The following is a 144,179-nucleotide window of genomic DNA, read 5'->3' as shown; positions in this document are numbered from 1 at the left end:
GCGAGCAGCAGGCACGAGCACAGAACATGCTCGATCGTTTCCTCCTCCAGCCCGCACTTCCTACATCTGCTATCACTGACCAAGCCTTATTTAATGGCATGTGACGCCAGAAGGCAGTGTCCAGTCAGAATACCCGTCATGAGTCTGCAGTCCTCTCTTTTTAATGATAGAAGCAACTTTGTTAGTCTAAGATTGTAAGACCTACATATAATCTTCGACACTTTACAGCCCCGCGATAAGCTAAGTCCTAGAAAACTTTTAGTTTTTGCAAAGAGGACGGAGTTATTCTTTAATATAAGTCCTGGCACCTGATTCGGGTTCTTCCGTTTGGTCGTCAAACAAATTCTGGTACACCATAGACACACTCAGCCTGTGTGAGATCTTTGTTGACCGACCAGTTGAGCCTAATTTACTTTAACTCTCTCTCTTCCTCTTGTTGCCTTTACTATTCCGAAGAATTCGAAAAAAACAATTTTTGCAAATACTCGAAGTGCACGAGCTCAGCTCGAAAGAGCCTCATATGCCTCGGCTGCTCAAGAATATGAAAATAACAGGGCTAAATCGACTAAATTCTTTAGTCTGATTATTTCCGTTTATATATTTATCGATACACTCGTATCTTGTTTTTCTTTTATTTTCAATTCAAGTTCTTCCAATCCATACAAAGTACAACACTTGGACTACACACCGCCACATGTGTTGATAAGCCGATAACTTGATCTGCATATCACATAGCTACACACATCCACACTAATACCGCCATAAATCCAACAAATGTATTGAGTATAAACAAAATATTTAGAAGATCAACTATAAAAATCATATTAGGCAACGTATGCGGTCTGAAAACCATACATGCACACACACACGCCCTCGTATGACATATAATATTTATGAAAAATGAAAACAAACAAATACAAACTGCCACTATCATATACAGACACATACACATGCATATATTGTTAAAGATAAAAACACACAAATGGGCATACATTTTTTGAATGTCGAAGGACATTACGTTTTGTTGGGGCCAACAGATAGCCTTGGCTCATCAAATATGCACATAAATAAATATTGAAGAAAAGAGTGTGAGAAGAAATTGAAGACAAAATAATACATATGTAAAAATCAGAAAGCAACAATAACAATAAAATAAATAAGTTAAAAATAACTATAATAACAAAAACGTTTGGTGTTCATTGTGTGCTTTGCCAGCAGCAGAAACGGAAGCAACAACGACAATTCTGAAGCAGTAGCCACAATAGAAACTCTAAAATGAGATTAAGAAACGCACTCACACATAAATCCGTATAAAATGTGTTTATGTGCAGTACTTACACACACATTGCTGAACGTATTGCCCAAGATAGGCATCAGCCCAAAAAATGTACGTTATATGTATGCATGTGTGTAAATATATAAACTTTATTTTCTTTTATCTTGAAAAAAAAGGTCAATGGTTTAAACAAAAATATGCTAAATTTGACTAAAGCAGATAAACTAGTTGTGGGTGACATTGCGCCAAAAAAATACCTTAAGGGAATTAAGTTAGTGTGAGAAGTCGGTAGTCACTAGACTGGGTTGGTCCCCATACACAAAAAAAAGTTGCCAATGTCCGCCCCTAAATTTAACGATTATGTTGAGAGGTTTTCGGAAAAGTAAAAAAAAATTTTTTTATCCTTGGTTATTTGACGGAAATAGTAGCCGTAACCAAAGCGGTAGCAACCCTGGAAGAGGATAGCTTAAGCTGCAACCGTGTTAACTTTTATATTGACAGTCAATCATCAATAAAGGCAATAATCTCGCATAGCACATCATCTAAATGCGTGTTAGAGTGTAAACAGTCCCTGGAGAGAATCGGGACAGGGAGAAGCATACATCTATATTGGGTCCTAGCGCATATGGGAATAGATGGGAATGAAAAAGAATTTCGAAATTCGTAAGCCGATATCTATTTTTTGGAGGCTAAGTTCGAAAAACGGAGATAGTACGGAGAGATTAGTACCTCAATCTCTACAAAAAAGTGGGTTTTGTCCAATACCCAGAAAAAAAGTTGATTTTGTCGCATAGCGTTATTATTATAAATACGAAACAACAGCTTTGACTCACTTTTTTACTTTGACTTCCCCTATTCATGATATTTGGCATATCTTTATTAACTTTTCAATGTAAACCCTGCAATGTTTCCTCCGAAAATATCATGAGTTTCAGGTCTAAGTATAATAAGAATCAGGTAAAATAAAAGTTGCAATAAATATTGAAAATGCTATAACTTCTTTGTTTATTATTTTAGTAATATGGCTTCAAAGCAACATTTTCTTGAATTTTTAAGTACTTTCGTTTGGTAAGGAAAAAAACATACATTAGGGGGTGAACAATTTTGTTAGCTGACCTAATCATGTGAAAACGACTTCATAGCTTAAAATGACATTAAACGGAAATGTGAAGCTTCTCAAGGCCAAAATAATGACATATCAATTTTAAAAATCGGACTTCAAATAACCAAGTTGCAACGAAAAAACATTTTCGGCTGTATTTCGAAGGATCAAAAAAAAATAAGCAAAATATTTTCCGAAACCCTCTCAACATAATCTTCAAATTTAGGGGCGGAAATTGGCAACTTTTTTTTCGACCCAGTCTAATAGTCACATCTGCGAGCACTCATACGCCGTGTGGCACCAAAAACTTTTATCTACAGAGTAGCTACACATTAGGGACGGCCGATATGTATCAACTTACTTATTATAACTATAATACATCTTTTGGCTGTATATCAATTATTATCATTGCATTTTAAGCCTCAAGATTACATTAATAAGATCGCAATCAGATGCCAAGTCAGTTAATGGAAATAAACTAAATCGGAATAGCAACATCGAATTACATTGAATGAAAAAGGAAAAGAAAAGGAAAAGAGGATATGTTAAGAAGACGAAATAATATAGGAGGAGGAGGAGCAAACAGGTTTATTTATTTATTTATTTAATCTCCAATTGGTAAATCTTATTTTAAAGATATTCATTGTACGAATATTCATGAACATTTAATTTACACTCAGTCGTATGAAGAAATAAAATAATAAAAAAAAAATGTTTAAGTTAAACGGTTTTATTGAAAACAATACTTACATTAAGTAATAATAATACTAAAATCTAGAAAATAATTAGGTAGGCCCTAGGTACTAGTCATCACACTCCTCATCAATTTAGGGCGTTGAACAGACAATTAAATAATGGCGTTGGGCGCGTGAAAAATTCTAAAAATGTGAGGCGTAGCATAACCTGATCAAGGTTTAGTTGGTCTTATTTATGACTATCAATAGAAACTCAGGCGGAAGGCCGGCCGGCCGCTAACCAGGGTCAGGCTAAATATAACCGTTTAAAAAAGCGCAAACAGGTCCTCAGATATGTACCAACCTAAATGGGCTAATGAATTTCGACCACTGTCGTCTTGGTTCGTTAATAAAATGTGGACTGCAGCTATTATTATTTATGCAAATGTGAGTATTGTTTTCGGGATGGACGATTAACACTCGATTATATTTGGGTGAACGATACCTGAGAGAAGTCCACAGAGGATAGGTAAATTCGTATTAATTCGGCTTCAATTCCGAATTGTTTTCGAAACTATTTTGGTATAATTTTGGAACTATAAAGGAATCGTTTTGAAGTCAGTTCATAGCAAAATTCGCGGCTGTGTCGAATGATGAATATGCGCCCCATTTCGGGATGTTCTTTATATTATTTTGGGTATTTTCGGTAATGTTTTTGAAATTATTAGGGATAATTTTCTCAATTTTTGGGGACTCACGCGGAATTATTTTGTTGTAATTTTTAACCGTACACATAAAGTTTTTTAGAACTCTTTTTTGTATCTTGCGGACCATTTCGGGGTGGTTTGCGAATCGTTTTGAGGATTACCTCCGATATTGTGCGGTGATTTTACGATTGTTGAGCGGAATATTTTGTGCCCATTACGTAATTATTTCGTAGTCATTTCGGAATAATTTAGGATATTTTTGTTATTTTAATATAAATCTTCGAGCGAATCGCTGGTACTGGTTCTAATTCTCTCCACTTGTAGTCATTTCAACTGACACTTTTAACATTTTATGTCCTAAAAATGGCAGTTTCGGGGGGGGGGGGGGGGACGTACTGTGCAGACTTTTTGAATACGTTACTAACTGATTAAGTCGTAGGTGGCCTAAAATAATCGCTGCTTTTGAGTTATCAATTTAAATTCATAAAAGCTCAGTCCTTAACGCGTTTGGAAAAAGTATGGCTACCAATGGGACCAGTTGGGAGATAGTCATTAAACCAGTATTGTGAAACTGGTGCTTTGTGTGATTGTATTCAATTCGCGCTCTTAATTTTTATTTAACATCTAAACTTTTTACTTCTCTGTTAAGGTCAAAGAACAACTGCAAGTGACTGTCGGAGCTCCACAAGCTTTGAGGTTCGCAAGACCTGATTTCGGTGAAGAAACTGGATTATTGGAAAGCATTCAAGATATCTTTCATAGCAACGAGCTCTCTTTAGAAACACTGCTGTGATCAGCAGCCAAAGTTTACGACTAATCTCAAGTTTTTAGCGGATTACGCTAACCCACTTATTCAGTTTTGATACATCGGTAAACAAGCTCACAAACCACCTGGTGACTTATCCTACCCACTTTGATAAAGTTGGTAAAATGTGCTGACGTCTTGTGGTATTAGGGTGCTATGCCCACCACAATTTCGGTCGACAATGAATACGTATGACGTCTACCACCAATTCACCATATTCAGATATACTTATAGAAGTTAGCTTGTATGACAACCCAACATTTATGGTGCCTCTTTCTAACCTTCTTTAGATTTCGGCGACCCCTTATGCTCCACCACAAATCTATCGCTCAGGTATATATGAGTTGATTCAGTGCGTTTCGTAGAAACAAAAAAAATTATTGGACTGAAAAACTTGAACAAACCAATCAAATATTCATAAAAATCCAATTGATATTGAAATTACAAGATAATGCCTTCTTACGAAGAAACATCGATTTTTTTCCCTTTAATTTTTATCCCTAGCGCAGAGCGTGACGACAAAATATGTCGAAGATGTTGTTGATTTGTTTATGTAGTTTGTTTGTTTATTTGATTTGTTTGGTTTATATTTAAATCAAAATAGGTATAGCCTTAAACTCCGAAGTAAGGTAACAAAAACAAAAAAGCTTCTGAGGAAGCTAAGGTGCTTAGCGAAACGTTGGGACGTAATAGTGGAGTTTTACTTGCACCAAAAGCAACATTATGGTCAAGAAAAGCCTATCATAACACAAAAAAAAAATTTAATTCAGTTGGATTATTTGAAAGAAAGTTTAAATATAAATTCGAAACGGCACGAATGTAGATTAAACTGCAGAAAATCTATTTTTAATATAAAGCACTTAGAAGACATAACTTTTTACTTATGAATAAGCAGTCATTTGCCCAAGCTCTCAAAAATTAAGGGAAGTGGATATACATAATTTACTAGAGATGTTAAATAGTCTAGGAAGACACGCCCAAGATATTTTCAAAGATGTAAGGAAAGTATGGCCGGATACACAGATTATGGTGGACTTAAAAAATTTAAACTCAATTTATCGATGTGAACAAAATTTCACACATGTCGTCGTTTCATGACTATCTGGGTGACTGTCATAACCGGCTTATTTATATTGGCTGAATTTTACAAGAGAGCCTACGAATATATGTCTTTGAAACTGTTATTTTAGTCTATTTATAAAGTTAAATTTAAATCGTTTTAGAGGTCAGTTTGTACAATGCATGGTTTCATATTTATCAATTCTTTGCCATGGAAGAAAAATGCAAAAAAAAAAAAATATTAAAAGCGTTTAGTCCTATTTGATGATTACTCAAAATTTTTTGTGTATCACAATTTAAAGCACGCAACTAATAAATAAGTTTTAATTTTAGATTTTTTCAAAAAAGGAAAATAATGCGAATAATCTGTTTTTGAATAATCAATTTCTCGTTTGAGGCCTTTTTGATAAACCACAATTTGTAAGTATTCGTTCGCTATTGATTATTCTTAATTCTTAATAATCAAGTAATGTATTAACCGAACCATTGCCTAGTCCACTTGCTTGTTTGATTATATATATTATTGAATATGTTCTCGAAATGAACGTCATTCCGAACAACAACGAATCACAATTAATAGATTAATAATGATGTAATTGCTCTGAATTAGCGGTTTAAATTACGTGTTTCCAAGGCTAATACTGTTTTCACACAGACGGCTTATTGAATAATAAAGGCAGTTTTCTACATTAAGACGCTTATTGAGCTCAATCTGGCCTATGAAATTCGAATCTATAATTATTTCATTAGTAGCTAATCGAATGCCTAATGAAGTCAAAAGCACAATGCGACTCTGTTGGCAGCGTTCTGTTTCTTAGTTTTTGGTGTGTTCAGTGCTTAAAAATGTCATTTGTCAAAGTAAATGTCATTGTCTGCATGGCAGAACGATACAAGGTGGCCGCGTCGAACAGCTGATTATAACCTTTTTTATTTGATTTGATACATCAACTACCGGCGCAGTACGATTTTGACATTTGTCCATTGAATTTACTAGTACATGGAATTTTTTTTATGTTTGTAGGTATGTCACCATGCTGCCACCTTGTATCGTTCCGCCATGATTGTCTGTCATATAGCATTGTTATTTTATTCGCTTGACATTTCATCCTCCATACTAATCGAGCAGTTACTTCTGTGTGAAAGCAAAAAATTTACGATTTCATTAGAAGGCGAAATGAGATCATTAAGTTTCTGTGTGAAAACAGTAAAAAAGTACGTGGACATTGGCTTAACAGAGCTGCCGGCGAAGTAGTACCGGTAGTTAAGAAGGCTTGAATAATTGAAGTGATATGAGGTCAGCGGTCATAACGTCAAATGATCTTATGACCATTTCAAAAGGCCAGAAGTTCAATTGAACTTAAGTGGACTTCAAATGGCCACAAGATAAATTTACGTTATGACTTTAAATTTGTTTTTCTGGCCATTAAGGAAATCCATTTGACCTTACACCCATACAGAGATATTTGCTAGCCTATGTGAATCCAATTTTCACAATAAAGAACTGAGGTTTTCCATTCCCACTACCACTAGCACTTACGCTAACACTTTCTCAACATCTCTCACTGACACAGATACAATTTTTAAAATCGCATTCACCTTTACATAGTTATAACATGTTAGATACCGGTAGACTTTGCTCTTCCCGAATATTGATTTGATCCACATCTTTACGCTCTGTCTGCTATTCTATTCTGTTTCATCTTTCACATTTCCACTTATTTTTGTTCATACCTTATTACATTTCCCTTCTTCCCACTCTAACTCCCACTCCCATTTCACTCCAACACCCACTATCAATTCCACACGAACTACTAGTTCCATTCCCACACCAACTCCTCCCCTCCTGAAACCCGCATTCCCACTTCCACTTACACTTCTAGTCCCACTCCCACTACTAATACTTCCTCACTCCCAATCAATTTCCTTAATATGGAATCTCAATAAAAAGTATTGAATACTGGCTTCAGCTGACCGGCCATTTCATTAGCTTTGGTCTATAAACCACGAAGTTAATTGCTATATAAAACTAACTCTGTATCCCATGTGTTAAACTTGTTAAAGGGAAACACCTGTACTCCCTGGTTCACTTCCCGATTTAAAATAAAACGAATCAAATTGGGAATCCAAAACATCCAATAATTTCGTTTTGACACTCAATTAACACGGATATTTTTGATATTCAATCCAATTTAATGACGCGCAGTGTATTTCAGCTGACTTCATATATTTCTTTATTTAAATTTATTTGGTTAAGAAAAACATTTTGTCACACTATGATTTAATAACAAGAAGTTCCTGATATAGCTTTTTTGAAAATGTGACACTCCGCACTCATAGTTGTTTTTTAGAAGGAGAGGAAAAAGGGGAAGATTTTTATCCCTTTCTCAAAAAGGTAGTAAGATTGGATGAAAGTATTTGCATGGTAGTGAATAATATTATATTTAAATAATAAACTAAATGTAAGGTTAAAACCTTAAGGGAGCGTATATCGTCTACTCCTCATTAAGCACTAGACAATAACCCATGAAAAAGAAAGAAACAAAGGCTGCTCGCAGCCTACTTCTCAGATGCTTTTCCAAACATGATGCAGCTCAAGACCTGACTGTCACTCTGACAATTTAAGGGCAGAATTTTGTTAAGTATAACAAGTAGATTTTTTGATAATCACCGAACAATTTTGTTCAAATAAATTGCCGATCAGAGTTAACCGAACGTTTAGAATCATTTTCGAAAACAGCCTTATCGTTTCAGTTGCGATCATATAAGCTGGATAGAATTGTCCTTGGGATGGTACAAATATGCAGGTATAGATGACATTTATATGCGATACGACAAATTTCGATCAGGGTGTCTATAAACTCCGCTCCGTGTAATCTAATTACAGATATGCACAGACGCAGGTTTGTGATTCTTGTCTTCTTTGACATAGTAGAAGCCCTTGACAATATCGGCCACACCTGCGTTAGTCAAAAGCTTAAAAGAAAAAATGATAATGAGAATGTGGGCAAAAGATCAAAGATGTTTCGGCTTTTTTGTGCAATTTGAAAGCCACTTGGTACAGTTTAGGACTAACAAAAGATGCCCATGACTCCCCTTGTGCAGCCGTGTGCAAATGAAATTTTTGCATCCACTTTCAAGCAACATAATTCACTGTAAGGGGTACACAAAAGACACCGTCATCATTGCATGAAGACAGAAAGCTCACACAGTGAGATACAGTGAACAGAGTGGTGACAGGTTCGAAATCTTAAGTTAAGACGGTCACTATTTCTCTATAAGGTCCCACTGGGATGCGCAAAAACTTTCATGGATGAGGTATTGTTAGACAATGTGGCCGAATTATGTTGGAAGCACATTTGACACCAAGTCAATCATCTTATGTAAATCCTGCGGATGCCAGCCCAGAATACTTAGATTAATATACACAATGATAATTAAATAAAATATGACTGTAGAGCATGGAGCGGTTGCCCAGGAAATTCGAGTAACTCTTATGACATGGCATTAGCCTGAAAATACACTCCTACGCTTTCCATGTGTCTACATTGTGAGGAAATCTTTATACCCAGAACCAATTTATTTATGCCACTGGGAAATTTTCCGAAAATCTTTGGAGTAGAAGTATTCTGAGAAGATCGCTATCATTAGTCCCCGACAGGAAAATAAAAGGCAATATTTTCGTAGACATGCAATCCTCATTATTGTGCCCAATTGTAGAAGTAGGAGCTATATAAAAACAGAGAAAGTTTAACTAACCAGAATAGCTAAAAATTTGTGTTTTAATCTCTAGCCTACCGGAAATAGGATTAAAGCAAACTATCGAAAATAAGTAACAATTTTTTCTAAGACGTAAACTTTTCAGTCCTTTTAAAAATTTTGTTCGATATTCCGAAAGGAGTTTGAAAAATACATTTTTTTTTCATATTATAGAGCGACACATGAAATGCACAGGGTGACACTGTGCTACATGGGTAACCTTTAATAATTAAACCATGTTGTCGCACTAAGATGTACAAATACGGTCGCAGATGAACCTCCTAGATGAAGTATTTTTCAGTAACATCAGAAGAAAACAGTTGAAGTAGTATTAAAACGAAAGTTGAACTAAAAAACAATTACTTTAAAATATGTCAAAGGAAAAAAAGATGTTCAAAAGCAAACAATACTTTATGCAGTGAGGCATATCAGTTCTGCTTCACAACTATCTACGTTGGCTGATGTGAATGCTGTTGACAAATACATCGAGTAATCCAATGTATGTAAATACATTTAGGAGAAAAAAATTAAACCAAAATTGTTTGAAAATGTTATGGTGATTTCTTTTCTACACGAAAATGTCGCCTTCACGCCAACTCTTCAAAATGTTGTGTTCTGTTGTGAAATCAGTGTAGCCTCAATAGAGGGCATCGTTATCTTTTCTCAACAACCTACCCCTAAAAATGGTGAAAAATGCTACATTACTTGCCTTCGCTGCCATTGACGGTGCAGAGAACAGCACTGTCAATCAGCTGATGAATCACATTGACAAATAAACACAGTATACTAAAAACAGTAGATTAATATGAGTTTTATTTGAATAAATTTAATTTGCGAAAGTTTTTATTTATTTGACGCGAAGAAACAGCTGATTACGTGACAGGGTTACAATTTTTGTTCTTTTCAAGTCTTGCAGAGTGACACTGAATATTTTAAGTGGCTACGATTTCACAGGGTGAAGTGAGAATCTTAAAAATGTTTGCCCCTGAAAGTGGCGATATTTTCGTGTAGAAAAGAAATCACCACTAGTTATTTCTTCTTTTTATATTAGGCGTTGTCCAGTACTCTCCTGGTGCAGAAGTAGCGTGCTTGCTTACCGCACCTTTGATCCTGAGCTAAAGGTGCGGGAGAAGCAACATCAAAATACTTAGGAGACATTTTTTTCAAGTAAGGTGCCACCGTGACATGACAGTGGCTTGGCAAACATTTCGGTGATATATCGCTCGATGTTTTTATTTTAAGGAATTCTTACAATGTGCAACACCGGCTGCGTATTGGACCAACCCACTATTTGTAGAGATTGAGGCTTAAGTAGACAAATTACTATCTCCGTTTTCGAAGTTAGCCTACAAAAAATAGATGTCGGCTTTCAAAGTTCGAAATTCTACATTTCGAAATCTGATTTCTTTTGCTAACGCGTTCAGCAAATTAAAAAAGTAAAAATGTAGTCGTGGTCCGCCTTTTTCTTTTATTTGAATGGCTGATTTCTTTTTTTTGCAAAATTACAGTACGAGCAATTCCAGTGGAGAGTATATGCAGACATGAAAGTAGTAGCCACTATCATGGGACTATCTGACTTTTTACCTCGTATAACAGCTGTTATACTAAATTTCTCAAAAACAAAAAAAGAATTGAGGCCTTCAAATAAGGGAAAAGAGCGGACCACGAGCACATTTTTACTTTTTAATTTGCAGAACGCGTTAGCAAACAAAAAAATCAAATTTTGAAATGTATAATTTCGAATTTCGAAAGCCGATATCTATTTTTTGGAGGCTAACTTCGAAAAACGGAGATGGCAGTTTGTTTACTTAAGCCACAATCTCTGCAAAAAAGTGGGTTTGGTCCAATACCCAGAAAAAAGTTGGTTTTGTCGCATAGTGTTATTATTAAAGGAATTTTGTAACAAAAACTAAGTACACCAGTTTTTAAACTTTTTCGATGAAATTCGAAATTTCGTAGTTTTTCTGATGTAAATTTTGCTTGAAATTTTAAAAACTCGAAGACGTTTACGAAAAAATTATAAATTTTGAAGTTTTTCCTAATGAAATTTTTAAAATTTTGTTAAGAATTTTAAGAAACTGAGTACACAAATTTTTCGATCTATTACATTTTGGGCTAGTGAATGAATTTTTAGAAAAATGTTTTCGAATTTGGTTTAGGTATTTCTAAAGAAAATTTTAGGTGATTGTAAAACCAAAATTTTGCCAACAATGTATCGAATTTTCTCGAAAACTGTGTCGTTATACAATCCATATAATTTTACGATATTTTGATAATTTTAGAGGGTTTAAGCAACTGCATAAGGAAAACGTTTCTAAAAAAATCTATATTCCGAAAAGCCTTTCCTTGTAGTCCATTGCATTCAAATCTAACAAAGTGTGATTTGAAGCCGCTTAAAGTTTCTATAAATTTCAGAAACTTTTTCGAAGCTTGTTTTATATATATTGGGCATTGCGGCAACATCAGTGTTATTTTTCAAACAAAATTAATAACTTGTTTTGTACGCTGATTTGTGAAATTTTTTTTAACTTATACAAAATTGCATACGCGAAAAGTTTACTAAGAAATTTGGATAGATTTTGAAAATTTTTAAGAAGATTTAGACAGTTTTTCTTGTGCTTGAAATTTTTCGAAAGTATTTTCGAAGTTGCTTTTCGAACTTTTATATAATTCATAAAGTTTTCGACAACATTTTATTATAATTTTAAGAAACCGTTTTGGAACTCAGCTTTGTAATCTATTGAATTTAAGTCTGACAAAGTGCAAGTTTGAAGTCCCTCAAAATTTGTATTAGCTTTTGGGCTATTTTTTTCAAAAAAAAAAACTCCATGAAGCAGATTAAGTAAAATTTTCTAGTGTTCGAATTTTTTTTTCAATTTGGTTTCGCATTTGTTTTACTTAGTTTAAATTTAAAATCTCATATAATAATAAATAAATGTGAGGCGCGATAACCTCCGAAGAGATCTAAGGCCGAGCTTCTCTTCCAATTTGCGTCGTGCTCCTCTTGATTTTCCCTACAAATTGGCCGGACGGGACCTACATATTTTATGCCGATTCCGAACGGCATCTTCAAGGTAGATGAGTTTTCACTGAGAGCTTTTCATGGCAGAAATACACCCGGAGCGCTTGCCAAACACTGCCGAGGGGCGACCCCGCTTAGAAAAATTTTCTTCTAATTGAAAAATCTTATTTCTAAAATTTTGATGTTGCTTTGCCCGGTGTTTGAACCCAGGGCCTACGGTGTGGTAGGTGGAGCACGCTACCATCACACCACGGTGGCCGCCGCTCATATAGTTTTTTTAATAAATCGAATTATAAATCAAATAAAAAAAGGACGAGTGACACTCGGGGACTGCCGCGGTAAAGCTATTGCATATTATCAACTTATGCAATTATAACATTTTGCTTTCTTTGATATTAATTCAAGTTTTGTCTATGATATTAATTCAAGTTACACTTTTTAAGCGTGGTGCCCGATAAGAAACTTTAACTTTATGATAGAGATTCAATTTCATGTATTTGGCCTGTTGCTAACACCGAACCTTTTCGAACCTTTTTTGACAAATATCCGTTACGGTTTTTTTTTGATTTAGTCACCAAGCCCGCGATAAAATCTATGCAATAGCTTAAAAAAAATTTTACCAAAAAAAGTTTGCATATAATATAATCCTTGCTGCAATGTTTTCCTCACAGGTGTATGTATGTATGTATCTATTCTCGCGCGAATATTACGTATACGCCATGTCGTACCTACTAAACATGCTTTTATATGGAAATAGTCACACGCTAAATGGACAAAAAAGGAGAATGACTAACGACAGCATATCTGGAAAGCTGCTGACTGCCAAACATAATAGTAAGCACTTACAAATGTACACATATGTTTGTATGTATGTAATATTTTTGCTAGTAGCAGAACGTAAAGTAGAAGAAACTGAAACCAACATACACAAACATATGCGTATGCAACAATTTCCATAGCAAATATTAAGTATTGAGCAAAAAAGAAACACAAAATTGTAAAAAGAAACGTCCACAAGTTGTAACAATAGCTTTGTATTATCGACAGCAACAGCAACAATAACAATGTTAACGAAGACAACCAAGAGACCAAATGCTGGTTAAACGTTGTGGCTAGAAGCGAAAAATTCCTAAAAGAAAACAACACAAACTATGCTCACAGCCATGTGTAATCGTAAGAGGCAACATCAAGTACTAATATCTACATACATACACAATACACACATATTGACTGTACATAGCATATGTATAATGGTATATTGTAATATGTCTATACAGGCAAGCAGTCAACAAAAGAACATGTAAATTGTACTTGCAAATTTGCAGAGAATGACATTGATTTTCTACAAATTGTTGTCAATTTAAATAGGATCTTCTTCTATTCTATTATAATAGTGTTGGTCTATGTGTGCGCGAGTATGTGTTCGCTATGGTTGTAATAGCATTTAGCACGATACTATGCAGCGGAAGCGGTCATGAGTAAAAAGAGCAAAGCTAAATAAATAAAAAGTTAAATAGCGCTTTAGAGGGCAGATTGTGGTATGAATTTCTTTGTTATTGCTGAGCTGATAAAAAAGTGTCCGCTTTTATAAGGAATTCAGCAAAGTTTTTCTTAACTGTACGCCCACTTGATTCGCTTAACGATAGATTGTAATGCCTTAAAATAATCAAGCAAGCTAAATTTAACGTTATTATTTATTAATTTACAATATAATTAATAGCGCAGCAGGCTTTAAAAATTTTAATCTATCTTCCCTCTCTTCTCTCTTTTTATCAAGTGACGATGACAATTACCAACTCTTGCCCGAATATGACATTCGTTCAGAGTTGCCTGAGAGAAGATAGACTTTTAGGGTTTCCAAGCCTGCATTAAATAAGTACAAGGTTTAATATTACAAATGAATTCAACTAATATCATGTTCACATTAAGTGTTAATTATGGCGGTAACATTCCCCCCCTCGTAAGTAGCCACGGTGCTTACTAAGCTATTACCGATATCTAACTTGGCTATCTTCGTCGCTGGTCGTTCCATTATCCCTAGAGAGGTCTTTACCGTCACTCGCCGGACTTGTCCGTCTTTGGCTACTATGGTGCTGATTACTCTTCCTTTCGGCCATAAGTTACGAGGGAGAGTTTCGTCGATTACAATAACCACATCATCGATTACTATGGGTTTAGCTTTTTTCAACCACTTGGCTCGCCTGGTCAGTATCGGCGTATACTCCTTCACCCAACGTTGCCAAAAGACGTCTGCAAAGAGCTGCGTTTTGTGACACCGTTGCCTTAGGTCCATACCGTCGCTGACCGCGGGTTTATGACCATCTGCCGACCCCAATAACATATGGTTTGATGTGAGAGCAATATCATCCGATGACTCAAGACTAACGAAAGTAAGCGGTCTCGAGTTTATGTTGAATTCTACTTCCATCAGTGCGCATCGCAAGCTTTCGTCATTAAAAGAGTATGAGGGGCATATGCTTCGCAGAATGTTCTTAATTGTTCGTACGAGACGTTCCCACGCGCTTCCCATGTGGGGTGCGCCCGGTGGATTGAAGCGCCACTTAATACGGTCATATTTCGCTGTAATTCGATCGAAGTCAAGCGTGATCAGTTTTTCTCGGACGAGTTTCTCTGTCGCTTTAAAATTGGTGCCGTTATCGGAAAAGATCTCCGCTGGAGTACCACGACGTGTCATGAAGTTTCTAAGAGCCATAATACAAGAATTTGTATCGAGACTATGAGCGATTTCAAAATGTACTGCCCGGAGTGTCAAGCAAGTATAAAGCACTCCCCATCTTTTCTCCTTATGTCTCCCTTTGTTGACAAGTATTGGACCAAAATAATCGACGCCTGTGAATGTGAAGGGTCTAGTAAAACTGGCTAATCTTGCAGCTGGTATCGGCGACATTTGTGGAGGTTCTGGTAAGGCGTTGTTAATTTATTGTACAATACTCGTAGACGCGGAATACAATATTTGCCTTTGACATTATTAATGACTGTTTCGTGTGCTATATGATGGTTCTTTTCGTGGTAATCTCTAACAATCAAAAACGTTATGTAGCTTTCTCTCGGCAGTTCGATGGTATCCGTGTGCTCGTTAATTGAATCTAATCTGCTTCGTATGCGCAGAATACCTTTGTCGTCGAGATAAGCGTTAAGCTGATATAATTTGCTTTGCTTGCTCAGCGTGTGACCCGCATACAGTACATTAATTTCCGATGAGTAAATTTCAGCTTGTGCTTGTTTGAACAGAATATTTTCGGCGATCTCAATCATATCTGGTGTAACTTCTTTTGGCATGATGCGCCTTACTCGTCTGGATTTTAACTTGAATATGTACAAGATGAAGGTCGCAACTGCTCTATATAGATTGCACCACTTTGAAAAATACTCAACATTGAGAGCTATTGGTGCGACTTTATAGATTACGCATACTCGCTTTCGAAGCTCGGTGGTATATAATACCTCGTTATGCATATCGGAACTCGGCCACATGCTACTATGTAGAAATAAGAAGTTAGGCCTTTTCAGCCACTGTTTGTCATCGACCGCGCTGTTGATTTTTGTGGCTAGATCGGCTACGTTCAGCTTCGTAGGGACCCAGCGCCACTGTTTGCTGTCGGAACTCTCTAGGATCTCTCCGACGCGATGCATTACGAATTGCTGAAAGCTGCGTGGGTCCATATTAAGCCATTGCAGTACGGTTTTGGAATCTGATCAATACGTGGTGTTCCGGTGTTCAAGCCCACGTATTTTTCTTACCTTTTGCGTCAAGCGTACTCCCACTACGGCAGCTTGCAGTTCCAAACAAGGAATGGAGATTGGTTTTAATGGAGCGACTTTACTTTTTGCCGCTATCAATGACACGTCGACGTCGTCTCCTTGGCGTACCCTCACATAGCAAACTGCAGCATAGGCATGTTCGCTGGCATCAACGAACGTATGAATGCCGACGTCGGTAGCGAATTTCAGATTACGTGAGTAGCATCTCGGAATTTCCACCGCTTCAATCAGTGGTAAAAGTTGCCTCCATTTTAACCAGTCTTCATATAGTGTCTCGGGAAGTTCTTCATCCCACCCAATATTTGCTCGCCAGACTCGTTGGATCAATATTTTTAGCCCCACTGTATAGCGTGCTATTAGCCCCAAGGGATCGAAAACCGACATCAGTACTTGGATTACTTCCCTTTTAGTTGGAACTGCGTCCTGTGTGAACAGATATCGACGCAGTCGGGTGAACCTGAGAATAAATTTAAAAACGTCAGACTGTGGTTCCCAATACATACCTAGTATTTTTTCGGTATCTCCAAACTGGACTAATGTTTACAAGCCTGGGTTGCCGCCAAGTAGATTTGCTAGAACAACTACTGAATTTGATGCCCAATTACGTATTTCGAATCCGCCGGCTAGATGGACTTTACGGACTTGTTCCGCTACCTCCAAGGCTGCCTCGTCGTTGTCTACCGTGTCAATGTAATCGTCGACATAATGCACATTGTTGATGGCTTCATATGCGCGTGGATATATGCTGCGATACTCCTCTGCATTTTTATTTCGGACATAATGGGCGATACAGGGCCCGCAACTTATGCCGAAAGTCATTGTGCGCATTACGTATACCTTTGTTTGGTTGTTCGACTTATCGTACCACATGAACCGTTAAGCGTGCATGTCTTCATCGCGGATGTTGATTCTGTGGTTTTAGTAAATCCGGCCCTGTTAGCAAAAAATCATTTAATGATTTGCCATGAGACTTTGCGGCAGCGTCCCACACAAGTCGCACCTTATTTGGTTTATTGGGATTAAGAGCTATAAATATTGGTAAATACCAAGTGCGGTCAGGCTTAATTGCCATTTCGTTTTCTGACAGTTGTAGCGCATATCCTTTTCGAATTAGATTGTCTATTTGATCGTTGATTTTATCATACATCTCTCGCTGTCGACTGATTTTGTTTTTTAAACATGTAAGACGGCTGAATGCGTTCGTGTAGCTTTCGGGTAGCGACTCGTTTTCGTTGCGCCACAAAAGGCCAATTTCAAAACGTCCATCTGTTTTTATGCAAGTTCGACCTAGAATTTCCATAGCCTTCTTATCATCATTAGACTGCAGATTGTGTGGTTTTACTGCGTCTAGATTAAAACTGTCTTTAACGACGTCGTTGAGCTCTTGCCACCCACAATCACAGTGATGCATCGTCACGTAGCTCGCTGCATTCGAAGTGCCTTGAACGCCCCATCCCAACAAACATTTTGACACGATAGGTTCGCTTCGCTTGCCTTCGCGTATTTTACGCGGAACAGCAATTTTCCAATTATCGGTGCCGATGAGCAGCATCGGTCGAATGTCCGAATATGACGGCAGAGGAATACCTCTTAGGTGCGAATACTTAGATTGAAGCTCTTCTGCGTTCATGGATTGCTTGGGCAAAGCGATGTTTTCAACCGTATGCACGTCGTTGAACCAATACAGCTTACTACTATTTAGTGCGGAAATTTGAATCGACGCTCACACCGAATTATTTTCATTACGCGTAGTACTGCTGGTCCATTGCAAACATATCGGTGCTGGAACCCCTTTAACACCGAGCTCTCGGAACATCGACTCGTCTATAAGCGTTACGACAGACCCTTCGTCCAAAAATGCAAACACTTCGACAGTCTTTCCAGCTGAATGTAGGTTTACTGGCATAATACGAAAGTATTGTGTACTATGCTTGCCGCTCTGATGCGTACTTACAACTGCTTGATCATTGCTCTTGTTTTCAGATTTTTGTGTACGATCGCTGTGAAGCAACGGGTGATGTTTTAACATACAGCCATTTATGCCGCACTTATTTTTTGAAAAACAACTTTTGCGATGACTCTTGAGACACGTATATCAAGCCTTGTTGGCCTTCACCATGTTCCACCTTTCTTTTTCCAATGCGTTTTGAAATTGTGTACAGTGCGCAGCGGAATGGTCCGATGTGCCACACGCAATACATTTCATGGTCTGCTTTGGTTGAGACTCGATAACGTTGCTTTGAACCTCTTTAGACTGAGTCTTTGATCCGCGGCTGTCGTTTCTACTATGCGTGTTTATTGAGCCCGTTTTGTACATAAACGCTGGCGACACAACTGTTGATGCCGCTTCGGCTATACGATACAACCAATCGCTGAATACCTTGATGGATGGTGAAACATTGTCCCGAGGATACATCGCCCAGTTGAGCTTGTGGTGATTTGGCAATTTGTCTACAAGTTCTTTTACTAGCATTGGGTTGTTTAGATGTGCTTCGAGTTTGCACGTCTCCATTGTCGCGCAGATGTTACGCACCGCGAGTGCAAATTCTATAAGTGACTCAAGTTTATCTTTCGGACAAGGAAGCTTTCGTACCTTGTCGATCATCCTCTCCAAGATATGTTCTGGCCTACCAAAAATATTTTTAATGTGTTTATGACATCCGGAACCATCGCCGGCAAGAGAAGTTAATCTTTCACCAAATCACGTGCCCGCCCTTTTAGACACCTTTGTAGCCGGAGCATGTTTTCGACATCTGAAAACCCAGCGACGGATGTGCTGTGGTCGAATGTACTTATAAACATCGGCCACTCTTCCGGGTCACCACTGAACGTTGGTAAGTCTTTGGTGATGGCTTGCCTTGCAGCTATTTGAGCACTTGATGGCCCATTGTTTGATGCATGTTGCATCGATGATAAAAAATTCGACGTTGATAAACCAGCGTTGTTCATCTGTGAAAGTATGTTATATTTTTGTTCTATAAATCGTTCCTCGGCGGCTCTTCGCTCTTCGAGCAGGGCCAGCATGAGCCTTTGTTGATCACCAGGTTCGTTCATAGCATTGCGTGGTACTGCGCCTAATTTTAGTGAGCTAGTATCGGTCTGATTTTCGAGGTTGGCATTAATCGATGTGGTCGCTGGTGCTGGTGTAGCAGCCGATGTTGTTGTTATTGTTGTAGTTGCGGGCTGCATTGCGTTTGCAGAAGTGTGTGGTGCGTTCACACTAGGTGCCTGAGTACAGGAAGCACAACTCCAGTCGCGATCTTGCACGCTAGCGTCTACTCCAGCACATTCAGTACCACTAGCATCTGCCTTTTTTCCGCAGACATTGCAAATGCACATGCTTGATGATGAAGTATATTAAGTTGAGACTCCTGAAATACGAACACGCGTTTACAAGCGTTAAATCGCAAATGGATCGATTCGCAAACAAAATGTACGCTTTTAAATGCGGATGCTGTTGATTTTATTGGATTTTATTCTTGCGAATGCCTTCGTCGTTGCCGATTTTTCTATCAAAGTTTTGGCGGCACGTGCGTTACCGAAGATTGGTCGGTATAGCTAATCCAAGTAATAATCTCCAATCGCAATTAAAATTTTTAAAGAATTGTTCACGGAGTAAGAGAAAGAATATTGTTTTCAAGCAAGCTAAATTTAACGTTATTATTTATTAATTTACAATATAATTAATAGCGCAGCAGGCTTTAAAAATTTTAATCTATCTTCCCTCTCTTCTCTCTTTTTATCAAGTGACGATGACAATTACCAACTCTTGCCCGAATATGACATTCGTTCAGAGTTGCCTGAGAGAAGATAGACTTTTAGGGTTTCCAAGCCTGCATTAAATAAGTACAAGGTTTAATATTACAAATGAATTCAACTAATATCGTGTTCACATTAAGTGTTAATCATGGCGGTAACAATAGATAAATACTTAAAGTATTCATGTCAGCCTTAATTCAATCGTAGCGACTCCTGACCGTTACAGCGACCAAACTACTAAAACAATATAGTTCGGAATACTAATTGTACTCACAAAAAAACAATAAACTTCGACAATATGAAATAATGAATCTATAATTTTGTGCCGCTGTTTACTGTAAGATGTTGTACCAAATTGTTATAAAGATCTATATAGCAGTTTACTAAGACTTCCAGTACCACTAAGCCACAGCACAAATGACAAGCTTATTGGTTTGTGGAAAATCTTTCTTTAAAGTAATGAAAATTGGATATGTGTAGTCGTTTTGACAATATAAGAGTTATAGAGCTTTTAGATGTGCCGTTTTTTCAGCAACAGCTGCAAAAAATTATGCCTTAATTGAAAAGAGGACCAGTAAAGTACTGATACAGAAAACCTCCTTTATGTAAAGCATAAACTCACTCGTTGGAATCCCACAGCCGGAATGTACTTTGGGTTGGGGCATAAAAGCCTCCGATAAGAACCATTTTTGGTGATGGTTGCCAAAGCAGGCACAGTGCTCAGTCAAAGAAGAGATGGTGGAGCTTATATGTGCGTACTCATTAACAGAGGATGTTGCCACATTGACAATAGAACCTGCCGATCTAAGAGGACCTCACATAGACTGAATGAGTCCGTAGTGTTTGTCCAATGAACAAACCTAATAGCCCTGTCAAAAACCAGGGCCCAGGTTATAAAATAACCGCGTCCTATTGGCAATTGGTAGAACTATCTAAGACCTATGCCACTTGCTACCTCTAGATCTGACAGATGTATCACTTTTAATAGCTGGAGTCTTACCCTGGAAAGCGCAGGGCACGAGCAAAAAACATGTTCGTTCACTTCCTCCTTCAACCCGCACCTCTTACATTTGCTATTAATGACCAAGCCTAGCTTAAAGGCATATGACACCAGAAGACAGTGCAGTCCTCATGAATCTACAGTGATCTCTTTTTAATAATAGAATTAACTTTGTTAGTGCAAGGTTGTAAGACCTACACATGATATTCGACAGCCCTGCACATGGTTATATATATTTCCTCGTTGTACGACCATGTGTACGTCTCGCCTTCTGTTAAACTCACCCATTCTAATTGAGACGTCTTTGGAGCTAGCTTCAAGGGATGCGACCCTTTAAGCTAGTTTATCCGATTTATTATTCCCATCTATTTCCAAATGCGCTAGGACCCAATATAGATGTATGTTCTCCTGTTCCGATTCTTTCCAGAGATTGTTTACACTCTAACACTGTTTTAGATGCTGTGCTATGCGAAATTACTACGTTAATTGCTGCTTGGGTGTCAGTATAAAATTTGACGCGGCTGCAGTTTAAGCTATTTTCTGCAAGTGTTTCTATTGTTTTGGTTACGGCTGCCTCTCCTCAGGAGAGTTTCGTGCCTGAAAAACACTACAGTGATCTGGAAGCTTGTAGAAAATGTTTATTTCCTGATGAACACAGTATAACGTAGACCCTACTCCTTCCGCTACTTTGGCGCCATCCGTGTACACGTGTATTGCCTCGTTCGCCATTTGGGCAGCCTCGCGCCAATCATCCACCCCTATTGTGAATCTAAGAGCCCCTTTAAAATGCGGATACGGAATCAGGTAGTATTTTCGTCCTGTGGAAATAAGTGCTGCGTAACTGTCTGTTCCAGAAGAAGAGAGATGACGACTTGGTATGGTAACGCCCATACTAAGGCTTGTCTAATTTGAGGTGGGATTTTTACCACATCTCCTACCCACAATCACATATCAAAAATAGTGATCATGCCCAGAAATGAATGTGTAAAAACATAATATTGTGACGAATATTAGCAACACTAAGGGGTACTGTCATCTCTAAGCCGATACTAAGCAGTGACTCGTATGCACATCAGCAAATCAATCATTATGTTTACCAATATGTCCATACGAGCAGCGGAGAAGAGACGCACAAACGCATGCATATATCTTATCTGAGATGCTCCCAAAAGTAGGCAATTATCTGTGGAAGTGTCACTCACATATACACGCGCATATGAAAAGCTATGTACGTGCATCTGTAGTTATAATTTTATAGCAGTAACTAAGTAAATTCTGGAAGCGCCTAGAAGTATGCGAACGAGTAATCACAGAGTATAAAAGGCAGCAACAGTAGAGGCACGACGATCAATTTGGTTTAAGCAAGCTATTAGTTGCGAAGTGTAAGTGTTATTGTGAAGTACTTTAATAAAAGCCATTTTTGCATTATTCAATATTGGAGTTATTTATTCAACAGTTTAGTGATTCGAACGTTAGCAGAAGATTTGGAATAAGTGGAATTTCAGTAAATTCGTTACAATATTATATGGTGAAGCAGAAGAAATAACCAATCCGTGTAAATTGGAGCCTCCCCATCCCTTCCGTTCACAAAGTGTGAACCCAGCTGTTCTATAGTACTCTAGCTCCGTCAACCTAGTGGGGATTCTTTTATACTGACAAGTGTCTGTCTACAGTCTCGTTGTTCTAGTGCTAAAAGATATAACATTTGAGATGGTGCAGTAACACTCTTCTCCTCAGCTCCTGGCACATTAATAGCGAATACAACTCAAGCTTGACTATACTATCAGGATTCAATGCATCTTAAGATGCCCGAGCAGCCACTTTATATAAAAGCTATGGCGATTATCATGGTGCATTCTCTATAATGCCTTTGAAATTCTACCATAATTTAAAGCGCCACCAGCCAGGTAACTCAAATCAAACAAATTGCTTTCGTATTACCCAGGCTATGCGAAGAAACCAACTGCTTCCCATGCTCCTGAATCGATAACTATCATCGGAAGAATATAGCTGTTTTGATTAGAGGGCTTTAAAACTGAGAGCTTTTAGGTCCATTCGCTGCGATACTTAGTAAAAAATTTAATCGTCAACTTTAGCGAGGCATAAGCAAATGATCGTCACACAGGCAGCTCGTTTTAAGGTCAGATCTTTGGCGCAACTTCACATAAAAATATCTCAGCATTTCGATATGGAATAAGCTCGGATGGCAGTTCAAACACCTCAAATTTCAGATTTTATTGTTTTATTAAAAAATATTTCAGCAAACCATTTCGGGTATTCATGTCAGTTCGTTATTAAATTATATGACTAAAAATTATTTGTCTACAGTACATTTTGTTTTTGTAAGCTGTGTTGAAAATATAACTTCTGAAGCAGATAAGCTTGTAGCTGGAGTCACGTGAATAATCCAAATAATATGACTATTTTGTTTATTTTCATTTAGAGGCTTACAAGAAGGAAGAAAACGCTATCGCAAAATTTTCTATGAAGTATTTACTTTGCTTAAAAAACGCCTTTTTATTGTTGCTGTAACAGCAAAAGCTTTCCCAGAAAATTACGGAAAGTGTAGAGTGTCCTTTTTGGGGATATGATTGCTGTGTGCCCGAGGCACCAAAACCTTCTGGTACGAGCCCGATTGTCACGTGGGCGATTTCTTACTCGTCCAACCTTCGCCTCTGTGAATTTTGGTGTCTTTTTAAGACGGCCATGCCTTACCGTAGGGATATTAAAAGCTCTTAATTTGAAGCTGGGCATGTATTGAATATATGCTTATTTATAGCGATTTTGCGGCAAATTCTGGAATGGGGCGTTTTTATGAGGTTTTGAGGGAAAGAATTATTTAAAGTTTGCTAAAACGAAGTGCTTTCAGAACAGCAGCCAATATAGGACGATCTCTATCTGAGTTGTCGATATATTTTCAGCATTATTTTGTAGATATACAGATCACCGAAGGCCTGAAATTGGATCCCAGCTCATCTTAAGTATCAAAAAAAAAAAAAAAGGAGGCATAATCAGGAGCTTGAGATTTTGTATTGGAAGAAAAGGAATTTAACGTATTAGGAATTCTTAAAACGGTTTCGCCATTGCATACTTTTCAAAGAAATATGACTGCTTTTATTATAAGTCTTTATTCAGTGCACAGTAAGGTTGATACACTGGGTTTATTATCTTTTAGAATTAGTAATGAAAAAGAGAGCTAAACATTTTTAATTTTTTATTCACCTTGCGTTGTTACACTTAGTCCAGATGTTTTTTCCCAAATTTTTTGTGTGGCATTTCCCAAGGGATATCGGTAGATAAACCAGTTTGCAAAGTTATTATAGCAATTTTACTTTGTTACCTTCATCAGGAAACTATTGACATAAAAAGTTAGTTTAAGGTGTTTTTATAAACTCATTTTTTTACCTTTTTTCTGATATATTAACTTTTAATTTTAGTGCTGAATGCACATCAGTGGACACTTTCAACTTTGCAATTTATGTAAGAAATGACGTATAAGTACTCATACGCACACCGCGATACAACGACTCAATATTGGATATGAATACGATTTCTATTATAATGAGTTAGACAAGGTTACGTTGAACTACCCCCTCGGTTAGAGACTCACATAGTACAGATAGAACAAGAGCGCGTTACCAGTTAATTCTTAGAAGTAAAACTATGACGTGATATACTCAAAAGTATTTTATTTTAAAATTAATTGGTGATATTTCTAATCTTGTCCCATATCGCGTTATACGATCACGTATTGAAAAGCAATTTCACTGAAACAATAAATCATAAACTGTCAAAAGATTCGTAAAAATGATAATAACTTATGAATCTGACGAGTACTGGTAGTCACCATTTCACATGCTTTTCTAATCAGATTGCCTACTTTTTAGGAGTACTGCAGGGCTGTGGGAGAGAAAGTTTCTAGAGGTAGTGGAGCCCTAACGCGAATAATGCTAACATCGGCGGCCCAGTTGAAGCTACCCGCAACCAGTTCGATAATACTACATGCAGCACCAAGATGCTAAAAATGCTAAGAAAAGCCAATGTCGCGAACAATAGTTAAGTGGCAAGAACGGTGGGAAGAATAGAGAAAAGGGCGTTGGACCTTCATGCTAGTTCGGAATATAGTGGAATGGTACGAGCAAAAGCACGGCGAACTAAATTACCACATCACACAGATATTGAGCGGACAGAGCGGCTTCAAGGAATATCTACATAAGCGTGGGATATAGGAAGATCCTTTCTGTCGACACTGTCCTTCCTAATGTTTTACTGCCCTCATTTTAACAGGGAAATACTCTCTGTACTTAGAGTTTTTGGAGAAGAGCGTTCCATTAAGAATTTAGTTCTCCGAATGTGCAGAAAAATAGATTGTTGTACTGCTGTGACCAAGATGGTCTTTATAGTTATGACGCAATTGATGCATGCTGAAAAGTAGAACAGAGAAATGCGCATGCGAAGTAGTGGCGACTAAATCGCCTTCCCCTTAAAAATATAGCTTATTTTATACCCAGCGTGTACTTGTACACAACTTTGATTTGACAGGGAATGTTTGTATTGGCATAAGAGAATGATGGAAGACACACTACATTGATTATCAGTACCGAAAGATTTTGAGTGGCCCATGTCCGAAAACGAGCAAACTGGATCTATAACAAAATTTTTAAATATGGAAAATATGCGACAATTTATTACCGAAGACTGAGACATTGATTAAACGTGATGAGCGAGTTAATATAAAAACCCAACAGGGTCCTAAGCTTAATTCAAAGTTTCATGTCTCTAGGTTATCGGGGACTTCCTTTCAACTCAAAACCAAAATTTCCAAGATTGAAAACTTTTTTAAATTTTCACGATCTCTGTTCCACCAAGAGAAAATGTGTTTTCCTCATGCAGCTTTGTCAGCGGGTGCTGAAGTATGTTTCTAGTTTCAAGACTCCTTTTCTACGGCAAGTTACTTAAAAATCAGTCGAAAGATTCCAGTTGTTCTAAATGGATTTTACAAATATCTCAATCACTGTCCCATCTAGAAAACTCTTTATCTTAAATATTGTAACTTGATAGAATCCGAAACTTTGTTCAAAGTTTCAAATCTCTGTATTATCGAAAATTTCCTTAAAGCTCGATAGCACAATTTTCAAATAGGACGATTTTTATAAATTTCACGATCTCGCAAAAATTCTAGTGCAAAATTGTCGTTGAGTTCTGAAGTGTTTTCGAGGATTCACGACTATAGCTATCCGGGAAGTTACTCAAAATATGTTTACAATATTCAAAAAATTTAGCGTTGAATTTCGAGGAAAACCTAAAGCGAAACTAATATAAAGGATGCAAAAATTATGTTGTTGTTATTGTTGTTGGAGCGATAAAGCTAGTCCCCGAAGGTTTTGGCAAATGTTATCGATGTTGATTGTTCTTTGCCGAATATAGATCTGGTAGGTACCGCTAAAAGGCTCCAATAAGGTACAAGCCCGACCATCTCGGGAACTTTTTAATCTGAACAAATTGAACCTTCGAAGCCATACCGCCCCACCCCCTTGTTCAATGAAAAACTTGGTGTCGCCAGGGCCTCGAATGCTAAAGAAACAGGGTTCACCATAGTAGTTGAGGTTAGAAATTGGGTTGGACAATCTAGAAATTGAGCTGGAAACCCCTTTAAAGGGTTGCGCTAAACAACAATTTCAAATATTTGGGTATTTTAGTCACCTCTTACGATAGGCATACCAGCCGCGGGTATACTCTAAGCCCCACCAAGTAAAAATTATAAATAAATAAAATAAAATTAAAAAATAAGAAAAGTAAAAGTTATGAAAAATGGGCATGTATCTATTACAGTTTCCCATTTCATCCATTCAATATTACTTACACTGCCATAAATGAAACAAAATGCGACGAACTCTCGCAAAATTTCCAAATAACATGTTTTTATCACAATAACTGTTTCTTGGAAAAATGGGCGAAATGAATTGAAAGCATCGCCCTATTTACACCCACCCTTCCGACTGTTCTTCCATCAGTCTATTAACACAATAATTTGAAAAAGTATTGAGATATCTTCACCAAATTTTGTAGGTGAGCGTATCTGAACTCAAAAAATATTTGTGTTCAAAATGGCCGAATTCTGATTATAACCATTTCCATTTATTTGATATCGAAAATTAGGAAAAAGGAACAATACGTCGGCGTGTTTTCTTTCATTAAATGTCTCCAAAATATTTTAAGTGCCTCAAGTCGGACAAAAATCGAACTATTCGAAATTTGCTATTAAAACAGTAGCGCTCTTATGAGCTCTTATGAAAGACGATATCTGTTTTTCTATAAATGTGACCTTAACATATATGTAAGAAGACACAGCTGGGTATACAAAATTCGGTTTCGCCGAAGTTAACTTGTTTTCTTGTCCATTTTCACTTGAAGATAAAGAGGTGACAAGGTCATTGGTCGAGTGAAGTCTACGAAAACATTTCACATATCCGAGAAGAAAATTGCTCAGGAGAGCTCAGCAGAAACCAAAATTATACATACTCCCCATATTTGTTTTTCTGAGTTAGTCTAATGTACAAAAAGGCAAATTGGTTTTCACATTTTTAGTTTATTATTGTTTTTTATTGCTTGATTTCTACTTCTTTCTCCGCTTTTTTGTTCTATTTTATTTGCTTTTCAAAATCAACCAAAGTCGGTTTATAGACCTGAGGGAATTCATACACAAACTTCTTAGGCCTCAATTGCTACGAATGTTAATGTCAGACAAACCGCAAGAGCGCAAAGAAAAGAGAATCGGTTTAGATAAAAAAAAAAAAAAAAAAAATTTATGCAAACCATCATAAAAGCAATAACACAAAATAGTTACAAGAAAACGCAACAACAACAACAACAAACATTACACACAAATGAAGTAATTGCAATTCAGTCAATGTGACAACTCTAGAGGTTTCTAGGGGTTCATATTGACGTAGCATTTTGGGGCCGATTTTGTAAAGAATCTAAAATGATGTCCTGATTGTGTTTTAGACATATGTACATATGTACATACAAATACACATTTATATTGCATATGCGAGCTGGTTTTTATATATGTGTGTACGTGTGTTTGTGTATGTGGGTTATATAAGACATGAATATGAAATGCGTGTGCGTCTTTTGCAAAGATTTCTCTAGAGAATAAACGGCTCTTAGTTAATGATATTCACATATATACACGTCTGTGCATGTATATGTGCTTTTCTAGCTGTAACGGCAAAATTGTTTTTCATTTGTGTTGAAGTTTGAAGCAACACAAAAAAAGGGTCAATTTACATGCATATGAAAAATGTAGGCACTAAGCGTATGTGGCCACATACACGTATACATGTATGATAGGTCTCATATTTATTATAATATATATGTATGCGTATATGCTTAAGCATACTTCCTTCCCTTTATAAAAACAAAAATATTTATTTATAAGTTATTACAAGCATAAGTTCATATTTGTTAGCCTAAGCCCATATTTGCATATTTAAAACTTAAATAAATATTTAAGTATTACATGTGTAGTATGTATGTGTGTGTATATGTATATTAGGATGGGTATAAGTTATTGTTGAAAAGGCACACCCAGTTTCTGAATCTATGGGTCATACTGAGTAATATTGCTCATGGGACCATAGGTCTGATATGAATTTCGAGCCTCCCTAATTTTATTAGCAAAATTTCTTTTTTTTTAGAAATTTTTATTATTATTTATGTTAGAAAATATTTTGGGCTATTTAAAAATTGAATTTGCAATATCGAAAAGTAAAATATTCGTCGCTATAGGGCGCTTTCCTACTATTTTTCGCATTTTAGCGCTTCTTTTTGGGAAAAATCGACGAATTTGTTGCAAAAGTCGACAAATATTTTACTTTTCGATATGGCAAAGCCAATTTTTAAATAGCCTAAAATATTTTCTAACAAAAATAATAATAAAAATTTCTAACAAAAAACAAATTTTCCAACAAAATTAGGGAGGCTCGAAATTCATTTCAGACCTATGGTCCCATGGACAATATTACTCAGTATGACCAATAGATTCAGAAACTGGATGTGCACTTCAAGTATTTTTCCCCATACAATTTGACCCGCCCTAGTGTATATGCATGGCGATATATATTCATAAATTTCAGCTCAACTTAAGTGACTTTATAACTAATTTAACTTTTTAGCGTTCATTAAACTGCTCAACACTAAAAAATTTATGAGACAAAGTGTACTGATTATAAAGAAGTAAGGAAGTGTTAGTCGAGATGAACTGAATAGTATATACCCTGCTGTGGGGTTTTCAATAAAAACACAACAGTTTGTTTATTTGTGATATATACATCATAGCACAAAAAAAAAAATAGCGGTGTCAATTTTTTTAATTTTTTCAGCTAAATACATTTTTCATTTTCGATATTTTAAGAAAAAATTCAATGAATTTTGTGAGTGCATTATGGAAACCAATAGAGCTGTAATAACAGAGCAGTAATGAATATACTTAATACAAAACGCGTCGTACTTCTGAAGAGATTTAAGGACGAGCTTCTCTTCCAATATCCGTCGTGTTCCTTTTAAATTTTTCATTCAAATTGACATGTTTTACACCGACCCCGTATGGCATCTGTAAATGAGATGAGTTTTTACTGAGAAGATTTTCATGGCAGAAATGCACTCAGAGTGCTTGGCAAAATACTGCAGAGGGGCGACCACGCTTAGAAAAACTTCTGTCTAACTGAACACATTTTTTCCAAGTTCCTTGACGTTGCTTTGCTCGGAAGTTGAACGCACCACACCCTAATTTGTAATTGTAATTGGTTAATTAAAATTATTTGGTAATTAAAAAATTTGATTGTAAAGTACAATAACTGTTTACTAGTACTTGGTAATGAATACAGCTTTTTTCAATTCCTGATTAATTATTTCAAATATTTGCTATTATCTGGTAAATTGAAAGATATAAAGGAACTAGGTTACTGGAACTCTTATGATTTTGAAATGCAGAAATCAGAAAGTCAATACAATATTTAGCTGGAGCTGTAAAATGATTTTTAAAGTGGCATATTTCACTTTATTTTTTTAGTTGAAAAATATGTTTTTTTATTGAATTAAAAACCAAATTTTTGCCGTTTTACGGATACACACTATCACGCCAGGTTAGGAGGTTAGGTTAGGTTGAACTGGCCGTTCAATAAAGTTATCGCATAGTCTGAATGTTTCCATAGTATTACCAGAATTTATTTGAAGACCAAACGGAAGAACCCCAATCAGGTGCCAGGCCATCTATATATATAAAAATCAAATTCTGTGTGTCTGTGTGTTACCTATGGAAACGTATTTCCCCACACTTCAATCATCACCAAATTTGGCTATAGGTTCCTTCGGTCAACGGGAAGGTTTTAGGCGAAAAGTAATTTTGATATATAAAAGGATCGTGGCACCTCCCATACAAATGAATTCTATGGTACATACATACATTGAAATTCAGTGAGGAGTTATATGAGGTCAATCCCTAACACCACCAAGAAAATGTGGAATTGGGAAAAAGGGGACGTGGTACCTCCCATACAAATGGAATTTATCATACTGCATATCTCTGGATATAGTAATGGTAGGATAATTAAAATTGGTAAGCAGCTATATGACGTTAAGTTCTAACACCTCCAGTAAAATTTGGAATTGGGGAAAAAGGGGTGTTGCACCTTCGCTACAAATGGGCTTTTCAGAACTATGGCTGCCGTACAAACTTAGGTTATTTTAACACATAAAGTTTAACTGCATTGTTGAGTTTGGCTGTTATTCATTTTGGACGTTTAGTAATCTGCCGCCGTTAAAAAAATTGTTAGCTTAAGTCTATTTACATCTTCTATAAAAATCAAATTCTGTGTGTGTGTTCCTTATGGAAACGCATTTCCCAAACTTCAATCATCACCAAATTCGATCAAGACGAAGGTTCTTCATATTTTAGAATTAAAAATTTTAAAGTTTAAATTTTTTTCTGGCTATGCGAACGAGCAATTTTAGCTCCCAAAAATGATCAAATCAATGATCGTATTCAAAACCAATTTCCTGGTGAAGTGACGAAATATAAATAGATCGACACAGTTACAGATAAAGACCAAATTGTGAATTATCCAATTGAATTTCTAAACTCTTTAGAACCATCTGGAATTCCTGCGCATATATTAACTTTAAAAATGGCTCACCAATCATGCTTCTCCGAAATTTAGACCCACCAAAATTGTGCAATGGAACCAGACTTTGCTTTAAGAAATTAATGCCGAATGTAATCGAAGTAACAATCATCAGCGGTAAAGGCTAAGTGAAGGTGTGCTCATATCATGAATCCCAATGATTCCTACAGATTTGCCATTAAATGTTAAGCTCTTAAAGGTTTCTGTACACCTTTCGTTTGCAATTAAAATCAACAAAGCACCAGGACAATCGCTTACTGTTGCAGGATTAAATTTAGAGTGTCCGTGCTTTTCCCGTGGCCAGCTATGTGTTGCTTGCTCTGGAGTTGGAACACCAAAAATTTGTTTATCTTTGCACCGAACGAAAAAACCAAAAATATTGTGTACCCAAATGTATTACAATACGATACAATAATAAAATATTTTAAACGAAAATTTCACTAAATATGCGTACAAAATTCAATTCAATTTAGAGAACAATGAATTAAATTATCAACAAACAAAACAGAAAAAATAACGCAACATTCATTCGATCTCGGACGTTACAACATATGACGGGTAGAGCTAGCATGTTATAGAATAACTCCGTCCTCTTGGCAAATACTAGCAGTGTTCTAGAACCCAGCTTAATTGCTGCCTCGAGATATGATAACTCTGCCGCCCCTAATAGCTGGCCCATCACGCCAAATTGTAGCAAAAATGTGAAGGAGCGCGACGCAAATTAGAAGAGACCTTTGGCCTAAAATCTCTACGGAGTTTATCGCGCCCCCGCATTAATTTTTTTTTGTTATCCAACAGGTCGCATCAAAACTTTAGGGAAGCAAATGGCAAAATGATATCTACTATTGTTGTTGTTGTTGTAGAGATAAAAACATCTCCCGAAAGTTTTGGGGTGTATTATCGATGTTGACAGTGCTTTGCCTGATATAAAGCCGGTACGTTCTGGAAACAAACACCATTAAGGTACAAACCCGACCATCTCGAGAACGATTTAGTATGACCATATTCAACCTTCTAGACCCTGCCACCCCCAAATCGCTAATTCTATGAGGAACTTGAGGTCACCAGAGCCTTGCTTGCTAAATATGAGTGATGAGACCCATAACTTATAACGAAATCAAAATCTCTGCCAATTTTCAAAATTATTTCACTAACTGATTCTGACTTATGGGTTGCGAAAGTTTTACATTTCCTCTTCCTAAACGTAGACGGTGCCACTTCTATTTTCTATATTTTACGTTGATCGTTACTTCCGTCAAAGGATGAAGCCATTAGCCAAATCCTCGGCTTATCTGTATTAGTTAAATAAACCATTCCATTTTTGCTTTTTTCGAAATTTTCGATATCGAAAAAGTAGGTGTGTTCTAATTTTGCCTATTTTCAAAAACCATCTAAGTATTCTTTGGTAAAGATATGTCGAACGAATAGACGGAATGACTCAATCGAAATATTCAACACTAATAATTTTTTCCTTCAAATTTTGTTGAATAGTGTTATTTGCCCCGTTGTACGTACATATGTATGTTTGTTTTTTTAAAGTTTGTAAATTAAATTAGATAAATAGGTTATACTCGCACGAAAATGTAAATATGAGTAATTTTCGGTTAAGTATGCGTTTGCTCTTTTTTTCGCTTACCAAAAATTAAATATGTTTTATACTAAGCCGAATTGAGGGCCGTTTTCCTTTTCATGCTCCTTGAATGTTAACTATATTTAAAAACTTTTACAAAGTCGCATATTTTACTTACTAAGTTCAGTAAAATGTTAACAAAATCCATTAAATATTTATTCGCACTTAAAGCTCAAAATGCTCAAAAGTTGGTTGTGAGTTTTAAATAGGTTTTCTAGAACTTCTAAGACATTGTTAAAGTACTCATTTCCTGCTAAATTGGTACATTATAGGTAGCTAGTCAAGTGGGGATTTTTTTTTCCATTCTGAGTTAAGCATAAACCATTCTGCAACCGCTGCAAACGAGATGATGTGATCTTGAGTCCAGCTTTAAACTTTCTTTAGCGGCAAAAAATCAATAGGTAAGTCACGGGGTATTAAATACTGTTATCATCTCCAATGTTACGTATGTACATGGTATTTAAATTTAAATGCTCATCGTAGGATACGATACGTATGATCATATGAAATTTCCTGTCATATGATATGACGTGATCATAGCCCATATTATTTGTGATTAGATGATGTGATATAGAAAACCACACTGTTTCTGTATGTAATAAATGTATAATAGTATCAAAGAGCATACATAACAAGAGACGTCAGTTCGTATGTTTGATATCAAACACTCGCTACAAAAGATTGGGGTTACTGACAGTTGCTTCCCACTTTTCATTTTAATTTTCGCCGCATGTCAAAACACTAGAACAGTGTTGCCAGAACTTTATTGCAGAAAAAAGGCTATATAGACAAAAATTAAAGGCTAAAAGAAGCGAAATAAAATTTTTTTAAAGCTAAGAATAAATATAAATAAATGTAAGGCGCGATAACCTGTGAAGAGAATTTAGGCCGAGCTTCTCTTCGAATTTGCGGCGTGCTCCTTTTTAATTTTTCTTACAAATTGGCGGGACGCGATCTACTTGTTTTATACCAGGGATGCACCTCAACGTTAAGCTAATCGTTTATCAAAAAATTTCCACCGTTTCCGTTGAAACACTTCGAAATATTATCGATAAAGAAATTATCAAGATAAATTGTATCTCGTTTTTAACCGAAACGAAAAGCTTTCGTTAGGGTTAAAAACGTTAACAAAAACGCGATACTTTATGTTTGAATTGTGCTGGCAATGCTATAGCCATGGTGAAGCCGTAAGGTGGGAACAACGAGCGCACATACACACACAAACACTATGTAATTTGTTTGTGTAATTCGTTGGTGGTAATGTCAAAAATACTCTGAGAAATGTTCGTACTGTCAAAATTCATGAGAAAAGTTGCAATCACCTTGGCTAATGCTTTCACCTTTAATGACTCCGCCATCAATCAGCTTTGCCAGCATAGTTTGAAATTAATAATCAACATAAACGATTTGATTTCGTTTTGATATGGCAGAAAACGAAACGAAATCATTTCGTTAATTTGACGTTCTTAACGTTAATAAACGAAACGAAATGACTTTGTTTCGTTTATTAACGTTAACTATCGTAACGAAATGATATCGGTTCGTTGGTTAAGCATGCCTGTTTTATACCTACTCCGAACGGCATCTGCAAGGCATATGAGTTTTCACTGATTGCTTTTCATGGCAGAAATACAATTCTAATTGAAAAACATTATTTTACATAAATAAGTCTCAAAATATTTCAATATCACAGTGCTATTCATCATCTGATGTATGAGAATTAATGAGATCATTTCTTATAACAAAGTGGTGGCAGCATACAAATCGTGGCATTACAAAATCACAGACTCAGCCAGGTTACCTGAATGTGCCTGAATGCACTAAATGTAAATTTTGTTTTCAATTAATTTTTTCGCTGGCCATCTTATGGGCTCCATCAATGCAAGCTTTATAAAATTACCAAGAAGCAAAGGTGATTTTGAAATAAATTTTTAATTCAGTGTTGTATCACTTTTATTAGGCTCAACGAAATTTGTTTGTTAATCGATCGAAACATCTAACCACCAAAACTAGACCTCTCGTTCTGATAAGTCCGTTGTTTCATCAGCTACATATGTACATATATACAAAATTTGTTTTTTGGAAAATCCGACGTAAAGGAGTAATACGTGCCGGAATAGCCTTTGTTCTGCTACAATTAAATGATTGAACGATTTTTGAATCTGTGCAGTAGTGAAAAAGATAAAAATATCAAAATCGTGGCTACTTGCTTAAAAAGCACCAAAATTGACAAAAGGGTACCAGCGCACCAAACAGAGTCTGAAGTGGCAACTGTGGTTTTCGCCGTGTTTTTGCGGACAGCCTTAAAAAGAAATGTCAGTAACCCTAATCTTAATCAGCGAGTAGTTTGGGTTCGAATCAAACATGTTAAGTGATGTCTCTTGTTGATTTATCCTCTTTGATAGTATAAAGTAATAAACTGTCGGAATGCTAGAAATATTACAATTTTAGGCATCATATGATATATATTTATCCGATGTACTTGTTTGATAATAATAATAGAGTAGTGTGATATTAAAAGTTTACGAGAGAGCCTACTAATCCAAATATTGAAACTTAAAATATCGACAAAAATCTCAAAAACCCAATTTCTCAAAATTCTCGAGTTTTGCTTGAGAGAAAATAATTATTTCGTACACGATAGGACCTTCTACCAACAAACATATTGTATGCCGATGGGCAATCCCTTATCACCAACCATAGCAGATATTGTGTTGGACAAGATTATTGACGACAGCATCACTGAGCTAAGATCTAAGGACATACATGTAAAATACATAACAAAATATGTAGATGACATGTTCGCTATAGTTAAGATTAATGACGTGGAAGAGATACTAAAAATATTCAATGGACAACATACTAAAATAAAATTCACCCTGGAGAGAGAAACGAACAACAAATTAGCCTTCCTAGATATAGAGGTCCATAATACAGAGAACAAAATAAGGACCAATTGGTATAAGAAAGCCGTAGCATCATCGAGAATGATCCACTATTTGTCGAACCACCAATGGAGTCAAAAGAAAAACACGGCCATAGGTTTTATTAAGAAAGTCTACTCCCTGAGCGACCAGGAGTTCATGGAGGAAAACAAGAGGAATATAAAAAACATTCTCCAAAAAAATGGCTACCCTAATGCAGTAATAGAAGCATTTATAACTGCAGCGAAAAACAAAACGAGAAACTGCAATATCAATACAGAAAGTGAAGATAACAACAACAAAATATACATTGGCGTCACATATGTACCTCAACTAACGGACAACAACACTTTAGGTAAAATTATCAAAAGCAACATTTTAAGCTACGCACACAAACCGCATCACACAATTCGCAGCATATACACAAAAACAAAGGACAAAATTAATAAAGAACAACTACACAACGTATTGTATGAAATACAGTGCAAAGGCAAACAAGGAGAAAGCTGCAATAAGGTTTAAATTGGCACAACAAAAAGATCGCTTGAAACAAGGGTAAACGAACATAAATCCGATGCCAAAAACAACAAATACACTACAGCATTAGCGCAACACCTGATAGAAAATAACCACACAGCTGATTTTAACAACACAAAAATATTGGATGTGGAGAACAGAACAAGAAGAAGGATGACGCTAGAAGGGTTACGGATACAACAACAATTTAACAAAGCAATGAATTTTAAAGAAGACGTTGACAACATAAATTGCGCATATGCTACTGCGATCACACAAAATGTTTGAGCCTGGACAAGAGAAGATGTGCGGTGTTTTTTATATATATATAATTTTCCATTGATTATACCCAGATGTGATATTTAAATAATTGTTAACTTAGTAAGTGCAATAGGGAAAAAATGTTATTTGATTCAATGTATGATGTAATATGATTAATATAAATATCTTGTTTTTCGTATATTTATTAAAGCCTTCCTGAGGAAGACGCGAATATGCGTCGAAACGCGTAGAAGATAAAATAAACGATGGCTTTATTTCAAAAAAATCGGCCGAAAAGCTCCACAATTTAATAATTAAAATATCGACATCTTTGAAAATTTGCATATCGCGGCAATGAATGACTACCCGAATCTTGAGTCTGGAGTGGTACCGATTCATTAATGTCCTGGCCTTGGTGGATTGGATTGGAGACTTTCGATAAGTTAAAAACAAGTGCTCATTTCAAGATAGGTGATCATAAACCTTTAAACCATTAAACTCCATAGCTAATAAAAAAATTCAAAAGTAATGAAAGATGGTAAAGGTTTTGTTCGGCACCACTTTTTGAAATAAAATAATGAATGTGATAGCAGAAAAAGGCGGAGACCAGGTACTCGTAACGTTTGATATGTAAACATACAGATGTATGTCTAGATCACATATTTATTTTGTTAATTCGACCAGGGGTTTTTTTTATTGGACGTTGGGGGAAGCGGACATCCCTCAAGTGGCCATATGAAACCAGACTAATCCTGTTCATGTACTCACACCCGCGGTACCGCCGTTAAGCATAACGTCACGTGGGAGAAAAGCGAATTAGTCGCCACTCTACACACAACAATCCGAGAATGTATCTCTCTGCACATTAGGGGAACTAATTTCCTAATGGAAGGTTCCTCTCCAAATCTCTATGTGCAGACGATCTTTCGCCGTGAAAACGAGAGCAATAAAATATTATTGTTCTGCGTTTTCAAATTCGATGCTCAGTGTGGACCGAAAGGATCCTCCTTCACCCTACAATTATGTAGATACTCGCGCATACTTAATATCTGCGTGAGGTGGTAGTTTACTTCAAGAAGTGGTGCTGTTCAAACCTAAAGGTCTAGAGCCCTTACCTAGATTCTTCTCACCATTCTTGCTACCTAACTATTCTCCATGACGTTGCGCCTTTCTTTGCATCTTTAGATGGTCGTCCGATTCCAATGCCATACAAATCGTCCATTTCACTTGACAGTAGATCTACTGGGACTTTCCGAGATAAAACAAGAATCACCTCATCGGACACAGTCCGATAAGCACATGCTATTCTTATACCAGTAATACAGTAGGCTGCTAGTATATCTCTTTGGTGGGCAATTTTAGAGTCGTGCTGCATATAATATTAACGAGCTAGTTACGCTGGATAATAGCTGAAGGGTAGCTTCACCTGGACCTACAATGTTAGGCATTATTCGCGTTAGGGCTCCACTAACTCTAGAAACTTTCTCTCCCACCGCCCTGAAGTGCTCCTTAAAAGCTAGCTTTGAGTCGATGTTTACCCCCAAGTATTTCAAGAAAGGCTTAAATTTATTGGCTAAACTCTTATCGTTATGGCCTTATAACTAATATATCACTCAATTAAAATTTTTTTAATAAAAAAAATTATTTCTATTCGTGACTAGCCGCCATTGTAGCGTGCTCCGCTTACCACACCAGAGAACCTGGGTTCACACCTTGGGAAAGGCAACATCAAAACTTTAGAAACAAGTTTTTTTTCAATTAGAAGAAAGTTTTTCTAAGCGGGTGATTTGGCAAGCACTCCGAGTGTATTTCTACCATGAAAAACTACTCAGGCCATTCGAAGTCGGCATAAAACAATTCCCGCAAATTTGTAGGATAAATAAAGGAGCACGACACAAATTGGAAGAGATGCTCAGCCTTAAATCTCTTCGGAGGTTATCGCTCCTTTCGTGTATTTATTTTATTTTAACCGACAAAAAAATCATTTATTTATTATTCGTTATTTTGCACAACTCTGCATACAAACATACCAAAAAATAGAACTTTTGTTTAAAAATTTTTACGAAATGTTTAAAATTTTTAACGAAAGAGTATCTTTCAAGAGATGTACACATTCTTAACCGCTTATGTTGCATTACCTTGGCAACACGCATAAAACGTACACATACATACATATCTGTCAAGCTGATATGAAATAAAAATCCATGCATACATCCATAGATACCTTTAAATGTATTCCCGAAGTTAAATAACGCTAGCGAATGCTGGCTTTTTTCACCATTCGATCTAATTCAACATGTATGGGACGCATAATATGATGGGGTGAATGTCCCACTCAAACCAAGTTTGTTAGTACAGTTCATTGCTCAAACAAAATTTGCTCATATTAGAAAGGAATCAAGTATTATTTTTTGATGCAGAGTGAAGGTAAATATTTCAAAGTTTTACAGAAAAGAAGAATTGATCTATCCGTTTTTAATTTATAGCTGTGTAAACAAACATTTTATGATTTTTTGCTACATTTTGGCGACTTGCCATGCCCCTATATATCTTTAAATTAAAAATGTCCATCAAACGTAGCTAAGCTTTCAAACGTAAAAAACCGTTTTAAAATCGAACGGTTCTGTAAGAAGCAATGATATTTCAACGGTATTTAGCGACTTTATTTTCTAAGATTTATAGATAGGACTTTCTTTAAATGATAAATATAGATTAATTTAAATTAGCAAATACATTTATAAACTTGCTTTTGTCTACAAAAATAGTACACACTACATATCGATTTTCACCGGATTAGTAAGACATAAATATTGTGTGTGTGTATGTAGTTAAGGCTTAAAAGGGAAATCAGAATATATTTGTCCTTATTATCAATAGAGAAGTAAGGGTAATTTAAAATAAGCATTATTATGAGTTTGTATGTAAATGCCATAAAATAATAGAGCACGTTTCGAAGAAAAACATAAAATTGTACCAAAATAGGATTTCTTCTGTTCTAAGATGGAATGTTGCAAGTGAAAGTTGTGTTGAGCAAACAAAAACTGAGAAGATGGTTACATGAAGGTTACACAGTTTTATTTTATTATTCATGGTAATCCTTAAAGTGATTATTAAAATATATGCATGAACAAATGTAGAAACATTTATATGAAGTGAATATTAACGTGATCCTTTTCTTAACTCCATATCTTACTAAGTAACCAAATTCCATAAACTCGTTTGAAGGCATTAAACAGAATCAGAAAAGGAAAATCTCGTGCATATATGTGTGTACCATGAACATTAGCATGGGTCGAAAAAAAAGTGGCTAATGTCCGCCCCTAAATTTAAAGATTATGTTGAGAGGGTCTCGGAAAATTTTTTTTATTTTTTTTGATCCTTCGAAATACAGCCGAGAAGTTTTTTTTCGTTGTAATTTGGTTATTTGACGTCCGATTTTTAAAATTGATATGTCATTATTTTGGCCTTGAGAAGTTGCACTTTTCCGTTTAATATCGTTTTAAGCTATGAAGTCGTTTTCACATGATAAGGTCAGCTAACAAAAAAAGATAAAAGTTCGAAATGTGGAGTTTCGAAATTCGAAAGCCGATATCTATTTTTTGGAGGCTAACTTCGAAAAACGGAAATTGTACTTTGTTTACTTAAGCCTCAATCTCTACAAAAAAGTGGGTTTTGTCCAATACCCAGAAAAAAAGTTGATTTTGTCGCATAGTGTTATTATTATAAATACGAAACAACAGGTTTGACTCACTTACTTACTTTGACTTTTCAATGCAAACCCTGCAGTTTTTCCGCCAAAAATATCATGAGTTTCAGGTCTATGTATAATAAGAATCAGGTAAAATAACAGTTGCAATAAATATTGAAAGTGCTATAACTGCTTTGTTTATTATTTTAGTAATATGGTTTCAAAGCCACCTCTTCTTGAATTTTTAAGTACTTTCGTTTGGTAAGGAAAAAAGGATACTTTAGGGAGGTAAAACTTTGTTAGCAGACCTAATCATGCGAAAACGACTTCATAGCTTAAAACGATATTAAACGGAAATGTGAAACTTCTCAAGGCCAAAATAATGACATATCAATTTTAAAAATCGGACGTCAAATAACCAAGTTACAACGAAAAACCTTTTGGCTCTATTTCGAAGGATCAAAAAAAAAAAAATTTTTTTTCCGAAACCCTCTCAACATAATCTTTAAATTTAGGGGCGGACATTAGCAACTTTTTTTTTGTATGGGGACCAACCCAGTCTAATGAACATTTTGGGAAAAACAGAGCGGCTTATTACCCATTGCTAGACAAACTGAAATCAAACCAGCTTCTAAAGCAAATTCGAGGAAGGTAAAAAAAGGTGATGTTAAGGTCATAATAACTATAAAAATCTACCTTATTGGTACTCGAGTCAGAATAGCCATGCTGACCGATCTAACTCTATATTAACCAAGGAATTAAAAATACCAAGATATATAAAATAAAAACTAGGAAAAGTGGTATTAAAACCGAAAGATATCTGCAAATATTAAGGTATAATATTGAGGAGTAAGTTGTCATGGAAGGTCAGTGTATGTACATAAGGCGCAAAAGGTCTCAGCGAATTTGTATACCAACAAAAAAACAATCTGTGCTTGTCGCAAGGATTTTCAATATTGAACCTTTACTAAAGTTTTAAGCACGTACTGTGCTCGTAAGACTATTCAGAGTGAAACAGTTATGATCAAGAAGCAACATACCAGCGGAAGCTTAGAATATACCCGCGGTAGGTATGCCTGTCGTAAGAGACGATTAAAATACCACATTGATTCAAGAGGTTGTGTAGCGCAACCCTTTCAAAGGGCTGCCAGCGTAATATATAGCTTATCCAACCCAATTGACAACCTCACCTACACGTGCGAATTCTGTTTCGTTAACAGCCGAGGTTGAGCGACCCCAAGTTCCTGATGGATCTAGGGGTTGGGAGAGCGCAATGACATAGAAGTTTTCATTTGGTCATACCAAATAGTTCCCGAGATGTTCGGGCTATTACCTTTATGGTGCTCGTTACCGGAACGTACCGGATTTGCGTCCGGTAAAGGACCATCAACATCGATAACACGCCCAAGGCCTTCGGGGAATATCCTAATCGCTACAACAACAATTACAACACAGAAGCAACACATAGCATAGGTTCTAAAAAGGTTCTAGTACTAAACAAGTTCATAGAGTTATTTTGCTACATATGTAGGCCTGGTTTTTCTAACGGGTTTTCACTTTCGTCGTTGAATTATGGACTGACTCAGTTAATGTGAGGTCCTCACGAACCAACCAGTTTATCATAACCTAACAGTTTCGATGCCAATACATAACGGTATCCAAGATTTGTGGGTATGTAAAAATAAGCTGTCATACTTTATTTAATCAGCTGCGCTTAACGACTTTCTGCACCTGGCTACCGTAAACATATCGAGGAAGCATTCAAAACAGCGACTAGGATGTGTGCCCAGGGGAACCCGGAGAGAAGGTCACATTTTCATGGTAGTATAAAATTATCTCTGATAAGGTGATTTGATTAAAATGTTCCATGGTTTTATGCCCATCAAAGGGGGTCACTATATTGGTAGAAAGCTCAAGATAAAAAGAAGTCACATAATTATAAATACTTCTTTTATAAAAATATATCAAAGCGCAGCAGAAAATATGTCCTTGAACACAGACAGTAATGTTGATGAATTTGAATTTTCAAAATTTAACTACAGCTATTGAGTAAAGCTTATCAGAATGAAAGCTAAAACTACTGAAAGGGGAACTTAAATTTTGTCATTATCTCGACCCATGCGCCACAATTTTTTAAACACGAAGAATTTACTTAAAAGTCTTTTTCAAGATTCCACATTCTTTGAAGGGTTTTTCAAGGATATAAAATCTTGATCCCTGTCTTATGTAGAAGAAGTTTTATCCTTAGTATTTAATTTGATTAGATCTTTAAGTTTTGTTCAAAGTTTTAAGTCCCTAACGCACTAGAGCTTTACTGGAAATGCGAAAGCCGATTTTCCAAATTGAAACAAGTTTTTGAAATATCACGATCCATACGCCACCTGACGACAGTTTTTCCCCTTTATGTTGTATTTTCATCTAGCTATTTCAAGGAGGTAAAAACGTGTGCAAGTGACAGAAAAAACGGAACATAAATGGCAGACATTGTGAACACGTTCTTAACACCGAAAAAGACTTAATGATGAGCTGTGCGAGCCATATGCAGACACCAACATAGTCCAGTGAATAAAAACATAGCAAATGAAAGATGGTCATGCGGCCAAAAAAGTTTTCCTGATATAAAAGCAGATGAAGAGGGGGGCCCCACTCTGCTGAAAGGACCAGATGGAAAACGATTCAAACTCCCTTGGTGTTACCAATAGTGCCAGTTAGCTCAACAAAGAGCCGACTAGCGAGCTCTGTTGAGCTGCCATATCAACTTCTTTTAAGGATTTGTATTTGCGGATTTATAAATAAAAAGATGATATCGAGGTTTTGTTATAATAACTTAAGTTTGCACTGCAGCCATAGTTCTGGGAAATCCCATTTGTAGGGGAGGTGCCACGCTTCTCTTTCTCGAATCCCCTATTTTACTAGAGGTGATAGGACTTAACGTCAGACAATTAAATAAAAGCGTTGGGTGCGCCAAATTTCCGTTGTCATAAGTAAGACCAACTGAAGCTTAATCAGGTTATGCTACGCCTCACATTTTTAGAAATTTCACGATTCCAACGCTTTTATTTAATGGTCTGATCAACGCCCTAGATTGCTGAAGAGTGTGAAGAGTGGGACTAGTACCTAGGACCTACCTAATTTTTTTTATAGCTTTTGGTATTATTATTACTTAATGTAAGTATTGTTTTCAATAAAACCGTTTAACTTAAACATTTTTTTTTAGTTATTTTATTTTCAAGTTTTAGTCTTAATTGCCTATTATTTCTCTTTCTATTTAGTACATTTAGTACATTTAGTGACTCATTATTACAAGGACGCTTTCCTGACAATTTGTTACAATCTAAGTCCTCGAACTCCAAAGTATTTAGTTGTCACTTCTACCGGACTGTATGTAAGATTTGTTCCAAATAACTATGAGCCAAATCGGACCACAGATACGAGTATTTTTAATATCTCGATCCTTGCCGCACCTAGCGGGATTTTTTTTCATAAAGCGATTTCTGTATCTGTATGTAATATATGTTCCAAATATGAGCCAAATCGGACCGCAAAGACGATTTTTTCAACATTTTGATCCTTGCGCCACCTGGCGGCGATTTTTTTCATATGTCGCTTTCTATTCCTGTATGTATTATGTGGTCCAAATATGAGCCAAATCGGATACAAATACGATTTTTTGAAATATTTCGATCCATGCGCCACCTATCGGAGTTTTCTTCTTATTGTTGCATTGTCATCGGGTTCTGAACTATATTCAAAGTTTGAAGCTTGTAGCTTATCGGGAAGTTACTTAAATTTTAATTACAAAATTCGTTCACAAGTAAAGCTAACTAAAGTCGTTTAAAAACAGTGTTTGGTGTCGGTATATAACTGGACCTCTTTTTCCTATTGATCTGTTTTACGCTAAAAGGCATGTTCGACCCTTGATCCCTTTTTGGACGCAACTCCTCGATTGTTAATTGTTGTAAGAGAACTAGTAACGTTTTCTTTTTGCATAAAAATGTGGCATCCCCTACAAAACTCTATGATATTTTGTCTAATGATTGAAACCATTATAGGAGATGTATTTGTAGTCGACCCGTTGACTTCTACTCATATTTACTAAGTCAATGTGAATATATCTATATATATAAAAAGAAGTGTACATTTTGATTGTCACTCCATAACTCGAGAACGGTTCGACAGATTGCCATGAAATTTATAGGAAAGATACAGGAAGGAGGGATGATGTTTAGTTGATTTTGAAATCCCAAATCGGTTTAGCCATATGTATATAAAAATGAATGTTTTTTATGTATGTCATCGATGAACTCAAAAACTATTGGACCGATTATTATGAAAATTGTTACATATATGTATTTTGCCACGGGGAAGATTTGTATAATGAGTACTTTGATACCGGGTGACTAGGGTCTCGAGATATAGGCCAAAACATGGACCCGGGTAACTCCAGCAAGTGTTTGTACAATATGGGTATCAAATGGAAGCTGTTTATAAGTACTTTGACACTGGGTATTTTTCTTACACCTGGGTGACTAGGGTCTCGAGATATAGGCCAAAACGTGTACCAGGGTACCCCTAGAATGTGTTTATACAATATGGATATCAAATGATAGCTGTTGATGAGTGCTATAGTACAGGATAATTTTCATAAAACTGAGAGGTTAGGGTCTCCAGATATAACCCAAAACGTGGACCCGGATACACCTAGAATGTGTTTTTACATTATGGGTATCAAATTGAAGCTGTTGCTGTATGCTTTAGTACAGAGTAAGTTTTACACCGCTGAGTGACTAGGGTCTCGAGATATAGGCCAAAACATGGACCCGGATACCCCTAGAATGTGTGTGTATTTTGGATATCAAATGAAAGCTGTTGCTGAGAGCTTTTAAGTAATTTTCATTGTGATATTCGATTTAGTCGCATCAACCTGGCAAAACTGATAAATATGCATGCTAAGCCGAAATAGAGACATGAATTAATAATACATATTTACATACGTCCTATTCGATTTGCCTGAAATTTGGTACATAAATTTGCCTATATTAGTATTCACGATGCTTTTTTCCGGAAAGTAGACCAGAAACGTACTGGGACTGGGATTAAGAGTGGGACTGAGACTGAGACTGGGAATGGGACTGGAACAAAATACATACCACCCTCTGGGAATGGCAATAAGATATGAAGAAGAATGAGAAAAACTTGAGAGAAGAGAAAAGAGAGAAGGAGAAGAAGACTGAGAAAGAGATTGAATGAGACGAAGAGGGAGATAGATGAAGCGAAAAATACGGAGGGAGGAGTGAATACAAAGATTAGGAAAAAGTGTAGAGGGGCGAGGGCAGAGTTAGACGGAAAAAGCTCATTAAAATATATGCAGATATACCAAATGTAGGGCAGAACAACGTCTGCCGGGTCTGCTAGTAGATTATAAATAGTAGAATAATCAGTTAAAATATTTTACTTACCAGAATTCAACTTTCTCTCGACTGAAAGATAAGCATGTTAGCACACACTTCTTATTTCTTTGAATTTGCTAATATTAAAGCAAAATATTTAGGCAATTCACAAGGGCTCCCATTCTCGTATGTGTTATGCTTCAATCAAATTTTATATAGGAAATCACGGACACAGCTTAGATCTTAAAATTTTACATGATTATGACACTCTTGCGAATTGCCTAATCATATTATTTCACATTCCTTCACTTCAAATAACCTTATTTACCACTTATTTTTAGTGCTTCACTAAATATTTTTACAAAATTTTGCCTTTTTTTTATAAAATTTTATTTTATATGCAGAACTCACTTGAATTCGAAAATAATGAAGACGCACCATTGCTTTACAATTTTTGTCGCTTTCTTGACCATCTGACATTGAAGACCAATTATTGGAAATGAATGAATCATTTTTCATCTTGGAATGAACAGAAAGCAGATATTTAAGAGTCTCAATTCACTAATCTGTTTTCTATTTTTATTAGCTTCGTGGTCCTAGTTTCAGCAGTTGTGCGCTAAAGTATTCTATACTTTACTCCTTATTTACTAACAAAGCCTGAGAGGTCAAATTTATTCCTAATTTTTTAAATAAATAAATGTAAGGCGCGTTAACCTCCGAAGAGATTTTAGTCCCAGCTTCTCTTTCAATTTGTGTCATGCTCCTTTCAATTTTTCCCTAAAAATTGGCGGGACGGGACCTACTTGTTTTATGCCGACTCCGAACGGCATCTTCAAGGCAGACGAGTTTTCACTGAGAGATTTTCATGGCACAAACACAATCGGAGTGCTTGCCAAATACTGCCGAGGGGCGACTACGCTTAGAAAAATTTTCTTCTAATTGAAAGGACTTGTTTATAAAATTATGATGTTGCTTTGCCCAGGGCGTAAACTCAGGATCTTTGGTGTGGTAGGCGAAGCACGCTACCATCACATCATGTCGGCGCTAAATTTATTGCTAAACGTTTAGAAATGAAACAGTTCGTTAGTGAAAAGTGCTACAAATCAAATATTCTTCTTCGAAACATTTTGTTCTACATATAAGACGCTATGATTTGATAAAAAAAATTTAGGACACGAATAAGCGACTCTAATTCGGAAAATGTATTTTTTTAAGTGCTATCTAAATTAGAAATCGCACTTCGCTCCTGCACGGAAAACGGCATGCACGGAAAAGAAGTAGAAATTTAGCAGATAAAGAGTATCACCGCTGTGATAGGCGAATGACTGATGAAGTGGTTTAATCGATCAATTGATAGAAATGTATGGTGTGCTATAGTAAAATTAAAGCAAGTGGACATTAAGTGGCAAATAGGTGTGTTGTACTATTCCCCAAGTTCTAGTGACAGTGAATTTTTAAATCACATAGAGAGTATTTTATCAGAAGTATTAGAATCAGGTACGAATTTCCTTCTAGTTGGAGATTTTAATATAAACTTAACTTAAATTAACTCTTCGAGTAGCTAAAAACTGAATGAAATTTGTGCACGTAGCACAATGAAATAAAAAACAAATTTCAATACAAGAGTCGCGGAAGCTTCTAAAACAAAAATAGATTTATTATATGCAAACGCTGATATACTGTCTTGTGTAAATCTTGAAGACCACAGAATATCCGACCACGAAACTATTTCATTTGCTATTAAAGTAAGTAATTCAAACCCGTTACGAAGAGTCATTTCATCAACATCCTGGGAGAATTATTCTGCCGATAAATTGACCACTGTACTGAGGAATTGCGATCTCAGTTTAGTAAGAAGCATGAATGTCAACGACACTATATATAAATACTTGTTTACTAGATTGTATGACCGTTAAATTACGTCATATCTAGCTGGAAGGAAGAGCTGAGTCTAAAAAAACATGTAGTAGCAGTTTTCATTGACCTGGAAAGAGCGTTCGAAACAATTCATAGGAATATAATGCTCGATAAACTACAAAAAATTGGTATTAGGGAAAATGAATTGCAGTGGTTTAGAAGCTTCTTATCAGACCGGAAACAAAGAACAACCATCGAGTCAGTAGTCTCATCCGAGGTACAAGTGGACATAGGTTTACCACAAGGGTTGGTATTAGCACCAATCCTGTTCAACATTTACATAAAAGATATATCATCAGCACTGAAATATAGTAAAATCAGGTTGTTTGTAGATGATGCGCTACTTGAAGTAAATGAAACGGACATTTCAATAGCAAGGAGCAAAATGCAAAAAGATTTGGACTCATTGTATAGATGGCTTTGCATTAATAAACTCAAGCTTAACCTTAACAAAACTAAGTTCATGCTTTTATCTAGGACGACCAATAAAGAATCACTTAATGTAGATCTAAAAATAATGAATAAGAGCATTGAAGATGTCAAAATATTTAAGTACTTGGGGTTCCTGAATGACAACAAACTGACGTTTACGGATAATATTGATTACATTGTTGCCAAAATGGGCAAAAAAATTGGATTTTGGAAGAGATCGTGTAAACTTATTAGAAAGAAATATAAGTTGAAATTATATAGATCCATCATAGAACCGCACTTCTTATATTGCCCTACAATATTCTCTATTGCCAATGAAACACAAGTAGACAGGTTACAAATTATGCAAAACAAACCTATGAGATTTATATTGAAAGTGAGGTACGACACTTCCATAAAGAGTATGCTTGATGCACCAAACTGTTTGAGTGTGAAACAGTTGATATTTTACCATAGTATGAAATTTTTATTTTATTACCAGCCTACCTAAGTGAAAAACTTGTTTATGTGAATGAAACCCATTCTTACATAATCAGGGAAAATAATAATTTTAGATTACCTCTTCTCAAAACAGAAATGGAATAGCAAAATATATTTTACAAAGGCCTGACATGTTTTAACGAACTACCTAATCATGTTAAAAATTGTGAAAACTTAAACACCTTAAAAAAAAGTTTATTAGAATATTGCAAAACCCTTCCAATAAGATAAAATATTTTGTATCTGTATTTCATGTTACTGATCCTTGAGCGTAAATGGCAATCCAAATAGACACAGAGGAACCTTATGCATCAGGACAAATACATATATCGATCGCAATCAAATTGGGAAAGCATTCTTAAAAATACCGTCCCAGACACACAGTTGGAGTGTTCATGTGAATCACGTATATTCCTACAACAATGATATATTATAATTAATTATGTTTACATAAAAGCTGGTACAGGGAGGATAAGAGTGGCTCAACCGTCCGATAAGAGTGGCTCATTCTGCTGAGCTGCTAGCTTTTGGGTTGACCGGAATCAAATGCATTCCGACAGGATTAATCATAAAACTGTGTAATCATACGTCTTGGAGTAGGGCAGGATTATCCTATTATTATTAAAATTTATTTATAATTTGTAATAATCTAAGTTTCAGGCTTAAAACGCCGTAATAATAAATAAATTATAAATAATAAAAAAAAAATAAATAATAATAATAAAAGTTGTTGATGAGCTATGAGGCCTACCAGCCCTCGTAATAAATCAATACAATAGTAGTTAGCTTTTAAAAATAAAATATCAGCTATGAAAAAATTAAATAGCTATAGATAAGTAAATATTCCCATTACGCGCATGTTTCATAGTCAAGAAAGCGAAATGATATCCAGAGAGAGCCGCAATGCAATAATGCAATATTAAAAAAAATATACAAGAGAAAAGAATAGTTACAACAACAACAAACCAATGCAACTTCATACTCAACTCACATACATTTACATATTTTTTCAACACTTCTCGCATTTTCTCTCTTCGGCGCGTGCTCGCGGAACTAACGCGACTTTTTCACTTTCATTTTAGATACATACACAAACGCGACATTTTTACAAACTTCATTACAATTGCACATTATTTGCATTTCATAATGGCTTTTTTACAATTACCACGCGGCCATTTTTCCTACACTATTCACACTAATAATTTAAATTAATTGAAGATAAGGAAATTTAGCAATAAAAACGCGAATAAAACCTTTACTTAACCGGACGTGTTTCAGTTTTCGCGGCTTGCACGGAACTGGCAATGGAGGAAGCGACCTTCATAAATGTTGCTTGAATTCATTGCCCTGTTGGTTTTGTTCGCCTGCTTCGCCAAAATCATGCTGCCATAAACGTCATAGATCCTATAAAATAGTATTGTTTGCGCAGCTTAAGCTGAATTTAGTGTTCACTATAGCATACTTTCAGGCGACCACTGTGGTGGGATAGTAGCGGCCCGAGAAAAGCAACATCAAAATCTTTAGAAAAGTTTTTTCGTTTAGAAAAAAATTTCATAATTTCATTTTATTTAATCTAATTTAATTTAATTTAGTTTAATTTCATAAAATTTTATTGAATTTAATTTAATTTATTTTAGTTTAATTTATAATTTAATTTAATTAAATCAAATTGCATTAAATTAAACCAAATTAAATTAAATTAAATTTAAATAAAATAAAAAAACCAAATCGAATAAAAATAATTCAGATTATTTTAAATTAAATTAAATACATTTTTTTCGGCATTTTTCTCCTTTCGGCAACAAACTGGCCTTCCAAGCGTGTTTTGTTTGATAGTGCGGCATCCGTAAGCAGATGGAATTTCGCTGCGAAGCTTTGTACTAAATTTTTTTCTAAGCGAAAAAATTGGTTCTTAAGATTTTTATGTTGCTTTTCTCTGGCAGAAGCTCACAACCTTCGGTGGGGTAGGCGAACAAGCTACCACCCCACCACGGTGGGCGCCTAAAAGTATGCTATAATCAAGAAACATTTTATAGCATCAACGTTTATGGCACCATGATTTATGCGAAGCAGGCGGACAAAGCCAACAGCGCAATGGGTTCAAATAATATTCATGAAGCTTGTTTCCTGCATTGCCCGTTCCATATACACCGCGAAACCTGAAACACGTCCGTTAATTCGCAATGTGATTACTAAATTTCTCGAATTTTAAGTAATCTACTATATATATGTGAAAGTATGTCTGTATGTATGTTTGGACTTGCAGCCTAAACCACAGAATGGAATCGAACGAAATTTTGCCATGACATACCCTGAGTGCGTCAATCTATGGTAGGCTATATGAAAAAAGTCTTCGACAATATCTGAAATTATTAAAGTTAGTCGACTGAAATTAGGTGAGGAGGTATATAAGACTAATCCCTACCCCCTCGGGAAAAATTGGGGATAGCGAAAAAGGGGCGTGTCATCACCCATACAAATGGGGTTTGGGAATATTCTAATATATTAGTCTATATAGTACTGCTTTTATTTATACCCGAACGACGTCCGGTACTCTGCTAGTATATGGGGTATTCCATCCCATTTCGACCAATTTTGAACCCGACCCCTTTACAATTGGCTGAAAGTTTTTCTTCTTTTTCTAGCTTACGAAAGACGTTTTTCAGAATTTTTAAAATTTTTTCATCCAACTCAAAAAAAGTTATGAATTTAAAAAAAACACCGTTTTTGTTTTCAAAATGCTATAACTTTTTCAAAAATTTGCCGTTTGGGATCTTTTTTTTTTTTAAATTTGCTTTTAATTGTACTTTAATATTATTTTTATTACGGTTCTCTCTGGATATCATCTCGCTTTCTTGACTATGAAACATGCTCGTAATGGGAATATTTACTTATCTATAGCTATTTAATTTTTTCATAGCTGATATTTTATTTTTAAATGCTAAATCTTATTGCATTGATTTATTTCGAGGGCTTGCAGGCCTCATAGCTCATCAGCAACTTAAAGGCTCCGCTTCTACCTATCTATCTATAAAATCTTTGTAGAAAAACATATCATAACACCTTATATGTAGAAAAAAATGTTTCGAAAACGAAACTATGACGTGCACCACCTTTTACAAACGAATTTTTTTATATATAGCAATAAATTTGAACTCGCAGGTTTTGATACTTTAACGCACAACTGCTAAAACTAGGGCAACGAGGTTAATAAAATTAGAAAACAAAGTAGTAAATACTCTTAAGTATCTGGTTTCTGTTCATTCCATTATAAAAAATGGTTCATTCGTTTCCAAGAACGGGTTTTTAATGTCAGATGGTTAAGAGAGCGCCAAAGAAATTCCAAGGGTGTGCATATTTAATATTTTCGAATTCAAATGAACTCAGCAAGTAAGCAGTTAAAAATTTGCGGTCTTTTGCAGCGAAAGAATGTGAAATAATGAAATTTTTCGCTTTACTGTGAGCAAAATTCCAAGAAATAAGAAGTGTATCGTAGGATGCGAGTGTGGACAGCATGTTATTAATTCCCCCTGTCGAGAGAAGGACAAATCCAGGTAGGTAATCTCTTTCTTGTGATTATTCTACCATTTCTTAACTAAATTCAGAAAGAATTAGTGAATACACGTCTTAGGTTTTGAGGTAATTTAATATAATTTTTTGATTTTAATTTAATTCAATTAAATTTTATTAAATTAAATTAAATTTATTTATCTGCATTTGATTAGCGAGATATGCAAATATTGATTTATACAAATGTTTTTGTTATTGATGTTAGAGAAAATTTACAAATTTATTTATTTAGCTATATTTTAATTTAATTTGTGTGCTATATGCTTACAGTTTGCTTTTTATTTCAAAGTAAAAAAAGAAATTGTCATTTTTGCTTACAAAATTTTGGAAAGATATGAGAAAATTCTGCTTTCATGCTTCAACTAACAAAATCGAAGACAGATTTAATTGCACTTATTTTATTCAGACATGAAATGATATGAAATTAGTAGTTACTAAATAAATAAATAAAGAAAATAGGCTGTTAAAATTTGAGTTTTTTATTTTAATGTTTGGAGGTGCATCAACGCGATTTAAGTTTTTCCATACAAATCATATGGGGAGTTTTCAACTTTATATGAAAAGGTATACCAGACCTCTAAACGTTATTGCCCACATTAGCTATACAAACTCTCATAGGACATTGGACGTTAGACAACAAAGGTCCAAGAAGATTTTTTGAAACGAGTCAAGTTAAAGTTCAACCTGCTTTGTATGAAAAAACTAAAGTCGCGATTTGGGAACTCTAAATATTGAAATTAAAAGATGACATTTTTAGAGGCTATCTTTTTTGATGTCCTGAACAATGCTTTCACGGTACCAAAATAAACAAACAATTTTTGATTGTCGCACCCTAATATACGTATATTATTATAAGATGGTTTACAGAAATATATCTATGTATATGATGTTGCTAGCAAAAATGTGATCTTTTTATAGCACATGTGAGTGTTTACTTACTTCGGTTTTGAGCAACATCCTTATTAATGATCAAATTTCAAACTCTTTAGTTTGGAAGACATTACAAAGCCCAAAATAAATTATTATACGTTTTAAATATTTGATTTGTTAGTTCATGGTTTTATCTCAAAATATCTTTTACATAGAGAATTTTCTATGTGAAAAATTAAAATTAAAATTCATGATATCAACAACGTATTGAACTAATTAATAAACAAGGTAGAAGTCCAGAACTTTATGCCTTTTATCAATGCTCCTGAACAAAAATTGGACTAAAATTTAAATAAAGCGCCATTTTTAATCTTGCATTGGGTTTCGCGACATATTGGGAACTGGCAATGGCGGAAACGAGCTTCACGAATATTGCGCGACTTTGTTCGCCCAGAGAATGTACACATAATGAGAAAGTGTTTTATGGTTAATCCGAACCGTTCGTGTGTGTAAGTCCCGTGACTCACCACGATTCCCTAAATGTAAATTGGTTCGCTGGTTAAAATCAGATAACGAGGCAAAGATTTATTATTTTAAATTGCAAGCAGTGTTCGGACCAACGACCAAAAGGGCTATACAGGTTTTTAACTCCAGCTTGTACTTGTACACGCATTAAAACTTCGGTTGTATGAAATGACATAAAGGGATCGAGATAGATATATATTTGAACTTCGCTATATCAGCATCGAAAAATATTTTGATCCAACGGCTTTTGGTTTACCGCTTTTGGAAAGCTTTCGTCTTCTAAATGTGGGCGGTGTCACGACTATTTTCAAAGGACAGCTAAGGTATTGTAACGAATTTACGGAAATTCCTCTTATTTGCAACTTTCTACCAACGTTCGAATCACTAAACTGTTGAATAAATAACTCCACTATTCAATAATGCAAAATGGCATTTATTCAGGTACTTCACAATACTACTACTACTCGACAGATAGCGTGCTTAAATCAACTCATTGCTGATTTCTCAGATTCCGCTCTTTTATACTCTTCGATTTCCTCGTTCCATACTTCTAGGCGTTTCCTGAATTTACTTAGTTACCAACTATAAAATTATAACTACAGATGCACGTGTATAGCTTCTGATATGCGCGTGTATATGTGAGTGATACTTGCACAAATTATTGCCTACTTTTAGGAGTATTTCGGATATATGCATGTGTTTGTGCGTTGCTCTCCGCTGCTTGTATGGACATATGCATAGACATAATGATTGACTTGTTGATGTGCATACAAGTCACTGCTCAGTATCGGCTTAGAGATGATAGTATCCCTTAGTGTTGCTAGTTTTCGTTATAGTCTCAATTTTCATCACTTAATCGGTTTTTGGTATTAAATTTTTGCATTTTTTTCTTTATATTTTTTGAAATTTCGAGGCCACACGAGGATGGTCTTTATGGCTATTTGGGGTTTATTTCGGGGTTATTTGGGGACTATTTCGTGGTAATTTCGTGATGATCATGGGGACTGTTTCTGAATTCTCCCACAATAATTTTGCGATTGTCTTGCAGACCATTTCGGGACTCTTGCGGGGTCAACTTGTGGTCGTTTCGTGATCATCTTGGGGACTATTTCAGGGTACTTCCGGTGTTATTACGAGATATCTGAAGAGTAATTTGAGTATCACTAAGGGTTTAGTTTTCATAATTTCGGAATGATTTTTGTGTTCTCCCGGGGTAATTTCGTGATGATTTTGGGAACTATTTCGGACCCTGAAATGTTGAAGAAACTATGAACAGAAATAGACCCTAAAGTCATCAGGAAATTTCTCCAAAGTGATCCCTACATGACCTCGAATACTTAAGAAATTACCCTGCACGTACCGCGAAATAGATCACAAAATAACGCATACCAGAGCTAGAGCATTGCTATCACTTTCTAAGCTACGGCCCTCATTACAAGTTTTTTCTGTATATCTTTTACAATTAGCCCTTAAAAAACATTCAATTGGCCTTGCTCCTCAGAGGGAAATTTATACCCGAGTTCAATTCAATGCTTGAGCTCTCGAAGGCCATCGGATGAAACAGAAGTCATAATTTAAGGCAGTCTATATCTATCTCGATTCCCTTATGACATTGCGTACCAGAGTTAAACTTGTAGAATTTCGGGCACTACTTCCAGTTTAAATAACTCATGTATAACAAGTAAGGAAGGCTAAGTTCGGGTGTAACCGAACATTACATACTCAGTTGAGAGCTATGGAGACAAAATAAGGAAAATCACCATGTAGGAAAATGAACCTAGGGTAACCCTGGAATGTTGTTGTATGAAATGTGTATCAAATGGAAGGTATTAAAGAGTATTTTAAGAGAGAGTAGGCCATAGTTCTATGGATGGACGCCATTTAGGGATATCGCCATAAAGGTGGACCAGGGCTGACTCTAGAATGTGTTTGTACGATATGGGTATCAAATGAAAGGTGATAATGAGTATTTTAAAAGGGAATGGGCTTTAGTTCTATAGGTGAACGCCTTTTCGAGAAATCGCCATAAAGGTGGACCAGGGGTGACTCTAGAATATGTTTGTACGATATGGGTATCAAATGAAAGCTGTTAATGAGTATTTTGAAAAGCAGTGATCCTTAGTTCCATAGGTGGACGCCGTTTCGAGATATCGCCATAAAGATGGACCAGGGGTGTCTCGTACGATATGGGAATCAAATGAAAGGTGTTACTGAGCATTTTAATAGGGAGTGGGCATTAGGTCTATAGGTGCACGCCTTTTCGAAATGTCGCCATTAGGGTGGGCCAGGGGTGACTCTAGAATGTGTTTGTATGATATGGGTATCAAATGAAAGATGGTAATGAGTATTTTAAAAGGGAGTAATCCTTAGTTCTATAGGTGGACGCCTTTTCGAGATATCGCCATAAAGGTGGACCAAGGGTGACTCTAGAATGTTTGTACGATATGGGTATCAAACGAAAGGTGCTACTGAGCATTTTAAGAGGAAGTGGGCATGAGGTCTATAGGTGGACGCCTTTTCGAGGTATCGTCATTAGGGTGGGCCAGGGGTGACTCTAGAATGTGTTTGTACGATATGGGTATCAAACGAAAGGTGTTACTGATAATTTTAAGAGGGAGTGGGCATTAGGTCTATAGGTGGCCGCCTTTTCGAGATATCGCCATTAGGGTGGGCCAGGGGTGACTCTAGAATGTTTGTACGATATGGGTATCAAACGAAAGGTGTTACTGAGCATTTTAAGAGGGAGTGGGCATTAGGTCTATAGGTGGACGCCTTTTCGAGATATCGCCATTAGGGTAGGCCAGGGGTGACTCTAGAATGTTTTTGTACGATATGGGTATCAAATGAGAGGTGGTAATGAGTATTTTAAAAGGGAGTAATCCTTAGTTCTATAGGTGGACGCCTTTTCGAGATATCGCCATAAAGGTGGACCAAGGGTGACTCTAGAATGTTTGTACGATATGGATATCAAACGAAAGGTGTTACTGAGCATTTTAAGAGGGAGTGGGCATTAGGTCTATAGGTGGACGCCTTTTCGAGATATCGCCATTAGGGTGGGCCAGGGGTGACTCTAGAATGTTTGTACGATATGGGTATCAAACGAAAGGTGTTACTGAGCATTTTAAGAGGGAGTGGGCATTAGGTCTATAGGTGGACGCCTTTTCGAGATATCGCCATTAGGGTGGGCCAGGGTGACTCTAGAATGTGTTTGTACGATATGGGTATCAAATGAAAGCTGTTAATGAGTATTTTGAAAAGCAGTGATCCTTAGTTCCATAGGTGGACGCCGTTTCGAGATATCGCCATAAAGATGGACCAGGGGTGTCTCGTACGATATGGGAATCAAATGAAAGGTGTTACTGAGCATTTTAAGAGGGAGTGGGCATTAGGTCTATAGGTGCACGCCTTTTCGAAATGTCGCCATTAGGGTGGGCCAGGGGTGACTCTAGAATGTGTTTGTATGATATGGGTATCAAATGAAAGATGGTAATGAGTATTTTAAAAGGGAGTAATCCTTAGTTCTATAGGTGGACGCCTTTTCGAGATATCGCCATAAAGGTGGACCAAGGGTGACTCTAGAATGTTTGTACGATATGGGTATCAAACGAAAGGTGCTACTGAGCATTTTAAGAGGAAGTGGGCATGAGGTCTATAGGTGGACGCCTTTTCGAGGTATCGTCATTAGGGTGGGCCAGGGGTGACTCTAGAATGTGTTTGTACGATATGGGTATCAAACGAAAGGTGTTACTGATAATTTTAAGAGGGAGTGGGCATTAGGTCTATAGGTGGCCGCCTTTTCGAGATATCGCCATTAGGGTGGGCCAGGGGTGACTCTAGAATGTTTGTACGATATGGGTATCAAACGAAAGGTGTTACTGAGCATTTTAAGAGGGAGTGGGCATTAGGTCTATAGGTGGACGCCTTTTCGAGATATCGCCATTAGGGTAGGCCAGGGGTGACTCTAGAATGTTTTTGTACGATATGGGTATCAAATGAAAGGTGGTAATGAGTATTTTAAAAGGGAGTAATCCTTAGTTCTATAGGTGGACGCCTTTTCGAGATATCGCCATAAAGGTGGACCAAGGGTGACTCTAGAATGTTTGTACGATATGGATATCAAACGAAAGGTGTTACTGAGCATTTTAAGAGGGAGTGGGCATTAGGTCTATAGGTGGACGCCTTTTCGAGATATCGCCATTAGGGTGGGCCAGGGGTGACTCTAGAATGTTTGTACGATATGGGTATCAAACGAAAGGTGTTACTGAGCATTTTAAGAGGGAGTGGGCATTAGGTCTATAGGTGGACGCCTTTTCGAGATATCGCCATTAGGGTGGGCCAGGGTGACTCTAGAATGTGTTTGTACGATATGGGTATCAAATGAAAGGTGGTAATGAGTATTTTAAAAGGGAGTAATCCTTAGTTCTATAGGTGGACGCCTTTTCGAGATATCGCCATAAAGGTGGACCAAGGGTGACTCTAGAATGTTTGTACGATATGGGTATCAAACGAAAGGTGTTACTGGGCATTTTAAGAGGGAGTGGGCATTAGGTCTATATGTGGACGCCTTTTCGAGATATCGCCATTAGCGTGGGCCAGGGGTGACTCTAGAATATTTGTACGATATGGGTATCAAACCAAAGGTGTTACTGACCATTTTAAGAGGGAGTGGCCATTAGGTCTATAGGTGGACGCCTTTTCGAGATATCGCCATTAGGGTGGGCCAGGGGTGACTCTAGAATGTTTGTACGATATGGGTATCAAACGAAAGGTGTTACTGAGCATTTTAAGAGGGAGTGGACATTAGGTATATAGGTGGTCGCCTTTTCGAGATATCGCCATTAGGGTGGGCCAGGGGTGACTCTAGAATGTTTGTACGATATGGGTATCAAACGAAAGGTGTTACTGAGCATTTTAAGAGGGAGTGGGCATTAGGTCTATAGGTGGACGCGTTTTCGAGATATCGCCATTAGGGTGGGCCAGGGTGATTCTAGAATGTGTTTGTACGATATGGATATCAAATTAAAAGTATTAATGAGGGTTTTAAAAGCGAGTGGCCCTTAGATGTATATGTGAAGGCGTTCTCGCGATATCGACCAAAATGTGGACCAGGTGATCCAGAAAATCATCTGTCGGGTACTGCTAATTTATTTATATATGCAATACCACTAACAGTATTCCTGCCAAGATTCCAAGGGCTGTTGATTTCGCCTTGTAGAACTTTTTAATTTTCTTCTACTTAATATGGTAGGCGTCACACCCATTTTACAAAGTTTTTTCCAAAGTTATATTTTGCGTCAATAAACCAATCCAGTTACCATGTTTCATCCCTTTTTTCCTAGTTGGTATAGAATTATGGCAATTTTTTCATTTTTCGTAATTTTCGATATCGATAAAGTGGGCGTGGTTATGGTCGGATTTCGGCCATTTTTTATACCAAGATAAAGTGAGTTCAGATAAGTACGTGGGCTAAGTTTAGTAAAGATAAATCGGTTTTTGCTCAAGTTATTGTGTTAACGGCCGAGCGGAAGGACAGACGGTGGACTGTGTATAAAAACTGGGCGTGGCTTCCACCGATTTCGCCCATTTTCACAGAGAACAGTTACCGTCACATAATCTATGCTCCTACCAAATTTGAGAAGGATTGGTAAATTTTTGTTCGACTTATGGCATTAAAAGTATTCTAGACAAACTAAATGAAAATGGGCGGAGCCACGCCCATTTTGAAATTTTCTTTTATTTTTAGATTTTGTTACATCATATCATTATTGGAGTTGAATTTTGACTTAATTTACTTATATACAGTAAAGATATTAACTTTTTTGTTAAAATTTGAATTTAAAAAAATTTTTTTTTAAAAAGTGGGCGTGTTCTTCATCCAATTTTGCTAATTTTTATTTAGCACATATATAGTAATAGTAGTAACGTTCCTGCCAAATTTCATCATGATATCTTCAACGACTGCCAAATTACAGCTTGCAAAACTTTTAAATTACCTTCTTGTAAAAGTGGGCGGTGCCACGCCCGTTGTCCAAAATCTTACTAGTTTTCTATTCTGCGTCATAACGTCAACCCATCTACCAAGTTTCATCGCTTTAATCGCCTTTGGCAATGAATTATCGCATTTTTTCGGTTTTTCGAAATTTTCGATATCGAAAAAGTGGGCGTGGTTATAGTCCGATATCGTTCATTTTAAATAGCGATCTGAGATGAGTGCTCAGGAACCCACATACCAAATTTCATCAAGATACCTCAAAATTTACTCAAGTTATCGTGTTAACGGACGGACGGACGGACGGACGGACGGACATGGCTCAATCAAATTTTTTTTCGATCCTGATTATTTTGATATATGGAAGTCTATATCTATCTCGATTCCTTTATATATGTACAACCAACCGTTATCCAATCAAACTTAATATACTCTGTGAGCTCTGCTCAACTGAGTATAAAAATATGCAACAAGACGTAAACTTAATAAAACATAAAACTATTTTATAGGATCTATACTATAATGATCCCATAAAACTTTAATCAGCGAGCAAAGTAGGGCAATATTGGTCAAGCTCGTTTTCACCATCGCCAGTTAATATTATGTCGCGAAACTTTACAGACGTTCGCTCGTGTAATTTTTTTTGGCAAGCGTTTGCCAAAGTTTTTGTGGTTTTAGCTAATAAAATTAGTTAGATTATTGTAAAAACGTGTAAAATAGAGTGAAAAAGTGATTAATAGTATAAAATGATCATTGTGCATTGCAAATTAATTTCGGAATGTTAAAAAATATCGTGTAATAAGCCGCGGTAGTTCAAAGTGTACTCGCTGAAAAAGAGCGTTCGAGAAGTGCTGTAGAAATGTATGTATTGTGCAAACACGTGCGGGTGTGTATGCACATATGTAAGTATGTGCATTAGAGTGTTTTGTATGCAATATTAATTTAAAAAATGTTTGCCATTCCTTCTTTGTGGATGGTGTTCTCATAGAAAATAGTTCTAGAAAGCGATCAAATAATGTGCGTGTTTTTATACCTGGTGAATATAAAAGCGTTGAAGTGCCGTTAAAATTGTTAGCGCATGATTGGATATGAAACGCACTGGCTGTAAGTAAGTAATTTAGTTAATTAAATTGAAGTTACAACAAATTAAGTCGAAAGAATTTTTTTTTGAAAATCTTAAGGGATTCACACTGTGCAGGTTTATGAATGGCACCTTTTTGCCTCTTTTATTAGCTTTGGCTGTATTTATGTATGTATATATTTAACGGCATATTTAACCTTAAATTTTAACTATTTGCAGAAGTTTTAATAATTTGAAACTTTGAACAGTATCTAGGGCCGATGGTAATGCAATAATTTGATAATCGGGTGACATAAGGTCAACTAACATAAGGTCAATTGACCTTATGAACACTCAAAATCAACATAGGGTTATATGAAGAGTTGCACACATTTCAAGGAACGATGGCAGTGAAATGATTTAATGGTGGGGGGACATAAGGTCAACGGACATAAGGTCAATTTACCATATGAGCACTTGAAATTGTCATAATGTGAATTGGAGTTTTGCAAATTTTTCAAGGACGGAAGACTATATAATAGTTTTATGGAGCGGTGACCTTAAGGTAATTTGACTTTATGGCCTTTAAAATTTGGTGTAATAGCAATTTAGGAAATTTCCGTTTGACCATGTGGCCATTTCGGTAATTGCATGCTTTTATAGAATATGTATTGTTCCAGAGGGGCTAAGTTCTTCAGCAAGTAAAATTTTCTCCAGCATCAAATTAAAGAAATCGCACGAGAGGGGATCACCCTGCCGAAACCTCGTTTAGTTTCGAACGGCTCCGAGAGGTCCTTCCCAATTCTGACTGAACTGATGATGTTGCTCAACGTCATTTTGCACAGCCGTTTAAGTTTTGCGGGGTAACCAAATTCAGACATAGCGGCATATAGGCAGCTCCTTTTCGTACTGTCGAAGGCGGCTTTAAAATCGACGAAGAGGTGATGTGTGTCGATTCTTTTTTCGCGGGTATTTTTCAAGATTTGGCGCATTTTGAAAATCTGGTCAATGGTAGATTTGCCAGGTCTGAAGCCGCACTGATAAGGTCTAATCAGCTGATTCACGGTGGGTTTCGCACAATACACTTGACAGGACCTTATATGCGATATTAAGAAAGCTGATTCCGCGATAGATGGTGCAGTTTGCAGTATCCCCTTTCTTGTGGACTGGGCAAAGAACACTTAGATTCCAATCGTCGTGCATGCACTCGTCCGCCCATATTTTGCGAAGAAGCTGATGCATTCGCCTTACCAACTCCTCGCCGCCGTATTTGAATAGCTCCGCAGGCAATCCATCAGCGCCCACGGCCTTGTTGTTTTTCAATCTTGTTATTGCTATTTGAACTTCGTCATAATCGGGCGGGGAACATATATTCCATCATCATTGATTGCGGGATCGGATTCGTAATCTCTGCGCGGTGAATCGCTGCCTCCATTTAGGAGAACAGAGAAGTGTTCCCTCCATAATCTAAGCACTCTCTGGACATCAGTTACAAGGTCGCCGTTTTCGTTCCTACAGGGTTTGCCCCGGTCTTAAAACCTTCCGTCTGTCGCCCTATTTTTTCGTACAATTTTCGGTCGTTATTCCTGGTGGCTAGCAGCTCAAGCTCCAAGCAGTACTCCTTTCTGCCTCTACCTTTTTCTTCCTGAAAAGGCGTCTCGCTTCCCTTTTTAACTCGCGGTAGCGTTCACACACTCCTCTTTTTGCGCTCGCTTTTAACGTAGCCCTGTAGGCAGCGCCTTTTCTTTCGGTTGCAATGCGGCATTTTTCATCGTACCAGTTGTTTTTTCGTGGCCGCCGGTAACCAATTTTTTCCTCGGTGGCATTACGAAGTGCTTTGGAGATATGCTTCCACTGCTCCTGTATTCCTTCAGGATGAGTTGTGGTCTCAGAGAGCGGGTGTGAGAGTCGAGTTGCGAAATCATTGGCAGTCTGTTGCGTTTGCAGCCTTTCGACGTCTAGCTTTCCTTGTGTTTTTGTTCCTTGGTTTTAGCCGCGCAGAGGCGGGTGCGTATTTTGGCTGCGACGAGATAATGGTCCGAGTCTATCACAACATGGTCGATTGCGAGTATTTCGATCGGCTGTCCCCGATGTACTTTGATGTATATTTTTATGCATCAACATCGTGCTAGATATGACCATATTTCGAGCACCAGGAAAGTTAATCAGCCAAGTCTATAAGGAGAAGTATCATTGCGTAGGTTGAACTTTCCGACTGTAGGGCCAAGAACACCTTCTTTGCCTACCCTTCATATATCATCGACCTCAAAAACCCTTAGTTTTAAGTTTTGTACAAGTATATTAACTTTTTGGTGTGTTTTGTTTTGGCTAATTATTGAGCTCAAGGCCGAAAGGATAAATAAAACACAAATTTATCGATCAAGTACATACATTTGTTCCTGAGGATGGTTTCAGGTTGAAACGGAAATATCGACCAATTATATAAATTAAAATATAATAAAATATATGGTGTTTTATTTAGCCTTGAGGCCTTGAGCTCAATAATTAACTAAACAGTTAAAATACATTTATAAGGCTATTAATAAAACTCAAATATATTAAAGTTGGGCTTAAATTTTGAGTTTTTTTCGCTGCTAGTAGAACATAAGCCAGTGTGCGTTGTCGCCCATAGGCAGTGGTTTGGCAAATTGCATTGAAAAGCCTCTCAGCGTAAATTCTTCAGCCCTACGATACCGTTCGATATCGGAACAAAACATGTAGGCGCTGTCCCGTGCGGTCACACCTAGTGGATGGGGCAAGGCACTGGTTAGTCGAAATCTCCCCGGAGGTGAATCACAAGTATTTTTTTTTTAACTTTCAGGTATGTAATTTTTTAAAGTTCAAAAAACAGCACTTTATTTAAGAAAGAAAAATTTTCATGCTTGAGTGGTAAAAACACCAATTTAAGAAAAACCTGATACAAAAATCTGCAATTTCGTTGGTAGAACTCCGGGAACTACTTGCAGTTAACAGAAGATCTTTTTCTAAAGAAATAGAAAAATACGGGGCTCGATATAGCTTGCGGAAGATTTAGGCCGTAAAATTTGCGTTGTGGCATCTTTTAATTTTGGCCATTGGAGAGGGGTGATTCCGCATAGAACACATTTTTCAACTGAAAAAAACAATTTTCTCCTAACTTCGGTGCTGTTTTTTTTCAGTAGTAGGAGAGCGTGCTCCCTTCCACCACCGTAGTCACCTAAAAACATGCTATAATTAAAACGAAATTTAGCGTAAACTGCACAAGCACTATTTTATAGGATCTATGACGTTTATAGCACCATGAATTGACCGAACAAAAGCCAACGGATTCGCGCAATATTTGTGAAGCTCATTTCTTCCATTGCCAGTTCCGTGTACGCCGTGAAACCTAAAACACGTCCGGTTAAGCAAAGGTTTTATTCGCGCTTTTATTACTAAATTTCTTGAATTTTAATTAATTTAAATTATTATTACGAAAAGTGGTTATTGTAAAATAGAAAATGCAAATAAAGTGAAATTATAATAATGTAAAAATGTCGCGTGTGTGTATGTATCCAAAATGAAAGTGAACAAGTAAGGAAGGTTAAGTTCGGGTGTAACCGAACATTACATAATCAGTTGAGAGCTATGGTGACAACATAAGGGAAAATAACCATGTAGGAAAATGAACCGAGGGAAACCCTGGAATGTGTTTGTATGACATTTGTATCAAATGAAAGGCATTAAAGAGTATTTTATGAGGGAGTGGGCCATAGTTCTATAGGTGGACGCCATTTAGGGATATAGCCATAAAGGTGGATCAGGGTTGACTCTAGAATGCGTTTGTACGATATGGGTATCAAATGAAAGGTGTTCATGAGTATTTTAAAAGTGAGTAATCCTTAGTTCCATAGGTGGACGCCGTTAGGAGATATCGCCATAAAGGTGGACCAGGGGTGACTTTAGAATTTGTTTGTATGATATGGGTATCAAATGAAAGGTGTTAATGATTATTTTAAAAGGGCTTAGTTCTATAGTGGGACCGATCAAATAATGTGCGTGTTTTTATACCTGGTGAATATAAAAGCGTTGAAGTGCCGTTAAAATTGTTAGCGCATGATTGGATATGAAAAAACGCACTGGCTGTAAGTAAGTAATTTATTTAATTAAATTGAAGTTACAACAAACTATGTCGATAAGAAATTTTTTTGAAAATCTTAAGGGATTCACACTGTGCAGGTTTATGAATGGCACCTTTTTACCTCTTTTATTAGCTTGGGCTCTATTTATGTATGTTTATATTTAACGGAATATTTGACCTTAAATTTTACCTATTTGCAGAAGTTTTAATAATTTGAAACTTTGAACAGTATCTAGGGCCGATGGTAATGCAATAATTTGATAATGGGGTGACATAAGGTCAACGGCCATAAAGTCAATTGACCTTATGAACACTTAAAATGAACACAGAGTTATTTGAAGCTTTGCACACATTTGATGGTGGGGTGACAGGTGTAAGGTCAACGGACATAAGGTTAATTTACCTTATGAGCACTTGAAATTCCCATAATTTGAATTGGAATTTTGCAAATGTTTCAAGGACGGAAAACAATACAATAGTTTTATGGTGCGGTGACCTTAAGGTAATTTGACTTTATGGCCTTTAAAATTTGGTGTAATAGCAATTTATGAAATTTCCGTTTGACCATATGGCCATTTCGGCAATTGTATGCTTTTATAGAATATGTATTGTTCCAGAGCGGCTAAGTTCTGCGGCTAGTATAATTTTCTCCAGCATCAAATTAAAGAAATCGCACGATAGTGGGTCACCCTGCTTAAAACCTCGTTTAGTTTCGAACGGCTCATTTTGCACAGCCGTATAAGTTTTGCGGGGTAACCAAATTCAGACATAGCGGCATATAAGCAGCTCCTTTTCCTGCTGTCGAAGGCGGTTTTAAAATCGACGAAGAGGTGATTGGCGCAATGTGAAAATCTGGTCAATGGTAGATTTGCCAGGTCTGAAGCCGCACTGATAAGGTCCAATCAGCCGATTCACGGTGGGGTTCGCACAATACACTTGACAGGACCTTATATGTGATATCAAGAAAGCTGATTCCGCGATAGATGGTGCAGTTTGCAGTATCCCCTTTCTTGTGGACTGGGCAAAGAACACTTAGATTCCAATCGTCGTGCATGCACTCGTCCGCCCATATTTTGCGAAGAAGCTAATGCATTCGCCTTACCAACTCCTCGCCGCCGTATTTGAATAGCTCCGCAGGCAATCCATCAGCGCCCGCGGCCTTGTTGTTTTCCAATCTGGTTATTGCTATTCTGACTTCGTCATAATCTGGTGGGGGGACATTTATTCCATCATCATCGATTGCGGGAACGGGTGCGTCATCCCTGTGCGGTGAATCGCTGTCTTCATTTCGGAGAGCAGGAAAATGTTCCCTTCATAATCTTAGTACTCTCTGGACATCAGTTACAAGGCCGCCGTTTTCGTTCTTACAGGAGTTTGCCCCGGTCTTAAAACCTTCCGTTTGTCGCCGAATTTTTTGATAAATTTCTCGTGCGTTATTCCTCGTGGCTAGCAGCTCAAGCTCCTTGCACTCGGAAACGGCGTCTCGCTTCCCTTTTTAACTCGCGATAGCGTTCACACACTCCTCTTTCGAGCACCGGCAAAATAAATCAGCCTCAGTCCATAAGGAGAAGTTTCATTGTGTGGGCTGAACTTTCCGACTGTAGGGTCAAAGCACCTTCTTTGCCCATCCTTCATGTATCATCGATCTCAAAAACCTTTAGTTTTAAGTTTTGTACAAATATATAAATATTTTGGTGTGTTTTGTTTTGGCTAATTATTGAGCTCAAGGCCGCAAGGATAAATAAAACACTACTTTATCGCTCAAGTACATACATTTGTTCCTGAGGATGGTTTCAGGTTGAAACCAAAATATCGACCAAATATATAAATTAAAATATAATAAAATATATGAAGGGGTCAGAACCAAAAGGATCTAAGTGCCATTTTTTTTAAAATTGAGTTATACCCATATTTGTATATTTAATATAGTGTCTATTTGTTGACAATGCGATCCAAGCCATTTTGGACATTTTAGTGCCATATATTTGCCAGGCCAAAAACGTACTAAATTTTATTGCAAAAGGATTTAAGTGTGCTCCACCAAGCAATAAAATTTAATTGCTCGGCCAAAAGAACATGCAGAATTTTTTCAAGTATGGAGTTTTGTAGCCCGTTTAATTGTAGTATAATAAAGTGCTAAACTTAAGTTCGTAGGAAGTCTCGCTGATTTGAAAGAGGTGAAGAAGCCTCTCCCCGCTATCGTCTGTGCCGCAGTCTTGGGTTCAATACTTTACTAATGTAAAAGCAAGCTTACATGAAAATACATAATCGTATAGCAGTGATAAAAAATCACAAACATCAAAAATTCACAAAAAAAAGTCAAAATAAGAAGGAAGATGAAAATGCAGAACTTGATGAAGCCCACGACACTCTTCTTATCTGATTACGATAATTAGACACACGGTGGTTCACAGCCCAAATCGTCCACCATGAAAAATGCAAATTTCAACAAGAACTACTTCTTTTGACAAGATAGAATAGTTTATAACAAAATATTATTATAGTGATTAAAGTTTTGCAAAATTACACGATTTTGTTGCTGAAAATCGACACAAAAAATTGTTGGTGTCCTGTAAAACAGGACGGCCTATAAAACCGATTTAAATTATCCTTTTTTAAGTTTCTTTCCGGATTTGCTCTAATATCTATTTAAGTTTCGTAATTAAAGAAAAATTTAAAGATTTCTTGTATTAATAAGTCTTTAGGCATATCTGGGTTAAAAATAGCGAAATTTTTGCTGAACTGCAACTGTACGTTGTATATTTTCTGTAAATACTTAATATAATGTCACTATGCCTAATGTATGCCAAATTCGCGAAAATTTCCCGAATTTTCAACTTTTTTCTCAAGATTTTTAGAACTCCTTTGAGTAAGCAGTTTGAAGCCAGTAAATAAGTTAATCTTAGTTTTGTAAAAAATTTCGCTAATTTTTGGCAATGTTTTTCTTGAGTTATACCCCATAGGAATTTCTTAACGTAATTTTTTTATATGGAAAAAAGTCCTTATCCTCGTAAGAAAAAAAAATTGCCAAAAATCAGCGATACATTCTACGAACTTAAGTTTAGCACTTTATTATACTAAAATTAAACGGGCAGACTGCATACTCGAAAAATTCCACATGTTCTTTTGGCCGAGCAATCAACGTTCGAAATTTTATTGCAATAATTTTTAGAAATTTTTGCAATACTTTTTGGAAATTTACAGTTATTTTCCATCTGCAGTAAACATCCTTTGAATTAGTTGACTAACTTGCATTCATTTAGACAGGAATCATTTCAAAGGCATTTACCCAGAATTTACAATAAGTAATTTACATTAACCTTAATTATCTCAATTCAACGTCTATGTTACTTAGATCCTTTTGGTTCTAAGCCCTTCATATGGTGTCTTATTTATCCTTGAGGCCTTGAGCTCAATAATTAATTAAAAAGTTAAAATACACTTATAAGGCTACTAATACTAAAGCCTCTCAGCGTAAATTCATCAGCTCTACGATACCGTTTGATATCGTAACAAAACATATACATAGGTCTAGTCCCGTCAGATTGTGTGAACAATTAAAAAAGAGAACGACGCAGAAACATCCCCTAAACATATAATGTATGTCCCACATATAACGTGTACTTACAGGAAAACAACCATCTTTTCAATTGCAACGTGGAACCAATGCCTCTAATACCCCTTCCTCTCTGGCCCACCCCTGCTGAAACTGCAAGTTTCTTGTACACCCGTTCGGATATTGATGACAATTTGTGAGTGGTCACACCTATTGGATGGGGCAAAGCACTGGCCAGTCGAAATCTCTCCGGAGGTGAATCGCAAGTATTTATTTATTTTTTAATTTTAAGATATGTAATTTTTTTAAGTTAAAAAACAGAACTTTATTTAAGAAGCATTTTCATGCTTTGGTGGTAAAAACACCAATTTAAGAAAAAACTGATACATCTACACTTTCTTTGGTGGAACTCTGAGAACTACTTGCAGTTAACAGAAGTTCTTTGTCTAAAGAAATAGAAAAATACAAGGCTCGATAAAGCTTGCGGGAGATTTAGGCCGGAAATCTCGTAAAATTTGCGCTGTGCGACATTTTAATTTTGGCCATTGGCGAGGGGTGATTCCGCATAGAACATATTCTTCAACTGAAAAAACAGTTTTCTTCGAACTTTGGTGTTGCTGTTTTCAGTAGTAGGAGAGCATGCTACCCCTCCACCACCGTAGTCGCCTAAAAACTACGACGATCTACGACGTTTACGGCACCATGAATTTGGTGAACAAAACCATCAGGCAATGGATTCCACTTCCATCTACGCCCCGAAATATGATATGTATTCCAATTTGAAATTTATAGTATATCGGCAACAGAAAAAGCTTGATTTTGAGCGAACTTTTTGCAATTTACCCCATAGTGCGGCATCAATAAGCAGATGAATTTCCGCCGAGAAGGTTTTCACTAAATTTTTTTCTATCCAGAACCACTTTTTTTTAAGTTTTGGTGTTCTTTTTCTCGGGCCATGACTACAGCCCTACTCCAATCTTCGCCCACGATAAAACTGCATCGCCAAAAATTTCAAGTATCAAGTTCGCAGAAAAGAATGCAACAATTATAGCCATGCGGTCATAAGGAATAATAGCCTTGTGACTATATGGTACTAAATGATGCATACTTTCCTGGGCCCTTGATTCTCTATTTTTGGTAATGGAGTTTTAGCGTTAGGGTAGGAATTTGGGCGCAGAACCTTCGGTGTGCTAGGCGGGCATGCTACCACTCTTAAAATTATGCTATAATTAACACGAAATGTAGCGTAAACTGCACAAGTAGTATTTTATGGGATCTATAACGTTTATGGCACCATGAATTGATCGAACAAAAGCCAACAGCGCAACGGATTCGCACAATATTTGTGAAGCTCCTTTCTTCCATTGCCAGTTCCGTGTACGCCGCGAAACCTAAAACACGTCCGGCTAAGCAAAGGTTTTATTCGCGCTTTTATTACTAAATTTCTTGAATTTTAATTAATTTAAATTATTAGTACGAAAAGTGGTTATTGTAAAATAGAAAATGCAAATAAAGTGAAATTGTAATAAAGTAAAAATGTCGCGTGTGTGTATGTATCTAAAATGAAAGTGAACAAGTAAAGAAGGCTAAGTTCGGGTGTAACCGAATATTACATACTCAGTTGAGAACTGTGGAAACAAAGTAAGGGAAAATCACCATGTTGTAAAAAGAACCTAGGGTAACCCTGGAATGTGTTTGTATGACATTTGTATCAAATGGAAGGTATTAAAGAGTATTTTAAGAGGAAGTGGGCCATAGTTCTATAGATGGACGCCATTTAGGGATATCGCCATAAAGGTGGACCAGGCCTGACTCTAGAATTTATTTGTACGATATGGGTACATGGTGGAGAAGCGCTACCTGCTTTCGGCTTTGGCCATGCCGAAATGTGGCAAGAAAGCCATTGTGGTCCGTGCCACCAAAGTGATGAACCTATCAAATCATGCGGCTTACAACCACGTGTGCCAAGATCAGCAGGGTTGCCTTGGCTAGATACATGGCGCCAGGTGCCGCTGGGAAGATATTCTCGAATTTGAGAGGTACGGTTGGCCACATAAGTCTTCCAGGTCGATGGAGATTTTTCTAGCCAGGCTAGTACAATCTCAGAATCTGACCATAAGAATGTGTTGCATGCTTGTAAGTCGAGCTGTTTTCGAACAGTTGAAGCCAGTTTTGCGAGTAGGACTGCACCACATAGCTCTAAGCGGGGTAAGCTTACAGTTTTTATGGGGGCAACTTTGCCTTTCGCAACCAAAAGAGAAGATTTTATTTGGTTGCCCACATGTGTGCGGATGTAGATCGCTGCGCAATATGCTTTTTCCGAGGCATCACAGAACCCGTGGATTTGAGTGTCTTGCCCTGGAACGACATTAACCCATCGAGGGATTTCGATGTGGAAAATATCTGGCAGATTTTCTGCGAAATGTTGCCATTTTGATAATGTCGCGGGTTTGGCGCTTTCATCCCAATCGCTTCCATCCAGCCAGATTTCTTGGAGAAGCATCTTGGCCTGGATCATAACTGGCGACAGCCAGGTGTTAATGAGTATTTTAAAAGGCCGTGGGCCTTAGTTCTATGGGTGGACGCCTTTTCGGGATATAGCCATAAACGTGGACCAGGGGTGACTCTAGAATGCGTTTGTACAATATGGGTATCAAATGAAAGGTGTTAATGAGTATTTTAAAAGGACGTGGGCCTTAGGTCTATGGGTGGATGCCTTTTCAAGATATCGCCTTAACCGTGGACCAGGGTTGAGTCTAGAATGCGTTTGTACAATATGGGTATCAAATGAAAGGTGTTAATGAGTATTTTAAAAAGGAGTGGGCCTTAGTTCTATAGGTGGACGCCTTTTCAAGATATCGCCATAAAGGTGGACCAGGGGTGACTGTAGAATTTGTTTGTACGATATGGGTATCAAATGAAAGGTGTTAATGAGTATTTTAAAAGGGAGTGGGCCTTAGTTCTATAGGTGGATGCCTTTTCAGGATATCGCCATAAACGTGGACCAGGGGTGACTCTAGAATGCGTTTGTACAATATGTGTATCAAATTAAAGGTGTTAATGAGTATTTTAAAAGGGCGTGGGCCTTAGGTCTATGGGTGGTCGCCTTTTCGGGATATAGCCATAACCGTGGACCAGGGTTGAGTCTAGAATGCGTTTGTACAATATGGGTATCAAATGAAAGGTGTTAATGAGTATTTTAAAAGGACGTGGGCCTTAGGTCTATGGGTGGATGCCTTTTCGGGATATAGCCATAAACGTGGACCAGGGGTGACTCTAGAATGCGTTTGTACAATATGTGTATCAAATGAAAGGTGTTAATGAGTATTTTAAAAAGGAGTGGGCCTTAGTTCTATATGTGGACGCCTTTTCGAGATATCGTCATAAACGTGGACCAGGGGTGACTCTAGAATGTGTTTGTACGATATGGGTATCAAATGAAAGGTGTTAATGAGTATTTTAAAAGGGAGTGGGCCTTAGTTCTATAGGTGGATGCCTTTTCAGGATATCGCCATAAACGTGGACCAGGGGTGACTCTAGAATGCGTTTGTACAATATGTGTATCAAATGAAAGGTGTTAATGAGTATTTTAAAAGGGCGTGGGCCTTAGGTCTATGGGTGGTCGCCTTTTCGGGATATAGCCATAACCGTGGACCAGGGTTGAGTCTAGAATGCGTTTGTACAATATGGGTATCAAATGAAAGGTGTTAATGAGTATTTTAAAAGGACGTGGGCCTTAGGTCTATGGGTGGATGCCTTTTCGGGATATAGCCATAAACGTGGACCAGGGGTGATTCTAGAATGCGTTTGTACAATATGTGTATCAAATGAAAGGTGTTAATGAGTATTTTAAAAAGGAGTGGGCCTTAGTTCTATAGGTGGACGCCTTTTCAAGATATCGCCATAAAGGTGGACCAGGGGTGACTGTAGAATTTGTTTGTACGATATGGGTATCAAATGAAAGGTGTTAATGAGTATTTTAATAGGGAGTGGGCCTTAGTTCTATAGGTGGATGCCTTTTCAGGATATCGCCATAAACGTGGACCAGGGGTGACTCTAGAATGCGTTTGTACAATATGTGTATCAAATGAAAGGTGTTAATGAGTATTTTAAAAGGGCGTGGGCCTTAGGTCTATGGGTGGTCGCCTTTTCGGGATATAGCCATAACCGTGGACCAGGGTTGAGTCTAGAATGCGTTTGTACAATATGGGTATCAAATGAAAGGTGTTAATGAGTATTTTAAAAGGACGTGGGCCTTAGGTCTATGGGTGGATGCCTTTTCGGGATATAGCCATAAACGTGGACCAGGGGTGACTCTAGAATGCGTTTGTACAATATGTGTATCAAATGAAAGGTGTTAATGAGTATTTTAAAAAGGAGTGGGCCTTAGTTCTATATGTGGACGCCTTTTCAAGATATCGTCATAAACGTGGACCAGGGGTGACTCTAGAATGTGTTTGTACGATATGGGTATCAAATTAAAGGTATTAATGAGAGTTTTAAAATGGAGTGGCCCTTAGTTGTATATGTGAAGGCGTTTTCGAAATATCGACCAAAATGTGGACCAGGGTGATCCAGAACATCATCTGTCGGGTACCGCTAATTTATTTTTATTTATATATGTAATATCACGAACAGTATTACTTCCAAGATTCCAAGGGCTTTTGATTTCGCCCTGCAAAACTTTTTCATTCTCTTCTGCTTAATATGGTAGGTGTCACTCCCATTTTACCAAGTTTTTTTCTAAAGTTATATTTTGCGTCAATAGACCAATACAATTACCATGTTTCATCCCTTTTTTCGTATTTGGTATATAATTATGGCATTTTTTTCATTTTTCGTAATTTTCGATATCGAAAAAGTGGGCGTGGTCACAGTCGGATTTCGGCGATTTTTTGCACCAATACAAAGTGAGTTTAGATAAGTACGTGAACTGAGTTTAGTAAAGATATATCGATTTTTGCTCAAGTTATCGTGTTAACGGCCGAGCGGAAGGACAGACGGTCGACTGTGTATAAAAACTGGGCGTGGCTTCAACCGATTTCACCCTTTTTCACAGAAAACAGTTATCGTCCTAGAATCTAGCCTCTGCCAAATTTCACAAGGATTGGTAAATTTTTGTTGGACTTATGGCATTAAAAGTATCCTAGACAATGATGTATATTGGAACGATTTTACGTCATCCCTTGTCAAATTTGGTTTTGAGACAAACCGGTTTCGGCGTTGTGCCATCATCAGTGTCGATTCTATATCCTAGACAAATTAAATGAAAAAGGTCGGAGCCACGCCCATTTTGAAATTTTCTTTTATTTTTTGTATTTTGTTGCAACATATCATTACTGGAGTTGAATGTTGACATAATTTACTTATATACTGTAAAGATATTAAATTTTATTTTAAAATTTGAATTAAAAAAATTTTTTTTTTTAAAAAGTGGGCGTGGTCGTCCTCCGAATTTGCTAATTTTTAATAAGCAGACATATAGTAATAAGAGTAACGTTCCTGCCAAAGCTCATCATGATATCTTCAACGACTGCCAAATTACAGCTTGCAAAACTTCTAAATTACCTTCTTTCAAAAGTGGGCGGTGCCACGCCCATTGTCTAAAATTTTACTAGTTTTCTATTCTGCGTCATAAGTTCAACTCACGTACCAAGTTTCATCGCTTAATCCGTATTTGGTAATGAATTATTGCACTTTTTCGATTTTTCGAAATTTTCGATATCGAAAAAGTGGGCGTGGTTATTGTCCGATATCGTTCATTTTAAATAGCGATCTGAGATGAGTGACCAGGAACCTACATCCAAAATTTCATCAAGATACCTCCAAATTTACTCAAGTTATCGTGTTAACGGACAGACGGACGGACGGACTGACGGACGGACGGACATGGCTCAATCGAATTTTTTTTCGATACTGATGATTTTGATATATGGAAGACTATATCTATCTCGATGCCTTTATACCTGTACAGCCAACCGTTATCCAATCAAAGTTAATATACTCTGTGAGCTCTGCTCAACTGAGTATAAAAAGTGGCTTTAGTTTAGCGAGCACGCGCCGAAGAAAGAAAATGCGAGAAGCATTGCATAAACTTGTGAATGCCTGCGTATAAATTTTCTGTTGCAGTTTAAAATAACTTGTGCCTAAAAATATGCAAACACCACGTAAACTTAATAAAACTAATTTATAGGATCTATACTATAATGATCCCATAAAAACTTTAATCAGCGAGCAAACTGGGGGCAATATTGGTGAAGCTCCTTTCCACCATCGCCAGTTATCAATATGTCGCGAAACTTTACAGACGTTCGCTCGTGTAATTTTATTTGTCAAGCGCTTACCAAAGTTTTAGCTAATTAAATTAGTTAGATTATTGTGAAAACTTTTGAAATAGAGTGAAAAAGTGATTAATAGTATAAAATGATCATTGTGATTTGCAAATTAATATCGGAATGTTAAAAAATATCGTGTAATAAGCCGCGGTAGTTCAAAGTGTACTCGCTGAAAAAGAGCGTTCGAGAAGTGCTGTAGAAATGTATGTATTGTGCAAACACGTGCGGGTGTGTATGCACATATGTATGTGCATTAGAGTGTTATGTATGAAATATTAATTTTAGAAATGTCTGCCATTCCTCCTTTGTGGATGGTATTCTCATAGAAAATAGTTTTAGAAAGCGATCAAATAATGTGCGTGTTTTTTATACCGGGGTGCATATAAAAGCGTTGAAGTGCCGTTAATAATTGGAAATGAAAAAAATAAACTGGCTGTAAGTAAATAATTTAGTTAATTAAATTGAAGTTACAACAAACTATGTGGGTAAGAAATTTTTTTGAAAATGATAAAGGATGTTTAAAGGATCTTCTTACTTACTTACTTAATTGGCGCCTAACCGTCTCCTTCGCTCCGCCAAACGGCGCCAATTGGTCACACCAAGGGAGTTTAAATCGTTTTCCACCTTGTCCTTCCAACGGAGTGGGGGCCGCCCTCTCCCTCTGCTTCCATAGGCGGGTTCTGATAGAAACACTTTCTTGGCCGGAGCATCATCATTCATTCGCATAACATGGCCTAGCCAGCGCAGCCGTTGCTTTTTAATTCGCTGGACTATGTTGATGTCTGCGTATAGCTCGTACAGCTCATCATTAAATCTTCTTCGGTACTCGCCATCGCCAACGCGTAGAGATCCATATATCTTTCGAAGAATTTTCTCTCGAACACTCCCAAAGCCGCTTCATCTGCTGTTGTCATGGTCCACGCCTCTGCCCCATATAGCAGGACGGGTACGATAAGTGACTTGTAGAGTATGATTTTCGTTCGCCGAGAGAGGACTTTACTTTTCAATTGCCTACCTAGTCCAAAGTAGCATTTATTGGCAAGATTGATTCTTCGCTGGATTTCAGTGCTGATGTTGTTGCTAGTGTTGATGCTGGTTCCCAAATAAACGAAGTCTTTTACTATTTCGAAATTATGGCTGCCAACAGTAGCGTTGTTGCCAAGGCGCGTATGCGCTGACTCTTTGTTGGATGACAGCAGGTACTTCGTTTTGTCATTATTCACCATCAAATCCATCTTTACCGCTTCTTTTTCCAGTTTGGAGTAAGCAGAACTGACAGCGCGGGTGTTTAGGCCGATGATATCAATGTCATCACCATATGCCAGTAATTGCATTCTTTTATAGTATATTGTTCCAGTGCGGTTAAGTTCTGCAGCTAGTATAATTTTTTTTCTTCTTACCTAGCTTTTATTAGCATGGATATATATAGGTATGTTTTTTAGCATAAATTTCACAAATTGCCACAAGTTTTAATAATTTGAAACTCGGCAAGGGCCAATTGAAATGGAATAACTTGATGGTGGGGTGACAAAAGGTCAACGGACATAAAGTCAATTGACTTTATGAACACTTGAAATTACCAATGGGGCAATTGAAATTTTGCATCCGCCCATTTCGAGGACCGATGACAGTGCAATGATTTGATGGTGGGGTGACATAAGTTCAACGGACATAAGGTCAATTAAACTTATGAGCACCTGAAATTGCCATAAGATGAATTGAAACTTTGCACACGTTTCAAGGATCGATTACAATGCAATAATTTGGTGGTGGGGTGACATAAGGTCAACGGACATGACCCTTAAGGAAATTTGACTTTATGGTCTTAAATACTTTGGCGTAATAGCAATTTAGGAATTTTTCGGATGACCATATGACCACGTCGGAAAAAAAGCCATATATATTTGCTGAATTGAGAGGAACACAAAAACAAAACATTATTAGATGACGACAAAGTACGCGTAACATTTCAGTACACGGCTAAAAGCTTAAGCTTAGATTTGAAACACTTTTGTACTACATCTAACACCAAACCATAATTGGTTTCAAATTCAAACGATTCAGGTTTTGATGAAAATGTGACATGTGAATTGCAATACAATTTTAAACTATGCAGTTTAAAATCGAATATACCAAAATGCTTACATTTAAAACCAAATCGCTTAGATCTTAAACCTTTTTCAGGTTAAGATCAGATCAGAAAATTGCAATTGAAAGTCAGGAGGTTGCAGTTGAAGAATTTTCAACTGATATTCCAGAAAATTTCAATTGATGTTCGGAAATTTCAATTGAGGTTCAGAAAATTGAAATTGATGTTCAGAAAATTAAAATTGAATTTCAGAAAATTACAATTGAAGTACGGAAAGTTATCATTTTCATTCATGAATTTTTTCATGAGACGTTTTATCTTCAATAAATTTGTACAAATTTCTTGGCCCGGGTGGACTTTAAAAATTATTGCTTTTGATTCGTGATGAAAACGTATCAAATTTAAATTAAATTGCGTATTTTTTTGAAAACTCCAGTCATTTTGGATCCGCCATTTTGATTTTTGTTTTTTTAAATTTAAAATTTTATTATCACCGACCTCAAAAACCCTTTACTTGGGCTTAGATATTGAGTTTTTCTCGCTTGCGAGAACAGCATAAGCCGGTAAGCGATGTCGCCCCCAGAGAGTGGTTTGGCAAACACCCCGAGTATATTCCTCTGCATTGAAAACCCTCTCAGCGAAAATTCCTGAACCCTACGACACCTTTCGGAATCGGAACAAAATATGTAGGTCCTGTCCCGGCAGATTGTACGACGCAGAATCAACGCCGACACATATCAAATATGTCCTGCTTTTGAAACATGACACATGACACCAACCATCTTTTCAATTGCAATGTGGAACCGACTCCCCTTCGTCTCTGGTCCACCCCTGCTGAAACTACCAGTTTCCTTGGACATCCGTTAGAGGATATTGATGACAATTTGTGAGTGATTGCATCTATTGGATGGGGCGAAGCACTGCTCCAACAACAACAACGCAAGTTTGGTAGAGAAGCTCGTCCGAAATTCCCCAGGAGGTAAATCCCGTCAAGTATTTTTTTTTTCATTTTTCAGGTAAGTACATTTTTAAAGTTCACTAAACAGCACTTTATGTAAAAAAGACACATTTTCATGCTTGAGTGGTAGAAACTCCAATCTAAGAAAAAAATGTGGTACATCTACACTTTCGTTGGTAAAAATCAGAGAACTACTTGCAGTTAACAGAAGATCTTTGTCTAAACAAATAGAAAAATACAAGGTTCGACATAGTTTGCGGGAGAATTAGGCCGAAAATCTCGTAAAATTTTGGGTTTGCTACCTTTTAATTTGTATGTGGCTATATGGTGATCAAAAGGAATAGAAACAAAAAGGCAATTCTTCGAGACCAATTGTACAGCGAACAACGGGACATTCATATGGTTGAGCAGCTAAAGGCATCTGCCTTTGCACTGATATGAATGTTGGAGATTCGAGTTCAATGTTCAGCTCCCGAAAAGCTAGCTGATGAAGAAGTGAAATTCAGAAACATATCCCAGTAAAAATCGACGTTTGTAAACTTACAATTTTTCTCTAATATCAATATCAAAAACCATTGTATAAAGCAATATAAGCAAAGCCCGCTAATTAAATACATATGATCATCTATAATATAAAAATAAGTGGGGTTTTCCTTCCTGACGCTATAACTCCAGAACGTACGAACCGATTTTGCATTCGTTGGAAAGGTCTCGCGCTCCGTGAGGTTTATAGGAAAGACAATTCAGGATCGAAGCATAGGGTCTCGAGATATAGGCCAAAACGTGGACCCGTGGACCACCGTGGAGAATATGGATATCAAATGAAAGCTGTTGATGAGTGGTTTAGTAGAGGGTAATTTTCATACCCCTGGGTGACTAGGGTCTCGAGATATAGGCCAAAACGTGGACCCGGGTACCCCTAGAATGTGTTTATAGAATGTGTTTTAGAGATATAGGCCAAAACGTGGATCAGGGTAACACTAGGATGTGTTTTTACATTATGGATATCAAATTGAAGCTGTTGATGTGTGCTTTAGTACAGAGTAAGTTTTACACCGCTGGGTGAATAGGGTCTCGATATATAGGCCAAAACATGGACCCGGATACCCCTAGAATGTGTGTGTATTATGGGTATCAACTGAAAGCTGTTGCTGAGAGCTTTAAAGTAATTTTCATTGTGATATTCGATTTAGTCGCATCAACCTGACAAAACTGATATATATGCATGCGAAGCCGAAATAAAAACATGAGTTAAAAATACCCACATACCTATTTACATACGTCCTATTCGATTTGCCTGAAATTTGGTATATAAATTTGCCTATATTAGTATACGACGATTTTTTCTGGGAAGTAGACCAGAGACGGACTGCGACTGGGATTAGGACTAGGACTGGGACTGAGACTGAGACTGACACTGAGACTTGTAGTGGGACTGGGCTGAGACTCGGAATGGGACTGCAACCATATACATACCACCCTCTGTGACTGGCAAGAAGATATGAAGAAGAATGATACAAATATCGAAAAAGATTTTGATTCAACGGTTTTGGTTTACGGCCTGAAAAGCGTCCGTCTTCAAAATGTGTGCAGATTTTCCAAGGACAGTTCAACTATCAATTTTCATCACTTTATCGGTTTTTGGTATTAAATTATCGCATTTTTTTCTATTTTTCGAAATTTCGGGGCCACGCGTGAATGATCTTTATGGCTACTTCGGGGTTATTTCGGGCCATTTGGAGACAATTTCGTGGTAGTTTCGTGATGATCATGGGGACTGTTTCTGATCTCTCCTGTGTAATTTAGGGAATTAAGCCAAATTTAATTTTGGGATGGGCTTGCTATCTGTGTTTTAACTTAAAAGGGATACTTGATAAATAAAACCGTACTAGTCTATAAGTTTTTGTAATATTTTTGAAGAACCTGGTTTTTTTATTTGCAAAATAAGAATGCCGATAAAACTATTTTCAATAAGGATATCTACTTTTTGCTCTTTCAAAGAACCCATGAAAGATGTGAATGCTGCATTCCATACTGTATGAGAACATCTTCTTCAAGTTTTTGGAATGTGTTTTACACCGACTGCATACGATATATGGGAAATGACATCTGTATGTGTTAGTAAACCTTATTTTCTTTTCTCCATAAGCCTTATAATAAATTTGTTATATTTTACCCTATGGCTTATAACAATTCCATCTTCTTATTTTATATTGGCAATAAGCCTTAAAAAAAATTGTATGCCTTTTGAAATAAATACAGAAAACCACTAAGTTTTCCTATTCGTATGAATTCGATTTGCAACGGGTAGAGTCCGTCGTTTAGGGCAGCATATATGTATCGAATCGAGTGGCAAACACACGGCACGAAAACAATATTAGGTTAAAGTTACTTTAATAAAGTTAAAGAGCCTCGATTTCTGCCTTCCACAATGCTAACATTATCTATTCCTTAGCCTTTCAAGTTTTTAATACCTAGCCCGAATTCATTCAATGTCTTTAAATTGAATCTACACCAAACTGTTTATCAAGATTTTCTAAAATTTTGAAATAGGCCTAAAAAGAGCAAAAAAAATTTTGGAAAAAAGCTGAAAAAAAAGCTTAAAGCTAAATCGCAATTTTTCAAGCATAACGGAGAAAAAAAGCTAAATCTAGCTTAAAACAAAAAAGAAAGGCTAAGTTCGTGTGTAACCGAATATTACATACTCAGCTGAGAGCTTTGGAGACAAAATAAAGAAAAACCAACATGTAAGAAAATGAACCTAGGGTAACCCTGGAACGCTTTTGTATGGCATGGGTATCAAATGGAAGGTATTAAAGAGTATTTTAAAAGGGAGTTGACCATAGTTCTACAGGTGGACGCCTTTTCGAGATATCGCCATAAAGGTGGACCAGGGGTGACTCTAGAATGTGTTTGTACCATATGGGTATCAAATTAAAGGTACTAATGAGGGTTTTAAAAGGGAGTGGCCCTTAATTGTATATGTGAAGGCGTTTTCCAGATGTCGACCAAAATGTGGACCAGGGTGACCCAGAAAATCATCTGTCGGGTACGGCTAAGTTTTTTATGTATGTAATACCCCGAACAGTATTCCTGCCAAGATTCCAAGGGCTTTTGATTTCGCTCTGCAGAACTTTTTCATTTTCTTCTATTTAATATGGTAGGTGTTACACCTATTTTACAAAGTTTTTTCTAAAGTTATATTTTGCTTGAAAAAACCAATCACAATATTTCATCCCTTTTTTCGTATTTGATATAGAATTATGGAATTTTTTTCAGTTTTCGAAATTTTCGATATCGAAAAAGGTGGGCGTGGTCATAGTCGGATTTCGCCCATTTTTAATACCACGATAAGATGAGTTCAGATAAGCACGTGAACAAAGTTTAGTAAAGATATATCGATTTTTGCTCAAGTTATCGTGTTAACGGCCGAGCGGAAGGACAGACGGATGCGTGGATTCAACCGAGTTCGCACATTTTCACAGAAAACAGTAACTGTCATAGCTGTTACCAAATTTCACAAGGATTGGTACATTTTTGTTCGACTTATGGCATTAAAAGTATTCTATAAAAATTAAATGAAAAAGGGCGGAGCCACGCCCATTTTAAAATTTCCTTTTATTTTTGTATTTTGTTGCACCATATCATTACCGGAGTTGAATGGTGACATAATTTACTTATATACTGTAAAGTTATTAAATTTTTTGTTAAACTTTGACTTAAAATTTTTTTTTCAAAGGAGGACGTGTTCGTCATCCGCTTTTGCTAATTTTTATTTAGCACACATATAGTAATAGGAGTAACGTTCCTGCCAAATTTTATCATGACAACATCAACGAATGCCAAATTACAGCTTGCAAATAAATTACCTTCTTTTAAAAGTAGGCGGTGCCACGCCCATTGTCCAAAATTTTACCAATTTTCTATTCTGCGTCATAAGGTCGACCCAAAGGTTCATCGCTTTATACGTCTTTGGTAATGAATTATCGTACTTTTTCAGTTTTTCGAAACTTTCTATATCGAAAAAATAGGCGTGGTTATAGTCCGATTTTGTTCATTTTAAATAGCGATCTGAGATGAGTGCGCAGGAACTTACGTACCAAATTTCATTAAGATACCTCAAAATTTACTCAAGTTATCGTGTTTACGGACAGACGGACGGACGGACGGACGGACGGACGTAGCTAAATGAATTTATTTTTTCGACCAGTTCATTTTGATATAGAAGTCTATATCTATCTCGATTAGTTTATGCCATTACGGGGTACCGTTATACGAAAAAAATTTATGTACTCTGTGAGCTCTGCTCAGCTGAGTATAAAAAGCTAAAATGGCAACACTGATGACTTCGCCAACGATAAAACTGCACCGCCCAAAATTTCAATTTCGCAGAAAAGAATGCAACATTTAGTAAAAGGGGCCTTCCGACTATGTGGTACTAAATGATGCATACCTTTTTGCGTCTTTGATTCTCTATGGAGTTTTAGCGTAAGGGTAGGAATTTGGGCCCATAACCTTCGGTGTGATATGCGGGCATGCTACCGCTCCTAAAATTATGCTATAATTAACACGAAATGTAGCGTAAACTGCACAAGCAATATTTTATAGGATCTATGACGTTTATGGCACCATGAATTGACCGAACAAAAGCCAACAGCGCAGCTCAACGGATTCTCGCAATATTTGTGAAGCTCGTTTCCTCCATTGCCAATTCCGAGTACGCCGCGAAACCTAAAACACGTCCGGCTAAGCAAAGGTTTTATTCGCGCTTTTAGTACTAAATTTCTTGAATTTAAATTAATTTAAATTATTATTACGAAAAGTGATTATTGTAAAATAGAAAATGCAAATAAGTGAAATGTCGCGTGTTCTAAAATGAAAGTGAAAAAGGGGCTTTAGTTTAGCGGGTACGCGCCGAAGAGAGAAAATGCGAGAAGTATTGAATAAACGTGTGAATGAGTGCAAGTATATGTATATGAAGGTGCATTAGACTGCTTTGTAAACTATATTTTTCTCTTATGTACATTCTAAGAGAATTTTTTTCAATATTTGAATTAAGTTTATTTGAGTTAGATAAAATAAAATAAATTTAAATTAAATTAGATTAAATTAAATAACATATTAAATTAAATTGAACTAAATTAAATCGAATTAAATTAAACTAAATAATATAAAATAAAACTAAAATAAATGTTAATAAACTAAAATAAAATTAACCTTATTAAACTAAACTTAATTGAATCAAATTGTAATTCATTTCCAAATTCGTGCACAAGTTCGCATGTATGTACGCTCCTATTTTTCCGCTAGTTACATTAACTCGCCCAACAACAGTTGCGAATAAACTTTGCAACGTTGTAACAATATATATTTACAAGTAGCCTATACTGATTTTTTGATCCATTTAGAGGGCTGCTAAGCCCCAAAACTCGTCACCCGTGGGAGGTTAAGTTTTAGTGGGTAGCCTGTCAAAAGATGAAGGGAGTTCTACACTCGGAGAGGCTCACTGCTATTCGGTTAGTGCATAAAGCAATTCCCCCTTCCACGTTATAAAAGAAAAAAAAGTCTCAAAGTTCATCAGCAAGCTTTGAGCACCACTTTATAAGCCTTTTGGCTATCACAACAGTGATTCCTTTTCCTAATTAAGTTCTACTTCTTTTCGGTGTTTGTCGAAAATTTTCACAGAGTTGCGAAGCTAACATCGTCGGAATTTGTTTATGTACCGAATGACGTTGTCAGTTTCTTTGAGTCTTTCAACGGGCTCTTGGATCTTTCAATTACTTTTGTTGTTTATAGGTTTCTTAATTTTTATAGCATACACAGTATTTACATTTATCTGTACCACAGCAAATTTCGCAACAGCATGGTATTTTTCAGAAGGGTGATATTGTACAGATACAATCAAGCATTTAAAAGCTAAACTGGTCCCAAGGTGTCGTTCAGAAATGTGTGCATAATCCTGTCTCTGCGAACACCGCCAACCAACGCTCTTCAGATCCTTCTAGATATTAAGGCCTTTTATATAGCATAATACCGCGCAGCGTCAACATCAGCCATGCGTTTAAGAAAGTCCTTCAGCTGGAGTACTAACACCACAGGATCCTCTAGTATAGGTTAGGTTGATTATTTTAGAGAAATTAACGAAATTTATGTAAACCACTTTCGAAAACGTTTCTAAAAAATCTACACTCTGAAAAGCCTTTCCTTGTAGTCCATTGCATTTAAATTTGTACAAAATTTCCATAGTTTAAACTGGCCCGTCAACAAAGACCTCACACAGACTGAATGTGTCCATAGTGTTACCATAATTTGTTTTTGACAACCAAGCGAAAGAACCCCAATTAGGTACCAGGATTTATGTTATAGAATAATTCCATCCTCTTGGCAAATACTATAAGGTTTTTACGACTTAGCCGAATTGCTGCTTCGAGACTCTGCCGCTCATAATGGCTTCACAACATGACCTGGAGAGCGTAGGACATAAACACAGAACATACTCAACTGTTTCGTCCTGCAGCCCGCACTTCCACCATCTGCTGTTACTGACGAGGCCTGATTTAGAAGCATGTAACACCAGAAGGCAGTGTCCAGTTAGTATGCCCATCGTGAACCTTAAGTCTTCTCTCTTCAGAGATATGAGCCATTTTGTGAGTCTAATATTGTAGGCTTTGCACATGATCTTACAAATTTTGCAGCCCTATGCTTTTGTCCACGGCTTTCCTGCTTGATGGATCATATGCAGCTCTTGTCTCTCTTTAATTTTTCCCAAATGGATTGGGACGTCCATCGTCGTTTCACTAGTGGTGCACCAACTCATCAGTCTTTTTGTTACCTTCTATTCTTTTATGACCAGCAGCCCAGTATGGTTCAGCCTTAGTGAAGTTTTTCCAATGCTTCTTTGCAATCCATAACACTCCTTGAGCGTGAAATTATTGCCTGAATCGCCGCTTGACTATCAATGTATAGAAGAAGGACGTTAATATATATAAGAAGTGAGCGTGGTTATCGTCCTATCTCGCTCATATCAGCCGGCGATGGTAGGAGTTTGCCAAAAAACCCGAGAACCAAATTTCAGCAAAATATTTTAAAACTAACACAGGCAACCAAAGTGGAACATAATGTAGAATGCTTTAGAGATATATATATATATATGGCATTAACTGAAAAATCAGATCAATCCTAAAATGCCAAAACTAACACAAAAAACTATTATTTGAAGAGAAGTAATTTAACTAACAAACATTACTACAAAAGTGCATTTACTAAATATACTGACTATGTATGTACACGCACTTTAAGTAAGCAGATGAACAAAATTGTGCGAGTTTTACAAATAAAATCATTTGAAAACTCACATATTTAAAAGCCTTTGAATGAATATATGTACATAATGTGACCAATATTAGCAACACTAAGGGATACTATCATCTCTAAGCCAAATCAATCATTATGTCTATACGTATGTCCATACAAGCAGCGGAGAGACGCACAAACATATGCATATACCTGAGATACTCCCAAAAGTAGGCAATCATCTGTGGAAGTATCACTCACATATACACGCGCATACGAGAAGCTATAACGTGCATCTGTAGTTAGAGCTGGTAATTTTATAGCTGGTAAACAAATAGTAAATTCTAGAAACGCCTAGAAATATGCAAACGAGGAAATCGAAGAGTATAAAAGCAACAGCAGCTGAGGCATGACAATCAGTTTGATTTAAGCACGCTATCTGTCGAGAAGTAGAAGTGTTATTGTGAAGTAATTTAATAAAGGCCATTTTGCACTATTGAATGGTGGAGTTAATTATTCAACAGTATAGTGATTCGAACGTTAGTAGAAGGTTGCAAATAAGAGGAATTTCAGTAAATTCGTTACAGTATGTTTGTGTGTACGTTCTGAGGAACGTTGCGGGGCTTCGATTTCGATTCCGAAACTCCGGTTGTTGTTGTTGTTGTAGCAGTGCTTCGGCACATCCAAAACGTGCTACAAATCACAAATTGTCATCAATGTCCTCTAAAGGGAGCCCAAGGAAACTTGCTGTTTCAACAGGGGTGGACCATAATGGGAGGAGTGTTAGAGGCGTTCGTTCCACATTACAATTGAAGAGATGATTGTGTCATGTGGGGACACAGTGCAAGCAGGAATACATTTTGTATGTCGGGGTTGATTCTGGATAGGTAAGAGTTTAGCCTGTTACAGTATCCAGAACGAAGTTGAGCAAGAGGGACTCGCGTTTCCCTGGGGAGTATGCGTTCCTCATCCGCAAGTTTTGGGTACTGTTCTTTGAGTACTGGATTCACCGGGTAATTCCTGGCATAAAGGTCCGACGCCTGTTTGTGGAGTTCACTGAGGTCCTGCTTATGTTCTTTTGCTTTATACGACTGAGATCTCAGGTGCCGTATTTCCTCATAATGCTTACGGAGATGATTTCTTAAGCCCCTAGGTGAGTGCGTTCCTCCTCTGCTAGTTCTCGGTATATCTGAAATGTCGTTACTTCCAATTGATAAAAACTTCTGATTCCAATTCTACACTTAAAACATCCACGGCCGTGACAGTTACTCAATTAAATTTTTTAATTTTTTTTATACAATTTTCTTTATTTTTAAGAAAATTATTCCTACAACCTAGAAAAAAAAAACAAACCAAATTTTTGAAAAAATTTCTGGTCTAAGTTAAGGGAAGCACCTATGACGCATAATCAATCAAATTTTTAGTTTTTTTTTTAATTTTAAGGATTTTTTCCCAAATGTATACGATCAAAGATTGAAAACCATTTTTACCCAATCGATAACTATGAAACTATCAAACTTTTTATAAAAATATTAACCATGTATAGATCTTAGAAGCACGCACAAGTTCACATATGTCATTAATCCGATTCGCTATTTCAGAGATAATGTGATTTGAAAAATCTTTTTCTATAACGGATCGTAAGCACGTTATGGGTCCAGGTATGTTCCTTGTTGAGGAAAAAGGCATCTAAAATAATAACATGGTCAAAATACTACATAATTACCAAACAAAGAGCGAGTCGAATCATTAATAATGTTTGTTTATAGATCCGTATGTAACCAACTCTCCGAAAAAAGATTGTCTTATAAAAGGTCAAGGAATAAAATACTTAAAAATCCACTTTCAGGCAAATCGAATACAAAACTTTGGAATTAACACAAATTTTTTCGAAAATCTGTGTGCGATATTAAAGTTTTGGTTATTATGAGATGTGCCCCGGAATACCCTAAACACGAAATTCCCAGATTAAGAAAGCTCCACGTGCCACTTAATGTTTCTTATGTTAGCTTCACTATACCCATTACCTCTCTCAAAGTGCAAATAATAACTTGACAAAATTTTATTGAAACCCGCTCAATAGTTTGTCGGCTTATTTTTGTATGTAATTCTCTAACACGACACGGGACCTGAGAATTCCTTTAAATTTACAAATAACACATCTTGCGTGGTTGGGGCGATGTTACTGTCATGCATAAGATTGCGTTGAACGCATCTATATGAAAAAGTCCATTCTGACGCGGCCATTAAGCTTTATTTGTTTGAGTGTAGCACTGCTTGTGCATGAGTGTGTTTCGCATTTGAAACGCACACACACTCACCTTATATATGGTTCCCTAAAGCTCTCTCAGCAAGAACGCTTGAGTTCTCTCTCTATCTCCAAGAAAGACAAGTTGAAGTTTGGAATAAAAAAGCATGGACGGTTGGAAGGCAAGCAGGCTGTTGAAAAATTAAACATATAAAACTACTAGCAGACCCGTCAGACGTTGTTCTGCCCTAAATTTGACCTATCTGCATACATTTTAATAAGCTTTTTCCGTCTAACTCTGCCCTACCCCTCTACACTTTTTCCTAATCTTTTATTCACTCCTCCCTCCGTCCTTTTCGCTTCATCTACATCTTCGTCTCATTCTATCTCTTTCTCAGTCTCCTTCTCTCTTTTCTCTTCTCTCAAGTTTTTCTCCTTTTTCTTCATCTCTTATTGCCAGTCCCAGAGGGTGGTATGTATTTTGTTCCAGTCCCATTCCGAGTCTCAGTCCCAGTTCCACTCCGAGTCTCAGTCTCAGTCCCAGTCTTAGTCTTAATCCCAGTCCCAGTCCGTCTCTGATATAATTCCAGGAAAAAAGCATCGTAAATACTAATATAGGCAAATTTATATACGAAATTTGAAGCAAATCGAATAGGACGTATGTAAATAGGTTTGTGGGTATTATTAATTCTTGTCTTTATTTCAGCTTCGCATGCATATTTATCAGTTTTGCCAGGTTGATGCGACTAAATCGAATATCACAATGAACTTTAGAACTCTCAGCAACAGCTTTCATTTGATATCCATAATACACACACATTCTAGGGGTGTCCGGATCCATGGTTTGGCCTATACCTCGAGACCCTAGTCACTCAGCGGTGTAAAACTTACTCTGTATTATAGCACACATCAACAGCTTCAATTTGATACCCATAATGTAAAAACACATTCTATATGTATCTGAGTTCATGTTTTGGGCTATGTCTCGAGACCCTAGCTTCCCAGTTGTATGAAAATTATCCTGTACTATAGCGCTCATCAGCAGCTTCAATTTGATACCCATAATATAAAAACACATTCTAGGGGTACCCGGGTCCACGTTTAGGGCTATATCTCGAGACCCTAGTAACTCAGCGGTGTAAAACTTACTCAGCACACATCAACAGCTTCAATTTGATACCCATAATATAAAAACACATTCTATATGTATCTGAGTTCATGTTTTGGCGTATATCTCGAGACCGTAGTCACCCAGCGGTGTAAAACTTACTCTGTACTAAAGCATACATCAACAGCTTCAATTTGATATCCGGGTCCACGTTTTGGGCTATATCTCGAGACCCTAGCCTCCCAGTTGTATTCCTTCCTGTATCTTTCCTAAAAATTTCATGACAATCTGTCGAGCCGTTCTCGAGTTATGGGGTGACAATCAAAATGTACACATCTTTTTATTTTTTTTCTTCAAATTTTGAATTTTTTCTAAAAAAAAAAATCATAACTCTAGAATGGCTAAACCGATTTGCGATTTCTTTCCTAAAAATTTCATGACAATCTTTCTATCCGTTCTCGAGTTATAGAGTGGCAATCAAAACTTCTTTTTATATATATAGATGTTTTTGTTAAAATTACTATTTCAAAATACCCTATATAAATCTAGGGCAAACATTTGGAAAATCGACTCGGTAGATCGGTTGGTTTGCTCTAAGATAATGAGAAAAAAGTCACGTATACGCAGCGGTGTCCGACTTTTCAGGAATTACGGACATGTTTGCGTGTAATTGATTGTATTTCAATACCTGCTTATTTACCATATAAGAATTTTGAGATAAATTTAAACAATTCACAGCAGCAGAAGCGGCAAAAGTCCTATCTAGGGGTTTATAGCTAAAACATTGCTAAAGGGAGGGGAATGGTCTTGTCAAAAAGTTTCGCTGAGGGCTCTTTAGGGAGACATTTCACATTTCCCATAAGAAGTTGACGCAGAAGAGCTGGGAGATAACATATTTAAAATAAAACGAGTATGAAGCGAACACTACCAGGGTTAGTGACCAAAACAAACTATATTTACTTAGCAATTTTGTACCGCCGATAAACATGGAATATTTCCTGAAAGCAGTCTTGAATCAAGCTACACAGTTTTCGAAAGCGGTACGTCTTTATATCAAAGGACGAAAGGATCAGTCTCTCAAACACCTCCAACCCAACAGATAAACATCTTTTCTACTAAAAACAAAGGCCAAGCAAAACTAGGAACCAAAATTCCAAATTCTCATTGAAAACCTTTCGCCTACCACACACACACGCGCGGTCAAATATGCTACATTCGCAACATCCCCAGCGCATTCATATCATAAGTATCTATGTTTGACATGCTATTATGCCACTCATATGTTCGAATTTACAATTACGCTATAAAATAATTTTTGCCATTATGTATGCGAGCAAATTGAAAACAGCAATGGATAAAACTCCCAACATGACCAAATTAATTGACGTAGAAAATCTATACGGTTTGAAATACAAAGCTTGGGATTATTTATGTAGCTATATTTAGAAATCGCTAATTATAATGCTTGTAACGAAATATAATAGTTGGCTGGAAGATTGGTCAACTGAATAAAGTTGAATGAGTGCAAATGATGTACGTGCTTCATTGTCCAGAAAGGTATTATTTGATGGGATGAGTATACATAACCCTACATTAAACTGGGTCGATTTGTATTGACGAAAGTGAGCCGATATCGCGCCATCGGGGTTTTCGAAAGCATTTGGGCTCCTGAAAAAAAAAAACGTTGGCGATAACAGTTTTTTGAAAAAAAAAAAAAAATAATTTTTTGGGTTTTGGGAAGTTTTTTGGTCGGAATATTGACCCTTTCGCCATTTTTATTTCGCAGGCTCGAAAATTATTTTTTTTAGGTATGCGTAGTGTAACTTTTTTTCCTGAGCCCAAATACTATCGAAGAATCGATAGCGCGATATCGGTTAATAAATCGACCCAATCTACCATACATATTTATGAGAGGACATCCTAAAAAAAGCGTTATGTTATATTAAGCTTATTAAAATAAGTTGTGTTATAAGAGTTCTGTGGCCAATGCAAGCGCACTGCTTTCAGAATGCTTCCAGGCATCGAATTTTCATATCAGTTCCCAGAAGCTTTCGAAGTGATCCCAAATAGAAGTAGGAACAAAAAATAGTTCCGAAATAGTCTAAAAAATCCAGAAAATAAGGCTGAAAAAAATAGTCCCAAAAAAGTTTCAAAGTATTCCCAAAAAGTCTCCAAATAATCCCAGAATTAAACCGAATGGTTTTCCGAAATTATTGTTAAATAATATCAATATTGTCCTCAAATCTTCCCAATATGATTCCGAAAATGTTCCGAAAATATGGTGAAAGGGTTCCAATCCAAAAGTAGCTCCTGAAATGCCCTGAAGTATACCAGAGTTGACATCGCAGAACCCGAACTGATCTCGATAATTTTATTTTTATGAAAAGGTTCCGAATTTGTTGCAAAGTGGTAGCAAAGTCGTATCTGAAAGATTCCAAACTAATGCCCAAAGAGATTGAACGTATTTACAAAGAACTTCAAATTAAAAGTCCAGACAACTTTGTGAAAAGATCTTTAACGAATCTTGAAGAACCATAACTAAGGCTCTAACCGCGGAAAGGAAAGTAAAAGAAATGAAAGGAAAGAAAAGAAAAGAAATGAAAACAAAAGAAATGAAAAGAAAAGAAAAGAAAGGAAAAGAGAAGAAATTTAAAGAAAAAAAAAGGAAAATCAACGAAAAGAAAAGGAAAAGAAAGGAAAGGAAAAAGAAAATTAATTATAGATGTGTTACAGTTATCAATTTGTTATCTAAGTGTTATAACTATGCTATGGATAACTAAGTTTAACGGTGAGTTATGAATTTTTTATAGACAAACTGAGTTTTTTAACGAAACGATATGTGCTATTATCGAAAAGTTATCGATAATGTATCGAAAAGCTGTTGAAATGTTGTCAAAAAGTTATTCATTTGTTATGAAAAGTTATTGTTTTATAATCGGAGCGTAACAATTCCGTTATCAGGATGTTATCGAAATTTTATCCAAAAACTTACCTTTTTGTGTATCCAAAAGCTATTGATTTGCTACTTAAAACTTATCGATTGTTATTGCAGTATTAACAATATATCCAAAGTATCAAAGCGTGATCAATGCTAACGAAGAGCTATCGGTTTCTTATCGGCGTGTTATCGGTTCGTCAACGACGACTCACAGTTTGGTTATGAAACAGATAAAGATAAAAGGGTATAACGGAAAGTATATGGTGATTGTGCCCCCAGATTGTAACCTATATCGGAGGTTATGTTCCAAAAACTACTCGATGAACAAATTCTACCCATGCACTTTTCAGAACCGGCTTGCCCTTTGACCTGAAGATATTAAGCACAATATGCGCATAAGTAACTTTTTTTCAAAAAATTATGTCTTGGAAACTAAAACCGCTAGAGGGATCAAATCAACGCTGGGTTTAGGTCATTTAACGAGGCATATTACCCAATTTTTTTTTTTTAATGTTAGGAATATCATTTTAATTGTTAAATGTTAAAGGACAAAACTATAAAACTATTTTTTTCACGATCCCCGAGAGTTACAATGACGAAAAAATATATGTTTGTCGCCTTAATGTCCGTTCTTGCTCAAAGAAAGTATAGGAAAAAATTGGTGCATCAGTTTGGAAAAAAATAAAATATAATTTACCCGCAATAGCTTTCCATTTTATTAAAATAATTCTTTTGAAAACATTGGAAAACACTGTGGAGAATTGGTAAATTTTTTTGAATTTGCTTCCTCGAAATATGGATCGTGGCACGCCCATTTTTCAATATTTTACCAAATATATTTTCTCAACATAAAGTTAACCCACATGCCGAGTTTCATCACTTTATCAGTCTTTGGTAATGAATTATCGCATTTTTCCAGTTCTGGAAATATGCAATATCGAAAAAGTAGGCGTGGTTATCGTTAATTTCACATATTTTCAATACCAACCTATCAGATAAGCCAGTGTACCAAATTCCATTATTGGCATCTCTACTGCCTTCGGACAGAACAAATTTTATACTCATATTTAATTCGATTATAGAGGATCTGTGAACTCTCTGTGATTAAAATATCCGACACTGTAGTCTACGATATCCCCTGAATAAGTTAAGTACACCCGTTACTTAATCAAGGTTATAATACCCTATGGAATGCACACTGAATGCAATTAACGGTACCCCATACACTAAAAAAAAGTTGCCTTAAAATGAGGAAAATAGGATTGATTTTACGTCATAGAAACCCTTCCCAAGTCATTTTCTCAAAAGTTAAGGCTTTTTGATGTGAAACATCTATAGGCGCACGTAAAATAGATTTCAGGCATGGCATGGCGTGGCAATCGACTGTGCGATTCTCTTTCCACTTGATCCTGCGTAAAGCCAGTGTCCTCCCGGGGTCATTTCGAAATGATTTGGTGACTTCCTCGGAGTTATCCCGTGGTGATTTAGGGCTGATTTCGGGATGATTTTGGCAACTCCCTTGGAATCCTCCTGCGGTCATTTGGGATGATTTTTGGACTCCCTATGGGACTTTCTTGGCGTACTCCCGGGGTCATTAGGGAGTCATGCCGGGATGATGTTGGGGCGCTCTGGGGTCCTCCGTGGACATTTGGGGGTCGTTTATGGTTCATTTTTGGATTCCTCGGGATAACTTCGAAGACTCTATCGGGGTGATTTTGAGGTTTTTCTCGGGATCCTGCAGGGGATTATGCTTAATTGTCCAACTGTTACCAGAATTAGGCGAAAGTATTAGGGTCTCGGTTCACCAGGATATCCGAAGGATACTTTATCTCGATAATTTTCCTCGATGCCTTATCAAATGCTGATGGTCTACTGGTTTATGTTCACTAAAATTATAGAATATTTAAAGCATAACTTGATCAAAAGTCACCAAATATGGTATACGAGGTTATCTGCATTCAAGATATCGTCGATGATGCGATAAAGGCTGACAACTTCACCTTTAACTCGAAAAGACTGTTTGGTAATTGTAGAATGGCAGCCGAATCACACAAATTTTATAAAAACAAAAAGTGCTGTAAATTCCATATATTTTCAAAATATGTTTATTTTTAGAATGTAGGGTGACATTTTCGTTCAATTAAATTTCTAGTTCTTCTGTGAAATTTTGTTTGATATAGTAAGCAGCTATTACAGCTTCGGTAACGATATGCTGGTATTGAAAATGGTCGAAACCAAAATATAACCACGCCCCCAATCTAAAAAATTTCAAAATATGGAAAAAAGGGACCATGCATTTACACATACTGACTGGTAAAACTGGACAAGAGTGTCGCTAAATATAAATTTAAGTTTGTAAAATGGGCGTGGCACCGCCAAAATTTAGTGAGGTAAATTTATGTTTTGCAAAAAATGTACAAAATCCGAAAATGTATGCATTTTTTTTTTGGTATTTTTTTTTTTCAAGTTCTGAAGTTCGAGGTACATACATATATATTCATCGAAAAAAAAGCGGAAGATAAAAAAATAGTTTTCATCAACCTGTACCGTCGCAATCCGTTCATATTTTGGTCACTCCCTTTGCTCAGGAATTATACCTTATAACGACAATATTTTTGGCAACTTTGGTGAATTTTGGAGATCTTAAGCTTTTCGAGTTGGAAGAACTGACGTGAAAATGTATATAATGTTCAGTTTTGCCCGAACTTACATTTCTTTACATATTTTCTATTCAATTTAAAACTAGAGCTTACGATTTCTTCTCGAACACAAGCGAGATTTTCGAGACCCAAGAAATCGAGAACTCGACTCCTCGCGAGACTCTCGTGTCTCGAAGCTTCGACATAAATTTAATTGCTGTATTGACAGTATTTATACACTTGTTTTTTTTTACTTGTGAATTTTTCATCATATTCATTCATTCAACATATTTATCTTAATATATAACAAGTAAGAACGGGACTGTCTTAGGCTGTGCCGAAGACTTCATACCTTTCATAAATGGGGCTGAACAATAATCTTATCTCGTTCGTAATCTCCGAGTAATCGGATGCATAAGGTAAGAAATATCTAGTGAACAGATCTGCATTCCTTAACGATTTTTAAGATAAATATAAAATAAATATAAAATAAAAAATATTTTATTTATAAAATAAAAAATATTTTATTTATAAAATAAAAAATAGGTAGGTACTTTGTGTGAGGATGCAAAGTTTCAGGTTTTTTGTGGTCTACGTGTAAAAACTATGACTACGAATCACGTATTTCAACAATATATGACGTAAACGTAACTATTTGATGAAATGTTATGAATTTTGAAGCTTTTAGCAGTAAAAAAGGGGCAAAAAATACAGTTTATATGGGGTATACAATATATGTACCACCGATCTCTATGATTTTTTCAGACAACAATATATACTATACACGTAAGCATTTGGTGAAATTTGAAGCTTCTAGCTGTTAAAATGGGCATACATCAACAGCTTCAATTTGATATCCATAATATAAAAACATATTCTAGGTGTATCCGGGTCCGCGTTTTGGGCTATATTTCGAGACCCTATCCTCCCAGTTGTATGAAAATTATCCTGTACTAAAGCACTCATCAAAAGCTTTCATTTGATATCCATATTGTATAAACACATTCTAGGGGTACCCGGGTCCACGTTTTGAGCTATATCTCGAGACCCTAGCCTCCCAGTTGTATTAAAATTATCCTGTACTATAGCACTCATCAACAGCTTTCATTTGATATCCATATTGTATAAGCAAATTCTAGGGGTACCCGGGTCCATGTTTTGGGCTATATCTCGAGACCCTAGCCTCCCAGTTGTATTAAAATTATCCTGTACTATAGCACTCATCAACAGCTTTCATTTGATATCCATATTGTATAAGCAAATTCTAGGGGTACCCGGGTCCACGTTTTGGGCTATATCTCGAGACCCTAGCCTCCCAGTTGTATTAAAATTATCCTGTACTATAGCACTCATCAACAGCTTTCATTTGATATCCATATTGTATAAACACATTATAGGGGTACCCGGGTCCACGTTTTGGGCTATATCTCGAGACCCTATCCTCCCAGTTGTATGAAAATTATCCTGTACTATAGCAATCATCAACAGATTTCATTTGGTATCCATATTGTATAAGCACATTCTAGGGGTACCCGGGTCCACGTTTTGGGCTATATCTTGAGACCCTATCCTCCCAGTTGTATGAAAATTATCCTATACTATAGCACTCATCAACAGCTTTCATCCGATATCAATATTGTATTAGCACATTCTAGGGGTACCCGGGTCCACGTTTTGGGTTATATCTCGAGACCCTAGCCTCCCAGATGTATGAAAATTATCCTGTACTATAGCACTCATCAACAGCTTTCATTTGACATCCATATTGTATAAACACATTCTAGGGGTACCCGGGTCCACGTTTTGGGCTATATCTCGCGACCCTAGCCTCCCAGTTGTATAAAAGTTATCCTGTACTATAGCACTCATCAACAGCTTTCATTTGATATCCATATTGTATAAACACATTCTAGGGGTACCCGGGTCCACGTTTTGGGCTATATCTCGAGACCCCATCCTCCCAGTTGTATGAAAATTATCCTGTACTATAGCACTCATCAACAGCTTTCATTTGATATCCATATTGTATAAGCACATTCTAGGGGTACCCGGGTCCACGTTTTGGGCTATATCTCGAGACCCTAGCCTCCCAGTTTATTAAAATTATCCTGTACTATAGCACTCATCAACAGCTTTCATTTGATATCCATATTGTATAATTAAATTCTAGGGGTACCCGGGTCCACGTTTTGGGCTATATCTCGAGACCCTAGCCTCCCAGTTGTATTAAAATTATCCTGTACTATAGCACTCATCAACAACTTTCATTTGATATCAATATTGTATAAACACATTCTAGGGGTACCCGGGTCCACGTTTTGGGCTATATCTCGAGACCCTATCCTCCCAGTTGTATGAAAATTATCCTGTACTATAGCACTCATCTACAGCTTTCATTTGATATCCATATTGTATAAGCACATTCTAGGGGTACCCGGGTCCACGTTTTGGGCTATATCTCGAGACCCTAGCCTCCCAGTTGTATGAAAATTATCCTGTCCCGGGGGTACCCGGGTCAACGTTTTGATCTCAAGACCCTAGCCGTTTCGGAGGAGTTCAGCCTCTAAAACCGTGACAGAAGAATTTTATATATTAGATATATACCACCATATATATACTATATATACCACCGATCTATATGATTTTTTCAGACAACAATATATGCTATATACGTAAGCATTCGTTGAAATTTGAAGCCTCTAGCTCTTAAAATAGGGCAGCAATTACGAAAAGTTTCTTATCTGAACAATCGGTAGTGGGGGATATATACTATATATACGACCGATTTGATTAATTTTTTCAGGCAACAATATGTGCAATATACGAAATTATATGGTGAAGTTTGAAGCTTCAATCTCTTAAATTGAGTAAGATATTACAAAAATCCTCTTTTTCTGAAAAATCGGTTGTATGGAGGATATATGCTTTAGTGGTCCGATCCGGTCCGTTCCGACAAATGTCTAATCGGACACCCAAATACACCCGCTCACGAAATTTTATCAAGATATCTCAAAAATTGAGGGACAAGTTTGCATACAAACAGACAGACGGACAGATGGACATGGCTAAATCAACTCAGCTCTTCAACCTGATTATTTCCGTATACTTAATGGTGGGTCTATATATTTTCCTTTAAGGACTTACACTTTTGGGTTTCGTGACGAAATTAATATACCATTTCATTTTCATGAAAGGTATAAAAAACACGTGTCACACAATTGAGGCCAATGGACTCCTAAGCTACTGAACCGATTTTGAATTAGTTTTGCACCCCGTGTGTAGTTTGATCTAACTTGAAATATAGGATAGGTGACTGGGTGACTAGGGTCTCGAGATATATGCCAAAACGTGGACCCGGGTACCCCTAGAGTGTGTTTATAGATTATGGATATCAAATGAAAGAGGTTGATGAGTGCTTTAGTAGAGGGTAATTTTCATACCCCTGCGTGACTAGGGTCTCGAGATATAGGCCAAAGCATGGACCCGGGTACCCCTAGAGTGTGTTTATATGGATATCAAATGAAAGCTGTTGATTAGTGCTTTAGTAGAGGGTAATTTTCATACCCCTGGGTGACTAGGGTCTCGAGATATATGCCAAAACGTGGACCCGGGTACCCCTAGAGTGTGTTTATAGATTATGGATATCAAATGAAAGAGGTTGATGAGTGCTTTAATAGAGGGTAATTTTCATACCCCTGCGTGACTAGGGTCTCGAGATATATGCCAAAACGTGGACCCGGGTACCCCTAGAGTGTGTTTATAGATTATGGATATCAAATGAAAGAGGTTGATGAGTGCTTTAGTAGATGGTAATTTTCATACCCCTGCGTGACTAGGGTCTCGAGATATATGCCAAAACGTGGACCCGGGTACCCCTAGATTGTATTTATAGATTATGGATATCAAATGCAAGAGGTTGATGAGTGCTTTAGTAGAGGGTAATTTTCATACCCCTGCGTGACTAGGGTCTCGAGATATATGCCAAAACGTGGACCCGGGTACCCCTAGAGTGTGTTTATAGATTATGGATATCAAATGAAAGAGGTTGATGAGTGCTTTAGTAGAGGGTAATTTTCATACCCCTGCGTGACTAGGGTCTCGAGATATATGCCAAAACGTGGACCCGGGTCCCCTAGAGTGTGTTTATAGATTATGTATATCAAATGAAAGAGGTTGATGAGTGCTTTAGTAGAGGGTAATTTTCATACCCCTGGGTGACTAGGGTCTCGAGATATAGGCCAAAACGTGGACCCGGGTACCCCTAGAGTGTGTTTATAGAATATGGATATCAATTGAAAGCTGTTGATGAGTGCTTTATTAGAGGGTAATTTTCATACCCCTCGCTGACTAGGGTCTCGAGCTATAGGCCAAAAAGTGGACCTGGGTACCCCTAGAATGTGTTTATAGGATGTGGATATCAAATGAAAGCTATTGATGAGTGCTTTAGTACAGAGTAATATATTATCCAGAGACAGACTGGGGCTGGGATTAGGACTAGGACTGGGACTGAGACTCGGAGTGGGACTGGGGCTAGCACTGGAATAAAATACATACCACCTTCTGGGACAGGCAATAAGGGTTGCAGAAGAATGAGAGAAGAGAAAAGAGAGAAGGAGATTGAGAAAGAGATAGAATGAGACGAATATGGAGATAGATGAAGCGAAAAAGACGGTGGGAGGAGTGAATAAAAGGATTAGGAAAGAGTGAAGAGGGGGGATGGCAGAGTCAGACGGAAAAAGCTTATTAAAATGTATGCAGATTGGCCAAATTTAGGGCAGGACAACGTCTACCGGGTCTTCTAGTTATACATATAATTTTGTTCACAATATTTTATTTTTTTAACGGGACATCGAGAACACGCCTTCTCGCAAGATTCTCGAATCTCGAAATACTCGTAATACTCGCGGCCTTCTCGATTTTCAATTCAGTCGCTGCATTGGCAGTATTCTATACAGTTCGGTGTTTTTTAGTTGTGGTTTTGTGGAAATTTACGCTTGCGCTCCAGAAAAAATCCTAAGCTCTATATAAAACAGCTAATGAATCGATTAAATTGAATGTCGAGAAGCTCGCGAGCCTTACGAGTATTTCGCGATTCGAGAAACTCCCGAGAATTGAAAGTCGAGAAGCACGCGAGTATTACGAGTAATTAGAGATTCGAGAATCTGGCGAGAAGGCGGGACTCGCGAGAAATCTCTTCTCGAACAAGTTCGAGAAATCGGAAGCTCTATTTAAAACACACCATCTGATTTAAAAATAAAGTAAAAAGTTTCTTCACTTTTGTTGAAAGTTCCGGAGTACTCACTTTTATCGAATATACTTGAAAGCTTTTACTGAGCATGAGTACAATCGTCGATACTTTGGTCCGATTATTTCAAATGAGTACTGGTATCTAAAGGTTCTATCACTAGTTTTACCTAATCTAATCTAACTTTACCTTACTTAGTATGACACTTAGTCATCCATAAGATGATTTCAGGAATAACTACTTCTTCGGTGTGGTGTCATATGTAAGGTTAACGACCAAAGGGTCAATCGACATTACTTACATCAATTGGTTTTATGACCATTGCAAATAGTGACCTTATGACACTTATTAATCTGACTTTATCGTTATAAACAAAACTTCCGTTTGACCTTATTCCCGTTTCGGGAAAAGGAAACCATATCAAAACAAGTAAGGAAGGTTAAGTTCGGGTGTAACCGAACATTACATACTCAGTTGAGAGCTATGGTGACAACATAAGGGAAAATAACCATGTTGGAAAATGAACCGAGGGAAACCCTGGAATGTGTTTGTATGACATTTGTATCAAATGAAAGGCATTAAAGAGTATTTTATGAGGGAGTGGGCCATAGTTCTATAGGTGGACGCCATTTAGGGATATCGCCATAAAGGTGGATCAGGGTTGACTCTAGAATTTGTTTGTACGATATGGGTATCAAATGAAAGGTGCTAATGAGTATTTTAAAAGGGAGTAATCCTTAGTTCCATAGGTGGACCCCGTTTGGAGATATCTCCATAAAGGTGGACCAGGGGTGACCCTGGAATTTGTTTGTACAATATGGGTATCAAATGAAAGGTGTTAATGAGTATTTTAAAAGGGAGTAATCCTTAGTTCCATAGGTGGACCCCGTTTCGAGATATCTCCATAAAGGTGGACCAGGGGTGACCCTAGAATTTGTTTGTACAATATGGGTATCAAACGAAAGGTGTTAATGAGTATTTTTAAAGGGAGTGGGCCTTAGTTCTATAGGTGGACCCCTTTTCGAGGTATCGCAATAAAGGTGAACCAGGGGTGACTCTAGACTTTGTTTGTACGATATGGGTATCAAATGAAAGGTGGTAATGAGTATTTTAAAAGGGAGTAATCCTTAGTTCTATAGGTGGACGCCGTTTCGAGATATCGCCATAAAGGTGGACCAGGGGTGACTCTAGAATGTGTTTGTACGATATGGGAATCAAATGAAAGGTGTTACTGAGCATTTTAAGAGGGAGTGGGCCTTCGTTCTATAGGTGGTCGCCTTTTCGAGATATCGCCATAAAGGTGGACCAGGGGTGACTCTAGAATATGTTTGTACGATATTGGTATCAAATTAAAGGTATTAATGAGAGTTTTAAAAGGGAGTGGTGGTAGTTGTATATGTGAAGGCGTTTTCCAGATATCGACCAAAATGTGGACCAGGGTGACCCAGAACATCATCTGTTGGATACCGCTAATTTATTTATATATGTAATACCTGCCAAGATTTCAAGGGTTTTTTATCTCGCACTGCAGAACTTTTTCATTTTCTTCTACTTAATATGGTAGGTGTCACAACCATTTTACAAAGTTTTTTCTAAAGTTATATTTCACGTCAATAAACTAATCCAATTACCATGTTTCATCCTTTTTTTGTATTTGGTATAGAATTATAGCATTTTTTTCATTTTTCGTAATTTTCGATATCTTAAAAGTGGGCGTGGTCATAGTCGGATTTCGGCCATTTTTTATACCAATACAAAGTGAGTTCAGATAAGAAAGTGAACTGAGTTTAGTAAAGATATATCGATTTTTGCTCAAGTTATCGTGGTAATGGCCGAGCGGAAGGACAGGTGGTCGACTGTGTATAAAAACTGGGTGTGGCTTCAGCCGATTTCTCCCTTTTTCACAGAAAACAGTTATCGCCCTAGAATCTAAGCCCTGCCAAATTTCACAAGGATTGGTAAATTTTTGTTCGACATATGGCATTAAAAGTATCCTAGACAAATTAAATGAAAAAGGGCGGATCCACGCCCATTTTGAAATTTTCTTTTATTTTTGTATTTTGTTGCATCATATCATTACTGGAGTTGAATGCTGACATAATTTACTTATATACTGTAAAGATATTAAATTTTTTGTTAAAATTTGACTTTAAAAAAAATTTTTTTTAAAAGTGGGCGTGGTCCTTCTCCGATTTTGCTAATTTTTATTAAGCGTGCATATAGTAAAAGGAGTAACGTTCCTGCCAAATTTTATCACGATATCTTCAACGACTGCCAAATTACAGCTTGCAAAAGTTTTAAATTACCTTCTTTTAAAAGTGGGCGGTGCCACGCCCATTGTCCAAAATTTTACTAATTTTCTATTCTGCGTCATAAGTTCAACTCACCTACCAAGTTTCATCTCTTTATCTGTCTTTAATAATGAATTATTGCACTTTCCGGTTTTTCGAAATTTTCGATATCGAAAAAGTGGGCGTGGTTATAGTCCGATATCGTTCATTTTAAATAGCTATCTGAGATGAGTGCTCAGGAACCTACATACAAAATTTCATCAAGATACCTCAAAATTTACTCAAGTTATCGTGTTAACGGAGGGACGGACGGACGGACATGGCTCAATCAAATTTTTTTTCGATCCTGATGATTTTGATATATGGAAGTCTATATCTATCTCGATTCCTTTATGCCTGTACAACCAACCGTTATCCAATCAAAGTTAATATACTCTGTGAGCTCTACTCAACTGAGTATAAAAACTGCAGAAGCATGTATTAAACGTTTAGCTGAAGATGTTCTTCTTATTTCAAAGTAATCCTGCCAAGATTTTAATCCGACTTTGGAATGTAATGAAACCAGAACTGGAATGAGACTGGAAAAAAAAATTATTCTTATCTCAGAGCGGATCTCAGTGTGCATGAATGAGACCAATATATTTCAAATTAAAACAAGTAAGGAAGGTTAAGTTCGGGTGTACCCGAACATTACATACTCAGTTGAGAGCTATGGTGACAACATAAGGGAAAATAACCATGCAGGAAAATGAACTGAGGGAAGCCCTGGAATGTGTTTGTATAACATGTGTATCAAATGAAAGGCATTAAAGAGTATTTTATGAGGGAGTGGGCCATAGTTCTATAGGTGGACGCCATTTAGGGATATCGCCATAAAGGTGGATCAGGGTTGACTCTAGAATTTGTTTGTACGATATGGGTATCAAATGAAAGGTGTTAATGAGTATTTTAAAAGGGAGTAATCCTTAGTTCCATAGGTGGACGCCGTCTCGAGATATCGCCATAAAGGTGGAGCAGTGGTGACTCTAGAATTCGTTTGTGCAATATGGGTATCAAACGAAAGGAGTTAATGAGTAATTTTAAAAGGGAGTGGGCCTTAGTTCTATAGGTGGACGCCTTTTCGAGGTATCGCAATAAAGGTGGACCATGGGTGACTGTAGACTTTGTTTGTACGATATGGGTATCAAATGAAAGGTGTTCATGAGTATTTTTAAAAGGAGCGTGCCTTCGTTCTATAGGTGTTCGCCTTTTCGAGATATCGCCATAAAGGTGGACCAAGGGTGACTTTAGAATATGTTTGTACGATATGGATATCAAATGAAAGGTGTTAATGAGTATTTTAAAAGGGCGTGGGGCTTAGTTCAATAGGTGGACGCCTTTTCGAGATATCGTCATAAAGGTGGACCAGGGGTGACTCTAGAATGAGTTTGTACGATGTGGGTATCAAATTAAAGGTATTAATGAGAGTTTTAAAAGGGACGTCATAAAATATATGCCCCTACCAAATTTCAAAAGGATTGGTTAATTTTTGTTCGACTTATGGCGTTATATGAATCACATTTCCTTGCTAAGAACTGTTAATTCGATGCTAAAGCCTTCCGATTCCATTATTGTCTTGGGTGACTTCAATATGCCACACATATCATGGTGCATCTCTGACTTTAATATCGTACCAGTTTCGTCAAAGTCTTCCAACAATGAACTTCTAGACGGAATGTCTGAGCTGTGCCTTCAACAAATCAACATCCAATCGAATAAATTCGGACGAGTGTTGGATTTAGCCTTTGTGGATGATGAATCTAAATATTCCATTAGTCGATGCGAACCCATTATTGAACCTGAAGATGCTTACCACCCTTCCCTCAAAATAGTTTACGAAGTTGTGATTCTACGCTGCAAGTATTTTCAATTGAACAAAAAGTGTTACAAAGCTTATCTTTGTAAAATGAAAAGAAATATAACTTGCAACCCGAAGGCATTTTACGGATTCGTAAACTCTAAACGCAGGGTGAAAGGGTTTCCATAATCCATGAAATTCCAAGATAATATTTCCAGCGATGATCAAGAGATCGCCGACTTCTTTGCGGAATTTTTCAAATCAAATTACTCTATTGAGACCAACGTTCCACCTAATGAATATCCATACCATATTGATTCATGTTATTCAATCAGAGCTCCATTTATATCTTCAGAAGATGTATTATCTTATTTAAAAACTTTAAAAGTATCATATTCATACGGCCCTGACTGGATCCCGACACACTTTCTTAAAAAATGTGCCGCAAACATCTATCAGCCGCTAACAGATTTATTTAATTTATCTTTAATTTATGGCGTTTTCCCAACAATATGGAACGAATCTTTTCTTATTCCGCTTCATAAAAATGGAAGCAGGTCTTCAATAGAAAACTACCAGGGCATAGCAAAGTTATCCGCTATCCCAAAGTTATTTGAGGCTATTGTTACCCACCACCTAACATTCCCTATTTCCCCCATAATTGCAAGCTCGCAGCATGGGTTCTGTAAGGGCAAATCACCTATCACCAATTTACTAGAATTTACCACCCACGTTTCTAATGGATTTAGAAAAGGCCTTCACACTGATGTAATTTACACCGATTTCAGTAAAGCTTTCGACAAAGTATCACACCCATTACTTATTCATAAGCTCAGTCAACTCGGTTTTCAACCCCGTCTTATATGTTGGATTTCTTCGTATCTTGGTTATCGTACGCAAAAAGTAATCTTTAAAAATACGCTTTCTGGGGTCATCAATGTTTCTTCTGGTGTTCCTCAGGGCAGCCATCTTGGTCCGATTCTGTTCTTGTTGTTCATAAACGATATATCTGGTACAATTAAATACTCAAAAATCTTGATGTACGCAGACGATGTAAAACTTTTCAAATCATGTGCCTCGGTTGAGGAACATTCCTTGCTTCAAATGGATTTAAATCACTTGGTTACCTGGTGCAATGTAAATTATATGCCGATCAGTCTCAAGAAATGTAAATTCATGTGTTTTTCTCGGAGAGTTTCGCCACCAGCTTCATATACAATTAACAACTATAGTCTAGAAACTGTAAATAATTTTATTGACTTGGGAGTCATGATGGATTCCAAACTTAGTTTCAATCTTCATATTAATGCTACAGTGAATAAAGGCAAAGGTGTTTTTGCATTTGTTAAACGGTGGTCAAAAGAATTTAACGACCCTTACATAACTAAAGCACTTTTTACAACATTAGTTAGGCCAATATTAGAATACGGCTCGATAATTTGGAATCCGCGTTATCAAGTCCATGCAGACAGTCTCGAATCAATACAAAAACAATTTTTACTATTTGCCTTAAGAAATTTCCAATGGGACTCTTTAACTAATCTTCCACCTTATACTAATCGATTAAAGCTTATCAATCTTCCAACTCTTGCTAGTCGAAGGGAAATGCTTGGTGTGATATTTATGACAAAACTTTTAAATGGATCAATTTCGAGCCCATTCCTTCTGAATGAAGTGAACTTTTGCGTTCCCTCTCGGACATCGAGACACTTCAAACCTCTTCTGCTGAAACAATGTAGAACGAATTTCGAACAAAATGAACCTTTTCGGCGTTTATGCCAAGATTATAACTCTCACTCAAACACATTTGATAGCTCGGACTCCCTTTTTTCTATAAAAAAGATTGTTCTCACCTCTCTAAATTAATGTATAATACGTTTGTTTCTGTTCTCTTTAAGTATTACGCTTGGCTGATGAAATTTCTTCAGTAGCTGAGCAGTCTCAGATCGTGACGCTTGACAAACCGCTGCCCATCAAAGACTCGGCAAAATAAAAAAAAAAAAAAAAAAGTTATTATATATATATATAAATCGATCGCGTGAACAGGATTAGCCTGGTTTCATTGGGCCACTTGAGGGCAGCGCGCTGCCACAACGTCCATTAAAAAAAAAAAAAAAAAAAAAAAAAAAAAAAAGTATCCTAGACAAATTGAATGAAAAAGGGCGGAGCTACGCCCATTTTGAAATTTTTTTTTATTTTTGTATTTTGTTGCACCACATCATTACTGGAGTTGAATATTGACATAATTTACTTATATACTGTAAAGATATTAAATTTTTTGTTAAAATTTTACTTAAAAAAAAATTTTTTTTAAAAGTGGGCGTGGTCCTTCTCCGATTTTGCTAATTTTTATTAAGCGTACATAGAGTAATAGGAGTAACGTTCCTGCCAAATTTCGTCCTGATATCTTCAACGACTGCCAAATTACAGCTTGCAAAAGTTTTAAATTACCTTCTTTTAAAAGTGGGCGGTGCCACGCCCATTGTCCAAAATTTTACTAATTTTCTATTCTGCGTCATAAGTTCAACTCAACTACCAAGTTTCGTCGCTTTATCTGTCTTTTGTAATGAATTATCGCACTTTTTCTGTTTTTCGAAATTTTCGATATCGAAAAAGTGGGCGTGGTTATAGTCCGATATCGTTCATTTTAAATAGCGATCTGAGATGAGTGCTCAGGAACCTACATACCAAATTTCATCAAGATACCTCAAAATTTACTCAAGTTATCGTGTTAAGGGACGGACGGACGGACGGACGGACGGACATGGCTCAATCAAATTTTTTTTGGATCCTGATTATTTTGATATATAGAAGTCTATATCTATCTCGATTCCTTTATATATGTACAACCAACCGTTATCCAATCAAACTTAATATACTCTGTGAGCTCTGCTCAACTGAGTATAAAAATTCTTCTCCCGCTTCGACTGAGCAAAAATGTAGAGCAAACAATGAAACGTAACCGTAACTCAACAGCTGTTAACATTTTGATGCGTGAAGCTGAGAAAAAAGTGCTGACTTTATAACCATTTCGGAAAAGCCGCATGGCCATAATATCAATATGGCTGACATTGTAGCTATTTGAAATTTGAGGTTGTGATCATTTCACATGGGAATAATCTCAATTGACCTTGTGGACATTTGAAGTGGTCTTAAGATCAAAAGATGTTATTTTAAATAACAACCCGGCGGCCGCCGTTGTGTGATGTTAGCGTGCTCCGCCATCCACACCGAAGATCCTGGGTTCACGCCCCGGCCAAAACAACATCAACATTTTAGAAACAAATTTTTCAATTAGAAGAAAATCTTTCTAAGCGCGGTCGCCCCTCGGCAGTGTTTGGCAACCTCTCCTTGAGCATTTAGGCCATGAAGAGATTCTCAGTGAAAACTCATCTGCCTTGCAGATAGCGTTCGGGGTGAGCATAAAACAAGTAGATCCCGTTCCGCCAATTTGAAGGAAAAAATCAATAGGAGCACGACGCAAATTGGAAGAGAAGCTCGGTCTAACGTTTATTTATTTATTTTTGTGAAAGTAAAATTCATTAGCTAAGTGCTTCAGAAAAAAAAAACAATCATAAATAAATGCTAGTTGAAATTTATCTTTATTTCATTAAACCTTTAATATCTTAGGCATAAAGTTTGCGTATTTATTAATAACCTAAACATCCTGATGCTAGACTTGATCGATTCCCTACAGTTGGACTTTTTTGCCACTCTTCATTATTGTTCTGAATAAATGTGAAACGGAGTCAATTTAATTTGCGATTTATCATCTTGTTCTTGTTGACAAAGTTTTTTTCATGACGAAAGTTTTTCATCTTTGGCGATTCGGAGCGAGGCCATTACATTATCAACATTCAAACAACGACTTACATTATTTATTGAATATAATCAGTGTTGACATTTTGGGAATTACAGTTGGAAACAGATAATAAAAAAACATAAAAGTAAAAGATATTACAGGAAATGGATATACAAAAGTTGAGCAACAAATGTTTAGAAGGGAGCGAATGAAGAGGGCGTAGCTTAATAAGAGCGTATATGAATGTGTGTGTTGGATGGTGAAGCAAATTTCTTGAAGCAAATACGAAAAGGTGAATACTTAAATGCGTATGTGCGGAAATGAGTGAAGGTACCGTCAAACACATTTGAATACAAACATATATATCCTTTATAAGTATATGCTAAAAGCTCACGTACTAACACTTGACACCGCAATTTCCTGACAACTGCAGTCAAAGTGGCGCGTCACCCACATCCTGTTTGGCAAGTGGCAGTTAATGTTGTTGTTGTTGGTGTAGCAATAACTTCATGCGACCATTACTCATATATGAAGAGTGGTATAGTGTTGTTTTTGCTGCTGTTGTTGTTGCGTACGTTGCATACTTCAAAAAACGATGAAAATAGAAATTGATTGCGGCCGCGAATGCTGACGAAAGTTTTAATTGTATGCGTACAGTAGTCTGTCCTGCCAGGGATGAAGTTGAAGTCGATCAGATTGCTGGTGTGTCCGCAATTCATAAGCATATATAGCGCGTCACGAGGTCGTGTTGCCACCAAGGCTGCCGTCATTTTACCCACTATGTGAAGGATTCAGCATTGCGTTTATGCCCCAGTTCCGATATCGTATGACCTTTTTAACGGTGGGGGAACTCTCCACGCTATATAGGCGAATCCGCTTGACTGCCATATCATATAGCTCCTTTCTTAAAGGTACTGAAGCAGGACGTTCCGTAACAGGACCCTAAGCAGTGGCGAAAGGACACCCCATCTGGCGTGCCACTTTTCACCTTCCCTTGAGTTGTCATTTCCCTTCACTGCGCTACTGCAGTTCTACCACTCAACAATCTGCTGATGAATTCCACCAGCGACAAGGCTACTCCCAGTGCCCATTCAAATGCTGCTAGTACGATATTGTTTAAGGCTTTTTCTAAGTCAAGAAAGGCACTCAGCTCAATTTGTTTGCTCTGAAGTTATTCTTATAACAGATTTACAACCGAATGAGAAGCTGTTCGTTAGACTTTCCTTTATCATAGGCGGGCGCCCTCTCCCGACGAACAATAGTCACGCTCCATAAGTCTTCCATGAAACACGTCCTGACGGCTGATGAGAAAATAGGATATTTTTCGAGTGGCGTTTTCTTCCGAGTCCGAGTGCTTATGGTCTTAGGCGAATATTGGTGGACGCTTTTTTGGGGTGAAGTAGACCTTTTATCCGATCGAAAATGCAAATTCTAACGAAAATAGAATCCATCACTACTCTTTGAATAATTTCCTTAAGAAAAAAAGTAATTTTTTCTCAATTTTGAAACCAGGACCTTCGGTGTCGTAGGAGGGGCAGCCGCCATTTTTCAAGAATTTTATGTACGAAGCCTTTGCTTAAACAGACCAGCTCTTCTTCCTCGCTCATGACTAAATTAGCAGACAACCTCCAATTTTGCGATTATTTTTTTTCTTGAGCTATGATATGACATATGGAATTTTTTCGTAGTAGGACGGTGTTTCATACATAGTTGAAGCGCGAACACTTTGTAGGTTTGTTAGCAGAGTGCAATTATTGTTTCCGCAATAACTTTTCCCAATTTTAAAAGCGTCAGTTGTACACCAAACTGTATCGCTAAAATATATGCTTTTGACGGTATCATCAAAGAGTATAAATATTGTAACGACTTTACTGCAATTCCTCTTATTTGCAACCTTCTACTAACGTTCGTATCGCTAAACTGTTGAATAAATAACTCCAATATTTAATAATGCAAAATGGCCTTTATTAAAATACTTCACAATAACAATGATACTTCACAACCAATAGCTTGCTTAAATGAAATTGATTATCGCGCCTCTACTGTTGCTGCCTTTTATATCTGTGATTTCCTCGTTGCATCTTTTAGGCGCTTCCAGAATTTACTTAGTTACTGCTATAAAATTATAACTACAGATGTACGTGTATAGCTTCTCATATGCGCGTGTATTTGTGAGCGACACTTCCACAATTATTATTTCATACTTTTGAGAGCATCTCAGATAAGATATCTGCATGTGTTTGTGCGTCTCTTCTCCGCTGCGTGCACGTACATATGTGTAGATATAATGATTGATCTATTGATGTGCATACAAGTCACTGCTTAGCATCGCTTAGAGATGACAGTACCCCTTAGTGTGGCTAATATTCGTAACAATATAATAAGAGCCACCAGTCTGGAAATTAAAAAGAAATGATGCCTAATTTTTTCCATGAGGGATATTTTCAATCGTCTCACATTTATCCATGTCGTGTTGGCAGCTTATGCAAATATGATTTTTGGAAAGAGAATTATTTAATTAATTAAATACAGTCGGAAAAATAAACACAAATACCCCATAGGGTATAAAGACATTTATGCACATCTCGCCCAAAAAAAATCCTGCGAGTACCCTGACGAATAACATTACGCAAAGTAACGAGTGACGTCTCTTATTATATTTATTCTCTTTGGTACTGTTCACTGGCTTCGCATCCTAAGACGTACATAAAATATCTTTGTCTTTACATTCCAGAGCTACGTAACAGCCACCATCATACCATTTATCTGTTAATCTACGTTACTGCTTATTTTAGCAATTGCTACCACTTATGCAAATATCAAATATCTTCCGTTGTACTTCGACTTTTGCCCGATTAAAGAACAAAGTTTCAAACAATGTAAACGATGAACACAAGTCAAATTATTTCATGGGCTAAGAAGAAGATGAGGAAAGAAGGTGTGAACAATTATATCAAAGACTCGCAGTTTGCACAGGGATAACCAGATGGGTGGTAAAAGTTGTGATTGTGACTCTCATATGATATTAATTTAAGCGTTTCTTGTTCCCGAGGTGTATTTTATGTTCATGTATTTTTCAAAGTATATGTGTGTATGTATGTTTGCTTGTGCGTATCTTACATCACGTATATCTTCGTGAAAAGTTCATTGCATTGAAAATTGTGCGGCACAAAATTAAGGGAAAAGTTTTACGATGTCCAAATATAAACAATGTCATACACACAAACATACAAAGGAAAACGAAAATACATACTACACACATACATACACCCACATATACACAATTATATTTAAATATAGCCAATTATGTCTGCTCGTAGTGAAGTGATTTGAGTTAGGCACAAAAGCTTCCTCGAAAACTCTGCGCCATGTGCGCTTTGTTTGCTTGACAAATTTAAATATTTTGCATGTTTTCTGCCGATGATTTTACGTAAAAGTTTTATGTTATTCTTATTGCAGTTTTTTGTTTGTTTATTTGATGTTTGATGTTATTTTTGTAGGTACATATAAAAAAGGAAGCGGAAGTCGAGAAAAAATTAAGCTTTAAAACAATTGACTTTTTTCTTTACATGCCTATAAATGTAATCGCAATAATTTAGGAAAACGCGTGAAAAATTAAATTGTAAAAAAAAAAGAAAAAAAAATAAATTGGCTGCGCATACTTATGCAACGCAGTCAATAAAGTTTAGTTTAAATTTGAAAACTTAAATAAATCTTAATATATAAAAATCACGTGTCACTATGTTTGACCGCGATGGACTCCTAAACTACTGAACCGATTGCAAATTTTTTTATTTGTTTATACGTAATAATAAAATGTTACGTATACGCACCGGCACTCACATTTTCAGGTAGTGCGGGTATACTTCCGTGTAATTGCTTGGTGTTTAATTAAACAACGTGCTTATCAATAAAAAATATTATAGCAAATGATATCAAGTATAGAACATCACCAGGCCCGCCGAGTGGGTGGGGGGGGGGGGGGATTAGCCCGGGGGTTTCTGAGGGGGCCCGCAATTTAGAGGTACTATGACATTTTTTTTAATTCAGGAGAGTCTTTAGTTGTTCCTGTGCAAGTTTTAAGCCGAATTTCAAAAGCAACGAAAATCTGTATTTCGTTTTAATATTATAGTGAAGTGTGAAAAATAAAAATGTATGTATATATATAAAAAGAAAGGCTAATGTGTATTAGTTGGTCGCCGGTGTTTGAAGAGTTGAGTCGGTCGATTTTATTCAAACTTTCACACAAGTTGCGTAGACCTCATGCGGTGGTTACTACATAGGTTTGGTTGCGATCGACGTACAGGGTCGCGAGATATAGGCCCAAACGTGGACCCGAGTACCCCTAGCATGTGTTTATAGAATATGGATATCAAATGAAAGCTGTTGATGAGTGCTTTTAGTACCGAGTAATATATTATCCGGAGACGGACTGGGACTGGGATTAGGACTAGGACTGGGACTGAGACTCGGAGTGGGACTGGGACTGGGACTGGACTAAAATACATACCACCCTCTGGGACAGGCAATAAGGGATGCCGAAGAATGAGAAGAAATTGAGATAAGAGAAAAGAGAGAAGGAGATTGAGAAAGAGATAGAATGAGGCGATGATGGAGATAGATGAAGCGAAAAAGACGGAGGGAGGAGGGAATAAAAGGATTTTTTAGGGCAGAACAACGTCTGCCGGATCTTCTGCTGATTATATATTTTCTTACATAATATATGGTATAAGTTCACGAATTAATGGAATGTTATTATTTTTAAATTACTAAAGTTCGCCCACTGATTGAAACTAAACCACTGCAGTGGTCACTAATTACACCACATCGAACAATAATACACCATAATCTATCCATTCGTCCTTTTTCTTAATTTATTTTCCTTTTCCTTTCTTTCCCTTCCTATCCTTTCCGTTCCTTTCCTTTGCTTTCCTTTCCTTTCCTTTCCTTTCCTTTCCTTTCCTTTCCTTTCCCTTCCTCTCCTTTCCTTTCCTTTATTTTCCCTTCTTTGCCTTTCTTTTCCTTTCGTTTCGTTTCGCTTCTTTTCGTTTCGTTTCCTATCTTTTACTATCCTTTCCTTTCTTTCCTTTCCTCTACTTTCCATTCCTTTCCTTGCCTTTCCTTTCCTATCCATTCTTTTCCTTCTCTTTTCCTTTCTTTTCTTTTCTTTTCTTTTCTTTTCTTTTCTTTTCTTTTCTTTTCTTTTCTTTTCTTTTCTTTTTTTCTTTTCTTTTCTTTTCTTTTCTTTTCTTTTCTTTTCTTTTCTTTTCTTTTCTTTTCTTTTCTTTTCTTTTCTTTTCTTTTCTTTTCTCTTCTTTTCTTTTCTTTCCTTTCTTTTCCTTTCTTTTCCTTTATTCCCCTCCTCCCCTTAACTTTCCTTTCTTTCTTTCCTTTTCCTTTATTTTCCTTTCCTTTCCTTTCCTTTCCTTTCCTATCCTTTTCTTTCCTTTCTTTCCCCTTATTTTTCTTTCTTTTCCTTTCCTTTCCTTCCCTTTCCCTTCATTTATTTCTCTTATTTCGCTTTCCGACTTTGCTGTATTTATTTTATTGATTTTACCTTTTCTATATTAACTTAATTTATTTAACCTTTATTTTATTTTATTTTGTTGTATTTAATTTAAGTTAATTTAATTTAATTTAATTTTATGTTTATTTTATTTTAATTTATATTTTATTTATGTTTTAATTTAATTTAATTTTATAACAATTTTTGTTGTTTCATTTAATTTTGTTCAAATTAATTGTATTTCACTCTTTTTATTTAAGTTAATTTTATTTTATTTTATTGTATTTCGTGTCATTTTATTTTATTTCCTTAAAATGTTCTCCTTTGAGGGTTTACCTTAAATATCGGTTATAAACAAAAAGATGCTTAGTGCTATTTAATGCTATTAACTAGTTACATTGGTTTGGTTATACAGCTATTGGTAAGATTTTCTATAAATAACTACATATGTATCAGGTTTTCAAATTTATATAATTCGTCGTAGATTATTTTACTGTATTTTATTTTCCTTTCTTTTCTTTGCTTTTCTTTTCTTTTCATTTCTTTTCTTTTCTTTTCTTTTCTTTTCTTATCTTTTCTTTTCTTTTCTTTTCTTTTCTTTTCTTTTCTTTTCTTTTCTTTTCTTTTCTTTTCTTTTCTTTTTTCTTATTTTATTTTATTTTATTTTTATAAATCGGTCCCTGGTCCACAGAAACTTTACAGAAACACTCTCCGGGTTCGCACAAAAAATACGATTTATTAAAATAGTTTAGACCTTGGCACACTTACCGAAAAGAAAGGAAGTACCCCTATACCAAATTTCAAGCAAATCGCACTTAAATTGTTTTATGTATAATAGGTCGGTCCCTTAGCGGAATGAAAAGTTTCTAAAATATTAGCTTTGTCAAAGCAGTACCCCTGCACGAATTTCCGACTTGTAAAATGTTTGATTAGAATTAAAAGGCATGTAAGGCTCTGCAACATCCGATGAGATTTTAGGCCGTTCTTGCTCCTTTTAGTTTTTCCTACAAATAGGCAGGACGGGAGCTACTTGTGTAATGCCGACTACGAACGGCATCTGAGAGGCAGATGAGTTTACACTGAGAAGCTGTTCATGGCTGAATTACATCCGGAGTGCTTGCCAAATATTGCTGAGGAGCGATCTCGCTTAGACAAATTTTCTTCTAATTAAAAAATTTGTTTTTAAAATTTTGATGTTGCTTTGCGCGGGGCGTGAACCCAGAATCTTCGGTGTGGTAGGCGGAGCACACCACCATCACAACGTGATAGCCGTCAGACTTGGTGAAAGTTTAATTTGACTTTAAAATGGTTTAATATTACTTATTTGGTCTTAAGAATTTTTTCATTTGAATTGGGAAAACTTTAGTTTGACTTGAAAAAGGTTTCATTTGTTTTGGAACACCCTCCATTACGCTAAAAACTTTTTTATTTTCATTGCAAAACATCGGCATCTTTATTTAACTAAGCGGGAACAATCTATCATACTTATCAAAATGTTCTTCCATTCCAATAATGAGCGACGGACTTATGTTATAAATATTATAATACGAGAGTACAGATAAGGTTGCGTTAAAACGGCCGGACAACATATTCCTCACATAGACTTAATTTTTCCAAAGTGCTAACAAAGTTTGTTTCACGAACAAGCGAAAAAAAAAATTAATTATCAGGTCCTTCATTAAAAAAAGCAACCCTAGCTTCTAGTATCCATCATACTTGCTGCTTCTAGATCTTATAGCTGTTCTACTGATAATAATAATAATCTGGCAAGCGCCGAACACGAACAGAGGATATTCTCCATCGTCTCTTCATACAGCCCGCACTTCCTACATCTGTTCTCGCAAACGAAACTCAAGAGTCAAGAAGGTTTATTTTCTGCGAAAAATATGCAAAGTGTCTATTCGCGTGTCGTCGCCCCTCTTTAGGCTTAAATGATCCACGAAACAAATTATTTTATAGAATCACGTTATATTTTATTTCAAACATTTCTTCGACTTATTTAAACATGCTCCGAAAAATTTTGGTCATGGCCTCTTTAGTGCTAAAATAAGAAACCCTTCCACCTATTCCCGTAATATTTCACCCTTTTTATGTACTACAAATACAAGAAGCGACCGGTGTGCAACAGTCCAAAAATATATCATAGCTGGAGTTTGAGATTTGCATCGCAACAAATTTATGCAATTTGAAAGTCAGTTTTGAGTTCTGTTGTTCGCGACAAATGACACTTGAGATTTACATGAGAAGAATATGAAATCAACGTAACAATGATAGTGATGCCCGTACACAAAGTGCGCCATTGTTTGTTGGCTTATGCCGCATGGGTGAAAGCATGAACACTGACGACGGGCGTTGCCCAAACTTAAAGCTAAATAATACCTGATGAAATTCTTAGTATTTAATACGAAAACACTTCACAATAATTTAATCAGAATTACAAAAACTCACTGGCGCATACACTCACACAAAAACACTTAATTAATACGCGTAGAAATTGAATGAACAAAAACAATGACTCAAGCGCAAATCTGGCACAAATAAGTCACTAAGGCGGCTTTGAAAAAGGGTGAAATTATACAGCAGCCGCTGGATAAAGAGAAATGGCGGTAGGCAGCTTTATTTGACATTAAGCTTAACGTTTGAAGTTTAGCAATTTTATTTGTTGAATAAAAGAATTTTTAGTTATTCACATACAAATCAAAATCAGGGTGCAGTAAACGAAAATTAAATAAAAAACAAGTAAGGACGGGACTGTCTTCGGCTGTGCCGAAGACTTCATGCCTTTCATGAATGGGGCTGAACAATAATCTTATCCCGTTCGTAATCTCCAAATAATGCGCTGTATAAGATAAGAAACATATATTGAGCAGATGTACATACCTAAATGATTTTAAGATAAATATAAAAAATGGCAAAAAAACCTCTTATCTGAACGATAGGTTGAATGGGATATATCAAAGTGATATTTTCAGGAAAACTTCTATGATATATTAAAATAAATATCACCAAGTTTAACGTTTTTATATTGGAAATTAAGGGAGAAATTGCCAAAAATCTTTCTATCTGAACGATCGGTTATATGGGATATATACTATATATAGCTCCGATCAAAGTGATTTTTTCAGGAAATTTTCTATGATATATTAAAATAAATATCACCAAGTTCAACGTTTTTATATTGGAAATTAAGGGAGAAATTGCCAAAAATCTTTCTATCTGAATGATCGGTTATATGGGATATATACTATATATAGCTCCGATGAAAGTGATTTTTTCAGCATATCTTCTATGATATATTAAAATATATATCACCGAGTTTCACGTTTATACTTTCTAAATTGCGGCAGGAATGCCCAAAATCGTCTTATCTGAACGATCGGTTGTATGGGAGATATATATTATAGTGGTCCGATCCTACCGGATCCGAAAAATGTCTAATATAATACAAAAATACATCCTTGTGTCAAATTTCATTGAGATATCTCAAAATTTGAGGGATTAGTTTGCGTTCAAACAGAAAGATGGATGGACAGACGGACATGGCTATATCAACTCAGTTCGTCGCCCTGAGCATTTCGGTATACTTAATGGTGAGTCTATCTTCTATATTTCTCAACGTTACACACATCGGACCAAAGTTAATATACCATTTCATGTTCATGAAATGTATAAAAAGAATCAACCATACGTAGAATGGCTGAGCTCATAAGGACTACTAAGATTGGAATATAATAAGTTAGACTTCTATGCAATGGTTTCTATCTTAAAATTTTGAATGCGAGAGCAATTTAGGTGGACATTTTTTGTTTTAAAGTGACCCAAACATGCATAATAAGTGCTGATCAAGCCAACATAAGTGTTGTGATGTACCCGCTGCAGGAGCGATGTATATAATGGCAGCTGTTAGGTGAGGACCTCACATATATCCAATATGTCACAGGGTTTTCAGAAGTTAACTCAACGATCAAACTGGAAAAGCCTATCAAAATTTAGGATCCATGTTATAAAATAAATCAATCCTCTTGGCAAATACTAGACGTGTTTTAGGACATATCCTTCTTGTGTCTTGTAGATATGATAGCTGTACTACCCCTCATAAGGGAGCTGCAGCCCGAACTCCCTACAGCTGCTATCACTGACGAGGCCTTATTTGAAAGCATGTGACGCCAGAAGGCAGTCTGCTATGGAAATACCCATAATAAGCCTAAAGTTCTCTCTTTTTAGTGATAAGACTACCTTTGTTAATCTATAGTTGTAAGACCTGCACATAATCTACGTCACTTAACAACCATTCCTTTTTGTCTCATCTGATCCGATTAGGACGTCTACGGTACAGGCTAAGAGGGATGCGCACTTTTTAACTAGGTCATCCGCTTTTTCATTTCCATCTATTCCGATATGCGCATGGACCCAATTTAGACGCATGCTTGCCCCTATATGGATTCTTTTGGATGTTGTGCTTTACGATGTTATTGTGTTAATTGATGCTTGGATGTCAATACATAAACGACGTGGCTGTAGTTTACACTATTTCCAGGTAGTGTTTCCACTACCTTGGTCACAGCTTGAAAAACACTATAGTGATCTGGCAGCTTGTTGGATCCGTTAGTTTGGAGCTGTGGGTGTACATTTGTACCACCTCGTAAAGCTTCTATCTCTATTATCCCTATTGCGGCTATAAGAACCCCATCGAAGTATCGCTGAAGTAGTCTGTTATTTATTGGCGCTATACTTTTGTGGAGGCATGGTTTGTCGTCAAATTTTCTCGTTGAATTTGTTAACGTTACAGATGGAATATGCGGAATGGCATAGAGTGCAGTCGTCAGTGTTGTTTTCCTGGCTTGTGCTAAGCATTAGTACTTCGATCGAAGAACATTGATAGTCTGCATATCCCCTCTATTTTTTGAGGTAGGCTTGATACTGTAAATACGCAATGAGACAAAGATGGCGACAGACCCTACGCACTTTTACATGCATAAAGTTCTGTCGAGGCCTTTTTCACTCTCTCCACTACGATAGGCTTCCAAGACAACTTACTGTGTTAGTAAACAAGGCAACAGCCGTCTTATTCACGTGGACGGCTTACCCTACATTGAATTGACAGGTAGAAGGAGCTTTTCACTTATGACAACTGCAACATCATTTGCGTACGCCATTAATTTGATAGGTCCCTTGTCGAGCTGTCTGAGCATTTGGTTGATTACCAGCGTCCACACCAAGTACACTGATTTTGTGACCCCATACAGCCCCACTGTAAAAGTAATCTTGCTGCAATTCAGCATGCAGCCGATCATTTTACTTTGAGCTGGATCTAGTTCAAAGTAATTAAGATCACCCATGATCGCTCACAATATTGAAAGCTCGGCATTGCTTAAGAATATTTCTAAGGCGTACTCATACATATTCCATGGCTTTCTCTCTTATTATAACCGCCATGTCTACTGGCTTGCCCTTGGTGTACGCATACGGCGTTTTGGAGAACAGTTTTCAATCCATGAAAAACCACCCAATCAGCTCTACAGGAGTGGGTTACATGCACCCGTCATACATTATTTTTTTTAATAAATTCAACGATCGCTCTACTCGAAATTTGTAGCATGGAAAGGAATTTACATTATGGGCCTGCCGATTCAAACTAAGAGAAAGTCTTTATCGCCCATTCGATCTAGGTATAAGTTACCAAGCCCGGCATTACCTGCTCGGTGATCGAAGTGTAAGTGCTATCTGGTGGCTCTTTTTTGCATCATCTTCCACTGGAAAATATGTTGCAGGAAGCGTCTCAGGGGACTCTTCACACCTAAGTGATCATTCTCCTTCGACTTTCATTACTAATTTCTTGACTTTATCAACCCTGGACCGCGCTAATTGGCTGGAGCAAACGATGTTCATGCAGAAATTTGTCCATGAATTTTGCGCTTGTGGAATCACCTTACTCGTCCCTGCACGTTTTGTCAGCCTTCTAAGAAGACTTAGCTCCACCATAGAGGCCTTGATCTTCGTATGAATGTTCTTAGAGGAAAAATCTGTGTTTTATGCAAACATAAGGGGCGGCCACCGTGGTGTGATGGTAGCGTGCCTACCACACCATATGCCCTGGGTTCAAACCCCGGGCAAAGCAACATCAAAATTTTAGAAATAAGGTTTTTCAATTAGAAGAAAATTTTTCTAAGCGGGGTCGCCCCTCGGCAGTGTCTGGCAAGCGCTCCGGGTGTATTTCTGCCATGAAAAGCTCTCAGTGAAAACTCATCTGCCTTGCAGATGCCGTTCGGAGTCGGCATAAAACATGTAGGTCCCGTCCTGCCAATTTGTAGGGAAAATCAAGAGGAGCACGACGCGAATTGGAAGAGAAGCTAGGCCCTAGGATTTCTTCGTAGGTTATCGTGTCTTACATTTATTTTTATTTATTTTATAAGGGGTTGGATGATGGCCGAACGGTCAATTGACCACTTCGAATGGCCTTGCGAGCACTCCAAATCGCGTGCTTTTTTAGCTAAAACTTCCTCTTAACCTTAACTTGACTAAAATCTTTTAATCTCAGAGAGGACCTCATTGGGTCTGGTTTTTATGGGATAATATGAATAAAAATTGAGCGAAAAAAATAAAACGTAATTTAAACTTTGTTAAAATTTTATTACGTGGATGTGCGAAACAAAATAATTGATCTAATGGCCATCTGTGGAAAAAGTGTTGGCTTATAATCATTTCGGAAAGCTGGATGGTCATAGTGTTAGCTTCGTTGACATTGTAAACATTTGAAATTTGACGTTATGACTTTTTCAGCTAACTTTGGTGGCCATTTGAAGTGGTCATAAAGTCAATTGTCGTTATGGCCATTGACCTTATGTCACACATCTGTCAGGAGCGTCTTTGAAAGAAAGTTATTGGATTTCTCTAGTTCCTCTATAGTGGCAACCTCTTTGGGTTGTCCCGGTTTTGTTTGTAAATTTTTCTGCTTTTAGGCGTGGTTTAATTTTTAGTAAGATTCATACCCAACTTTTGAATTTGTCTACAATTGAAACTGAATAAAAGTTGTTATTGGGCGACTTTGTTGTTTTTTTTTAAATGCCCACGTAGTCCTTGTGCTAGAGCTACTGGGTATAAAAGGAAACAAATTAGAGCATATCACAAAGTGAAACAAAATAAAATCTTAAGTAAAGTGTTGGACGCTACAAACTTTTGTAATTGATATTAGAGAAAAAAAGCGCGTCTAAAAATCATATCCACACCATTAGGAATAAACTACATACAGAGTGTATGTGCCTACATGGTGATCAAAAGGAATATAAACAAAAAAGGCAACTCTTAGAGACCAATTGTACAGCGAACAACGGGACATTCATATGGCTTAGCAGCTAAAGGCTGATATGAATGTTGGAGATTCGAGTTCAACGCTCAGCTCCCGAAAAGCTAGCTGGCGAAGAAGTGAAATTCAGAAACATGTCCTAGTAACCATCGCCGTTTGTAAACTTACAATTTTTCTCTAATATCAATTACAAAAACCATTGTATAAAGCAATATGAGCAAAGCTCGCTAATTAACTATAAACTTTTGTTTAAATTGTCATAAAGATATTAAAAATAAAGTCCCTAAAATACTTTCTTATTCTTATTGTTCAGAAGTACACAACAACAACAACGAGTATAACTGAGAAACATATGTATATAACAAGCAAGTATATTTGGTATTGCCGGACTTTGCTATTGGTTTGTTATTTACGCCCTGATTCTAGTGTGGTAACAACATTCTTCACCACGGTAACGAAATCATGTGGTAACTTTTACACCCTTTTGGTAGTCTAACCGCGAAAATAGCCAGATAATTTTTACCCACAAAAGTAGGTGGTTACATCGAAATAACCACACAACAGCTGTTGTTTAGAAAAAGGCAAAACTGAAAAATAAAGAATTATACAGGCCTGTTCTGAATTCCGATTCCGATCAATTTTTTCGGAATCAAATGGATTGGTGTTCTCAATTTCGATTCCGACCAAAAATTATCGGTTTGAAAAGTATTGCCTCTGAGCAGTCGGAATGAAAATTAATTGACAGATTATACACAAATGTTGCGATATTTGTCTTTCAAATAATTTTTTTTTTAATTCTTCATTTTATTTGGAAGAGTTGTGTGTATTTTTTTGTTTAAATTTGAGTTAAATTGGCATAATAAATCTTTCTTTAAAAACTTCTATCAAGAAATCTATTAGGCAAACAAATCGATGCTGATCGAAATGAAGTCAACCTGTTCTGAATTCCGATCCAGCGCATTTTTACGATTCGCACGCACAATAGCACATCTTCTTGCGTCTGCACATCCAAAAACCATATCTGCAGCATTTTTTAATTAAAATAAAATTTTATGATACTTAAACCAAAACACATAAACAAAAACAACTGATTAAACTGGTTACCGAATCGGAATGAAAACGATTCGAAATCGACTTCGAATCGATTTTTTACAATCGGAATTGAGAACACCAAATAGAAACCGAGTCGAAATCAATGTCGTTTTACTTTTCATTCCGAGTCGGAATTCAGAACAGGCCTGATAAGCTCAAATAAGTAAAGATAATAGTAAAAAAGTGTTGCCTCTTGCTATACATATGTATTTGTTTACATTATGTACTTTCACAGAATAAATTACAATATACCTATGTAGAAACTGATCATGCATAATATGCATATACATACACATCGTCCCGTTTATTCGTTAACCTTGTATCTACAAGTGAGGCATTTTCGGTAAAGCGAACACGGTTGCCACTCCATCTTTTCATTTGGGACCAAAATTCATCGAAAAAAAGGACCAAATTTTTGTTTTATTTTATTAGTATAAAATACAAAATATTAGGATGTTTCTATATAAAATTTTACTAAACATAGTGAAGATTTTCCTTTAATTAAAGCTGAACAAACAAATATATGTGCATGCAACCAAAAATGGTACTATATTTTGACATAGGATAAGTCTATGTCTTTCACCAAGCAAACGTTGTGAACCTAGTTTTGGTCACAAAGCTCTTGGTCCTAGAATTATGTTGTTGATTGCAATGAAATAAAATATATAGTGCAGTTAGGTTGTAGTAAGAAACGGTTCAAAATTTGCGTTCTGATGTTGCCGAACTATGTATGTGGAAAACTCAGTAAATCGTAAATGGAACTAGGCAATTTTGTTAGTGCTATTTTTATAGATGCTTACTTTTTCCCTTAACGTTTAAACTTCATATCAGAGTCTAGATTCAGTAAGTGTGAGTTTTGATCCCAGGCCCCAGGGGTTCTACTAGCACCTATGGGAATAATTTTATACAAAACATTTGTTCCGAAATAACATATCTTTTGCATTTGCTTCCTTCTGTCTTCGAGTTAAAATATTTCTTGTGCCTAGATACTTAATTTTCAATTACCTTGCGTGGCTTAACACCACAATAGTCCTGGAATTCCTTGAACTCATTGAGCTGGGTTAGAAAGATTTAAATATCAACGTGCCAAACGAGAAGTAATGCATAGAATTTCTTTGTATAAGTTTTGAAAGTGTTAGGCTCACGACAAAGAGCTCGCTATAAGCTATGCTAGGCGAGAAGCAATTTTTATTTTCATATATTTTACATACTGTTGTATAACCGATCGAAATATCTAGCCGTTATTAATATTATAAAACAAGATTTTTTTTTTGATTTGTCGGTTATTTCATCAACAATTAACGACAATGTGTTTGCCAAAAATTGTCTTTTTAATGCCTGGCATAAATTATATCCTAGGTGAAATGTTATTGTTCTGGTACATTTTATTGACTGAGCATTTTTTTATGGTGAGAGTTCCATTGAAGTAAATTCAAAATTACATGGGGCGAATTTTTGGGCAATATTGTGAATTTTTACATGAGTGAAAAAGAAAGAAAAGTACCAATCGTGGCTACTGCCTAAAAGTGACCAAAATTGAAGAAAAGGGACCAGCGGACCAAATGGGGTTGGAAGGGACCATTTTTGGTCCAAATGGACCAAAGTGGCAACCGTGAAAGCGAAGACAACTACCTTTCAAATTTCTTCACAGACACTGGTGAGTTCTTCAGTGATAACAGCGTTACCACTTGGGCCAGAATCGCGGATAAAAGAACTGGTAACGATATTCGGTTACATAATGTTCTGGGTACTATTTTACCGGTAACGCTCAGAATCGGGACGTTAGTGTCTGGTGTCTGGTACTTTCGTTGATACCCTTTTTATACCCAGCTGTATACATGGTATTATAACTTTGATTGGATAATGGTTGGTTGTACAGGTATAACGGAATCGAGATAGATAAAGACTTCCATATATCAAAATCATCAGTGTCAATAATTTGTTTTTGATTGAGCCATGTCCGTCCGTTCGTCCGTGTGTCCGTTAACACGATAACTTGAGTAAATATTGAGATATCTTAACCACCTTTGGTACACGAGCTTATATGGAGCCAGAATAGATTGGTATTGAAAATGAGCGAAATCGGATTATAACCACGCCCACTTTTTATATATATATAATATTTTGGAAAACACTAAAAACCTGTTTATTTAGTAAATAATACACTTAGAATATTGAAATTTGACGTGTGGGCTGATATTGAGACTCTTGATAAAAATTTGAAAACAATTTTTAAAATGGGCGTGGCACCGCCCACTTGTGATAAAATCAATTTTACAAATATTATTAATCATTAACCAAAAAGCGTTAAACCTATCAAAACAAAATTCGGCAGAAAGGTTGCCTTTACTATAAGGAATGCTTTGAAGAAAAATTTACGAAATCAGTTAAGGAACACTCCCACTTTTATATAAAAGATTTTTAAAAGGGTCGTGGGCGAATAAAATAAGCTATATCTTTGCAAAAAAGAGCTTTGTATCAATAGAATTTTACTTTCTAAATTGAATTATAACATTAAATTAGAAAACACTAAAATTTTTAAAAATGGATGTGGCACCGCCCCTTTTATGAGTAAGCAATTTTCTATGTTTCGGAAGCCATAACTCGAAGAAAAATTAACGGATCATAACAAAAAAACTCACTATACAACCTTCACCCCAGTCATTACACCGAGAGAGGAGTGGGGAAGAGGAAATATCTGGGGCATGGGACCGGTTATCTTGTTCACGGATGGGTAGAACCTGGACGGAAAGGTTGGTGGGGGGTCTTTTGTTAAGAGCTAAATGTAAGCCGCAAGTTTAAGTTGGCTGATAGTGTATTCCAAGTGGAAGTTGCTGCGATTAAGGATGCGGTGGATGGAATGCTATCCAGTGAAACTACGGTTATGGAATTTAACAACTACTCTAATAGCCAAGCGGCTATCAAGGCCTTGAGCTCAACTACAGTGCGATCGAGGGTAGTCTGGGAGTGCCTGACCTCGCTTGCGATTGCATCGAATTATTTTACAATTAAGATTATCTGGGTCCCGGCCCATAGAAATATCCCGGGTAACTGTCAAGCGGATCTCTTAGCCCGCATCGGTACAACTGAGCCGATGAAGATGGCTGTAGGGATTTCGGGATTCCGCTGGCCACCTGTGGATTGCTCCTCCATAGCTGGGCCTCAAGTCAGCTCAGCAAACGTTGGCCGGACACCACGTCTTGCATGGTAGCAAGACCTTTCTGGCCGAAAGTGGATGGCAGGAGGTCTGCTGAAATAATTGGGTTCACTAAGGCTCACCTATCAATGGTCATTGGGGTTTTTACAGGGCACTGTCCCATGGGTATCCGTGCGGTACGTCTCAATATACTGGAAACTCCATCCTGCTGCAGCTGTATGAAGTATGATGAGGTGGAGTCACCAAATCACTTTATGCTTGATTGCCCAGCTTTTGACAGAACTAGGCGAAAGTACTTTGGTCGCGACTCACTTAGATCTCCCGAGGATTTATCCAAAGTTGAGATCGGTATCATTCGGAGCTTTATCGTTGTTACCCAACGATTCTCTAAGTAGCTAGATCTAAGTCACCGTTATTTTTGGTGTATGTGGTATCACAACGGACCTTCGTGTTGTCCAAGTGAGCTATCCTTATCAGGGCAGCTACCACCTAACCTAACCTCACCTAACCTAACAAAAAAACTGGAAATATTTCTAGAGAAAATGGATAAGATTGGTTAAGGACCACGTCCACTTTTATTTAAATGACTTTAAAAAGGGTCGTTAGAAAAAATAATAAGTTAAATATTATCAAAAAATAGTTTTGTACCAATCGTATTTTGTGCCATTATAACAAGAAATAGGAAAAAATTCAAGTCTTGAAAAATTGGCGTGGCACTGCCCCTTTCTTACAATCCATTTCCCAACGTTTCTGGAGCCATAACTCGACGAAAAATTTGGTGTACATTATGCATTTTAACAGGAAAAATTTTCAGTAAAAATGTACTAAATCGGTTAAATCACATTCTTTTATATAAAAGGTTTTGTAAAAGTGCGTAGATGCAGGTAATCAGCTATTTCTAGTAAAAGTTGGAAAATTTCGTTAATAACCCTGCCTTTTTTATACTTTTTTGTATATACTTACTTGCATATAGTAGGGAAATCCCCATATCTGAAGGAAAACTGAATTATTACCCGCTCAAGGTCATTAGTGTTAGCCTCTGTTTCCTTTTTGCTTCTTTTAAACGAAAATTAGTTCAGAATAGAACCATATGTATATGTATTATTGCGCAGCCTTGTAATATTATTAAACACACAAACCAAACAACAACAGCATTACAAGTGTACAGCTGGGTATGTAATGTTCGTTTTCACCCGAATTTAGACTTCCTTACTTTTTATATTATTATTCATTTATTTATTACTCTCATTTTTATTTTTATTCAACATAATTCATGGTGCTGTTGCTGTTGCACATATTTTAATTCTAAAGGAAACGTTTTTTTTATTCCAGTTAACAATGCATTCAAAATATATTTGTTTTTGTCCTACCCACTATTCAGTTGAGCTACAAAACTTCCTACAACCATAGCAATAACAAAACTTTAAAAGTTAAATTATTCGGAATCTAAAGTGCATAATGCACAAAATTACAAAATAAAATCGTAAGCTAACAAAAAGGCAGATAAAACAAGTAAGGAAGGTTAAGTTCGGGTGTAACCGAACATTACATACTCAGTTGAGAGCTATGGTGGCAACATAAGGGAAAATAACCATGTAGGAAAATGAACCGAGGGAAACCCTGGAATGTGTTTGTATGACATGTGTATCAAATGAAAGGCATTAAAGAGTATTTTATGAGGGAGTGGGCCATAGTTCTATAGGTGGACGCCATTTAGGGATATAGCCATAAAGGTGGATCAGGATTGACTCTAGAATGCGTTTGTACGATATGGGTATAAAAAGAAAGTTGTTAATGAGTATTTTAAAAGGGAGTGATGCTTAGTCCCACAGGTGGACGCCGTTTCGAGATATCGCCATAAAGGTGAACCAGGTGTGACCCTAGAATTTGTTTGTACGATATGGGTATCAAATTAAAGGTATTAATGAGGGTTTTAAAAGGGAGTGGTGGTAGTTGTATAGGTGGTCGCCTTTTTGAGATATCGCCATAAAGGTGGACCAGGGGTGACTCTAGAATGCGTTTGTACGATATGAGTATCAAATGAAAGGTGTTATGAGTATTTTAAAAGGGAGTAATTCTTGGTTCCATAGGTGAACACCGTTTCGAGATATCGCCATAAAGGTGGACCAGGGGTGACCCTAGAATTTGTTTGTACAATATCGGTATCAAAAGAAAGGTGTTAATGAGTATTTTAAAAGGGAGTAATACTTAGTTCCATAGGTGGACGCCGTTTCGAGATATCGCCATAAAGGTGGAGCAGGGGTGACCCTAGAATTTGCTTGTACAATATGGGTATCAAAAGAAAGGTGTTAATGAGTATTTTAAAAGGGAGTAATCCTTAGTTCCATAGGTGGACGCCGTTTCGAGATACCGCCATAAAGGTGGACCAGGGGTGACTCTAGAATTCGTTTGTGCAATATGGGTATCAAACAAAAGGTGTTAATGAGTGTTTTAAAAGGGAGGGGGCCTTATTTCTATAGGTGAACGCCTTTTCGAGGTATCGCAATAAAGGTGGACCAGGGGTGACTCTAGAATGTGTTTGTACGATATGGGTATCAAATTAAAGGTATTAATGAGAGTTTTAAAAGGGAGTGGTGGTAGTTGTATATGTGAAGGCGTTTTCCAGATATCGACCAAAATGTGGACCAGGGTGACCCAGAACATCATCTGTTGGATGCCGTTAATTTATTTATATATGTAATACCTGCCAAGATTTTAAGAGTTTTTTATTTCGCCCTGCAGACCTTTTTCATTTTCTTCTACTTAATATTGTAGGTGTCACAACCATTTTATAAAGTTTTTTCTAAAGTTATATTTTGCGTCAATAAACCAATCCAATTACCTCACCATGTTTCATCCCTTTTTTCGTATTTGGTATAGAATTATGGCATTTTTTCATTTTTTGTAATTTTCGATATCGAAAAAGTGGGCGTGGTCATTGTCGGATTTCGTTCATTTTTCATACCAAGATAAAGTGAGTTCAAGTAAGTACGTGAACTAAGTTCGTTAAAGATATGTCGATTTTTGCTCAAGTTATCGTGTTAGCGGCTATGCCGAAGGACAGACGAACGACTGTGTATAAAAACTGGGCGTGGCATCAACCGATTTCGCCCTTTTTCACAGAAGATAGTTAACATCATAAAATCTATGCCCCTACCAAATTTCAAAAGGATTCGTTAATTTTTGTTCGACTTATGGCGTTAAAAGTATCCTAGACAAATTAAATGAAAAAGGGCGGAGCCACGCCCATTTTGAAATTTTCTTTTATTTTTGTATTTTGTTGCACCATATCATTACTGGAGTTGAATGTTGACATAATTTACTTATATACTGTAAAGATATTAAATTTTTTGTTAAAATTTTACTTTAAAAAAAATTTTTTTTTTTAAAGTGGGCGTGGTCCTGCTCCGATTTTGTTAATTTTTATTAAGCGTACATATAGTAGTAGGAGTAATGTTCCTGCCAAATTTCATCATGATATCTTCAACGACTGCCAAATTACAGCTTGCAAAATTTTAAACTACCTTCTTTTAAAAGTGGGCGGTGGCACGCCCATTGTCCAAAATTTTACTAATTTCCTATTCTGCGTCATAAGTTCAACTCATCTACCGAGTTTCGTCGCTTTATCGGTCTTTTGTAATGAATTATCGCACTTTTTCGGTTTTTCGAAATTTTCGATATCGAAAAAGTGGGCGTGGTTATAGTCTGATATCGTTCATTTTAAATAGCGATCTGAGATGAGTGCTCAGGAACTTACGTACCAAATTTCATCAAGATATCTCAAAATTTACTCAAGTTATCGTGTTAACGGACGGACGGACGGACGGACATGGCTCAATCAATTTTTTTTTCGATACTGATGATTTTGATATATGGATGTCTATATCTATCTCGATTCTTTATACCTGTACAACCAACCGTTGCCCAATCAAAGTTAATATGCAAAGCACTCTGAGTATAAAAATATGGACGTGTTAGTTTAGCACGGTTATACTTATGGAACCAAACACCAAAGATACCCAAATGATGAGTCTCTGTAATTACATCTAGTAAAAGTCCATCGATATTCACCTAATAGTTTATGTGAAAAAGTACTAAAAGTGGTATACTTTACTCCTGAAAAATGCAAAAACCAACACTTTTTCGGGGACAATATTTGTGAACAATTTTCCGATAGCCGAGTAACAGAACAAAGGAGAATTTAGAGCAAGACAATTGGCGGCTTACGTCACCTGGTTATTCCACCATGCCAGTGACTTACATATATGTATTTAAAACCACTCCAGTTAACCCTTATGATCTCAAGCAAATTTTTTTTTTCGATTATTTATACCAAAAGTGTAGACCAGAAATCAAAATTTTGTGCGAGCGAAATTTTTTCACCTTTAAAAGGTCTTCGTGTCAAATTTGACCCACTACAGTTCTTGATTTATTTTAGAAGCTAAAAGACAAATTTGAACAATTGTATACAATTTTGATTTTTCTTTTTTTGGGCAGAATTCCATGTCAAATGACCTTACTAAGAAATTTTAATGTCAAGAACAAAATCTGCTAAACAAGTTTATATTTAACAATCGGACAAAAACTAACTGGCGATTGAGCGTCTTTTTGCCTAGTGATTTGGATCCAGCGCATCAAAGCGCATCGGAATACATGTGTCATAGTGACTTTTGACGCACTCCATCCAAATCCATTATCTGAATTGACGTGTCGTATAGTTCGCAATTAACGTTAAAAATCGGACGAAAAATCACTGGTGATTCAGCGTTTTTAAACTTCTTATTTCTTTCTCTATGAATTCGGTCTTGGCAGAAATACTCTGAGTATGGATGATGCATAGATCTGTGATTCTAATGTAAATCAATTAAATCTACGCGTATATTATGAAAAGCATTCGAGGTGATCAAGACGAATAATTAGGCTACGCTAATGAGTTGTCTGATGCTGTATTTCAGAGGTGATTTAAGCAATTTTGCTCACGTTATGGACGAACCCAGAATGTACCTTAATGTTAGGCAAGTGTAAGCGTAAACGTAGACTTTGGCAGTAGTGTGCTAAGTGAGAGAATATAGAATTTAAGTGTAGGGATAGAAAAAGGAAACGAAAAGGAGAGAAGAGGAAAGGAACTGGAGTCGTTAGAAGTCAAAATCGAAGACAGAATCGAACCCGGCGCCTTACCAATTTCTTCTCGACGGGTTATTGGTTTCTTATTAACGACTTATCGGTTTGTTGTATATATCGATATTTAATCGAAATTTATCTTTTAATCATATTGACTATTTATCGATACATTATCGAAAAGCTATCGATTTGCTATCGAACATTTTATCTATTTATTATTGAAGAGTGAGAAAAGTTATCGATATGTTGTAAAAATTGTTATCGAAAATGTATCGAGTTGGTGTCGAAATTTATCAATTGTAAAAAATTATCGATTTGTTAACGAAAAGCTATCGAGTACTTTTTGAAAAGCTATTGATATGCTATCAAAAAGTTTTCAACTTGTTATTATTCGATTTGTTAACACTCCCCAAAACCTTCACAAAAACAACAACAACGGCAAATGAGAGAAAATTATAGAGAATATCATTGATAGATGAAATCTTTAAGACACGGTTCGTTTGTATGAGCTATCGTTCGCATATTATGATGATCTAGATTTCTGGCATGTCACCTGTATGTTTATACATCGAACTTCACGAGTACCTGGTAGACACGAAGTTAGGTTAGGTTAGGTTAGAGTGGCCACCGGTGCGAGCACCAGTGCACTTAGGCCCACAAAGGTCCCGTTGTAGCAAAGGTAGCAAACGTCTGGAATTTCTTAGGTTCCAAGTTAACCAGATCACAAAAATCGTAAAAGAAAGGAGATCCCAAAGATTTCTTCCTCTTGGAAGTTAGGAAACGCAGTTGGAACTGGAATCCTTACCTTTCTTTACAAATTGCAGGATTCTTCTTCTACGAGCAATTTTTAGAATAGATGCTGCGGTAGCGCGGAGCACAGGATTCGCCATCCGACTTATCATGTACTTATGTACAGCAAATTAACAAGTCTCATACATCTAAGCTTCTTCTTGACCACATTGTTGTATTGTTTGTATACTTTGTATCAAAAATTCCAATTTGTTTTTTGTAACTGGGTCTAGGCTTTGGGAGTACATCAAAGGCACTCACATAAATCACGGATGAGTAAAAAAGCAATAATATGAAAAAATGTCAATAATGAGTGTAAAGTACGCGAAATGGAAACCGAAAGAATAATTCGAATGATTCAATTAACCAATGATGTATGAGCAATTGCATGCATGGCCAACTGAGCTCCATCGAAAGTAATAAAAGCTTTTTAAGGGGAATGATTGCCATTTTTTAATGTCGTGAGAATTAAATGTTTTTTTAATAAATATATACGCGGAAAAAAATATAAGTATTGGCAAATATACTCTATACTGCGGGACGCTTGCATAACTCCGGTTCTACAAAAAAGCTGAAAAAGGGCAGGCCAACTATTGTTTACTGTTGCGGCCTGACAGGAATATTTTCTGTACGAGATACCTATTAATCGTTTTCTTAACTTGGCCAACGACCTGCAAAAAGATCGTGGACAATTTAAGGCCATATACATAACATTGAGCTTAAATATGAAAGTTTTTAGGCCATAATGTATTTAAAATTGGTCGGGCTTGGAACCAGTTGTTTTCGAAGAATTTTTTTGTGTGGTCTGCAGGGTAATGTAAATATGCACCTTAAGTGCTCCCATCGTTTCTTCAGATTCAAAATATTGCAGCTACAACAGAGATATTCAACTCATATTCAGTCTTATAGCCCAGTGCTCAGAAACAACTTTCATCTTTCTTATAGATATTATGAAGGGCACATATTTGTTAAGTCTTGGTCTGCTGTAATCGATTTCCGCCCTTAGTAGACCCGCAAATTCCTTACAAGACCCAGACGCGCTAGAAACTCCTTCTCTCTTCTAACGTTTTTGTCCGCTTCAAATGTAGCTACTTCACATAAGGCTCATTTGTATAACATCAACTGTTACTCAATTAAATTACGCGTCAGGTCGACTCATAACGTTCAGCCGAAAATGCCTTTCCCATAGTCCGAACTATTCATACCCAGTTAAGAGGTAGTACTTTTGGCAATTTTGGATGAAGAAGAGGCTTTGAACCAAGTTAGTTATGAGAGTTCATGAATGCGCCTAAAAATGGAAAGACTGTGAAGAATACGAATTTTCTGAAATTGCAAACAAGCACGGCATTGTATAGAAGAAAAACACGAATGGAAGCTCACAGAGCAGTCTTTGTTGTTCATCTTGTCGTGGAGGAAAGGCTTCATTATTGCTTTGTGAACTATCCTGAAGTGGAAAGCTTTATGCCAAAGCGATTTAGGGGCAAAGACCAGATTTGCTAAAGCCATGAGAAAGCGTTCATATTCTCGAATGACGATGGACAAAAACATAGCATAATTAAAAACAAGAGAGAACCTCTAAAACAATAAATATACAAAAAAGCAAAACACAAGTACAAAAACACGAAAGCAACCACAGAAGATAAACAAATTAGAATAACTGACTTTTACCTACCAACATATTGCACACAGAACAAACACTCACATAACAAGCGCGTTACCAAAATACACACGCACTGTCTACATAAAAAAATAGTCCAATACAATGACTGTTAAAGCTTACAAATATACAGGATCACGGCAGAACGAAATTATATCCTTAATACGGCACAATGAAGAAACTAGTTTGTCTCCAAAATAAAATCGACAAAGGATGTCGGAAAATCGTTTAAAAATAAGTCTAAGTAGGGAGAGTTCAATCTATTCCAAGCTAGAGAGAATCTACTTGTCGGTAAGAGGATCCCGTGTATTGCAGAGGCAACTGGAAGTAGACAAAAACCCCAAGGGATATCAGTTCTTCCCCTATGCGCCTTGCCAACGACTTGTTCTTCGTTGCACTTGTAGGCTTGCATTCACTATGGTAAGATAAACTAAATCACTTACCGTTTCGAATTTGTATTCATCAACAGTGCCGTAGATCCTAGGGTAAAGATGCGCAGATTATTTCGCTATTGACACGTATTGTCTTGCCCTCCTTCACCGCAAGATCCATCATAGTCTTTTTCAATACCTTATACTTCTCTCCCGATTCGGAACCGTACTACAAAGTAAAGTACCTTCTAAAAGGCAGAGAGAAACAAGATCAGCGCCTAAAGAAAAATCTCTTTTAACGAAACTTATTCCCGTACTCTGCGAATAAATAGTTTCGCTGGAACTTAATTGAAACATCATCTTTTATCTCTTAATAGTTTCTTGTCGGGCAGTCAACGTAACCCAATTCTTTGTGTCATCATTTATTTGTCCAAAATTAAACTAATGTGTGATTGCTGTTATTGTCATCAAAATCATTGGTCAAATCCAATTAATACTATAAAGATCTAAATCAAAAAAAAAAAAAATTGTTCGCTGCATTTGTCACAAAACTTTGTAATCTGTTTACTCGCGGCTAAGTGGATAAAAGCATGTATTTAATCGACCAAACGAAAACAACCACTGTTCGAATTCCAAGAAGACTAACAATTGTTATTGTTTTTCTGGAGGACTAGCACATTTCTTGTGCGTGGAAGACGAAGCCGTGGGGGGAGGAATAGTTATGGACCGCGACTTCGGTTCAATAGAAATGCATGCTTAGAGAGAGGATAGCACAGCGGTACATGGTTGCAGAGATCGCTAATTCGGGTAGTTTTAGCTCTCTTGGCATCCCGTCTATGGAGGGGTCTGCTGTCAGTGTTGGTGTTTTGTTGCACAGAGTAAACGAAGGCGTTCTTTTGGCTTCAAGCACTCAAATGTGGTTTTCGCTAAACTATTTTTCTTCTAAAAGAGAGGCAGAGTAGATATAGTCCGGACCCAGGAGCCGTGGCGGAGCAGTATCGATCATGAAATTTCTCGCTAAGGTCTGTGAGTTTATAAACGCTGTTATTCCGTCATATTTTAGCAACAAGATTGTTACAACTACTAGCCCTGAGGTCGGATGTAAGATGTTACAGCTGACCTCAGCGTATTTGGTCTATGTCAGCTATCATCTAAGAGATCAACGCTGAAGCGATGCGGAGAGGAGTATGGGCTACCCAGCAAAGCCGAAAGTGATGTATATTAAGCCGTGTAGAACCGCTCGAATACCCAAAAGAAAGAGGTGGGCCACTTTGTCGGTCCTGCAGGTTGTCGAGAAGTTTGCTTTTTACGAGGATAGTCGGCATAGGCCAGCACTTGCCACCCTTTTTTGGCAAGCAACCGCTGGGGATGAAGAAACCAATTTTCTGTACAACCGAGACATCGCGATTCATTTGGAATAAAATCACAAAGTTACCCACCTCTTTCTTTGGGTATTCGAGTGGTTCTCCATGGCTTTATGTACATCACTTTCGGCTTTGATGGGTAGCCCATTTATACTAGTACCGATCACCTGCTGCTATGGGGAACTGTGCAAAATGCTGATGGCCTTTCATCTTCTATAGAGTGTTTGGCGCTGTACAACGATCGGTCCTGACTGAAATCGTTTCGCACCAAATTTGGCTTTGAATTTAATGTTAAATATATTCTTGGTAGACACTGCAGCTCTTTCTTAGTTAAAGTTGACCCTATCGAGACCGCAGTGAAGGGAATTTGTATTAGGGAGTTTGATCGCTTGTCATTGTCTGCGAGTGGCGATCGAATCGCGATACTATTTTATAAGAATTACATCTCTGGAAAATGTTACGTTGATCTCTTAGAATGAGTTGGAACTTGCAACGTGGAGCCGAAGCGGACTTAAGAACACCGCTCACCGGAAAGCGCTCAGTTAATTCTTAGTTCAGTCTCTCGCTGATGATTGAAGTATTGAGGGGACAATGTTCGATGTTAGTCCATAGGATTAGAAGCAATTTAGACCTATGTGTTAGTTGGACGAATAATTACGAGGTGGGACTATCATAACACATCATGTCTGAACGCTCTGTTTTCACAGCGGTTAGCCATAACTTTCTCGTGAAACGTGCTCATCTTCGAGTAGACCGTCTGAATGTATGTAAATAGAAAATTATATTTAATGAAATGTCAAACCATTCTTGATTTTGCATTGACTTCAAAACTTTCTTGAATTGAAACGAAATAAACCAGGACATATACAAACACACAAATATACAAACATATATATACACAATTATTGTACCAACTACTCGTTGCTAGCCACAATTGCAAAGCAAAGTACAAATTGACAAGCCGACAAGCCAAAAAGTTGAAAATCGCATTGACAACCCAAACGCTCACAAGTACATTGGCTTCCTAATCTCCGATCAGCCCTCAGGCGTTGGATGACAAATAAACGCAGAAATACGATGCTACACTTTTATGACTGCTCTTGTTGTGGTATCTGAAAAAGAACAAGAAAAAAAGCTCAGTAGAGAAGTAGAAGAAAAAGAAAAAATAGCCAGAGGAAGCTGAAACGATGTTAGTATTGGTGGTTGTTGTCGTTGGCATTGCATGGACAAATGGGAAGTCAATTAAGTGGACACTTCTGCTTTGTGGCATTTCTGCAGCGCAATGGACGATAACCAAACGACAGACAAACCAATGACAGATGGATGACGGAGAAGAAAAGCTGGCTGTGCCTAGCGAAGAAGCAAAGGGTTGGTAGTAGGATAAAAAGAAAACAAGTAAGGAAGGCTAAGTTCGGTTGTAACTAAACATTACATACACAGATGAGAGATTAGCTGCGTTGGTTTCGTAGATGGTTTATAAGTGGTTTTTAATTCCATATCACATAGGTTTGGGAAATATCGACCAAATTGTAGACCAAGGGTGACGTTTTTTGGAACAAGTTTTCTTCATCCTTTGTCAAATGAGGGAAAATAACAATGTAGGAAAATGAACCTAGGGTAACCCTGGAATGTGTTTATATAACATGGGTATCAAATGAAAGGTATTAAAAAGTATTGTAACGAATTTACTGCAAATCTTCTTATTTGCAATCTTCTGCTAACGTTCGAATACCTAAACTGTTGAATAAATAACTCCAATATTTAATAATGCAAAATGGTCTTTATTAGACTACTTTAAAAATAACACTTCTATTGCTCGACATATAGCGTGCTTAATCAAAACTGATTGTAGCGCCTCTACTGTTGCTGCCTTTTATACTCTTTGATTTCCTCGTTGCATCGTCTAGACGCTTCTGTTCTAGAATCAACTAGTTAGCTATCAGCTACAAAATCACCAGCCACAACTACGTTTATAGCTTCTCATATGCGCGTGAGTAATATTTGCACAAATTATTGCCCTCTCTTGTGAGCACCTCAGATAAGATATATGCATGTGTTTGTGCGTCTCTTCTCCGCTGCATGTACGTACATATGTGTAGACATAATGATTGAATTATTGATGTGCATCAAGTCACTGCATAGCAGCGGCTTAGAGATGGCAGTACCCCTTAGTGTTGCTAATATTCGAAACAGTATTTTAAAAGGGAGTGGGCCTTAGTTCTACAGGTGGACGCCTTTTCGATATATCGCCATATAGGTGGACCAGGGGTGACTCTAGAATGTGTTTGTACGATATGGGTTTCAAATTAAAAGTATTAATGGGGGTTTTAAAAGGGAGTGGCCCTTAGTTGTATTAGTGACGGTGTTTTCGAGATATCGACCAAAATGTGGACCAGTGTGACTCACAACATTATCTGTCGGGTACCGCTAATTTATTTATATATGTAATACCACAAACAGTATTCCTGCCATGATTCCAAGGGTTTTTTATCTCGCCCTGCAGAAATTTTTCACTTTTACTTAATATGGTAGATGTCACACCCATTTTACAAAGATTTTTATAAAGTTATATTTTGCGACAAAAAACCAATCCAATCACCACGTTTCATCCCTTTTTTCGTATTTGGTATAAAATTATGGCATTTTTTTTATTTTTCGAAATTTTCGATATTGAAAAAGTGGGCGTCGTCATAGTCGGATTTCACCCATTTTTAATACCAAGATAAAGTGAGTTCAGATAAGTACGTGAACTAAGTTTAGTAAAGATATATCGATTTTTGCTCAAGTTATCGTGTTAACGTCCAAGCGGAAGGACTGACGGTCGACTGTATATGAAAACTGGGCGTGGCTTCAACCTATTTCACCCATTTACCAAGGATTGGAAAATTTTTGTTCGACTTATGGAATTAAAAGTATTCTAGACAAATTAAATGAAAATGGGCGGAGCCACGCTCCTTTTGAAATTTTCTTTAATTTTTGTATTTTGTTGCACCATATCATTACTGGAGTTGAATGTTGACATAATTTACTTATATACTGTAAAGATATTCAATTTTTTGTAAACATTTTACTTTAAAATTTGTGTTTTTTTTTAAGTGGGCGTGTTCCTCATCCGATTTTGCTAATTTTTATTTAGAGTACATATAGTCATAGGAGTAACGCTCCTGCCAAATTTCATCATGATAACTTCAACGACTGCCAAATTACAGCTGGCAAAACTTTTAAATTACCTTCTTTTAAAAGTGGGCGCTGCTACGCCCATTGCCCAAAATTTTACCAATTTTATATTCGGCGTCATAAGTTCAACTCATCTACCAAGTTTCATCGCTTTATCTGTTTTTGGTAATAAATTATCGCACTTTTTCGGTTTTTCGAAAATTTCGATATCGAAAAAATGGGCGTGGTAGTAGTCCGATTTCGTTCATATTAAATAGCGATCTGAGATGAGTGCCCAGGAACTTACATACCAAATTTCATTAAGATACCTCAAAATTTACTCAAGTTATCGTGTTTACCGATGGACGGATGGACGGACATGGCTAAATTAACTTCTTTTTTCGCCCAGATTATTTTGAGCTCTGCTAAGCTGCGTATACAAATAGAAGCAGCAAATACTGTCTTAGTTTTGCCTTGCAAATTATATACCCGTTGTGAGAGTCGAATGGGAGACGGTTATACCAGGCACTCTACACGAGATATGTCAAAGCGTTTCGACGATTCTGCTTATTAGTATTGGGCATGTAGGTTGCTCTTATTTCTGACCTTTAGTTTGAGCCATCACCTTTTTGTTAGCCAACCATTGTGGGCACTCTCCATTAGTTCCTTGCATCTCGCTTTCTTGTTCTTTTTTATAGCATTCCTTTGCGCTCTTCTTTGGGCTGTTCAGGTACTGTGTAACACATAATTTCTTAGTTATGAGCGTGCCGTATGTGCTTTTCGCCGTGCTTTGTGTAGAGTCCGATTACCTATGACGCTACTTCTGGATATGGATCTTAGATATTTGAACATACAGGTCCACCGCATGTGGCCTACATATTGTGGCATCATTCCAAACAACACCAAATGTTTGTTGTACAAAAAGATGTTGTTTCCATCTTCTTCTTTGTAGTTGTTTGGAACCTATTCTTGGTGAAATTTCCGCTAGCTCTCAGCTAATAGCTTTGTGGTCGCTGAGTGTGTAGCATTCCTGATGGACCACTTTGCTCGCCTCGCTATTTCGCTACTAGCAAACGTGATATCTATACCCGATCGTATACTGTGAGTGTCGAATGTTAATATCCCCGGTTCATTTAGAAGTTCTAGTCTTAGTGATGTAAGGTTTTCGAGAAGAACTCTACCGCTACCGTTAGTTCGATTACTACCCCACATAGTTGACCAAACAGTTGACATAAGTGGGTGCTTACCATGTCATTCTATGCTCATTCCAAGAATCATGTTTCCAAACTCCGTGCTAGTCTTGCACGGAGGTGTACTGTAGGTATCCCTCAACTCCAAAATCATGTAACTAATCGTATTTAGTTTGTTTTAACCGTATTAAATCAAAAGAAAGCCGCGCCTGAAAAGATCATCCTTTTACTACCACGCGACAATTTATTAGGGATTGTAAAGCAATCGCTTGGAATACCTACCGCTCATTCCTATGAACGACCATCTTGCCTATTCCACATCTTCTGTTCGGCGTACACATTAACTTCTTAATGTAGGAAGCATAGTGTAACATCAATAAGATCGCAACTGTTATTTCAGCTACATCTTAAAAAAGTCACTACAATATAATAGTGCATGGAGCCGTCATCAATCAAGCGAAAAGTGATGCTATGATCCCACCTCATCATCCTCCATACACCTACAGCAGAATGGGGTTTCCAGTATATTGAGGCGTACTGCATGGATTCCCATTGGACAGTGCCCTGTCAAAACCCCAATGACCATTGATAGATGAGCCTTAGTGAACCCAATTATTTGGCAGACCTCCTGCCATCCATTTCCGGAAAGATCTTGCTACCGTGCAACAGGTGGTGTCCACGCAACGCTTGCTGAGCTGACTCCAGGCCCGCCTATGCAGGAGAAAACCACAAGTGGCCAGCGAGACCTAGATAACCTTGATCATAAAATGGTTCGATGCAATCGCAAGCGAGGTAGGGCATTCCCAGACCACCATCGATTGCACTATAGTAGAACTCAAGGCCTTGATAGCCGCTTATCTATCAGAGTAGATGTTAAATTCGCTAACCGTACTAGCACTCGGTAGCATTTTATCTACCGCATCTTTAAATGCAGCAACTTCCGCTTGAAAGGCGCTGCAGTAATCAGACAACTTAAACTTGCAGATTAAATTTAGTTTAAAAGACCCCCACCAAGCTCTCTGTTCAATTTCGAACCATCCGTGACCAAGTTAACCGGTCCCCTCACCAAGATGAGTCCTCTTCCCCATTCATCTCTCGGGCAAGGTTGCACAGGGAGCCGTTATCGGCATACAATAGCCTGTCCTGTTAGGGATGAAATCGAACCTGGTAAGAAGGCTAGAGTGTCTGAAGGCAGAAAGCCCATAGCCCATATCACGAAGCCTGACCAACGACCGGGTCTCGGCCGCTTTCCCGCAATATTTACTGGATGTATGTTCAGCCATATCATAGCGATATCATTTCATTACGATAATTAACGTTAATAAACGAAAGGAAATGACTTTGTTTCGTTTATTAACGTTGATTATCGTTACGAAATGATATCGGTTCGTTGGTTAAGCATGCCTGGTTCAGCACGACATTCAATGCCAAGGTAGGTGTTGTTGCAAGAGAGCCGCTGATACCAATCGCCGCCGTCCGTTGTACTGGCATTAATATCTTGGTGGTGATCGCCATGTCTAGTGCATTCCATCAGACCAGCACCCCTTAGAGCAGATTCGGTTTGACAACCATCTCATAGCACCATTGAATGTGCGCACTTTTGTAACACTACAAGGCAGCGCTATTGGGTATAAAAAATGAAAAATAAAATCACTTGCAGCGCACAACAATGACAAAATGAATAAAGGAATGACAAAAACCGATAACTTTTCGGACTTGCACTGCCCGCCAACGCAGGCTGCAAATGAAACCAAATTTGCCAGTGAAATTAAATTTCCATCGAAAATCAGTGCGTTGATGGGCGCAGGCAGAATGACTGACACTACTGTGCAACAATCATTTTAACCAGCTAGTGAAAATGAGACTTTCTCGGTTGATGGTGGGTTGGGATAACTACCTTAAATATACGCATGCTGGATGGAAATGAGTAAAGTAGAAACTGCATTACTGGGAATTTCATTAGGATTTGCTTAACTCGTGTAATAAATTTCAGCCATCCTCTGTGCTGCACGATTATATGAGAATGAGTTGCCTTGACTCAGTGCAGTATATATGTATGCTCATTGTATTTGTTTTTATTGTTGTTTTTGTTGCTATGCACCTCTGGACATTAGTTGGCGTTACGAAGAATTTTGTTGATATCAGTAAAATACAAGAGAGCACAACTGCTGCAACTTAACTAACCGTTAAGTGTGTTAAAACTTCTGTTCAAATTTGGGTGTAGGGTTGGTGTTGTTGTTGTTGCTGTTGTGTATAAGTGTAAAGCATTCAAGTTCGCGGCAGCTGCTAAATGTTGCAAGGTTTGTGAGGAATTGGAGTATGCCAAATTGAAAAATTTTTATTTTCCTGAGACAATTGAGGTTGTACGGTGGATAGATAATCCCAGTGAGATTTGCCATCAACATGCAAAAGTACTGATTTATGTGGGTCAATAAGGGAACTGAAATTAAATTTTACGTAAGATGCAATGCATTGGCGGCTTGAAGTCTATTCGTACACATGAACGTTTCTATTCAGACTTGCTGTTTTGAATATTGCATACACATTTGGATAGAGTAGGTAGGTTGTGTTTCGGGCGTATCCAACTGCAGTTGTGGGAAGATAACCAATCAATGATCTAGCAACTCTCGTAACAATACGGCAGCGATTCCGGGAAGAGCACTAGCCCATGTGAGAAAGGGGAGAAATCCCAGTTCGGCTTAGGAGCTCAGAAAGAAGCTCCTGCACTCAATGTTTGCTGTCGTTCCCTGAATCGATTGCCTTCTCACAACAATTATTGTTAGAATATACACGTCCGAAATACCGATCTGCCACAAAGCAAAGCTCCTCGCATGGTGCCAACGCGAAATTTTTCGTGGAGCATTCATCCAGGAATCTTAAGAGAGTAGCCTTAAGGAAAACAAAAAAGGTAATTTCTGATAATTTTCAGAGCCAAGAGCGTGAGTAGGTTTCAATAACTCCATTAAAAATTTTTCCAATGCAGAGTACATGAATCAGCACCTCATTGCTGTTCAGACGGCACATGGAGACTGAGGCGGAGTCTAGAGGCATCGCATACACTCCGGACTCTTCAAAGTGAAAAAACTAAGGCATAACCGCAAGAGGGCCCAATTCGTCATCAAGTCCGATTCCAATACTCACAACACTGTACGAGCTCGTACCCGAAACCCGAATACAATTTATTATTAATGATCAAATTATTAAGTTTATAGAACGGATGGAGCTCATCTGCGGACGTTATTGTGGCCAGAGTGAAATTTTAAATAATATCTTGCCTTAGGATTTTATATGTGGATGAGAAACCCTCCATGTTAGATCATCTTATCGTCCAGTTTGTTATTGGGGCGGTCTCGTTTGAAGGACCACTGAACCACAATACACGGAACACAAATGGGAACTACAGTTCAAGAAAATCTTACCCCCATAGGTACAACCAATAGAGGCACAATCTGTACGAATATGAAGACAGATAAAACGGCTTAGAGCTGTTGTTAAAGCGTTTAAGTCTAGATGCTACGAATCGAAGGCACTACATAAGGAAATTACTTGGTGGGCGAGGAAAATGTGGGTGATAAATGAGACCACGCGCATGCCGTTAAACCAAGCAGGAAACTGTTTTCGAATCGGTCAGTGCAATACGAAAATCGAATAATACCACGTAAGGTCAAGAACGTGCTATGAACTATGCTAAGGGCTTTATTTGGTACAGCTATATATAGCATAGTTAATGAACGATCCGTTTTCTCTTACCAAAGGTATATACTGTGAGTATACTAGCGCCCGTTGTTGTTGTTGTTGTTGTAGCGATAAGGTTGTTCCCTGAAGGCTTTGGGGAGTGTTATCGATGTGATGGTCCTTTGCCGGATACATATCCGGTACGCTCCGGTACCACAGCACCATTAAGGTGCTAGACCGACCATCTCGGGAACGATTTATGTGGCCACATTAAACCTTCAAGCCATTCCCTCCCTCCCCATCCCCAAGTTCCACGAAGAGCTTGGGGTCGCCAGAGCCTCGTCTGTTAGTGAAACAGGATTCGTTGCGGATAGGTGAGGTTGACAATTGGGTTTGGAGAAGCTATATATTGCGCTGCCCACCTGAAGGGTTGCGCTACACAGCCCCTTGTATCTGGTATTTTAGTCGCCTCTTACGACAGGCATACCTACCGCGGGTATATTCTGATCCCCTAACCCGCTGGGGTAACTAACGCCCGTCTTTAATGGTCATTGTGCCATTTTTACTTTTTCATGACTTCCTTTTCCAATCCTAGACTACAGAAAAATGACTCGAATTTCAGGGCTCTATTTTTATCGGGAGTTTAGCAAGGTCAAGAGTCCTCTGGCGAAATAAGTGGTATATTGAGATTTAAATAGAAATTGGATGGTAGAATGTGTCTCCATTCGGCACTTACAAGTGGCAGTTTGGAAAATTCCCACACAAGCTCTCACAACTTGACCTAGCCACCATATTATTACATTGGATACCATTTTGTTTAGGTAAGGCAGTCTCCCAGAACTAGGGTCCACAGCGGTTCTATACGAAAGCACGTTGGCAAAATCTGGACCATTTTGCACTGACCGAAAAAGTGGCAGGTTTCAGTTTGTTGTTATAATGGCCAACTTGTCTAGATATTTAAGTTTCAGCATCAAAAGTGATAAAATCTTTAGAAAGGCTATTACCGACTATTTGCATGTACCAGATTCACTATTCAGCCACATGCACAGCTCAAACGACATTTTAATGAACTCCCTTAATGATCTCTAACCACGAAAAAGTTAACAAATTTATTGCGCAGTGCGTTAATTTGAAACCTACTAAAATTCATTTTAAAGCTCATTCATCATTATTATTACTAACTACACCGATGTTAATGATTATTTCAAGTTTTATTACTCCACACTAAGTTACATTATCTCGATGTTTTTATCTCCATTCATCATCAAAGTGCATACTATAATGTGATTATTTACAATTGTATTTAGTTCAGACGACTGAAGTGTGTGCTATAGAGAGGTGAGAAGATTAGAAAATGGTGTGATTATTACGCACAGGCACCGATAAAATCAAAAAGTATAGACATTTAGCCGGATATGCAGGCCACACATAAAAAATATCACAATTGAACACATACCATACATATAAAAAAAGAAATATAATGGCTAACTAGATTTTGCACTCTTCGATGATACTGTAACTCAGAGTTAAGCTTGATAAAATCTACATTTAACATAGTTGGGCATAGTGCACTAAATTTTCAGTGCACTAAAATAAAATGTGTGAGTACCTTGTACTCGTGAAGTTCGATGTTTTAACAGATACGTTAACTTCTAGCAAACTGATGATTTTAAATTAACTACACCTTTTTCAGTTTTATTTCAGAAAATTTGAATTGAAGTTCAGAATTTCTATTTGTAGTTCAGAAAATTACAATTGAAGTGCAGAAAATTATAATTGAAGTTCAAGTGAAAATTCTGAGCTTCTTTTGTAATTTTCTGAGCTTCAGTTTTTATTTTCTAAACTTCAGTTGTAATCTTTCAAACTTCAGTTTTGAATATCTGAACTTCAGTTGAAATTTTTGAACTTCAGTTCTAACTTTCTGAACTCCAATTCTAATTTTCTGAACTTCAGTTGTAATTTTCTGAACTACAGTTGTTATTTTCTGAACTTCAATTGTAATCTTTCAAACGTCAGTTTTAATTATCTGAACTTCAATTGAAATTTCTGAACTTCAGTTCTAACTTTCTTAACTTCAGATGCAACATTCTGAACTAAAACTGAAAAGGGTGTAGAGCTCGCACAGGGATTAAAGTTTACCAAAACAGAGGGAACAAATTTTGAGCTTATTGGAAAGAGCTTCGTCGGCTTCTTATCGGTAACAACAGATACCATACAAGTTAACATTTTATTTACGGCCTTTTATCGAAAGCGAAAATATCTACAAGTTATCGGTTTCTTATCGGCTAATCCTCGGCCTTTCATGAGTTCATATCGGCTTGCTATAGATGGGTTAGAGATGCGTCATCGGTTTGATATTGAAGATTTGTTTCTATCTTTTTTAAACCAAACCGATGAGTGATCCACAGAAAATCAATAACAAATTAATAGCACTCCGAAAAAAATTTGAAAACTCTTCGATATTTCCTTGACAAAAAATTGATAATCTTTTGATAACATATCGAAAAGAGTCCTATAAACAATCGTTTAATTTTCGATAAGAAATCGAATAGACGCCAATGGTAAATTGCTAAGAAACCGATAAAAAATCTACAAGCATTTGATAAAATATCGATAACTTTTCGATATTGATCCACTCTTATTATCCACCTCTTTTGTTTATTTTTCCTGCTTTCATGAGATTTCAAGTTATCGGTTTGTTATTGGCTAATCATCGGCTTTTCATGGTTTCACATTGGCCTGTTATCAACGGAATGTGTCATCGATTTTACAATTACTATAACAAATCGATACTTTCTTGAAAACAAATCGATACATTTTTCGATAAATAATCGATAATAAATCCAATAGAGGCTGACAACAAATTGGTAACAATCCGACAACAAATCTATAACTTTTTGATAACATGTCGATAAATTTTCAATATCGAACAATACTGCTATAAATACTGGCGGTAAATTCGTCCGTTAAGTTTAATT

The sequence above is a fragment of the Eurosta solidaginis genome, chromosome 4, assembly GCF_040869045.1.
Source record: "Eurosta solidaginis isolate ZX-2024a chromosome 4, ASM4086904v1, whole genome shotgun sequence".
NCBI classification, from domain to species: Eukaryota; Metazoa; Arthropoda; class Insecta; order Diptera; family Tephritidae; genus Eurosta; species Eurosta solidaginis.
Note: the sequence above shows the minus strand (reverse complement) of the source record.